Source organism: Oratosquilla oratoria, chromosome 12 (assembly GCF_046742065.1).
Source record: "Oratosquilla oratoria isolate Oo_2021 chromosome 12, ASM4674206v1, whole genome shotgun sequence".
In the NCBI taxonomy this organism is placed as follows: domain Eukaryota; kingdom Metazoa; phylum Arthropoda; class Malacostraca; order Stomatopoda; family Squillidae; genus Oratosquilla; species Oratosquilla oratoria.
The window spans coordinates 59,656,171-59,800,349 of record NC_134788.1 but is presented as its reverse complement, the minus strand read 5'-3'; the positions used below and the strand labels follow the sequence as shown (position 1 = coordinate 59,800,349).

The 144,179-nt window shown below is 39.8% G+C and overlaps 6 protein-coding genes across 6 annotated transcripts; all 6 read left to right on the top strand.

Annotated features, from left to right (window-relative positions):
• The first annotated feature begins 263 nt into the window (after nucleotides 1–263).
• On the top strand, nucleotides 264–10,627 carry LOC143030805 (uncharacterized). Its single transcript, XM_076194022.1, has 2 exons — nucleotides 264–300; nucleotides 8,616–10,627. The coding sequence occupies exon 2, from the start codon at nucleotides 8,741–8,743 to the stop codon at nucleotides 9,362–9,364; it is 624 nt and encodes a 207-aa protein (XP_076050137.1). The 5' UTR covers nucleotides 264–300; nucleotides 8,616–8,740; the 3' UTR covers nucleotides 9,365–10,627.
• A 14,539-nt stretch (nucleotides 10,628–25,166) lies between these two features.
• On the top strand, nucleotides 25,167–112,049 carry LOC143030806 (uncharacterized). The gene is made up of 2 exons (XM_076194023.1): nucleotides 25,167–25,321; nucleotides 110,180–112,049. The coding sequence occupies exon 2, from the start codon at nucleotides 110,305–110,307 to the stop codon at nucleotides 111,514–111,516; it is 1,212 nt and encodes a 403-aa protein (XP_076050138.1). The 5' UTR covers nucleotides 25,167–25,321; nucleotides 110,180–110,304; the 3' UTR covers nucleotides 111,517–112,049.
• Nucleotides 29,827–34,829, top strand: LOC143032070 (uncharacterized). Its single transcript, XM_076196536.1, has 3 exons — nucleotides 29,827–30,078; nucleotides 30,241–33,261; nucleotides 33,526–34,829. Exons 1-3 carry the CDS (start codon nucleotides 29,827–29,829, stop codon nucleotides 34,270–34,272), a joined length of 4,020 nt encoding a protein of 1,339 aa, XP_076052651.1. The 3' UTR covers nucleotides 34,273–34,829.
• An 11,231-nt stretch (nucleotides 112,050–123,280) lies between the features above and the next one.
• LOC143030804 (uncharacterized) lies at nucleotides 123,281–125,435 on the top strand. Its single transcript, XM_076194021.1, has one exon. It carries the CDS (start codon nucleotides 123,604–123,606, stop codon nucleotides 124,783–124,785), a length of 1,182 nt encoding a protein of 393 aa, XP_076050136.1. The 5' UTR covers nucleotides 123,281–123,603; the 3' UTR covers nucleotides 124,786–125,435.
• An 8,931-nt stretch (nucleotides 125,436–134,366) lies between these two features.
• LOC143030803 (uncharacterized) lies at nucleotides 134,367–136,597 on the top strand. Its single transcript, XM_076194020.1, has one exon. It carries the CDS (start codon nucleotides 134,651–134,653, stop codon nucleotides 135,932–135,934), a length of 1,284 nt encoding a protein of 427 aa, XP_076050135.1. The 5' UTR covers nucleotides 134,367–134,650; the 3' UTR covers nucleotides 135,935–136,597.
• A 2,315-nt stretch (nucleotides 136,598–138,912) lies between these two features.
• On the top strand, nucleotides 138,913–141,841 carry LOC143030430 (uncharacterized). Its single transcript, XM_076193578.1, has 4 exons — nucleotides 138,913–139,235; nucleotides 139,322–140,228; nucleotides 140,374–140,554; nucleotides 141,291–141,841. Exons 1-4 carry the CDS (start codon nucleotides 138,913–138,915, stop codon nucleotides 141,839–141,841), a joined length of 1,962 nt encoding a protein of 653 aa, XP_076049693.1.
• The last annotated feature ends 2,338 nt before the right edge of the window (nucleotides 141,842–144,179 follow it).

Below are 144,179 nucleotides of genomic sequence, written 5' to 3'. Positions count from 1 at the left end.
AACTTGGATTAGTTTTGTCTTAGGAGGTGGCGAATGAACTCAGTATCCAATTCACTATTATCAGATGAGCTTACTGAAGCCAAATAAAATATATTCAAGCCACATTCTAAAAAAAAAAAACAAAAAAAAAAACAGATTTAGTAATTTAGGCCAAACTAAATATCCTTAGGCCAAATGCTTGAAAAAGAAGCCAAAATTGAGGGTTTTGGCCTAGAAAAGGCCAATCTGGCAACTCTGCTCGTATGTTATTTGTTTACATTCCTCTTGGCTGGCCGCCACTTCGTCCTCTACAACTTATTAGTAAGTAAACTTATTTGGCAAAGAATCAATATACATGAAGTGCAAAAAATAAATACAATAACACATATTTCGATATGATAATCACAAAATTGCCGAGGATAACACAAAAAACGTACGCTTATATCCATTGTGGTCTTCATTAGATTGTTATTCTACGCTAAGTTACAGAGACAACAGACGTAGAGGGTTAAGGGGACCAGAAATAGTCGTTTCGTATCAATTGAATACAAATATATCCTTTATGGTATGAGCAGTTACTTAATATATACTAAAAAGAATCTTTGAGATTCCTAGGACATCTGTGATATCCAGAAGTGGCATATAGTTTAGAAGCACAACATCATGACATGCACGCAGGTAATAGGTAGGTCAAACACCACCAGAGGCGCTACCGTCGATGACGAGCACAATAGGGCGTCATTTTATGCGCACGCCATGCAAACGTCCAAATTTACATACCGCCGAAATTTCATTCATACAAATGTTATGCGAGTGTATTTACTACGATCGTAGTAAATTTCAAACAATTACATCATCAGTTACATGTCGGTACATAAAAACAAAAGATTAACATGTCGGTTTGTATTCAGCAGTAATTCGAAAATTGGTTTATGTTTCAGCATAAAAAATGAGCAAAATAAATTCAGAGTTGTGGCAACTAACCAAAATAAACGAACACTACTAGTCTCGCGGATTATTCTAATACCAAAATAAAGGCAGCGTGTTACGGAAGAGCTGAGAAATCGGTGGTACTAATTAGTTTTTTTTCTATCAGGTCGGATTATTGGATAATAACATCAACATCCATCCCGCCATCTTATCTATAACTGGTGGTATGGATCAAACTTCACTCTATTAAGTTTCTTACTATTATGTTATTAGTGTAGTAGATTATAGTTGCATTATTTGAACCATTTCCTTTAAAATGTGTGATTTTCATGTAATTTGATCAAAGAGAAGTTACATTTTTATCCTCCGTAATATTACGGACCACAGCTACGATTCTTCCTGCCCGCTATCTATGATCACTGGTGGTATGGATCAAACTACACTATTAAGTTTGTTAGTATTGTGTTATTAGTGTAATAGCTTGCATATAGTTGAATTATTCAAACTATTTTCTTTAAAATGTGTGATTTTCATGTAATTTGACGGTATTCGTAGCTGTGGTGGGTAATTTTGCAGAGGATAAAAACGTAATTCTATGATCAAATTACATGGAAATCACACATCTTAAGAAAATAGGTCAAATAATGCAACCATATGCTAAATTTTTATATAAAATTGTGCCTGTCAGTAAAAACCGTCATTGTTTACGTTTGATCGGCGATTAGACAGACCGCACGTTTCGGCCCGAATTCCATTCAAAATGCAATATCTCGAGAACTAGGACAGCTAGATGGGCCATTCAAACTGTATTATACTCATAGCGACTTTTTGCATCCCATGAGAACTACTTCAGCTCAAATATCAGGAATTCCATTTCCATGTTGACCTAGCTACAGGTAATAAGTGTAATATTGGGGACGCTCGACAATGGTGCACATGTATTTATTGTATGGTGGAGGTTATTTTCCTTGTCTGTTCATCACTTGATGTTGCCGTTAGGTTTCATGTTAGTTCTGGTCGAATTTGGGCACTTCCAATTTGGTAGTCAGAATGAAGTCTTGTCAAAACTCATCTATTGTTTACATTCTCGCATGCAACGACCATAATACTAAGCAACGAATTCGGGGATACGTTTCTAGGGGTAATATATTCTTGACAACTTCTTTTCATTGCGATGGATGCGGATTGTAGGAGTATCATACATTATTTGGGAGTGGAATACTTCAAATGCATGCAGTGGAATGTCACAGAAAGAACCATAGCTTCATCCAATATTTGTAATTTATATCGGAAGGTTCCAGGAGTAGTCATTCACCATAACCTAACCCCCCCCCCCCCATGCTTCATATTATAGTCGTGATGTACAAGCATGAATATGTTGTAAATATTCATAACTCAGCAAATCACACCTACCATGCTTTTTTTTTTTTTTTTTTTTTTTTGTAGTTGAGGGATGAGTTTAACTTAACCTAGCAATAGTTAAGGTTCTGTAGACTTTTTCCTCACTCATTAGATAGATGACAAATATTTTATAGTTTTATTTATGGATGCAGTGTGTTACTTGTGCCAAAATTCAATCATTTACCCGCCAATCCTGTGGCTCTACAATGGGGGTGGGTGGGGTGCTGCTGAGATGTTTCCTGACAAATGGAAATCATTAAAGGAATTGCAAGAATCATACATTGATTTCTGACATCCTTGATTATTGGGTGGGTGTAGACACTTGCAAAAATGTTACCAATATTTCTTATTTCAAGTGTTCGCTGCTATTGTATCTTTCATCATATTCTGATTTTAATTTCTTTCTTGTGGCTTCTTTCTCCATGTAATGTTTACTCATACACTCCTGTGCCTTATTATTTCCCCATTAATTTTCACTTTACTAATTACGAGGGGGCCTTTTCCAAATTTCCAAAAAGGATGACACAGCATATTGATGATTATAATATACAGGAATATATATATACATATATATATATATTATATATATATACATATATATATATTTATATATATATGTACAAGACTGAATGGGTTCCAGTGATTAGAGATACATTTTAACAACCACAATGCACTTTGATTCTAAGCCATCAAAGGCCATTATGCTGAAATTTAAATGTGGCACTGCCCAAGACTCGAACCCAGCATCCTCATGACAAGTGCGACAGTGTCTTTCCAACTAGGCTATCAAGAGAGATATAAGTTCAGTGCATTATTTCTTATATATTTGTATGCTTGAGTTACATACACATATATGAAATTTTGTGTTCAACCCATCTCCACGATGATAGTACAATAGGAAGTATACGAATTCAGGAAAGTATTTGTACAACACTGAATGGGTCCCAGTGATTAGAGATACATTTTAACAACCACAATGCACTTTGATTCTAAGCCATCAAAGGCCAGCATGCTGAAATTGAAATTTGGTACTTCCCAGAACGCAAACCCGGCATCCTCATGACAAGTGCGATAGTGACTTTTCAACTAGGCTATCAAGAGAGATATAAGTTCAGCGCATTATTTCTTATATATTTGTATGCCCGAGTTACACATATATGAAATTTTGTGTTCAACCCATCTCCACTAAGATAGTACAATTGGAAGTACGGTATACAAACACGGGAAAGTATTTGTACAACACTGTGTTGTACAAATACTTTCTCGCATTCGTATACTTCCATGCTGGCCTTTGATGGCTCACAATTAAAGTGTATTGTGGTTGTTAAAATGTATATGTATATATATATGTATATGTATATATATATACATATAATATATATTGGTGTATTTCGGTAGCAGGTTCTCATGTAGACAATTTTGATTGAAGTTCACAGCAGCTTCTGCATTCACGACTTTTTTGCTGAGAAGTTCTACATCTCTGATGATGGAACGGTGAGCAATGGGTAGCTCCCATAAAAGTTGTCCGAAAGACATAGAAAGTTCTTGTAGATGAAGAACACTTGTTTTAATAAAGTGTTCTTCATCTACAAGAACTTTCTATGTCTTTCGGAAAACTTTTATGGGAGCTACCCATTGCTCACCGTTCCATCATATATATATATATATATATATATATAATATATATATATATATATATATATATATATATATATATATATATATATATATATATATATATATATATATTTGTACATATATATATATATTTATATATATATATATACATACATATATATATATATATATATATATATATATATATACATATATACATATACCAAGGCTTTTTTTTTTCCTTACCAGGGGGGTAGCCAAAAAGGACAAGGCACAAAAACATTCCCACCCATTTCATCCCCGAAAACACTCCACACCCCTCTACCCTCCTTCCCATCTTAGCACCTCCTAGATGACGGGTCATCCCTGCACCTTGTCCACTGCCCTGGGTCAGAAGCAGTGTCGCAAGACACAGCACATCCACAGCAAGGCCGCTTCATTAAATCGGCGACCCCCCCCCCTCCGTCCCCTTATTGCATAAAATGAGAGGACGGGGAGAAATTCCTTCGGGCTGCGTCAAATTGTGCTCACACATACTACCTCATCTCCCATCCCCCTGCCCATTCCACCTCATGCAATCACAACATCATCCATATACAACCATTCTCCATTCACCCCTGTCTTCTGTCCTCTCCCATCCTTCCTCAACAGACATTCCCCTCTTCCCCAAAGCCCCCTTCACCCCATCCAACCACCTCATGCTAGGACATCCCCTCATGTTCACTCCCTCCACATCTGCCTTCCACACCTCTTTTACTAGTCTTTCTTCACCCATTCTTTCCATGTGTCCAAACCATCCTAATATTCTTTCATCAACCCTATCTCCCAGCTCCTTTTCCACCCCTGTTCTCCTCCTCACCTCCTCATTTCTCACTCTTATCTAGCCTAGTAACCCCCATCATACTTCTCAGACACCTCATCTCAAACACATTCAAACTCCTCTCTTCTCTTATGTTCCATGTTTCTGCCCCATACAGTGCTGTTGGCACAATCACTCCTTCATACAGTCTCCTCTTAGCATCCATTCCCAAATGTCTATTCCTCATTACACTCTTTCATCCACCAAGGCATTTACTCGCTTCTCTCAATCTACATTCTACCTCCACTTTCACTCCACCTTTCCCTGCCACATTTGCACCCAAGTATCTAAAACTATCCACTTCCTCCAGTCGCTCTCCCTTAATGCTCACTTCCAGTCTACTGCCACTTTCACCCCTTGTACATCTCATCACCTTACTTTTACCCACATTTATCTTTAGCTTTCTTCTATCACATACTCTCCCAAACTCTGCCACCAACTTCCTCAATCCCTCCTCTGATCCTGCTAGAAGCACAGTGTCGTCCGCAAACAACAGCTGGCTCACCTCCCACTTTTCTCCATTTTCCTTAACCATCTCCAATCCCTTGCCCACTACCCTTGCATTTACCTCTCGCACCACCCCATCCATGTATAAGTTGAACAGCCAGGGCGACATAACGCATCCTTGACGAAGTCCCACCTTTACCTCGAACCATTCACTCTCTCCATTTCTAATCCTGACACATGCTCTACTACTCTTGTAAAAACTCTTGACAGCTCCTAGAAGCTTTCCTCCTATCCCGTATATCCGCCTAACCTCCCACAGTGCCTTCCTGTCTACCCTATCATAAGCCTTCTCCATATCCATAAAAGCCCAAAAAACATCCTTCCCCTTTCCTATAGTTTTCTCACATATTTGTCTTACCACAAAGATCTGATCTACACAACCTCTACCCATCCTAAATCCACACTGTTCCTCACCAATTACTCCTGTTCCTCTCCTAATCCTCTCAATCAAGATCCTCCCATAAGCCTTCCCAACTACACTTAACAAGCTAATCCCTCTGAAACTACTACATTCACACTTGTCCCCTTTTCCCTTGTAAAGAGGAACTATACAAGCACTCCTCCAGTCCTCTGGCAGTCTACCCTCTCTCCAGCAAACATTAAATAACCTCACCAACCAGTCCACCATCACTGTACGTCCCTTTTTCAGACATTCTGCATGGCATCCATCCAGACCAGGTGCCTTACTTGCTTTCATCAACTTAACAATTGCCTTCACCTCATCCTTCCTTATTTCTCCTCCATTCTCCTCACTCATCACTCTCATTTTCTTTGCACCTCCCACTGCAGCAATCTTTCCTTCCCTATCCTCCTTCACATTTAGCAACTCCCTAAAATATTCTGCCCATCTTCCCCTTACTGCCTTCTCTTCCATTATCATCTCTCCATCTGCACCTTTTACCTTTTCTTCTCTTCTTGATTCGCCTCCTCTTCCTCTCCTAATTTCTTTCCAAAACATTTTTTTATTACTCTCAAAATTTTCTGTCAAACTCTTACCCCATTTCACATCTGCTCTCCTCTTTGCAACCTTTACCTTTTTCTTTACTTCTCTTTTCTTTTCTTTGTACCTCTCATATGACTCCCTCGTCCTATTGTGTAACCAATCTGTGAAAGCTCGCTTCTTCTCTTCTATAACCTTCTTTATTTCCTCATCCCACCATTCACTACCCTTCCTTCTATTTCCTCCTGTCCTTCTTGTTCCACACACCATCCTTGCACACTTTATGACTCCCTCCTTGAACCATCCCCATTCCTCCTGCACACCCAGCTCTACTCTACCCTTTATTCCCTCCCACTCCTCCTTCAGCTTCTTTCCGTACTCCTTCTCCTTTTCCTTTTCATTCAAAGAGTTCACTCTAAGAACCTCCCTACCTTTTGTCCCTTTCCTCTTTCTCCATCTATCCTCCACTCTCAACTTACCTTCCACCAGAAAATGATCTGATATTCCCCCACCCTCTCCCCTTAGCACATGTACATCCTTAACTCTTCCTATCATAATCCTATTCACCACTACATAATCCATTAGCGCTCTATCTACCACCCTCTCCCATGTGTACTTATGCTTGACTTTCTTCCGAAACACTGTATTTGCTATCAGCAACTCTCTTTCTAGAGAGATTTCCACCATCAACTCTCCACTATGATTCTTTCCTGGAACTCCGCATTTCCCAACCACTCCATCGATTGGACCATTTCCTACCCTAGCATTAAGGTCTCCTAGTACTATTACATTGACATTTCTTCCTAAATCCTCTATGCACTCATTTAAATCTATCCAAAAGGCCTCCCTTTCTTCTACACTCTTCTCACTGCCAGGCCCATATGCACTTACAAAAACCCACATCTCCTTCCCCAGTTTCACCTTCATCCACATTATCCTTGAGGAAACCTCCTTCCACTCCACCACCCGTTTACCTATCTCTTCACTTACTAGAATGGCCACCCCTTCCCTCCCTCGCCCTCTCTTCACTCCTGATAACCTCCCACTTACACTCCCAAACTTACACTCACCCTTCCCTTTCAACTTAGTTTCACTCAAAGCCAACACATCCATCTTTCCTCTCACAAACATACTACCTATCTCTTCTCTTTTACTCTCATCTGTACCACATTCACACACATTAAAAGACCCAAACCTTAAGGTGCTTGTCCGAGAACTTCCAGCCCCTCTTATGCCTTCTCTTTTTCGTTTAGGAATGTCCCCTGTGGGGCTACAAGGAGAAGGATGCCTAGTCCCAATCCTCGTCCCTTTCTTCTCGCCTCTTACGATCCAAGTGGGAATACTTGGTGGCAGTATTCTTTTCCCCCATCACAGAAAAAGAATACTCAGAGAAATGGTACAGGACAGTAAGAAGGGGTTGGGGGACAGCATAACGGAGGGACAGTCGTAGTATAAAAGTGTCATCATTTCTCTATGAGCAGAGTTTTCCTCTATCGTAGACAAAATGATGTGTGGCTCTGGGCGCCCCATATAGACCCTAAAGTATCAGCTGCATGCTACTTTGTCACACTAACAAGTAGCCAATACCCCAGACGTTTTTACATTTGTTTAATCGTTCATTTTTTCTCATTCTTTTCTTTTTAATCTTCTTTGGTATGAATTGTTTGTTATCTTAATTTGTTGCACTTTGGTTAATGTATTTGTATATTTTCGTGATACTCCAAAGATATTAGCAAGTAAGAATCTGTATATCATAAGGTTTAAAAAATAGTGCCATTCACCATAACCTTGAAAATGAAATATTGTGTTGATTTACAAGATTGCTATGGGGGTACTCCGACTGTGCACCTTGTCTTTGTATTTGATGAAAGTGAGAGGTGAATCTAACCTAACCTATAAGTAATTTACTTATCACGGAGAGGGTGCTGGGGTTCTTCAAAAAACGGAAAACAAGTGATTTATTGTAAAAATGAATATCAGAATCTCATGAATTTTTCCAACGTTGATTTTTGAAATCCTTGATTGATGTGTGTGTGTAGTGGTCCTCTGCAAAAACTTTTTACTAGATTTCTTGTTTCCAGCTGTGGTGCTGTATCCTATATCATACATTGATTTCTTTTTCTTGTGGGCTCTATCTCTGCATTATTTGTTCAGTCTTTCGCTTTAATATTCCCTGAATCATTTTGACTACTCCATATTTTTTAGTATTTGTTCAACCTTCCATTTCTTTCTTCTTCCTTTAAACTTCTTGTTATGAAATGTTTATTCCCTTCCCTGATTTAATTTTGGTTAATGTCCCACTCTACTTGTATTCCTTGGTGTCACTCCTATTACATTCTTTCAAAAACTTAGTTGTCATATTTATTACATATTTACTTTCAGGATGAGAGCAGCTATCAACAATTCCTGGGAAAAAGTATCTGAAGATTCCCTATATTCGTCATATAGATATAATCTTGTGTCATCTGCGGCACACCTATCTCACAAGTCTTCTTAAATATCACACAATGACCCACACTAGAGAGAAACCTTTTCAATGTGACCTGTGTGATGCAGTTTTCTCGAGAAAGGGTAATCTCAAACGACACGTGGTGACCCACACTGGAGAGAAGCCTTTCCAGTGTGATCTGTGTGATGTAACTTTCACACGAAAGAGTCATCTCAAGTACCACATGATGACCCACACTGGAGAGAAGCCCTTCAAGTGTGACCTGTGTGATGCAGCTTTCATAGGAAAGGGTTCTCTCAAACATCACGCAATGACCCACACTGGAGAGAAGCCTTTCAAGTGTGACCTGTGTGATTCGGCTTTCTCACAAAAGGGTCTTCTCAAACAACACATGATGACCCACACTGGAGAGAAGCCTTTCAAATGTAGCCTGTGTAATGCAGCTTTCTCAGGAAATGGTCATCTCAAACAACACGTGATGACCCACACTGGAGAGAAGCCTTTCAAATGTGACACGTGCGGTACAGCTTTCTCAAAAAAGTGTAATCTCAAGTATCACGTGATGACCCATACTAGAGAGAAACCTGTCGGAAATGACCTGTGTGATGCAGGGTGGATCTCATCAGGAACAGCTCTTCTGAAACATCACACCAAGAGACACACTGGAGAGAAGCCATTCTAATGTAACCAGTGTGATGCAGCTTTCTCAGGGAATAGTGCTCTCAATTATCACGTGATTAATCACGCTGGAGAGAGGCCTTTCAAGTGTGACCTGTGCGGTGCAGCTTTCTCATCAAATAATGCTCTCAAAAATCACGTGATGACCTACAATGATTTAGGGCTGTTTCCATAGGCCTAAGGTGAAGGGGGTACTGTAGTTGCTGGAGGTGTCGGGGGGAGGGGGAATTTAGGCCTAGTGCCAGCCATGACAGTCTCAGTCTCATGTCACGTGGGCATAGGCCAACAATATATGCCATAATTTGGGAGTGTTGGGAAAGTCATATTCAGCATCATTGCCCATCATAGTGCCTAGATCTAAATACGCATGTGGTATGTCATTTGTGTAGGCTGTTTTGCACCTTTTGTGAATATGCACAGATTATGAATATACCTTAAAATGTGCAACACTAATAATGAATTCATAATTGGGCACACAATCAACAAACCCATTAGACATGCACACATTATGAACCTAACCTTACCTAACGTAACCTTTTCACTAATCTTCATAACGTGTGCATGTCAAATGGATACGTTATCTGTGGGTTCAATTTTGAATTTATTGGTGCAGCACATTTTATGAACATCCATGATATGCACAGGTTATGAAAATGTGCGTTACATAAGCTACTTAAGCCTATAGCCTAGGGTAATGACCTTGTTGGCTTAGTGGCAAACGCTGCAGTGTAATTAACAATACCTCACCTCTAGCGTTTGTTAAAAATCTGACTTCTTCGACCTTTGGTCACTTTGGGGGTCGACCCAAGGACTGGCTTGGTTGCAAAGGTCGTTGGGATCACATCTGCCTTCAGACGAGGCCACACAACTCCCGAATATCCAATAGAACGAGTCAGATCCTTCACAAGACAGTCGGGCTCAAAGTGATCCAAGCAAGGACAGACAAAAGAGGTGGTTGAGATAGTATATTTCAAAAGTGTTTCCAGAAGATCAGATTAATTGGTACAGAGAAAAGGAGTACTTTTGAGCATATGCAAAAAGTTGTGAATTTAGTGGGAGGAAATTTGCTTTTATTGTAATCTACAGACCACCTCAGACAAGAGCCAGTGCATTCATTGATGAATTTAGAATCAGTAGACAGTGTGTGCAAATGTGTTTGTTTGTGGTTAGGCTATTCCATGACCCTCCGGCCGTGGTAAGAAAAAAAAATCATAAAAAGAAAACACTTTTATTGTATGGTCAATAATAAAGGTGGAGTTAAACACGGCAGGTAATCTTTTATTGCAATTGTACGTGGAATGTACAATCTACGTCTTCACTTCACCCTCACGACAGTCAAGAATTGATCTGTACTCACCAGAAGCAAGCTCACGACTACTGCGTGCGTGACTAGGCTTGGGTAGCGTGCTCCAACAGTTGTTAATGACTTATACAATTATTTCGATTGTTCACTCGCGCACAGAAATTTACATACATACCCCTTTCAGTTATACAACAACTTAATTTGATAGTAATAATGATCTATATCCCATTCATTCAACTTTCGCATTACAAATAAATTGATAATTACTTAATAGGTACCAATGGCAATTAGTAAGTTCTCGAAAATTCACCGCTGACACGCGTGCACATACATACAGAAATTCTAACTACGCATTTATCTGAATCTACAAGTAGCATAATGCTAACAAGGAAAGAGGCCAAACGCAGAGTATGGGAGTCCAATATATTTGACGTTTCGCCCAGCAGGGCTTCTTTAGCAATAACATTGTTGAGAAACATTTTACTCCTTTTATAGCCTGATCTGGCGGGTTATAAAAGGAGTAAAATGTTTCTCAACTATGGTATTTCTGAAGAAGCCCTGCTGGGCGAAACGTCATATATACTGGACTCCCATACTCTGCGTTTGGCCTCTTTCCTACAGTGATGTTGCAGTCGTTGCTGCTTTTATTCATGATGCTAACAAGCTTAGAATACAATACTTTAGTATGATATTTTCCTCCGGAACACTTTATCTCATACAACAACTAGCCAGTGGGCAATCAGAGGCAACGACTGTACTATAACCTAACTGGTCTGTTTACTGTTAAGGACGCTTGGCACCCTACCTAGCAACCTGTGGGAGCGTCGTCCTCATGCGTAATCGAATCAACTTCCCCATCATAATCCTTCTATGACTACAAATTCTATGTCGATTATGTTACACAGTTCCCCTAAGCGAGGAGCACATCTTATGACTAACCTGTAGGGGCTGCATCACCATGTGTAATGATTTGATTACGCCACCCTTGATGGCGCGGCGAACCCTCCCTGAGTGTTCTCCCATTCCTAATTCCTGGAACTGGTTTCGTCCACCCAACCTCTTTTATGTCGTTTCCTACCGCAGCTAATTTGTCACCCCGGGCGACTTCAATTACCTAGAATCTCTGTTTTATATGATTATACCTCTTTCCCAGTTATTTACTCACATTATGAAATAATAATAATTTCGTCCTGGTTCAATACTCACGGACTCGGACAAGGAAAAATACCCAAGCCAGGCAGCATCGTCTACCGCCGACCTGAAAGGGTACTGTCGGACTAGAAAGGTGATTCGTGCGTGTAAAAAGTCACGTACGCATATCTAAGGTAGAGGGCCTCAAGAGTCTACATTTACTTAACCCATTCAACTCCGATGACAAGATGTCTTGTCATTTGGTCAAATAAAACAAAAAATCATAAAACAACAAAATGTTTGATGATCAAACAGCACCAGAAAAATATGACGTCATCAGTCCTCGCTTCGCTCGCGGAAGGCATCCAGTTAGATTAGGTTAAGTTAGGTTAGGTTAGATTAGGTTAAGTAAGGTTAGATTAGATTAAGTTAGGTTAGGTTAAGTTCGGTTTGAATGAAAACATTTTAAAGTATTGTTGTTTGTTTTAAAATTTTCCTGAGGTAGGACACATTCAAATAGGGTAGGCCACATACCAAACTAGTTTCGAAAAGGTAGGCCACATACTAAACCGGCACCAATACATTTATGTCCTGAAACATCATCACCCTCATAAAGAAAGTGCCTAAGTCATTTGTCCAACATTTCAGGAAATCGGAAAAAAATTATATTATAAATGTATGTAATGTTCCTCCTAACGTAGTTTTAACCTACTCAGACACTAAATAAAACATTGGGAATTGTACCACTAGGAGCAATGAAGAATTGATTTAGGGAAAAAAATCCAGGAATTGACGAAAAATGACTTAGGCGATTTCTTTATGAGGGTGACGAATTATGCTTCATGCAACTTGTTGCATTGGTGTGCAAGTTGCTTCAATGTACGTGAAAGTTCAGGAGGAGCAATTTCTTCTTAAATCATCTTGTACACTTTGATATACATCTTTTTATAATACATACATACGCCAATGGCTTTTTCTCCCTTTCAAGGGAGGTAGCCAAAGTCAAAGGCATAAAATCCAAACCCACCCATTCCATCCCCACATACTCCACTCCCTCTTATCTTGGCTCATCTAGGATGACAGGTCATCCCTTCATCTCGCACACTGCCCTGGGACAGAGGCAATGTAGCAAGACACAGCACATCCACAGTAAGGCCGCTTCATTTAATCGGCAACCACCCCCTCGTGCAGAGAGAGAAAAGCTGGATTACGTCAAAAATGACATTCAAATATACTCCTCCAGTGTAAGAGGCCGGTAGACAAGTGGATAGAAAGAGAAGTAGAGGGGTAGGTAGCTAGAATTTGTTTTTCATGAGTTGAGTACTTGATAAACAACAGTTTGTAGGCGAGGGAATTGCACAATCTCGCTCCCCGCCTAAATGTTTACAAACAGCCACCGGGGACTCGATTTCATCGCTGTACGAGTATAATGTTCATTTTTTATGCTGATGTAACAATATGTAAACTAAGTCATAAGTGCATTGATTTCGAGATTGCTTGAGTAAGTAGTATTACGGGGTTTGTAACAGCCTTTCTGATTGGAGAAAGGGTGGAGGAGGAGAAAATTCAATTGATTCACGAGAGTAAAGTCACGCCTTTAGGGGAGGCATTTAGATGTAATAGTAAAGATCATTGGACTAAAGAAATCATGACGTCATTGCAGAACTGACCTAGTGAACAGATTGAGGACTCCTGGTGGGATTTCCTTGGTGTAACTTGACGAACCAAGTGTATTGATATTCAGGAAGGAAAGAAAGCAAAATTAAGCTCTGTTTAATGTCCACCATTCTTAGACAGAGTAATGGAACTTGACTAAGTCGGATGATCAGAGGCAAAGGGGCTTCTTACGGAGGAAAATTGTGAGTGATTGTCATGCGTAATAAAGACTACAACACAGAGTGGTAAAAGGGGACCAGAGAAGAGAACAGTGGAGACGGAGCTGACGCCCACCCACTCCCTCCCATGCATCACAACATCCATATACCATTCTCCTTTCATCTATCGTCTGTCTTCTCCAGTGGCGTAGCTAGTGCTTTTGCCGCCCGGGGCTGCCCTCATGTTTGCCACCCCTTCTCACAAGGAATTCAATAATTCAATATTACAAATGCACATTATCGTACAGATGTATGTTCATTTTCACCCATTTATACCCGTCCAATCGGATCGATGTTAACACGCTTGCAAACTGTCACGCTTTATTATGCTTAATAACGTAGAAAAAACTGACATCTATGAGAGACTGATTAACGTAATTTTATATCAATTATACAAGGACCAAAAATGCCGCCCGGGGCGGACCGCCCCAACCGCCCCCCCCCCCTTAGCTACGCCACTGGTCTTCTCCCACCCTACCTTAACACTCATTTTCCTCTTTCCCAATGCCCCTTTTTACCCAATCCATCTCATCCTTGGTCTCCCCCTCATTTTATCTCTTCCACTTCTGCTTTCCACACCTCTTTTACTAATATTTCTTCGCTCATTCTTTCCATGTGTCCAAACCATCCCAAAACTCTTTCATCAATCCTATCTTCCAACTCCCTTTCCATCCCCGCTCTCCTCCTCGTTTCTCACTCTATTCGGCCTAGTAACCTCTACCATACTTCTCAGGCACTTCATGTCAAACACATTCAAACTCTTTCATTTGTTCTATGTTTCTGCTCCATATAGTGCTGTCGGCACAATCAATCCTTCATACAATCTTCTCTCCTCTTAGCATTCATTCCCAAATATCTATTTCTCATTACATTTTGTAATCCCCCAAGTCATTTAGTTACTTCTCTCAATCTACATTCTACTTCCCCTGTTCCTTCCCTAATCCTTCCAATCAACACCCTCCCATAAGCCTTCCCAACTACACTCAACAAATTGATCCCTCTCAAACAACTACACTCACACTTCTCCCCCTTTCCATTCTACAGTGGAATTCTGCAGTCACTCCTCCAGTCTTCCGGCCCTATACCCTCTTTAAACTATGATTACGCCACCTTCAAGGTGATTTTTCTTAAAGTATTTGATACAAACCTGTTAGGTGATAATTTTCTCTGGTGCTAGGTTGGCTGACGTACTCTCTTCCTCTATGGGCACTGAAAATGTTATGTGTGTTCATTCACAGCGGACTACGGAGGTTCCTACTCCACCTCCTCTGTATTCAACATCTACACAGAATACTCCTCCACATATCTTCTGTCTTTGACACTTACACAGAGCACTCCTTCATCTCCACATGTATCTACTGTGCTTACTTGTACGTATTGTAACAAAGTAAGTCATTCTAATGTTTTCTGTTTCCTTCGTAAGTGCCATGAGCGAAAGTCTAGGTAGAATCCTGTACATAGACGTTTCACTAATTCCTCCTCTAGCATCACACATGATTTTCAAGAATGTCATTTCAGCCTTAATCTAGCTAGCGCCATGTCCATGGACAGTGTAGCCACTCTTCTGATCAGTGTTCCAAGGTTTTAAAGTTTAGAGTAGAAAATAATTCAATCCCCAGGCATACTCAGTCCCATCTTAACAAGTGCCCGTGTCAAAATCCCAAAGACTGACTAACAGTGACCAGTCCAAGATCGTCCTTTTAGTGGATTGGCTGCTCTTTCTAACTTTTTACCTTTCAGTGTTATGTGGACCAGTTACCTATCTCTATAGCGGTAGGCACTGGGGGGCAGAATGTAGTTTTATGGGCAACCAGGCATATTATGCTCTCAAGGAATTTGACTTTCCATTATTTCCTTCTTGTAGTGTTTTGCAAGCTGTACAAGGCTCTCTTATGTCTATTCTTGGATCTATTTGCATTCCCTTATTTTTTTCCTATGCTAAAGTGTTTCATGTTAACTTTGTGGTAATTTCTGATTTCATACTTCAGTGCGATTGTCTTTTAGGTGTTACTTTAGCAACTCATACTATAGATATGTCTCCTCGGCACCGTGTGGTTATTTTCGACAACAAAGTCATTTCTGCAATGGACAGGCCAGTTTCTATACATAGCTCACCTTCTGTGCATGGTCTGACCAGGCAGTCATCTGCCAAGGGTTCAGAGCTTTTAGGCCCTCCTGTACTTTCTTATGCTGCTATTGTTGTAGGTGAGCACTATATTAGTCCTAGTGCAGTTCGAGTCCCGGTGTGCATTTCAGATGCTCCAATTGGTTCTGACGTCTTATCTCTACTTGACTCTGTTCGTGTTAGACATCATGCATTGGAGGGTACTCTTTCCACTGTTCGTGAGAACCATGTTACCACAGCCCTGATAACCAATATTTCTGGTGCTCCCATCACACTCTCTTCTGGTATTCATTTGGGTTCTTTTGATGTCGACACTGTCCAGGATTCACACCCTATCATAGCAGCTTCTATTCAATAGTCTACACGTGCAAGTGACACAGCTCATTTAGCCTCTCAGTATGCTACACATGTAGGTACCATTGATTTTCCTGGGGTAAGAGACTGTCTCATTAAATTGTTTGTGACATCGTCAAGCTCTGGTCTTACCTGAGGATCGACTGGGAGTTACGAATCGTGTTGTCCATAGCATTAATCTTAAACCATGAGTGGGTCCAGTCTACGTACGTTCTTAAAGGTTGCCTCATTCTCGTCGACTTGTAGCTCAGTCTCTAGTTGACGAGTTGTTGAGTAAGGGTGTCATCCAAGAGTCTCGTTCCGAGTGGAACTCCCCGCTCCTTCTTGTACCTAAGAGGAATAGATCATTCTCCCTTGTTGTGGATTATAGGCTTGTCAACAATGTCACAGTTCCAGATCATTACCCTTTACCTTTGTTGAGTCATCTTCAGTCCATAGGATCAGTTAATACAGTGTTCACCACCTTTGACCTAAAGCTGGCTTTTGGTAGATTCCTTTGGAAGAAAAGTCTCATAAGATCACGGCCTTCTCGACTCCGTCAGGTCATTATGAATGGCTCTGCTGTCTCATGGGATTGCGGAGTGCTTCTGTAACACGCCAGCGCCTTATTAATTCAATTTTTCATGGACAAGTGGGTAATGGACTTTTTGTGTATCTGGATGACTTGATTCTAGTTTCCAAGGATGTGGAAAGTCGTTTCCATAAGTTGTCCTTAAGTCTTCTAACGTTTTCCTGAAGCTGACTTGCAGCTCAATTTACCCAAATATAATATATATATATATATACATACACACACACACACACACACATATATATATATATATTTATATATATATATATATATATATATATATATAGAAAGTCCAGCATTTTTTTTTTTTTTTGTCGTGTGGTAGACAAAGATTGCATTCATAAGATCAAGACTGTTAAAAACTTTCCTACACCTAAGACAGTTGACCAGGATACTATCATGCTTTTGTAAAAGACTTTGCGTCCATTGCACCTCTTAATCTTCTCCCCCAAAAAGGATGCTTCTTTCCACTAGTATGATGCTCATCAGAAATGTTTTGACTCCTTGTAGCATGCACTTATTAAAGCGCCTGTGTTGACATTCCCAGATTATAGTCTCCCCTTTACCATTTGCACTGATGCTTCTGGTTTAGGTATTGGAGCTGCCCTAATGCAGTTAGATGGTTATCGTTCACATGCCATTGCATATGCTAGTCGCATACTCAAGCATGCTGGGTCTCACTACTCTTTTACACATCTGGAACATTTAGCAGTGGTGTGGTTTCTAAAAAAAAATCGTGACATCATCCTTGGTTATTCTATCACAGTTCACACAGACCACATCGCTGTCACAGATTTTCAAGGGCAAAAATCTTTCAGGCCACCGAGCCAGATGGTTTCTTACTATTAAGGAGTTCAATCCAGCCCTTAAGCATATCCTGGGATGTGCAAACAATGTTGCTGATGCACTTTCACGAAATGTACCTACAGCTACTGTTGCAGTAATTTACAACTACGAGATTTAGCCAAAATTCAACGTGAGAATCCCATTTGGTCTGTTGTCATTTATGCCTTAGACTTTGCCAATTACGATACCTTGTCAAACTTGCCTGTTCGTCTGTCTCAATTCTCATTGCAAGACAGTGTTGTCACTCATAAAGTAAAAGTGTTTGAGCACGACGTGGCACAGTTAGTGACCCCTCAGTCCCTGTTGTTTTATCTCTTGCTCATGATTCCCCTCTCCTGGTCACCCAGGTCGTGACAAAACTCTGCCTATGGCTCACAAGAAATATTATTGACCTAGAATGCATGTAAATATTGCCAGTCATGTAGCCTAGTGCAAGTCTTGTACTTAGAACAAAGGTTCTACTCACACTGCTCCTATTCTAAGAGTATCCTACTCCTTCTTGCCCCTTCCACACTGATCTTTTGGATAGTCCTATTCATCGTCTCTACAGTTCTGGTTACAGTCAACTTTAGTGTCATACGCTGTATACCATTTATGATTATGTCAACTTCAGGAGTCTAGATCAAACATAGTAAGGTTACACCTGTTTCCATCCAAGTGGATGATCATGTATATAAGCAAATGCCTGAAAGCCAGTCTAAGCTAAACAACAAATTTACTGATCCTTTTCTGGTGACGCAGAAGCTTCATCCCAATAAGTTCATGGTTTTTTCTACCCATCTTAGAGACTTAGTGAGGTTCTGCATTCTGATAGGCTTAAGATGACACAGGTGCATATACCTGCATTGACCTGGCCTCCCCCAGGGCCCAATGCCACTGTGTCATCCCCTGTTCATCACTCGTACCATCTATGTTCAAGAGATACAAGGCCTTGATGGTCGAATGAGACTATTGGGTACATGTGTGTTGCTGTGCACCCTTTTTATCATTTCCAGAGTGACCTGAGTGATATAACTTTCCTGTATGATGGTACTGGCAGCTATTAAGTACTGATCCAGTTATAAACTGTCAGTTGAAATCTTAATTGGTTTACTCTCAGTTGTGAAGTTATTTGAGTGACCTTTGGCCTATTTCGTAATTTTTGCTTGTTCGTTTTTTTTTTCAAAATTCTTAAGTGTTCCATTAAGTGCATGAATGTTTTTTCAGTTAGGGAAAACGTCAAAGATATTAGAAAATTGTGCAACTGGTGGATATAGATATCAGTACATCATGACGGATACAGTTCTGTTTACTTTAGTATTGTGTAAAGTAGTTCAGAGTACAGCATACGCCAAAGTTATTTGTAATCTGTATTACTGTAAATATATCTTCATATATTCAGCAGTGCTTAATTTATCATATGAGACACAACTCCCACACTTCAATTAAGTCTTTCCAAGAGTGATATAAGACATATGATGCATTGTTCATTTTTTAATGAAGAAGAAATACAATTTATTTACTGAACTTTGTTATTGTTTGTAGCAGGAAGAATTTCTGGAATCTAGTAGATTTGATTATGGTTGTTCTTCTTTAGTACCTCCTGAGACAGAATTTCATGGTCTGATCATTTCTGAAATAAATATGACATCTCCATGACAAAGGATTACAAAGGCGGAGTATGCCGACAGGAGACCTTTTGGTCCGTAACTAGGTCGGATGTGGAAAAAAGTAATAACGATAAATAAAAACATAATATTATAGATAATAAAAGATGCATAGGTATAGTTAAATACAAAATAAAAAGAACTGGTTAGTAAATAATAAATTGACATATAACTAATAATGTGAATCAAGCAAATAAGAATTAGACATGATAACACAATATGAAATAAATGACAACCATTACAGCATCTTGCTTAGATATTTATCTAAATGATTCATAAAGCTTCGAGCTGAACTGCATTGCACTGCCTCTGCATAAAGTTTATTCCATTCATTTACTACGTTATTATTTGTGCCAAGAATAGCTTGTTCATGGTGTTTCACTATTTCCTGTGTGTGTGTGTTTTTTTTTTCTTTACCGTTCACACATATATGTAATAACTCTGGTTTATCCTTACATTTTCCCGTTATGTCTTTTTCATATTTAATTTTTCCTCCATGTGTATTTTTACATAGTCATGCCTTTTATATATGACACTTTCTATCTTTTTCTTTTTCTTTATTTTTCATATTTTCCCATATTTATCTCTTCTATCTTTTGGTTCGTTGCACCTTTTATTAAACCAGCACTAATAATACACCTTTTTCTGTTTTTGCTTTGGAACATATCCACTCCTGCTTTATAGATTTCCATCAAAATCATCCATTTTTTTTTTTTCACTTGTGTTTCTCCACTGTTGATTTTTTCCCAATCTGTTTTAAGGGAGAAAAAAAAAAAAAAGTTTCTGAAAGTCCGTTTTACTATGCATCAGTCTCTTTTCTGTATTTTTCATTTTTATCTCTATATATTTCCTCCTTTAGTTCTAACTCAAGTAATATATGGTCACTCTTCCCAATTGGTGTCTTGTACTCAAATTTTCCACAATTTTATGTTCTGACATAAATAATAAATCTAATCTCAACTGTTCTTCATTATTTCTCAATCTAGTATTTCCTTTTACCCATTGCGTCAGTGTATGCTCTATAGTCATATCAAGTAATAAATTTCCCCGTCGATCCTCTAAACCTTTCACTATAATCTCTTCCCAACAGATTTCTTTGCAGTTAAAATCTCCCATAAGTACCACGTTTCCTCCATCCTTCAGCATCTTATTTAATGAAAACTTTGTTTCTCCTCTCTATTTCTTTTGATAGGTAATCATTTAGTTCATTTCATCCTGAAATTAATCCGTCTATATTAGTATCTGTGTATTTATCTAGTTGTATTTTACGGGAAGGGAAGCTATGCTCGTGGTGTCCCGTCTTCATATCTCATTTCTATCTAAACTGTTTTTAAATTCATGAATTGTTTTTGCACACACCACTTTTTCGTCCAACTTGTTCCAGATATCTATTACTCTGTGGGGAAAGCTGTTCTTTTTCAGGTCCCTTCTATAACTGTCTTGATTTTCTTTCCATGTCCTCTTGTATTTCTACTATCCATTTTATTAGATCTTCTCTATCAATGGTTTCTATGCCTTTCATGATTCTATAGATATTTATCCAGTCTCCTCTTTCTCTTCTTTGTTCTAATGTCTGTAGTTCAAGTTTTTTTTTAGTCTCTCTTCATATGATAGTTTTGAGAGTGTTGGTGCTAGTTTTGTAATTGCTCTTTGTATTCTTTCAAGTTTTGTTATACATTTTTTGTACTTGGTGACCACATCGTTGCTGCATATTCCAATCTTGGTCTTATCAAGGTAACTAGTATTTTCTTCACCATTTCTTCGTCCAGGTATGTAAAAGCCACCTTGAATGTTCTTATTAATTTGTAAGTTTCTCCAAAAATTTTGTTTATATGCCTCTCAGGTGACATATTATTCATAATAATGACTCCCAGGTCCTTCTCATTTTCTACTTTTTTTTTTTTTTATTCTTCTCCCAATTTATATGATCCCACTATTCTTTTGTGGCTTCTTCCAAATTCCATTATACTACGCTTCTTGATATTGAGTTCCATCTCCCACTTCCTACTCCATTCCCATACTTTATTGAGATCACTCCGTAGCGACTCACAATCTTCAGTGTTCACTTTTTTCAACAATTTTGCATCATCCGCAAAGAAGCTCATATAACTTTCAATTCCTTCATCCATATCATTAATATATATAGCAAACATTATTGGGGCCAAAAATGTTCCTTGTGGAACACCACTTATCACTTCAATTTGTGTGTCTGTGTGTGTTTAGCTAATTGTAATTAAATACTTGTAGTATACAGAAAAGGAACAACACTCGTTGGATTCCGTCCCCTATTATCTAACTTTTTATCATACTTAGTCTCAAATTAATGTACACTTCAAACTTAATTTATACCTTTGATATCCAATTACATTTAGATTTTAACTCATGTACTGTTTGAGCTTGAGCTATATCAATTTCACATCCGTTAGACATGTGGTCTTTCTTAATTTGTTTCCATGACCTCTTAATGCCTCCCTCGTATTTGTAATCAAAAGATCTCTTCTGTCAATGCAATCTGTAGCCAACACTCCTTAAAGTGTTCCTTGAGTGTTCTCTAAATGTGCTTGAATTTCGCAGTTTCTACCTGTTGTAGTCACCTTAACACAAGCTTTATATATACTCATTTCTTGTATATATGCATAATTTCATTGCTATCCATTATACACGAAGGACTACCTTTGGAACATGATAGCTCAGAGCTGGTCATTCTAAACTATAAGGATGACATAAACCTGCTTAGCAATCTTTGGTGCCATTGAGTATATGTCATCCATATGCTATTGTGGATACTTGGCCAACAGTCCCTGACCTTTTTGAGATGCAAATACTAGTAATCTGTTGGCAGCATCGAACCCCACTGTCATGAATCAGGAAAGGCTTTGAGTTATCTCCACCACTTGTTGTCCAACTTCCTTCTCGGATTAGTTCCTTTAGTGAGGGAGGTTCCACAGGTCTGACTCCTTGCCTTTGGCGTCTTATATCCCGCTTAATCGATTCTGGTTTTTCAACCATGATACGGACTTCATCTGTTGCTCCAAGCATAGCTTCAGCATACACTTGGACTCCCTTCCCCTTTTTCATTTTCGCATCAGATTTGATCTGCGACCGTACTTTTGCAACTCAAGCAGCATTAGGATTTCGTTCATGATTATGCTCTCTGAAGTTCAAAGTTGAGTCCATGGTGAGGTTTGCACTGATGGCACCTTTACATGAATATGCTGCTCGCTGTGAACATTCCCACCGGATAATGATTTTTGACTTGGTCTTCTTTGTGTAGACATAGCCTTCAGAACAAATCTTCAGACCGCCTTTGTTGTTCTGTATCATTCACACATCTCAGGGTAACACCTCTGAGAGGACATTATTCAAATGTTGACTGTTAGGTGCGCAGTGCCTCAGCTGTCATTTGTTGAGCGAATCGACACCTGCCTTAGTGTGGATACTTAACCCCAGCAGCGCAGGAATTTTAAAACCCCAGTAATGTTAAACATATTTGTGGGTGAGCAAAAAAAAAAAAAAAAAAAAAAAAGATAAACTAAAATGAATGTTACCCTGGTACTCACGCCTCATTAGGGTGTCACTATGGTGGGTATGAATTCACCCCAAACTAACATGAAGAGACACTGCTAAGTTACTTTTTACTGGTATTAAACTCAGTTGAAAAATGCCATATATTTTCCAAAGTTGTGTCAATCTAAATCTGCTGGGGTTTTTATAATGCTGGGTTTTGTCCGTTTGGAGCACTGGGGTTTTATCCGTTGGGTTTTTGTCCACTAGAGTTTTGTCCGTGCAGCCCTCAGCTTTGTCGGTGGCTAAACCCCACCATTTCACGAAACAATTGAAGAAATCCACAAAAGAATGAACATACAACCTCTCAACATCACACACCACCGTATGTGGGATCAAACCTGGGACAAATATTTGAAGACCCCAGTACCCCAGAGCATCCGAAAGCAAGTGAACGACAAGAGGAAAGAGTACAGCCCCATGCATGGTGGCCAGAGAGTCTACCAAGAACCCAGACATTACCGCCACAACCAGTATACATTGCATCTGACCAACCTAGTAGTTAAGTAAACTGAAATGAAACTAAACAAGGAATAAGAAACTATCCTAGCTAGCTTAGCTACTCCCAACGAATACACAAGGAGTGTCGTCCCTCTCTTTCCCATACACACTGTATTTCCTTTCCAACTTTCAGGCCGCAGCCCTCTTTATTGTTACCAGGGAATCCACGAACTCTACCTCGAAATGCATGCCACGACTCGCTTTCGACAGTACTCATTGCAATTTGGAAGGTGTATTGACTTCAACATTCTCCTTACTTGCGGACTAGTAAATATACCACACTAAACTTTGAACTCTGATAATTTTGGAAAGAGTAGACGAATCTCTTGAAATGCTTTTCTACTATGAACTAATGCTTTTACAAACTGTTTGACCAAACCAAGCTTTATATGAAGTAGGTATATCAACACTTTGGTAAGGTCTACAAGAGGCTGTCTAATAACATTGAGTTTTCCTGGCTGCAAGCCATCTGGAGGGGGCAACTCTACTTTCTAGTCGTGTTCATTATCAGCCCGACTACCCCATAGGCAAAGAAAACATGAATACTTGGTGTATACACCCTGTAATCCAAGAAGGCGATATTTATAAATTCATCACAAATATCCCACAAATCTAGGTTTAGAACTTGGTAACTGCATTGGTTTTGCAAGTGATGGTGCCTCAGTTATGACTGGAGTTAATAACTCGGTTTGGACCCGAATACAGCAGTAACGCATCGCAATGCATATATACTTCACTGTCCCAACATCGGTTGACTCATCTACTAAAAGGGCAAAATTTTCTCCTAGATCCTTCTTCAGTTCTTGTTTAAGGGTTGGGGACACAACTTCCGTAATCAGTTTGCTACATTTAGTTCTAAGAAGATTGACTTTTCCTAAGATGCTACCTTTCCCATTTTTTTTTTTTTTTTTTTTTTTATCATTTCACCAATGTGGTCCACATAGGAAGCTGAGCAATGGCAGCAGACTGCAACAGCAAGTTCCAATTCTGCCTGTTTGATATCGTTGGGTGTTGTTGACTGAAAATTTATTGGTGGTACAAGTGCTGGTATATTGTCTTCTTGTGTTTCTCCGATTTTTCATGGTTTTGTAATGAGTACATTTTGGGGTTCAGATTACAGTGACATAACTTACAATATGCCGCCTCACCAGAGCCATCAGGTGCATATTTCACCAACATAAACTTTTTCTCCCACTCAGCTCTGTACCTCCTGGCACTATCATAACTGCAGTTCCACTTCGGCATCTTAGGCTATTGAAGATTGCAGGCTGATTCTTATTCTAAAATGCATGCACCTGAAAAAATAGATACTCCTAAATAGTTAAGTACTTGAAAATCACTAAAAACACTAATGAAAATTTAATGTCAACGATCTTTTCCACTCTACATAAATATAAACAACCAGAACGAACGCTTTTGTGGGATGGAAAATTATTTTACTAATTTTATTAATCAAAACACAATATATTTCTATATTCAGTACTCTACCAATGTAGCCTACTCCTTGCTTGTTTATGAACATAGCTTACTATTGATTGAAGGCCTAAAATTACGTCAGACAGTTAAGAAAAAAAAAATCACGCCAAAAGTTGCACATGGATCTCGTGCGCCATCAACATCACACAGCTGATTCGTCCAATTTTATCTTTGTGCCATTAGAGAAAATGGGACAAATTGCATGGATCACAATGGAAACAAAATAAAAAGAAAAGAAAATATACGCGCACTCGACAATATGGTAGACTTTAACTTGGATTAGTTTTGTCTTAGGAGGTGGCGAATGAACTCAGTATCCAATTCACTATTATCAGATGAGCTTACTGAAGCCAAATAAAATATATTTAAGCCACATTCTAAAAAAAAAAAAAAAAAAAAAGCCAGATTTAGTAATTTAGGCCAAACTAAATATCCTTAGGCCAAATGCTTGAAAAAGAAGCCAAAATTGAGGGTTTTGGCCTAGAAAAGGCCAATCTGGCAACTCTGCTCGTATGTTATTTGTTTACATTCATCTTGGCTGGCCGCCACTTCGTCCTCTACAAGTTATTAGTAAGTAAACTTATTTGGCAAAGAATCAGTATACATGAAGTGCAAAAAATAAATACAATAACACATATTTCGAAATGATAATCACAAAATTGCCGAGGATAACACAAAAAACGTACGCTTATATCCATTGTGGTCTTCATTAGATTGTTATTCTACGCTAAGTTACACAGACAACAGACGTAGGGGGTTAAGGGGACCAGAAACAGTCGTTTCGTATCAATTGAATACAAATATATCCTTTATGGTATGAGCAGTTACTTAATATATACTAAAAAGAATCTTTGAGATTCCTAGGACATCTGTGATATCCAGAAGTGGCATATAGTTTAGAAGCACAACATCATGACATGCACGCAGGTAATAGGTAGGTCAAACACCACCAGAGGCGCTACCGTCGATGACGAGCACAATAGCGCGTCATTTTATGCGCACGCCATGCAAACGGCCAAATTTACATACCGCCGGAAATTTCATTCATACAAATGTTATGCGAGTGTATTTACTACGATCGTAGTAAATTAAAAAAAAATTACATCATGAGTTACATGTCGGTACATAAAAACAAAAGATAAACATGGCGGCTTGCATTCAGCAGTAAATCGAAAATTGGTTTATGTTTCAGAGGTAAAAAATGAGCTAAATAAATTCAGAGATTTGGCAACTAACCAAAATAAACGAACACTACTAGTCTCGCGGATTATTCTAATACCAAAATAAAGGCAGCGTGTTACGGAAGAGCTGAGAAATCGGTGGTACTAATTAGTTTTTTTTTTTTTTTCTATCGGGTCGGATTATCGGATAACAACATCAACATCCATCCCGCCATCTTATTTATAACTGGTGGTATGGATCAAACTTCACTCTATTAAGTTTCTTACTATTATGTTATTAGTGTAATAGACTTATAGTTGAATTATTTGAACTATTTTCTTTAAAATGTGTGATTTTCATGTAATTTGATCAAAGAGAAGTTACGTTTTTATCCTCCGTAATATTACGGACCACAGCTACGATTCGTCCTGCCCGCTATCTATGATCACTGGTGGTATGGATCAAACTACACTATTAAGTTTGTTACTATTGTGTTATTAGTGTAATAGCTTGCATATAGTTGAATTATTCAAAATATTTTCTTTAAAATGTGTGATTTTCATGTAATTTGACGGTATTTGTAGCTGTGGTGGGTAATTTTGCAGAGGATGGAAACGTAATTCTATGATCAAATTACATGGAAATCACACACCTTATAGAAAATAGGTCAAATAATGCAACCATATACTAATTTTTTATGTAAAATTGTGCCTGTCAGTAAAAACAGTCATTGTTTACGTTTGATCGGCGATTAGTCAGACCGCACATTTCGGCCCGATTTAATTCCATTCAAAATGCAATATCTCAAGAACTAGGACAGCTAGATGGATAATTCAAGTTGCATTATACTCATAACGACTTTTTGCATCCCATGAGAACTACTTCAGCTCAAATATCAGGAATTCCATTTCATGTTGACCTAGCTACAAGTAATAAGTGTAATATTGAGGATGCTCGACAATGGTGCGCATGTATTTATTGTATGGTGGAGGTTATTTTCCTTGTCTGTTCATCACTTGATGTTGCCATTAGGTTTCATGTTAGTTCTGATCGAATATGGGCACTTCCAATTTGGTAGTCAGAATGAAGTCTTGTCAAAACTCATCTATTGTTTACATTCTCGCATGCAACGACCATAGATACTAAGCAACGAATTCGGGGATACGTTTCTAGGGGTAATATATTCTTGGCAACTTCTTTTCATTGCGATGGATGCGGATTGTAGGAGTATCATACATTATTTGGGAGTGGAATACTTCAAATGCATGCAGTGAAATGTCACAGAGAGAACCATAGCTTCACCCAATATATGTAATTTATATCGGAAGGTTCCAGGAGCAGTCATTCACCATAACCTAACCCCCCCTCCATGCTTCATATTATAGTCGTGATGTACAAGCATGAATATGTTGTAAATATTCATAACTCAACAAATCACACCTACCATGCATTTCTTTTTTCTTTTTTTCTTTTTTAGTTGAGGGATGAGTTTAACTTAACCTAGCAATAGTTAAGGTTCTGTAGACTTTTCCTCAATCATAAGATAAATGACAAATATTTTATAATTTTATTTATGGGTGCAGTGTGTTACTTGTGCCAAAATTCACTCATTTACTCGCCAACCCAGTGGCTCTGCAATGGGGATGGGTGGGGTGTTGCTGAAATGTTTCCTGAAAATGGAAATCATTAAAGGAATTGCAAGAATCATACATTGATTTCTGACATCCTTGATTATTGGGTGGGTGTAGACACTTGCAAAAATGTTACCAATATTTCTTATTTCAAGTGTTTGCTGCTATTGTATCTTTCATCATATTCTGATTTTAATTTCTTGTGGCTTCTTTCTCCATGTAATGTTTACTCATACACTCCTGTGCCTTATTATTTCCCCATTAATTTTCACTTTACTAATTACGAGGGGCCATTTCCAAATTTCCAAAAAGGATGACACAGCATATTGATGATTATAATATACAGGAATATATACATATACATATATATATATATATGTATATATATATATATATATATATATAATGGGTCCCAGTGATTAGAGATACATTTTAACAACCACAATGCACTGTAATTCTAAGCCATCAAAGGTCAGCATGCTGAAATTGAATGTGGTACTGCCCAAGACTCGAACCCAGCATCCTCATGACAAGTGCGACAGTGTCTTTCCAACTAGGCTATCAAGAGAGATATAAGTTCAGTGCATTATTTCTTATATATTTGTATGCTTGAGTTACATACACATATATGAAATTTTGTGTTCAACCCATCTCCACGATGATAGTACAATAGGAAGTATACGAATTCAGGAAAGTATTTGTACAACACTGAATGGGTCCCAGTGATTAGAGATACATTTTAACAACCACAATGCACTTTGATTCTAAGCCATCAAAGGCCAGCATCCTGAAATTGAAATTTGGTACTTCCCAGGACTCGAACCCGGCATCCTCATGACAAGTGCAACAGTGACTTTCCAACTAGGCTATCAAGAGAGATATAAGTTCAGTGGATTATTTCTTATATATTTGTATCCTCGAGTTACATACACATATATGAAATTTTGTGTTCAACCCATGTCCACTATGATAGTACAATTAGAAGTATACAAATGCGAGAAAGTATTTGTACAACACTGTGTTGTACAAATACTTTCCCGCATTCGTATACTTCCATACTGGCCTTTGATGGCTTACAATTAAAGTACATTGTGGTTGTTAAAATGTATATATATATATATTGTAAGGTATACCTCTACTAACCACCTATTACCACCTAACAACCACTACGACACTTCTGAATCACACCCCGCCACGTCGCACCATGTTTCATCGAGCCGGCTTCAAACCCTCGAAGCACCTGAGGTTTCGACTCTCTCCTATAAAATGAGGGTTCACCGCCCCATGAGTCAGTCTCAGCTGTAAGCTGAATACACTCGCTTCTAATCTGGTGTTGGTGGACGAGAGACGAAATCGGACTACTCATCATCCCTTCGGTGCTGGTAACGTAGGGCGTTGCGGAAGGAACCAAATTCTCTGTGTACTCAAGTTCTTAATTTGTTCAAGTTCCTAGTGGTCAAGTTGAATAGTGTTAATTTAATTTAAGTCTAATTTAATGTTAAGTTTAATTGTATTTGTTGGGAATGTCAGTTGGTAATAAATATTGTTAAATGTTATTGTATGCTTTAAATTCATTCACTTCGAAATGTTATGTATGTTCCCCCCTTAGACTAACCTTGACGTACGTAACATTTGTGGGGGCCCGTCCGGGATCTGACTCGTTGATCGTAATAAGTCATCGTAATCACTGATTCTCTCTAATAGTTTAATAATTGTATTTAACTTGAAATTGAAAAATATTTTCACCTGGAACTTGACTTCTCTCCGCAACGTCTCTATACCTTGTGTGCATTTATTGTGAATCCTGCTTGTACCTGCTTTAAATTCTCTATAAATGGCCAAATAGGGGTAGTTAGTACAGTAGGTTGTTCTATTTATTGTTCTTACCGACAGAAGTGGTGTTCTCCCACATACAGCTTGCAATTGTGACTCCTTTTCCTTACTTACTATAACTTATGTGAATTTACTTTATGCACGATTACGTCGCTGTAACTTGACCAACCCAAATACTCTACTTTTTACTTAAACTACAGAGTATACCTATGAATAGGGCCCTTGTTTTACAGTAGTGTGGGCTGCTGTCCCCCTGTTTCCTTTTGGCTTGTTACGAGTAGAACGTACCTTGCAAGAACCTAATTCGGTCTTGCCACTTAAGTTTATGCCAGGTGATAAACTTCATGATACCTGTAAGGCCTTTAGCTTATTCTCGAGTTAACTTGCCAGGCTCTAAGCAGGTTTCACTTATATATGTATATAGAGTACGGAATCTTTTAAATTTAAACCATGGCTAAGCAGAGTGATTTCAAAGCGACTGAGTTTGTGGGTAACCCAGATATCCAAGAATTCAAAGAGACTAATATTTGTAAGGACGATTTAAAGTATATAGCAAAGACCTTCAATATCTCTTTCAAACCTGACTTAAGGAAAGATGAGCTACGTGCTCTAATTCTAGCTCACTTAGGGGATAAAGATGTCCTCGAAGCTTCACGTTCGTTACAAACTTCAGATCCTAATCTACTACTTGAACTAGAGAAAGTGAAGCTAAAGTCTCAACAAATGCAAATAGACTATGAGAGAGAAGAAAGAGAGAAGGAGAGAGAAGAAAGAGAAAAGGAAAGGGCTCATGAACTTCAACTTAAGCAATTAGACATTCAAAACAATGCCAACTCTCCTAAAACTAAGACTGATTTGCTGAAGTATGTCAAGCTTATACCTACATTTCCTGATAGTGATCCTGAGTCTTTCTTTAGGGAATTTGAATCCACAGCTCTACACTTTGAAATTCCTAAACCTGACTGGGTTTGGCTTATTAAACCTAAGCTGTCTGATAAAGCACTTAAAGTATGTAATAATGTGGACGATAACACTAATTATGACGAGGTTAAAGTAGCAATTCTAGCTTCGTACTCAATCAGTACAGAAGGATACAGACAAGCATTTAGGTCACTTAATAAACTTCAGTATCAAACTTACCATGAATTTGCCTCTGAGAAATTAAGGGGTCTTAAGAGGTGGTTAAAGTCAGCCAGTGTTAATACTTTTGATGAACTTGTTAATGTTATAGCATTAGAGGAATTTATAAGAAAGATTCCCTACTCTATCAAAATGCACCTCATCGATAGGGGAGAAAATGACCTGATTAAGGCCGCACAGTTGGCTGATGTGTTTTCCCTGGTCCATCGTTCGCCCACCAGGGAGAGGAGAGTGCTCCAGCATAATGTAAAGTCTAATAGTGGGTTTAAGGATGGTGAGCTGGTAGATCAGAGTAATTTAAAAACAAATCTAACCTGCTCATTTTGTAAAAGACGTGGACACCACATAAAACAATGCCCAGACCCTAAATGTAAAGTGTCACAAACTACTGCTCCCAGCAAACCTGTAGCTGCAATTCTGCCTGTGCCAACCAGTAAAACTGCCGATATCTTTCAGCCTTTCCGTTCACTTGGTGCCGTGTCTCTGGAGGATGGTGGCGAGGTGCACCCCATTCGTATCGTGAGAGATACAGCTGCTGCCCAGACGGTTATACTAAAGTCATCTGTTCCTGGTATAGACAGCAATTATACCGGCGAAAGTGTGTACCTCCATGACTTTAACAGCCAGTTTCCTTTGAGACTAGCTCGGGTGCACCTCAGCTGCGGCATTGTTCAGGGACCTGTAACGGTGGCGGTGAGCGAACAACCTTCCCTTCCTATCCCAGACTGTAGTTTACTTCTTGGTAATGACATAGCTGGTGGACTTGTACAAACTCCTGCTCCTATCATTTTGAGTGACACTCCCTTAACGCATAACCCTACTGATGAGTTAGAGCGAGAACAGCCAAATTTGTTCCCTAGTTGTGCGGTAACCCGATCCCAAAAATTAAAAGACACACCTACACATTCACCCCTTCCTCCTCCAAGTGCTATTCCACAAATATTCACTGAACAGAGTTTATTAGAAGCACAACAGAATGACACTACTCTAACTCCCTTACACTCTAAAGTAGTTCCCAAGGAAGATATTCTACATCCTCCATCATTCTACTATCATGATAACATCCTCATGAGACTTTACAGACCACCGCAATTATCAGATGATGACACCTGGGCAGAATGTCACCAAATTGTATTACCCACCAGCTTGAGAACTCCTATAATGGAAGTAGCTCACCAAGGTCTCTCAGGTCATTTAGGAATAAGGAAGACATATCTTCGCCTTCTGAATGAGTTTTATTGGCCTGGCATGAAAAAAGATGTAGCTGAATTTGTTAAGAATTGCCACCCATGCCAGATTGTTGGGAAACCTAATGAAACTATACCACCATATCCATTGCAGCCTATTAAAGTACCTTTTGAGCCTTTCAGTAAATTAATTATAGACATTGTTGGACCTCTCCCAAAGACAAAGAAAGGCGACCAATACATTCTCACCACACTTTGCCCAACTACAAGATACCCTGATGCTTTTCCTCTTAAGAATATCTCTGCTAAAACTGTTGCTAATACACTCACTAACTTGTTCACGACCTTTGGAATCCCAGAAGAAATCCAATCAGACAGAGGTAGCAATTTTACCAGTGTTCTATTTGCAGAAGTTCTAAAGCTGCTCGGTATTAAACAAACTCTATCAACAGCTTACCATCCTCAGTCGCAGGGGGCCTTGGAACGTTTTCATCAGACTATGAAATCTATGATTAGGAAGTTCTGCTGTGAGGAAGACAGAGATTGGGATGAGGGCCTGCAATTTCTTCTATTTGCCATAAGGGAAACGCCATCAGAATCCCTAGGGGTCTCACCTTTTGAGTTGCTCTTTGGACGCAAGGTAAGAGGACCCCTCAAGGTCATCAAAGATCATTTGATCTCCTTACCTTCTACAAAGTTAGTCACGGTAAACAATTACATTACCTCTCTTAAATCTAACTTGGATAAAGTTCGTTCTTTTGCCAAAACTAACCTAGCTCATGCCCAGTCTGTAATGAAGACTAACTTTGACTCAAAAGCCTTGGTCAGAGAGTTCAAAGAGGGGGACTTAGTCCTGGCATACATCCCTATCTCTGGTTCACCTCTTAGCGCTAAATATCATGGACCATACAAAATTTCTAAGAAACTATCAGATTCTAACTATGTAATTTCAACACCCGACCGTCGCAAGGCTACCCAACATATTCATGTGAACCTAATTAAACCATATAAGACCACTAGCCCACTACTAGACTATGAGAAACAAGTGTTAGCGGTGAATAATGTACCTAATGTTATGTCTCGTACACCTAATAGTGCCATGTACATTAATTTTGACAAGATTTTACCGAACATTGACTCCCATCCTACCGATAATTCGCATATACTTGGTAACCTAGTTCCCTACCTTAGTCATCTCACGAATGAACATGCCAATAATGTAACTGAAATCATTCACAAATATGACTCTCTCTTCAAAGATGTGTCCGGCATCTGCAACATTGCCACTCATGACGTGAAGCTTGTACCTGGATCTTCTCCTATTAGGCACAATCCTTATAGAATCCACCCCCAGAAGCGAGAGCAGATGAGGAGTGAGGTCAACTTCCTGCTCGACCACGGATTGGCCAGCCCGAGTCAATCCCCCTGGGCTTCGCCGTGCCTGCTGGTGCCGAAGGAGGGAGGTCAACTTCGCCTGTGTACGGACTATAGGAGAGTCAACTCTATAACTGTTCCTGACGCATATCCATTACCCCGCGTTGACGACCTAATTGACGAGGTGGGAACAGCCCAGTACATTACTAAAATAGATCTAATGAAAGGTTACTATCAGATACCTTTAACAGAAGAGGCTAAATTGATCTCTGCTTTTACAACACCATTTGGCCTCTATCATTATAATGTCATGCCCTTCGGAATGAGGAATAGTCCGGCCACCTTTCAGAGGGCAATGAACTACCTATTGCAAGACTTAAAGGGTGTGGGGGTGTATTTAGATGACATCTTGATTTTTTCTCATGACTGGCAACAACACCTCCAACAGGTAGATGCTGTGCTATCCAGATTATGCCAAGCCAACCTGACTGTCAAACTCTCCAAGACCAGCTTTGGAAAGGCTACAGTGACGTATCTTGGACATGAAGTTGGGCAAGGCATCGTTCGACCCAAGACTGCTAACATCTCTGCTGTCATGGAGTACCCTGTTCCCGCTACCCGGAAGGCGCTCATGAGGTTTTTGGGTATGGCAGGGTACTATCGGAGATTCTGCCCGAACTTCGCCGAAGCTGCACTTCCTCTCACCAAGCTGACCAGCGGTTCTGTTCCATACAAGTGGACACAAAATTGTCAAGCCGCGTTCGAACATCTTAAGGCGATGCTTACAAGGGACCCAGTTCTACGGTCACCAGACTTCACTAAACCCTTCGTTCTCCACACCGATGCTAGTGATGTCGCTATTGGAGCTGTACTTCTCCAGGAGAACACAGACACTCTTCACCCAGTGGCCTACTTCTCTGCAAAACTAGACGTCCATCAACTCAACTATTCTACTGTAGAGAAGGAGCTACTGGCTATAGTGGCTGCTATCAAGAAGTTTGAGTGCTACCTTCAACCTAGCATAAAACCTCTCAAAATATACAGCGACCACAACCCTCTGACCTTTCTACACCGTAACAAAACTTCGAACCAAAGGATGCTTCGGTGGTCTCTGTTCCTTCAACCATTTAACATAGACATCCACCATATCACCGGATCCCAAAACGTGTTGGCCGATACCCTGAGCCGTATATAAACCATCTTATTCTCACTCACCGCCTCTACATCCCGATGTGGCGGCGTCTTAATGGTGGGGGAGTGTAAGGTATACCTCTACTAACCACCTATTACCACCTAACAACCACTACGACACTTCTGAATCACACCCCGCCACGTCGCACCATGTTTCATCGAGCCGGCTTCAAACCCTCGAAGCACCTGAGGTTTCGACTCTCTCCTATGAAATGAGGGTTCACCGCCCCATGAGTCAGTCTCAGCTGTAAGCTGAATACACTCGCTTCTAATCTGGTGTTGGTGGACGAGAGACGAAATCGGACTACTCATCATCCCTTCGGTGCTGGTAACGTAGGGCGTTGCGGAAGGAACCAAATTCTCTGTGTACTCAAGTTCTTAATTTGTTCAAGTTCCTAGTGGTCAAGTTGAATAGTGTTAATTTAATTTAAGTCTAATTTAATGTTAAGTTTAATTGTATTTGTTGGGAATGTCAGTTGGTAATAAATATTGTTAAATGTTATTGTATGCTTTAAATTCATTCACTTCGAAATGTTATGTATGTTCCCCCCTTAGACTAACCTTGACGTACGTAACAATATATATATATATTAACAAAAAGCTGAAATTGAATCGTATTTTTCACTTCTAATGAAACCAAGAAATAACAAATACCTGTATTTCTTGCTAAGTTACAACACAAACAAAACCTAGTTGTATCCTCACCTTGATTGCCTGGAGGTTTATTTCTTTTTGTACTTCTGCCCTCTACTGGCCATCTGCAGTAGTTTCTTATTGGCCAGAAGTGTTTTGTATATAGTTGTGCATCTTCCAAATGGTTTCTCTCGTTCCTCCAAGCTGATGTCATCATTGAAAAAGCTCGCTCCGAGTGAGCATTACTGCATGGTAGGAGAATATATAAGCACTCACTTTCTTCAGACTTGTGAATGAGAACTGAGATTTATATTCACTGGACAGTTTGAGATAGCGTTCATCACTGTGGCAATCTACCATTTCAGGAGTAGTAATAATTGTGTCCACAATCCCATACTATTCATAGAAATCATCCATATTAATATCTGGATGGTTACAGGTCTTGACTGCATCACTGAATTCTCCAAAAGATACATTACTTGACAGGCCCAATTTTGATACTTTATTGTGATAACTGTTTTCAGAGAAGTCATATCTGTCACTTAAGTACTTTCTGGCCCTTTCATAGAAAACACTGAAGTTTGTTTTACATTTCTTAGCCACATCTGCAGTAAGCTGGCTAAGCTTGGTGTTTGCTGAATACCCAAAAATACAAATCCTTCATTCTCCTCTCGAGCTTGTGTGTCAGGTCAGTCATTAGCTTATATATTGGAATCATGCTGAATGATTTGGCTTCTAGTGCTTCGATAGTGTCTGAGAATAATGTAAGAGTGTGAATGAGGAAGAGGAAATAGATCTCTGACACTTCAGAGTCATTTCTTTCATCTCTGAAGCACTTCCACAGAAGTTCTTTGGGACATTCCTCTTCTCCTAAGCTCTGAAAATAACTTTATAGTGTTTTTCAGTATTGTGTCAATTGATGGCAAAAGAGATAGGCATCTAGTTACAATATATCGCAATAGATTGCATTCATCAGACTCCACAAATTCGCAGAACTTCAACTGTTGTGTTCTGCTTAATTAGATGTTTAAATGGCTGTACACCTTGAGAACAATATTTTCAATGTCAGTGTCCAGTTTTCCAGCAGCAAATTTTGTTGCATAGTGCAAAACATGAGCCAAACAGTTAGCAGCAATAATGTTGTTTTGGGCCAGTTTCAGTTTCTGATAAACACTGTTGTATTTTCCATAGTTTACAGTTGCATTGTCAGCTGTGTATGCCGACACTTTATTCAGATCCAGACCCAACACTTCTAACTTAGACTATTATAACTGATTTGTGATAGCTTTTGATGATTCATCATTATCAGTGTAAAAGTCAAGTAACACATGTTGCACTCCCTCCTCAAAATTAAAGTATCTCAAAAGAATTGGGAAACATATTGTTGCACCTATGTTTGAAGCATCAGTTGCTATTGAAAAGTGCAAGTCATGTTCTTTTACATATTCCACGTGCTTCTGTACAGAATATGGTGCTCAAATATTTTCACACAGAGCTTTTGCTTTGGTTCTTCCACATGTTACACCTTTCACTACCGAGGAGTCACTATATACCTCTCTGTCAACTTTCGCTGCACAGTCAATGCTCCTATATGACTGGTGATGTTTCACAGTATGATACACTTTACAAAGTTCTGCAGCTGTGATTTTGTCACCCTGAGAGGATCGAGCTGAAGAAACAAATGATAGCAGTGACGAGGTGCCAGCACTGCGAGTGTTAAGTCTGCTTTTGTCTGTGGCTGTGTGTCGTTCGACTGCACTCTTCCCCTCACCTGCTATCTCCACATCACAACGACACAGTGACAAAAAGCATGAAAGTCATCCTTTCTGCTTTTAGCAATGAATCCAATCTCTTTGGCCCAGTTAGAGTTAAACAAAGTCTTTCTTTTCAGCATTTTTAGACTCAACCTCATAAATTAATTGCCAAACCACACTGCACCATGGCCACCTCAGGACTGCAGCCCAATGTATGAGATGTAAATCATGCAATTGCACGAAAACAACATTGGTCCTGTGCAGTTCCTGTCTACTTCGGCTGGTGAGTTCCGATGTTGACCTTGGCCTGGGTACTCCCACATAATTTAATTGTATAGCATTATTGTATACCTAGGGTCATTTATTTATTTATTTATTCACTTATTTATTTATATATTCTTTATTATTTTTTTATTTATTTGTTTATTCATTTATTTTTGCCACACCCCAAGAAAGGAGGACAAATGCACGTCTGGCGTGAGGTTGTGCCAGATAGAGGACAAAGTTCTCAAAAGCGAGACATCTAGTCACCAAGGAAATTGAATATCATGTTGATTTACAAGTAGAATTGCTACACAGCACAAGTATTTACACAGATCACACGTAATTCATTTGAAGTGGTTGTTTTCACTGAACTATAAATCAACAAGCTGATTCCTTCGTGGGCCTTGTTATAGTAACTAATGGAAGTGAGGGGTGAATCTAACCCAACGTAGTTGTAGGTAGGGACAGGTTAGGATATATTGATTAGAAATGATTTACTTCTCACTCAAAGATGTCATAAATCAATATTTTATATTTTCATTTATAGGATTCTGGTGGTATTAGTGTGACATTTTACTTGTTTCCCCCCAAAATGGAAAACAAGTAATTTGCTGTAGAAACCAATACAGTATTAGATTATCATATATCTCTCAAATATTGATTTATGACATCCGTGATTGGTGTGTGTGTGTGTGTAGGGGCGGGGATGGAAACCAATAAAGGATTTACAAGAATCACATATTGATTCCTGGCATCTCTTATTATTGGGTGGGTGACCTCTGAAAAAAATGAAATAAAATAAGTCCAGTTATCTGTGTTATTGTGTCCATCATACTCCAATTTTCCCCCTCTTTATTTTTTTCGTTTGTAATATTTATTCATCTGCTCATGTGACTTCTTATCTATAAATTTTCATTACCTTTTCACTACTTTTTCCAGTTTCTGTGGTTCTTCATAGTTTTTACATTTGTTCAATCATCCATTTTTTCTCATTCTTTTCTTTTTAATCTTCTTTGTTATGAATTGTTTGTTATCTTAATTTGTTGCACTTTGGTCAATGTATTTGTATATTTTTGTGATACTCCAAAAATATTAGCAAGTTATAATCTTTATATCGTAATGTTTAAAAAAATAGTGCCATTCACCATAACCTTGAAAATGAAATATGTTGATTTACAAGATTGCTACAGGGCTACTCCCACTGTATACCTTGTCTTTGTATTTGATGAAAGTGAGGGGTGAATCTAACCTAACCTATAAGTAATTTACTTACCACGCAGAGGGTGAGGGAGTTCTTCGAAAAATGGAAAACAATTGATTTATTGTAAAAATGAATATCAGAATCTCATGAATCTCTCCAACGTTGGTTTTTTAAATCCTTGATTGATGTGTGTGTAGTGGTCCTCTGCAAGAAAATTTGCAAGTATTTCTTGTTTCCAGCTGTGGTGTTGTATCCTATATCATACATTGATTTCTTTTTCTTGTGGGCTCTATCTCTTTGCATTATTTGGTCAGTCTTTTGCTTTATTATTTCCTGAATCATTTTGACTACTCCATATTATTCAGTATTTGTTCAACCTTCCATTTCTTTCTTCTTCCGTTAAACTTCTTGTTATGAAATGTTAATTCCCTTCCCTGATTTCATTTTGGTTAATGCCCCACTCTAGTTGTATTCCTTGGTGTCACTCCTATTACATTCTCTCAAAAACTTAGTTGTCATATTTATTACATAATTACTTTCAGGATGAGAGTAGCTATCAACAATTCCTGGGAAAAAGTATCTGAAGATTCACTATATTCGTCACATAAATATAATCTTGTGTCATCTGCAGCACACCTATCTCACAAGTCATCTTAAATATCACACGATGACCCACACTAGAGAGAAACCTTTTCAATGTGACCTGTGTGATGCAGTTTTCTCGACAAAGAGTAATCTTAAACAACACGCGGTGACCCACACTAGAGAGAAGCCTTTCCAGTGTGATCTATGTGATGCAAATTTCACCCAAAAGAGTCATCTCAAGTATCACATGATGACCCACACCAGAGAGAAGCCTTTCCAATGTGATCTATGTGATGCAACTTTCACACAAAAGAGTCATCTCAAGTATCACATGATAACACACACTGGAGAGAAGCCCTTCAAGTGTGACCAGTGCGATGCAGCTTTCGTAGCAAAGAGTAATCTCAAACGACACATAGTTACCCACACTGGAGAGAAGTCTTCCCAATGTGACCTGTGTGATGCGGCTTTCTTACGAAAGAATGATCTCAGACGACACATGTTGACCCACACAGGAGAGAAGCCCTTCAAGTGTGAACTGTGTGATGCAGCTTTCTCAGGAAAGGGTGTTCTCAAACATCATGTGATGACCCACACTGGAGAGAAGCCTTTCAAGTGTGACATGTGTGATGCAACTTTTTCACGAAAGAGTAGTCTCAAACATCATGTGATGATCCACACTGGAGAGAAGCCTTTCCAGTGTGACCTGTGTGATGCAGCTTTTTCAAGAGGGACTAGTCTCAAATATCACATGGTGACCCACACTGGAGAGAAGCCTTTCAAGTGTGACCTGTGTGATGCAATTTTTGCACAAAATAGTGGTCTCAAATATCATGTGATGACCCACACTGGAGAGAAACCTTTCAAGTGTGACCTGTGTGATGCAGCTTTCTCAGGAAAGGGTAATCTCAAAGGACACATGATGACCCATACCGGAGAGAAGCCTTTTAAGTGTGGCCTGTGTGATGCGGCTTTTCCACGAAAGGATTGTCTCAAACGACACCTGATGACCCATACCGGAGAGAAGCCTTTTAAGTGTGGCCTGTGTGATGCGGATTTTACATTAAAGGGTTGTTTCAAACGACACCTGATGACCCACACTGGAGAGAAGCCTTTCAAGTGTGACCTCTGCGATGCAGCTTTCTCACTAAAGGGTAATCTCAAACGACACATGGTGACCCACAGTGGAGAGAAGCCTTTCAAGTGTGACCTATGCGATGCAGCTTTCTCAGAACCAAGTAAACTTAGACGTCATGTGGCGACCCACACTGGAGAGAAGCCTTTTCAGCTTTGACACGGAGAACTTATTTCAAACGTCACTTAATGACTCGCACTTCCTCACGAAAAGTTGATCTCGTGTGTTGCATGATGACCTATGCTGGTGAGAGGCCTTTCCAGTGTGACCTGAGCGATATAACTTTCCTGTATGATGGTACTTTCAGCTATTAAGTACTGATTCACTGTTATAAACCAATTTGGTTGATGGATTATCACGTGCATACTGTCAGTCGAAGTCGTAATTGATTTACTCTCAGTTATGAAGTTATTCTCAATCCTCTCAATTAAGATTCTCCCATAAGCCTTCCCTACTACACTCAACAGGCTAATCCCTCTGAAATTACTACATTCACACTTGTCCCCTTTTCCCTTGTAAAGAGGAACTATACAGGCACTACTCCAGTCCTCCGGTACTTTACCCTCTCTCCAGCAAACATTAAATAATCTCACCAACCAGTCCACCATCACTGAACCTCCCTTTTTCAGACATTCTGCATGACATCCATCCAGACCAGGTGCCTTACCTGCTTTCATCATCTTTACAACTGCCTTCACCTCATCCTTCCTTATTTCTCCTCCGTTCTCCTCACTCATCACTCTCATTTTCTTCGTATTTCCCACTGCAGCTATCTTTCCTTCCCTATCCTCCTTCACATTTAGCAACTCCCTAAAATATTCTGCCCATCTTCCCCTCACTGCCATCTCTTCCATTATCAACTCTCCATCTGTACCTTTTACCTTTTCTTCCCTACTTGATTCGCCTCCTCTTCCTCTCTTAATTTCTTTCCAAAACATCTTTTTATTACTTTCAAAATTTTCTGTCATACTCCTACCCCATTTCACATCTGCTCTCCTCTTTGCCTCCTTTACCTTTTGCTTTACTTCTCTTTTCTTTTCTTTGTACCTCTCATATGACTCCCCTGTCCTCTTTTGTAACCAATCTGTGAATGCTCGCTTCTTCTCTTCTACAACCTTCTTTGTTTCCTCATCCCACCATTCACTACCCTTTCTTCTATTTCCCCCTGTCCTTCTTGTTCCACACACCATCCTTGCACACTTTAAGACTCCCTCCTTGAACCATCCCCATTCCTCCTCCACACCCATCTCTGCTCTATCCTTTACTCCCTCCCACTCCTCCTTCAGCTTCTTTTCGTACTCCTTCTCCTTTTCCTTTTCATTCAAGGAGTTCACTCTAAGAACCTCCCTACCTTTTGTCCCTTTCCTCCTTCTCCATCTATCCTCCACTCTCAACTTACCTTCCACCCAAAAATGATCTGATATTCCCCCACCTTCTCCCCTTAGCACATGTACATCCTTAACTCTTCCTATCATAATCCTATTTACCACTACATAATCCATTAGCGCTCTATCAACCATCCCTTCCATCCACCACCCTCTTCCATGTGTACTTATGCTTGACTTTTTTCCTAAACACTGAATTTGCTATCATCAACTCTCTAGACAAATTCCTACCATCAACTCTCCACTACGATTCTTTCCTGGAACTCCATATTTCCCAACCACTCCATTTATAGGTTCATTTCCTACCCTAGCATTAAGGTCTCCCAGTACTATTATTAGATTAGGAGGATTAGGAGAGGAACAGAAGGAGTAATTGGTGAGGAACAGTGTGGATTTAGGACGGGTAGAGGTTGTGTAGATCAGATCTTTGTGGTAAGACAGATATGTGAGAAAGCTATAGGAAAGGGGAAGGATGTTTTTTGGGCTTTTATGGATCTGGAAAAGGCTTATGATAGGGTAGACAGAAAGGCACTGTGGGAGGTTATGCAGATTTATGGGATAGGAGGAAAGCTTTTGGGAGCTGTCAAGAGTTTTTATGTGAGTAGTAGAGCATGTGTTAGGATTGGAAATGGAGAGAGTGAGTGGTTTGAAGTAAAGGTGGGACTTCGTCAAGGATGCGTTATGTCGCCCTGGCTGTTCAACTTATACATGGATGGGGTGGTGCGAGAGGTGAATGCTAGGGTAGTGAGTCAGGGATTGGAGATGGTTAAAGAAAATGGAGAAAAGTGGGAGGTGAGCCAGCTGTTGTTTGCGGACGACACTGCGCTTGTGGCAGGGTCAGAGGAGGGATTGAGGAAGCTGGTGGCAGAGTTTGGGAGAGTATGTGATAGAAGAAAGCTAAAGATAAATGTGGGTAAAAGTAAGGTGATGAGATGTACAAGGGGTGAAAGTGGCAGCAGACTGGAAGTGAACATTAAGGGAGAGCGACTGGAGGAAGTGGATAGTTTTAGATACTTGGGTGCAAGTGTAGCAGGAAAAGGTGGAGGTAGAATGTAGATTGAGAGAAGCGAGTAAATGCCTTGGTGGTTTAAAGAGTGTAATGAGAAATAGACATTTGGGAATGGATGCGAAGAGGAGACTGTATGAAGGAGTGATTGTGCCAACAGCACTGTATGGGGCAGAAACGTGGAACATAAGAGAAGAAGAGAGAAGGAGTTTGAATGTGTTTGAGATGAGGTGTCTGAGAAGTATGGTGGGGGTTACTAGGCGGGATAGAGTGAGAAATGAGGAGGTGAGGAGGAGAACAGGGGTGAAAAAGGATTTGGGAGAGAGGGTTGATGAAAGAATATTAGGATGGTTTGGACACATGGAAAGAATGAGTGAAGAAAGACTAGTAAAAGAGGTATGGAAGGCAGATGTGGAGGGAGTGAACATGAGGGGACGTCCTAGGATGAGGTGGATGGATGGGGTGAAGGGGGCTTTGGGGAAGAGGGGAATGTCTGTTGAGGAAGGAAGGGAGAGGACGGAAGACAGAGGTGAGTGGAGAATGGTTGTATATGGATGATGTTGTGACTGCATGAGGAGGAATAGGCGGGGGGGTGGGGTAGTATGTGTGAGTAAATTTTGACGCAGCCCGAAGGGATTTCTCCCCGTCCTCTCCTTATATGGGGGGGTCGCCGATTAAATGAAGCGGCCTTGCTGTGGATGTACTGTGTCTTGCGACACTGCTTCTGACCCAGGGCGGTGGGCAGGGTTCAGGGATGACCCGTCATCCAGGAGGTGCTCAGATGAGAGGAAGGGTGGGAGGGGTGTGGAGTGTATTTAGGGATGAAATGGGTGGGAGTGTTTTTATGCCTTTCCTTTTGTGGCTACCTCCCTTGGAAGGGGGAAAAAGCCTTGGTATATGTATGTATGTATGTGAAGTTATTTGAGTGACCTTTGGCCTATTGCGTAATTGCATTTTTGCTTGTTCGTTTTTTTTTCAAAATTCTTAAGTGTTCCATTAAGTGCATGAATGTTTTTGCACTCAAGGAAAAACGTCAAAGATATTAGAAAAGTGTGCAACTGGAAGATATAGATATCTGTGCGTCATGATGGATACAATTCTGTTTACCTTAGTATTGTGTAAAGTAGTTCAGAGTACAGCATACGCCATAGTTATTTGTAATCTGTGTTACCGTATATATATCTTCGGTAATATATTTAGCAGTGTTTGATTTATCCTATAAGACACAACTCCCACACTTCAATTAAGTCTTTCCAAGAGTGATATAAGACATATGATGCATTGTTCATTTTTAATGAAGAACACAATTTATTTACTGAATTTTGTTATTGTTTGTAGCAGGAAGAATCTCTGGAGTCAAGTAGATTTGATTGTGCTTGTTCTTCTTTAGTACCTCCTGAGACAGAATTTCATGGTCTGATCATTCCTGAAATAAATACGACATCTCCATGACAAAGGATTACAAATGTGGAGTATGCCGACAGGAGACCTTTTGGTCCGTAACTAGGTCGGATGTGGAAAAAAGTAATGACAATAAATAAAAACATAATATTATAGATAATAAAAGATGCATAGGTATAGTTAGATAAAAAAACAACTGGTAAGCAGTAAACAATAAATTGACATGACTAATAATGTGAATCAAGCAAATAAGAATCAGACATGATAAAAATAAAATTGAAATAAATGACAGTCATTACAGCATCTTGCTTAGATATCTAAATGATTCCTAAAGCTTCGAGCTGAACTGCATTGTGCCAGGAATAGCTTGTTCGTGGTTCACTATTTCCTGATTGTTTTTATTTTTATTTTACCGTTCACACACACATGTATATATATAATAGTTCTGGTTTATCCTTACATTTTCCTGTTTTGTCTTTTTCATATTTTATTTTTCCTCCATGCATATTCATACATGGTCATTCCTTTTATATATATTTGCCACTTTCTATTTTTTTTCTTCATATTTTCCCATCTTTATATCTTCTATCTTTCTGTTCGCTGCACCTTTTATCAAACCAGCACTAATAATACACCTTTTTCTGTTTTTGCTTTGGGACATATTTATCCACTCCTGCTTTATAGATTTCCATCAAAATCATCCATTTTCCTTCCACTTGTGTTTCTCCATTGTAGATTTTTTTCCAATCCGCTTAAAAAAAAAGAAAAAAAATCTAAGTCCGTTTTACTATGCATCAGTCTTTCCTTTCTGTATTTTTCATTTCTATCTCTATATATTTCCTCCTTTAGTTCTAACTCAAGCAATATATGGTCACTCTTCCCAATTGGTGTCTTCTATTCAATTTTATCCACAATTCCAAGTTCTGACGTAAATATTGAATCTAGTCTCAACTGTTCTTATTTCTCAATCTAGTATTTCCTTTTACCCATTGTGTCATTGCATGCTCTATAGTCATGTCAAGTAATAAATTTCCCCGTCGATCCTCTAAACCTTTCACTATCATCTTTTCCTAACAGATTTCTTTGCAGTTAAAATCTCCCATAAGTACCACGTTTCCTCCATCCTTCACCATCTCATTTAATGAAAGCCTTGTTCCTCCTTTCTATTTCTAAGGCAATGATTATAATCCATGTCCAACACTGGTAATACTGGAACCCTTAATTTTGTCTCTACAATTATGTTGTTGTTGTTTTTTTCTTTTGATGGGTAATCATTTGGTTCATTTAATTCTGAAACTAACCCGTCTATATTAGTATTTGTGTGTGTGTGCCTGTGTGTGTTTAGCTAATTGTAATTAAATAATTGTAGTATACAGAAAAGGAACAACACTCGTTGGATTCTGTCCCTTATTCTCTAACTCTTTATCATACTTAGTCTCAAATTAATGTACACTTCAAACTTAATTTATACCTTAGATATCCAATTATATTTAGATTTTAACTCATGTACTCTTTGAGCTTGGGCTATATCACCTTCACATCCTTTAGACATGAGGTCTTTCTTAATTTGTTTCCATGACCTCTTAATGTCTCGTATTTCTAATCAAAAAGTCTCTTCTGTCGATGCAATCTGTAGCCAACACTCCTTAAAGTGTTTCTTGAGTGTTTTCTAAGTGTACTTGAATGTCGCGGTTTTTACCTGTTGTAGTCACCTTAACACAAGCTTTATATACACTTATTTCTTGTATATATGCATAATTTCATTGCTATCCATCATACACGAAGGACTACCTTTGGAATATGATAGCTCAGAACTGGTTCACTCTAAACTATAAGGATGACATAAACCTGCTTAGCAATATTTGGTGCCATTGAGTATGTACCATCCATATGCCATCGTGGAGACCTGCCCAACAGTCCCAGACCTTTTTGAGATGCAAATACTAGTAATCTGTTGGCAGTATCGAACCCCACTGTCATGAATCAGGAAAGGCTTTGAGTTATCTCCACCAGTTGTTGTCCAACTTCCCTCTCGGATTAGTTCCTTTAGTGAGGGAGGTTCCACAGGTCTGACTCCTTGCCTTTGGCGTCTTATATCCCGCTTAATCGATTCTGGTTTTCCAACCATGATACGGACTTCATCTGTTGCTCCAAGCATAGCTTCAGCATACACTTAGACTGTCTTCCCCTTTTTCATTTTCGCATCAGATTTCATCTGCGACCGTACTTTTGCAACTGAAGCAGCATTAGGATTTGGTTCATGATTATGTTCTCTGAAGTTCAAAGTTGAATCCATAGTGAGGTTTGTACTGATTGCACCTTTACATGAATATGCTGCTCGCAGTAAACATTCCCACCGGATAGTGCTTTTTGACTTGGTCTTCTTTGTGTAGACATAACCTTCAGAACAAATCTTCAGACCGCCTTTGTTGTTCTGTATCACCTCCATGCTTCTTCTGGGATTGTTGGATTACTGGTTAGTCCATCCAGCATAAGAGTTGATATAGCCATATCATTCACACATCTTAGGGTAACACCTCTGAGAGGACACTATTCAAATGTTGACTGTTAGGTGCGCAGTGCCTCAGCTGTCATTTGTTGAGCAAATCGACACCTGCCTTAGTTTGGATACTTAACCACAGCAGCGCAGGAATTTTAAAACCCCAGTAATGTTAAGCATATATATGGGTGAGCAAAAATAAAAAAAATAGATCAAATAAACCAAAATGAATGTTACCCTGGTACTCACACCTCATTAGAGTGTCACTATGGTGGGTATGAATTCACCCCAAACTAACAAGAAGAGACACTGCTAAGTTACTTTTTACTGGTATTAAACTCAGTTGAAAAATGCCATATATTTTCCATATAGTACCAAAGTTGTGTCAATCTAAATCTGCTGGGGGTTTTATAATGCTGGGTTTTGTCCTGCCTCTGCTGGGGTTTTGTCCGTTTGGAGCACTGGGTTTTTGTCCGTTGGGTTTTTGTTCCCTAGGGTTTTGTCCGTGCAGCCCTCAGCTTTGCCAGTGGCTAAACCCCACCATTTCACGAAACAATTGAAGAAATCCACAAAAGAATCAACACACAACCTCTCTACATCACACACCACTATATGTGGGATCAAACCTGGGATAAATTACTTGAAGACCTCACTACCCTAAAGCATCCGAAAGCAAGCGAACGACAAGAGGAAAGAGTACAGCCCCATGCGTGGTGGCCACAGAGTCTACCAAGAACCCAGGCATTACCGTCACAGCCAGTATACATTGCATCAGACCAACCTAGTAGTTAAGTAAGCTAAAATGGAACTAAACAAGTAGAAAAGAAAATATCTTAGCTAGCTCAGATACTCCCAAAGAATACATAAGGAGTGTCGTCCTCCTCTTTCTATTACGCACTGTATTTCTAACTTTCAGGCCGCGACCCTCTTCTCATTCTATTAGTATCTTATCCAGTACGAGAGAGAGAGAGAGAAGGTATAAGTAATTGCGACAAAACTAAGGATATTCAAAGTAATGTTAGAGAAAATGTACATCTGTACAAAGCCTGGTGAGACCAATAACACTGGGTAACACTAGTTTTGTTTCTTTAAATGTCTTTCTTGCTACTAATGTTTTCTTTCCTGATTTTAGAAATACAATTGAAAATTGCATATAATCGATATTTCAAGATATGATTAATGTTTTATATAGAAAACAAACTATATGAAACTACGATAGTATACTATATTTAGCATATTCGCATTGTCTATAAATTGTAGCTGATATCTTATCCTTGTATTTCCTTTTTAAAGTAATGAGATAATGTAGTTTAAAAACACGTGATACGGAGGAGCCCGCTAGAAATGAAAATGAGCGTGATTTCTTACTGTAAACTCCTTGATCTTGACGCACCAGGGACCATAGTCTCCCAGCTTCCTTGGTATCTTTTCTCCATCGTAGCAGCAATGACCTGATGGAACTTCTCACCATGCTCTTCACTCACTCCTTCCAAGTTTCCACGAAACATTACATTCTACATCCTAAGTTCTTATAGTTTTTCAAACGTTTTGCTACAAGCTGCGTGTGGCTTGGGTCTTTATTATTACCAAGGAATCCATTAACTATACCTCGAAATGTACACCCAGAACTTTCGACAGTACTCGTGGCATTCTCAGGTTGCATTGACATCAACATTCTCGGGCTAATAAGTATACCACCCATAACTTTGGCTATCTTGAGGGGGCCACTCCACTTTCTAGTAGTGTTCATTATCAGCCCGAATGTCCCATAGGAAAAGAGAAAAAAAAAAAGAATACTTGGTGTATACACCCTGTAATCCAAGTAAGAAGGCGATAATTGTAAACTCACCACAAACATCCCATAAAATGCTATATTTTTATATTTCAACATTAACTTAGTAATGAGCAACTCTGTTAGATACATTTCAATACTACAGTAAACAGTTTATAAGTGTCGTGTGTGTTCGTGCGGACGTGTGTGTGCGTGGTCCCGTGTTTTGGGGATTTTATTGCGCGGGGGGAGTGCCAAAGGAGGGGTTAGGTTTCTAAGTGACTCGTGAATGAATAATCTAAGCATGGCTCACAGATGCTGTGACTAGCCGAGCCAGTGGCAGCCACAATTAGGAAAACAAATTTGAAATTTGAAAGGAAAAATCGAAATGCCCGAGGCCCGAGGCCGAGCTTGTTTATAAGTTGAACAAGAGTGCCATTGTGGCTGTGTCATAAACCATCTAACCCCCCCCCCCCCAAACACACCTCGCACACCAAGTAAACGGCTCTGGACGGCTAGACCTCCTCCTCCTCCCTGCTTTCCCCTCGCCAAGTCTCCTCCTCCCCCTCCTCCCTCTTTCGTATCCTTCTCCTCTTTCCGATCTTATTTCCTTCTCTTTCTTATCCCTCCGATCTTATTCCCAAACTTTTAACCATCCTGACTTTAATGCTCATCGTAGTAAAGGCAGAAGGGATAAACCTGGCACAGAGAAGAAATCTTAATTGACTTGTTTAAATCCCTGAATGGGGCCGAAGTGTTGTTGCGAGTACGCGTGTTTAAGTGTCTCCAGTTCAAGAACTTGTAATAGGTGCCGTGAATAGTATATACACGTGAAAATTTACGACATGGCGCCAGGGATGACCGGTATGCTTTTAGCCATGCTGGGAGCGGTCTTACTGATTAACGTAGCTGCAAGTGGTCAACCTTCATACGTTGCAGTGGGCATTCCTGGTTACCCTCCGCTCCTTTCTAACATTGGGGTGAGAGACAGAAGCTCTATAATCTCTCTTAACCACCATACTCTGTTTCAGTTCCTTCCCCCGCCTACCACAACAACAGAAGTCAGAAAGTGGCGTCGGATTCGTTTAGCCAAACAAAGGGGAAGTTCTCATGTAACACCGAAGCGAAAAATCAACACTTCCAAGCTTCTGGTGTCCTACGCCCTCCTTCTCTGTGGTGATATACATCCCTGTCCTGGCCCAGCTGCAACGAGAGTCCCACAACACCCATGTGTAAGCTGTCTAAAAGGAGTCCGTCGCAATAGCCGAGCCATCAGCTGCAAATCGTGTGGGAAATGGACTCACATCATGTGTTGTGGAATTTCTCTCGAGACCTACAATGCTGCCCTGGTGAGTGAGGACATTCTCCACTTCACTTGCAATGGGTGTACACTCAATGAACTACCAGGAGCCCCCTTGTCCGACGGTGAGGTTGACCCTTCACCTGTTAACCCCGATCGCTATGCCTCCCCCCAGTCAGCACCCGGGGGATGATTTCAACTGCTTCAACAAGCGGGACCTCCACTTCGTGCACTTAAATGCCAGAGGCCTTCTACCTAAGATAGACGAATTCCGTCTACTTGCGCGGCGGACCAGGGCAGCAGTCATCGGTGTCAGCGAAACTTGGCTAGACAGTACCATCTCCGACTCAGAAATTGCGATTCCGGGTTATAGTGTTGTGCGTAATGATAGAAAGAGGACCGGAGGAGGGGTTTGCACTTACATATATAAAGATTTAGCATTCAACCCCCGTACAGACCTTATGAGTAACGATGGGCTCGAAGCTGTGTGGGTAGAAATACTGTTCCCTAAATCGCATCCCATCTTATACGGGGTTTGTTACAGACCACCGAAACAGATGTCCTTCTATAGCGCATTAGAATCTACCTGTTTCAATCGGGTCATTATGTATGACCAAGAAATTATCCTAGGTGATTTAAATACGAATCTGGCAAGTACAAATGATAACCTTATTGAAACAATGAGAAACTTGCTTATATCTCATGGCCTGACACAACTGATTGACGAGGCCACTAGAATAACAGGCACATCCAGGTCCATCATAGATCTTATCCTGGTCTCCGATCGTAACAAGATAACGCAGGCTGGTGATTGTGATTATGGTCTCAGTGACCACAAGCTCATATATTGTACTAGGAAAGCTAGGAAGACGATTTTCAACAAGCACAACACAGTGAAGCTTCGTTCCATGAAGCATTACTCACGAGAACATCTTGTAGATGAACTGGGTAGGACAGACTGGTCGCCAGTTCTAAATTGTACAGATGTTTATAAGGCTTGGTCTAATTTTAAGTACACATTTCTTACTATTATAGACACAGAGTAGCGCCTCTCAAAGAGATACGAATAAAACAGAGGACGGAGGCATGGATGACTAACGAAGTACTGGGTTTAATTAGAGATAGAGACAGATTTATTGCCAGATTTAGGAAAAGTGGAAATCAGGAGGACTATGATGGCTTTCTGTACTATAGGAATCAGGTGAATTATTGGAAGGATAAAGCCAAAGCTGATTATTGTACTAAGATGGTGCACCAGAACAAAAACGATCCAAGGAAGCTTTGGCAAACACTGGAGACCCTTGAGGTTCACACAAAGCCTAGTTACAAAGTAGACAGGATAGGACTCTTGATAAACGGCGAGCTTAACTCTGATAGGAACACCATAGCCAACCACTTCAACACCTTTTTCACAACCATTGCCACAAAACTAGTTCAATCCCTCCCTACAGGTTCTGGGAAGTTTGGGCTGGGGTACGTTCAGGAGTACTATAAAAACAAGTCCTCAAAGTGTTTCAAACTGCATAAGACCATTCAAAAAGAAGTGTTTAAATTACTGGCTAGCATAAGTGCCAATAAGGCTACAGGGTTAGACGACATTCCTGCGAGGTTTGTTGAGGATGGAGCCTCAATTATTACTCCCACAATAACCCACATAATAAATTTGTCTATTGGTTCAGGATTGATCCCAAGCGACATTAAAAGGGCTCGGGTAACACCTCTTTACAAGAAAAACGCATAAAAACTGAGGCAGGTAACTACAGGCCTGTTTCAATTCTAGGTATTATTTCTATCACCTCCGCTGTCACCTCTGTCGCCACCACTATCGGTCCTCGACCGTTTACACTTCTATTAGTCTCGTAATTCCACTCACAAGGCCGCTTGCCTTCGTTACGTCAGTTTCACTAATTTCAAGTTCATCTTATTCAGAAGGCCCCATGCCTTGTACTTCACATACTTCAGTCAAGTCCTTAGGTTAAGTAAAGCGATTTACTTCTATTTCTTTTCTCCTCACTAGTTTACACTGTCTTTGTTTACACTCAGGATCTCTCTCACTCTCCGTCTGCCTGCCGAGATCTCTATACCATACGCCAAGCCACCTTCGTCTGACGTCACTAATTTTTCTAATCCAATCTCCTCTGACTTCTCAACAGTTTGTCACACCTTATGGGCGTGACTTTGAATTCATGCACCAATAACTTTTCTCCACCTTTTATCCAATCCGGAAAGCTGTTACATTGTCACAAGCAATATCGTTTACCTCAGCATTTGTCAAACGAAAAACTTTGCGCTCACACATTGTTACATCAGTAATTATTACAAACACTCACCTCCCGCCGGCCGTGTTTACGCAGACAGAACGACGACTCCAGTCTTGTTTATAAAAACAGTCAAATCCGAGCTAATGCGAGTCTGACTCAGCTACTGTCGCTTGTCGGCGACTAAACAATCGGCGACTCAGCATTTCAATACACCAGTGTTTCACAACATTATTAGCATTCGTTCTCCCATCTACCTCTTCATCTACTGAATTGTCTACGTCCATCTACCGGCCTCTTACAGGGATCGGCAGCTACCGTTGGTCGTCCCGACCAATTTCTTATTTTCCCTCCTACAGGGCTAGCTAATATATATTAAGAATAAGCTAAAATTGTTTATCAAAGATATAAGCAACCCTCCAAAATGCACAAAACACAGAATAAATGTAAATAACATGCATGCAACTATATAAATTGCAAGTAAAATAATTTGCAAAATTCACTCAGAACACTATTTGTCAATGGTGAATGTTAGAATGATACATATAAATGAATGTCAATGTAAAGTTAAGCAGACACATGGTTAATATGGTTAATGGGTTTTGACAGAGTCAACCTCCGGAATACAACAATGGCAATCAGTGCCGACAATAACATAGAAAGAAAAGGTATGAGAATAATTGGTGTAACATTTGAGGGAGATCTTGACAATGGTCTTCTCTTAATTTTCAAAGTAGGTGAGTTTTCAGGCAATGTGAAGTTGAAGGTTGAAATATATTAATCATCTGTTAAATGCATTGTATTAAGGCTATTAGAAATTGTGGAAACATTGTCTCCAAGCAATTCACAATTATCAAATACAGAGATAAGACCTTCAACCAAATCCAATATAGGACTCAACCCGGGACAATTGATTGATACCTTTGTCTTGTTAGGGAAAAACAGATAATGAGATCTATGTATGTTACAATGAGGAATGTGGTCTACAATTTTTTTTTTCTATTTTTTTTTTTTTTTTTTTATAATGGCAATTGTTCATAACAGACACATTCCTAACCAGAGATGCTTCACATTAATTTTTCAAAGCTTCACGGAACACAAAAAGAGAAGAATGACAAAGATGAAGATTCTTATCAACTCTTTTACAACCATTTAATTTATCATTAGAGATCATGCTTTCTCTTAGATTGTCTACAGAAAGGATGTAATTGATTGGATCTACAACTGGAATATCTACTTCATATAATGAACCATTTACCTTCAATGGGAAAGGTATTAATTTGAATAAGTTAAATTTCGTGCTTGATGAAAAGGGGATTTCTATTATCACTGAGGTTATATTCAAGTATGAGGTCAATAATGGGTAATATAAGGCCACATTAGCTTCCTCAAAATAAAAGGTTCAAAGTTCCAATCCTTCCTTGCTGAATTAATTATTTTAATGACTTGAGATCTTGGAAGGAGAGAAGAAGTTACTTGACCCGAATTTGCCATAACTAAATATTGTACAAAAGATTTCAACTGAACTTGCAGCTCAGGTAATTTCAAATGCATAGTATTGAGTAACAAGAGAAGTTGCATTGTATTCTCTTGTTCACTTTGTTTCAAACTGAGATTCTCTAAGTTATCTGAAATATTAGAGATCATTTCCTCAATGTTTTTAATGCTTGTTTGTAAATCATCAATTTTTCCAGCTTTCTCCTTTAATTTGTTTATAGAAAGTTTCAATTCAGCAAGGAAGGCAAAATTGAGATAAGACCTTCAACCAAATCCAATATAGGACTCAACCCGGGACAATTGATTGATACCTTTGTCTTGTTAGGGAAAAACAGATAATGAGATCTATGTATGTTACAATGAGGAATGTGGTCTACAATTTTTTTTTTCTTTTTTTTTTTTATAATGGCAGTTGTTCATAACAGACACATTCCTAACCAGAGATGCTTCACATTAATTTTTCAAAGCTTCACGGAACACAAAAAGAGAAGAATGACAAAGATGAAGATTCTTATCAACTCTTTTACAACCATTTAATTTATCATTAGAGATCATGCTTTCTCTTAGATTGTCTACAGAAAGGATGTAATTGATTGGATCTACAACTGGAATATCTACTTCATATAATGAACCATTTACCTTCAATGGGAAAGGTATTAATTTGAATAAGTTAAATTTCATGCTTGATGAAAAGGGGATTTCTATTATCACTGAGGTTATATTCAAGTATGAGGTCAATAATGGGTAATATAAGGCCACATTAGCTTCCTAAAAAAAAAGGTTCAAAGTTCCAATCCTTCCTTGCTGAATTATTTTAATGAGTTGAGGTCTTGGAAGGAGAGAAGAAGTTACTTGACCCAAATTTGCCATAACTAAATCTTGTACAAAAGATTCCAACTGAACTTGCAGCTCAGGTAATTTCAAATGCATAGTATTGAGTAACAAGAGAAGTTGCATTGTATTCTCTTGTTCACTTTGTTTCAAACTGAGATTCTCTAAGTTATCTGAAATATTAGAGATCATTTCCTCAATGTTTTTAATGCTTGTTTGTAAATCATCAATTTTTCCAGCTTTCTCCTTTAATTTGTTTATAGAAAGTTTCAATTCAGCAAGGAAGGCATAATTGGCAATTCCCAATCCAGCAAAAGTTCCTAGAGCCACAGCTATTACACTTCTCTTTTGTCTATCATTGCTTTTGAAATTTGAACCTATGATGTGCAATTTATCATCTATTTCCTTTATCATATTATCAAGTCTACTTTGAACATATTTACTGGAAATGTTCTGTTTCAATACCTTTAAGTTTCCACTTATGGAGTCCACATCTTCTTTAATTTTGGTTATATTCTTGTAATCAAGAACTACTCTTACTACCTTATCCACCAAGATTAGGTTACCTTGATGATGTACCAATGCTCCAGGACGAATTGGGTTCCAGTCCATGGCACTCACCAAGCCTAGAAAAATAAATATTGCAGCCCTCATCTGTAAAATGCATCAAGATTCTGGATTCTGGATTCCAAGGAAAGACCACCTCACTTGCGCGGGATCGGGTTTTGTGGGAGGGGAAGAATGTCTGTAGGAAAATGAAAAGATAGTAGTGTATAAAAGAGGGCTATTGCCACCGGGCGAATTGCGAGCGATTAGGGGCTTATTTGTTGTCGTGGCTCTAGGAGAACTGGGCTAGGAACTTGGACGGCGGCGCCAATGCCGGGAGGAAGAGCATATTATATCACCAACGAAAGTTTGGAAAATGGTAGGAGACGTAGTAGGAGAGAAAGGGGGAAAAACGGAAAAATCTTTAGTGGGAGGTAAACTGAAATGAGAAGATGTAGTATAAGAGAAATTGAGAAATGAAACGAATTTTAGTCGAAGAAAAAGGAAGTGTATATGTTCGTGCATGGGATGCGGCTATGTTCGTGAGAGGTGTATGTGTGTAATTTACGGTTAGTGAGTAGATTTCACTTCCCGCGTGTAGAGGGCGTTCCTGATTAGCCCCAGGTAAGGCATGAGAATTCCTGTTTTACCCCAGGTCGGGTTTGAGTAGCGATATTATTATTATTATTATTATCATTATTACCATTACTATTATTATTATTACATTATTGCGGTTATCACCAGTCAAGCTGGTGAAGGGGTGTGTTACTTGTAGGTGCGGTTATACACGTCTTATCGTGTACACCGCACGTGGGACGGGCGCAGCTGACAGATAGTCTGTACGGTGTGGTCTAGGTGTAATATGTTGTATCAGATGTTTGTGTTTGGCGTGCAGTTTTTCTAGGTGTCTTGAGTGAAGTTTGTGTTTGTGTTGGTTGAGTGGACGGATGTTGGAAATTTGGTGTAGAGACTCAGTGGTTCTGAAGTCGCTCCATCGCGAGCCCGTGATGAACTGGACAGCGGCATTCTGAACCTTCTGATGCTCGTAGTTATTAGTGGGACATGTCAGCTGGCTTAGTCCCGGGGACTGGCACAGAATCGGTCTGACGAGGGCTAGGTACAATCGACGTTTGGTTCTCAGTGTTGCAGTTTTGAAGCGTCTGAGCTTACCCAGCACAGCCCTAGCCTTCGCTCCCTGCTTGCGGAAGTGTGGGGTCCAGGTAAGACCATTATCAAGTGTGCTACCCAGCACACGGGTATGGTCCTTCGCTGGGATGTTTGTGTTGTTTATTTTAAGAGGAGTGTTTGTGATTGTTCTGTTGGTTCGTTTGCAGCAGAAGTATACAGCATTGCATTTCGACGCGTTGGTCTTAATGCGCCACTGTTGCTCCCACGCGTGTGCCCCGTCTAGGATGTTTTGCATTACGTGTAACGCTCCCTGCAGCGTTTTGTGTCTGCTTATGTGGTTAGTGTCGTCCGCATACGAAAGAGTTAGAGCCTGGTTGCGTGGATAAGCCGGCTCTGGCAGGTCATTCGTATATAGATTGTACAGAGTGGGGGCAAGGACTGACCCTTGCGGTACTCCAGGCTTCGGCACAAAAGGTTGGGACAGACAGCCCCGCCACTTTATTCTTATTGACCTGTCGTCCAGGTAGTTGCAGAGCAACCTTGTGAACGGCAGGGCAAAGTCGAAGTTGTGGTACAATTTGTACTTAAGGCCTTCATGCCAGACAGTATCGAATGCCTTCTCCACATCCTTACAAACCAAAATGGCCTTACCAGGGCGACCGTCTGGCGGTCTTTGAACCCATTGAGTGATTATGGATATTACGTCTTCTGCACCGCGCCCCGGCCGAAAACCAAACTGGCAGTCCCTCAGCACATTCTCCGTCTCTAGGTACACGGTCAGGCGGCGGCATAAGACGTGCTCAAACACCTTTCCAAAGTACTCCAGAAGGGAGATGGGCCGATATGAAAGGGGGGCGGAGGCGGGTTTCTGGGGTTTAGGAATGAGGATGGTATGGGAGGCCTTGAATAGTTGTGGGAAGTACCCAGAGGCTAGTGAGCTATTATATAGTGTCGTCATGTGTGAGATTATGTTGTCTGGCATACGTTTGAGTATGTGTGCATCGATGCCTGAAGGGCCAGGGGATTTTAGTTTTAATGCCGAGATAACCCCCTTTACCTCCTCCAAAACGATGGGGCAGATAAGGGGATCATCTTCATCTAACTGAGAGAGATCAACAGTCTCGTCGGGAATGAGGTCACTACAGCTGTTCATGAAGGAGTTAACACTGTGCAAGGTGCTAAAGCAATGTGGTCCTTGCACAGAAGGTCAGCTTGGTGTTGGGGGGAGTGTGCAGAGTGGTTAAGATGGTTGATGACCTTGGGTGGAGGCACAGAGCACTCCTCCAGCTCACGCTTGAGGGTCCTCCAGAACTTGGAAGGGTCCGTCTCACAGGCGCCGGAGAGCGAGGCCATCAGTTGCTCCTCCTCTCGATGTGAATCGATGTAGAGGGACTTCCTCAGGCTACTCTGTAGCCAGTGCATGTCTCTTAGCATGGCTACACGGGCCTCTAGGGGTGCTTGTAATAGATCTGTAGATCTGTTCTGTAGTGTAATGCGTAGTCTGTTAGTGCGCATAGAAGCGGTGAACGTGGCAATCTTTCGGTGCTTTGTTCTAGGAATGTGCTTTTTTACAGCGTTTTTGACAAACTTTGTAAGTGAGCGCCATTCCTGCTCTATCGCCGCTTGTGGAGTGTTGTCCATGTTTGTGTTGGTGTATGTCGTGAGAGTGTTTTTGAAGCCTTCCCAGTCGGCCTGACTGTAACGTAACCGAGGCTCACAAAATTAATATTCAACTCAAAAAGGATATCCTTATAATATTCTCTATACTCTTCAGGGTTCTCAACATTGATACACAGGGTATTATAACAATCATCCTCATAGACCTGCAAACTTATTTTCCTTAAATCATCTAAATGTCCTATCAATTCTTCTCTTGTTTCTAAATGTTTAAGTCTAAATTTGTTCCCACCTGCAGAATCAATTACCCTATATGGACCAGTGTACCTTGGTGAAAGTTCATTATTGGGTGAAGTTAGTTTGACCATTACTAAATCTCCAATTTTCAATTCTAGTTTGTGAGCTATTTTGTGTTGTTGTTTTTTCATCTCTTGTGAGTACACCAGCATATGTTCCCTAACTCTTTGGTGAATACTTTGAAAAGTAATTATTCTATTTGATATATAGTCATCTAAATTGTAGATGGGTTTCTGCTCTGCAGTCAACATTTCATATGGAAGAGTTTTGTCCTCCCCAAAGATTATAAAATGAGATGTATCACCAGTGGCTACATTAATTTCATTGTTCAGGGTACACTTTACACATGGAATCCAAGTATCCCAAGTTACACTATGAGGACTTATCAGAGTTCTGAAACATATAATTGTTTTTCTATACCTTTCTACTACACTACTTTGTGGATGATTCACTAACATATTGACTTTCTTTATATGGAATACACTACATAAATTTTCCAAAATTTTGTTATTAAATTTAGTTCCATTATCTGAAACTAAGATATTAGGTGTAGTGAAATTACAGATTATCTGATCATAGATTACTGAAGCAATAGTTTCAGCTTTCTGATTGACTATGGGTTGTAATATACAGAATCTTGAAAAATAATCAATAGCAACAAATGGATATTTATATCCATTCTCAGACATAGGTAATTCCAATGTGTCAATGTGAACTCTTTCCCAAGGTTTCTGTGGAATGGGATAGGTGAGTATAGGAGCAGGTTTTGGTGTATTTCCCTTCTACTTTACACATTTTACACACTTTTCTATATAACCATATATAGATTTCTTCATACCTGGCCAAAAGTATTTAAGTTGTGCTTGCCTATAAGTTTTATCCTTTCCCGGATGTGAATTACAATCACTATCATGAAGTAACTTCAATATCTCATTTACAAGAGTTTGTGGTATAACAAACTGATTTACTTGACCTCTAGAAATATCTTTCTCACTTGCAAATGTTTTCCTATGCAAAATTCCATTAATCAAATGAAATTCCTCTATCTTATGCCCCGTTGGTAACTTTGGAGGATCTCCTCTTGGGTTCATCAAATGCTTGATTAATGAATCACGTGTCTTATCATCTCTCTGTTCTCTTATTAGCATTTCCTCATCTAAAGTTACTAATTCTTCTATACTACAAACAAAATCAATCAACCCAGTCCCAGTCATTGGTTGACTAATGTTTCTAGAAAGTGGATCTGCTAGATTCCTTCTACTCGGAATATATTCAAACTGAACTTCATAGCACTGGAGTATCGCAAACCATCTAGCCAGTCTTCCTCTAAGATTCTTATGCTTAAAGAAGTTCTGAATAGCTGTGTGATCAGTCTAAACTCTGATTGGATATCCTAGTATCATATCCCTAAAACTTTCCAAAGAATAAATTACTGCTAAAGTTTCTCTTTCTGTTATAGAGTAGTTTCTCTCCGCACTATTAGAAAGTCTTGATGTGTAAGCACATTTGGACATAAAATATTTAATGAAAGCCTTCTTATAAGCCTCATATTGATTGATCTCTTCCATTTGCTGGAAGTTAATGGCAAACCTAGCCCTCCCATGCTCAGGATCGATATTCTCCTTGAGAATTTCTATCTTCTTGTTCTCGTCAGTAATGTTTTTACTCACTATCAGAGTATCTATTAAATTTAAGTATTTGTTAACACAGTAGGTATTAGCTGCCCCAGTAAATTTTGGGATATTTGTGTTGGAGGTATGAACCTTATGTCATAACACGTTAGAATTCTGGGCTGTACTCATACTACCTTGCTTTAGCATGGCTGCTTGCGATGTTACCTGGCGATGTCAACTTCTATCTTGACGTCCTTCTTCAGCCTTGTCATTCGCCAGCGACGTTGTTCCTCAGCTTCATCGCTCACTGCCTTGAAGATCGCCTTGTAGATGATGATCACCTTGAAGAATGTTTGTTCCACTCGTAGTAATTGCTTGTAGCCTCTCGTTCAGTTGCTCGTCCCGTCACGCCTCTGTTGTGGTTGCTGATGATGTACTCCCGTAGACTTCTCTCTTCTCTTGCTCCACTTCACGCACCAGTCTATCTTGCTTGCACCAATCTTATAACTTCTTCGGAGGTGTATTTAGCACCCAGTTCATCCCACGCTGTTCACCACTATCACCTCCGCTGTCACCACTGTCACCACCACTATCGGTCCTCGACCGTTTACACTTCTATTAGTCTCGTAATTCCACTCAAAAAGCCGCTTGCCTTCGTTACGTCAGTTTCACTAATTTCAAGTTCATCTTATTCAGAAGGCCCCATGCCTTGTACTTCTTATACTTCAGTCAAGTCCTTAGGTTAAGTAAAGCGATTTACTTCTATTTCTTTTCTTCTCACTAGTTTACACTGTCTTTGTTTACACTCAGGATCTCTCTCACTCTCCGTCTGCCTGCCGAGATCTCTATACCATACGCCAAGCCACCTTCGTCTGACGTCACTAATTTTTCTAATCCAATCTCCTCTGACTTCTCAACAGTTTGTCACACCTTATGGGCGTGACTTTGAATTAATGCACCAATAACTTTTCTCCTCCACCTTTCATCCAATCCGGAAAGCTGTTACATTTTCACAAGCAATATCGTTTACCTCAGCATTTGTCACACGAAAAACTTTGCGCTCATACATTGTTACATCAGCAATTATTACAGTCACCTCCCGTCGGCCGTGTTTACGCAGACAGAACAGCGACTTCAGTCTTGTTTATAAAAACAGTCAAATCCGAGCTAATGCGAGTCTGACTCAGCTACTGTCGCTTGTCGGCGACTAAACAATCGGCGACTCAGCATTTCAATACACCAGTGTTTCACAACATTATTAGCATTCGTTCTCCCATCTACCTCTTCATCTACTGAATTGTCTACCTCCATCTACCGGCCTCTTACAATTTCCAAGGTTTTGGAACGTATCGTATACAATCAGTTAGATACCTACCTCAGGGAACGTAATCTACTATACGGTATGCAATCTGGTTTCAGAACGAATTACTCAACAGACATCAGCTTATACCTTTACGATCTGATAAAACAGGAATGCGACAGAGGTAATTACACGGGTTTAGTCTTGTTGGATCTACAAAAGGCATTTGATACAGTGGACCATGATATTTTATTAAAAAAAAAATTCAGGCATTAGGAGTGGCGAATATTGGCTGGTTCAAGTCCTACCTTACAGGTCGCAAACAACTAGTACAGGTAAACGAAGCCTGCTCAGTTGACAGAGAGATAACTTGTGGTGTACCACAAGGTTCAATTCTAGGACTGCTACTGTTCCTGTTCTATATTAACGACATGCCAGGTGCGGTGAACTGTAAGTTACTGCTATTTGCAGACGACTCCTCTCTAATTGTCTCAGGTAGGGACCCAGTTGAAGTAAAGGAGAAACTGAGTGTCGAACTGTCATCGGTCCAGGACTGGCTCCTAGATAACAAGTTGTCCTTACACCTCGGTAAAACGGAAAGTATTGTCTTCGCATCCAAACCCAACCTCAGGAAACACAGCGATGTACAGGTCAGGTGTGGGGTTAATGTCTTGGAGTCAAAACAAGAGGTAACCTATCATGGAATACCCTTAGATCAGTCCCTCCCAGGGAATGCCATAACAGATAAGATTGTATCCAAGTGTTCACATAAAGTCAGATTTTAGTACAGAAAAGCCAGAAATTTTGATCTGGAAAGAAAGAAGATTCTGGTCTCAGCCTTGTTACAACATCACTTTGATTACGCTTGTAGCTCTTGGTACAGTAGTCTGAACAGAAAAATAACAGTCCCGGCTACAGGTTACACACAATAAGATAATTAGATTCATACTAAATTTACCTCAACGTAGTCATATTGGTATTGAAGAATTTAGCAAGGTAGGAATGTTACCTGTAAAATATCGTGTCCAGCAGCTGAAACTAAACCAGGTTTACAATGTCGTTCATAATTCTGCTCCCTCATGTGTGAGCTGTAATTTTACATTATCGGCTGAGAACCGAACCCGGAACAGTCAAGAGTCTCCTATTGTACCTCATGCATGTCCCATCACCAAAAACAGTTTTCACTTCACAGGTGCTCAACTATGGAACTCACTACTTGTGTCCATTAAGAAGTCAAATAGCAAGGTTACCTTCAAGAAAAAAGTCGTCAAGGGTTACTATATGTCTCAGCTATGGACAGAGAACAGCCTTGATTTTGTGTACTACTAGCTTAGTGGGGGATACCTGATTCCATGAGTAATACCATCCATATCTGCGTTCACTCATAACTGTTCTGACCTCCCCCCCCCTTTTTTTTTGTTCTTCTGAAGTTTAGTTCAGTATAACAATGATGTTTACAAATTGGTGTCCACCTTTGTTTTACCAGTCATAATATGGTATATGTCTCAGGTAGGGTCCGAGAACAGTTTATGATCTGACATTTTTCCTCATTCTCCTTGTTGTTTTACCCATTCGAGTACTGGTCCCCTGTACCCTACCTCTGGTGCTTCAGGTTATAATGTACTACTCCCTAGTGCTCATACTAATTGCCCACTCCGTCCTGACATTCAGGTTAAATGTTAGATTTGTAGTATTCACTATAACTACATGTTGTTACAGATGTAGAATATTGTAGTATATCATTAATGGTCCTACTCTGATATAGTACTCACTCATACATGTTGATACAGCTGTAGAAAAATGCAGTATATTATTAATGGCACTACTCCGATATAGTACTCACTCATACTGTTTTGTTACAGTTTAACATTATTTTGTTGTTCCTTTGCTTAACGGAATGTTCTCTTGGATGGTGCTCAAATTTTTGAACTCAATGTTCCTATGTGCACAAATATTTTAGTAATAGCAAAACTATAACAATGTTTATGTGTCATATGTGTACTGACTGGTATTACTCATGAGTGCCTCTGGTCCCCTTAACCCCCTATGTATGTTGTCCGTGTGACTTAGTGTAGAATAACAATCTGATGAGGACCACAATGGAAATAAGCGTACATGCTTTTTGTTATCCTCAGCAATTTGCATTTATTATTTCGAATTATGTGTTCTTGTCATTATTTGCACTTCATGTACATTGATTCATTGCCAAAAGTCTAAACCACTTGAATCATGTAATGCGGAAAATAACGTCCAGATTTATCAAATTTATATTCTTTACTGCCAGCCATGTTGGAAAAAGACTGCCAGTCTCTTAATGGGCAGAGTTCAAGATGGTCCCTTATCTGAAACTCTTCATAAGATTGTGATTCTAGTCGAACGTCATTCTGTCATATTTCATGCTTTAAACCCAATTTGAACAAACGCATGGCATTTTGTCACTTATCCGCTCAGAAATACACTCTTATAAACCCTTATTATAATAAAAATATGAACATTGCTATTTTGGAATCGACAATTTTTAGAAGGGGACGGTGGGTTAGAGATATCACTTCACCCATTGTATTCTAAGCTTACATGCCAGGCGATACCCGCATGTTATTTGTTTACATTCATCATGGCGTACCGCCACCTCATCTACAGATTCATTTCGTATCAATTGAATTTAAATATATGCTTTATGGTATGAACAGTTACTTTGTATATACTTAAAAGAATCTTTGAGATTCCTAGGACGTATGTGATATCCAGAAGTGGCATAGAATTTAGAAGCACAACATCATAACATGATTAGAATGCGGGGCCGTTATGACCCGTGGCCGTTTTGACTGGACAGCCATGATTAACATACACGCAGGTAATAAGTGTTATATTAAGGGCGCTCGACAATCGTGTACATGTATTTATTGTATGGTGGAGGTTATTTTCCTTGTCTGTTCATCACTTGATGTTGCCTGGTTTCATGTTAGTTCTGGTCGAATTTGGGCACTTCCAATTTGGTTGGCAGAATGAAGTTTTGTCAAAATGCTCATCTATTGTTTACATCCTCGCATGCAACGACCATTGGTAATATATTCTTGGCAACTTATTTTCATTGCAAATGCAGGAGTATCATACATTTTTTGAGACTGGATTACTTCAAATGCATGCAGTGAAATGTCACGAAATGAACCATATCTTCACAAAATATGTGTAATTTATATCGGAAGGTTCCAGGAGCAGTCATTCACCATAACCTAACCTAAAGAAAATGCTTTATTTTGTATCCGTGATTTACAAGTTTGTCATGGTCATGAATAATTCATAAATAATGATTGTTTAGTTGATAGAATGGAAGGACAGGATGGGGATGAGTCTAACAGAACCTAGCATAAGTAAGGTTCTGTCTTTTTTTTTGTTTTTTCTCACTCATTAGATAAATGACAAATATTTTCTAGTTTTCTTTATGGGTGTGTTGTGCTACTTGTGCTAAAATTCACTTGTTTACTCGCTAATCCTGTGGCTCTACAATGCGGGGGGGGGGGGGATTGCTGAGATGTTTCCTGACAAATGAAAATCATTAAAGGATTTGCAAAAATCATTGATTGATTTCTGACATCCATGATAATTGGGTGGGTGTAGACACCTGTGAAAATGTTACCAATGTTTCTTATTTCAAGTGTTCTCTGCTATTATATCTTTCATCATACTCTGACTTTAATTTCTTTCTTGTGGCTTCTTTCTCCATGTAATGTTTACTCATACACTCCTGTGCCTTATCATTTACCTATTAATTTTCACATTATTAATCACAAGGGTGGCCATTTCCAAATTTCCAAAAAGGAGGACACTGCATATTGATGACTATAATATTCAGTAATATATATGTATATGTATATATATAATAAAAAACTGAAAGTGAATAATATTTTTCACTTGTAATGAAATCAACAAAAAACAAATAGCTGTATTTCTTACCAAGTTACAACACAAACAAAACCTAGTTGTGTCTTCACCTTGATTGCCTGGAGATTTATTTCTTTTTGTATTTCTGCCCTCTACTGGCCATCTCCATTAGTTTCTTGTTGGCCAAAAGTATTTTATACATAGCTGTGCATTCTTCTGAGAGGGTGATACAGATTTGAAGCTCTGCCTTGACCGTGTCCACTTCCAAACTTTTTTTCGTGTTTCTCCAAGCTGATGTCATTGTTGAAAAAACTCTCTCCGAGTGAGCACTACTGCATGGAATGGAGTATATATAAGCACTCACTTACTTTAGGCTTGTGAATGAGAACTCAGATTTATATTCACTGAACAGTTTGAGATAGCGTTCTTCACTGTGGCAATCTACCATTTTAGGAGTATTAGTAATTGCATCCACAATCCCATACTCTTCATACAAATCATCCATATCTGGAAGGGTAAAGGTCTTGACTGCATCACTGAATTCTCCAAAAGATACATCACTTGACAGGCCCAATTTTGATACTTTATTGTGAAAACTGTTTTAAGAGAGTCATATCTGTCACTAGTACTTTCTGGCCCTTTCATAGAAAACAGTGAAGTTTGTTTTACATTTCCTAGCCATGTCTGGAGTAAGCTGGCTAAGCTTGGTATTTACTGAATACCCAAAAAACAAATTCTTCATTCTTCTCTCGAGCTTGTGTTTCAGGTCAGTCATTAGCTTACATACTGAAATTATGCTGATTGATTTGGTTTGTAGTGTTTCGATAGTGTCTTAGAACAATTTAAGATTGTGACTGAAGAAGAGGAAATAGATCTCTGACACTTCAGATTAATTTCTTTCATCTCCGAAGCACTTGACAGAATCTTGGGACATTCCTCTTCTCCTAAGCTCTGAAAATAACTTTTTAGGGCTTTCCAGTACTTCAGTATTCAGTCAATTGATGGCAGAAGAGATAGCCATCTAGTTACATGTCACAATAGATTGTATTCATCAGACTCCACAAATTTTGCAGAAGTTCAACTTTTGTGTTCTGCTTGCTGAGATGCTGAAATGGCTGTACACCTTGAGCACAATATTTTCAACATCAGTGTCCAGTTTTCCAGCAGCAAATTTTGTTGCATTCTGCAAAACATGAGCCAAACAGTTAACAGCAATAAAGTTGTTTTGGGGCAGTTTCAGTTGCCAATAAACACTTGTATTTTCCATAGTTTACAGTTGCATTGTCAACTGTGTATGCCGACACTTTATTCAGATCCAGACCCGACACTTCTAATCTAGACTATTATAACTGATTTGTGATAAGTTTTGATGATTCATCATTATCAGTGTAAAAGTCAAGTAACAGATGTTGCACTCCCTCCTCAAAATTAAAGTATCTCAAAAGAATTGGGAAACGTATTGTTGCACTTTTGTTTGAAGCATCAGTTGCTATTGAAAAGTGCAAGTCATGTTCTTTTACATATTCCACGTGCTTCTGTACAGAATATGGTGCTCAAATATTTTCACACAGAGCTTTTGCTTTGGTTCTTCCACATGTTACACCTTACGCTACCGAGGAGTCACTGTATACCTCTCTGTCAACTTTCGCTGCACAGTCAATGCTCCTATATGACTGGTGATGTTTCACAGTATGATACACTTTACAAAGTTCTGCAGCTGTGATTTTGTCATCCTGAGAGGATCGAGCTGAAGAAACATATGATAGCAGTGATGAGGTGCCAGCACTGCAGATAGAGGAGAAAGTGCTCAAAAGGAGGACATCTGGCCACCATACTAGTCACCTACGAAATTGAGTATCATGTTGATTTACGAGTAGGATTGCTACACAGCACAAATATTTACACAGATCACACATAATTCATTTGAAGTGGTTGTTTTCACTGAACTATAAATCAACAAGCTAATTCCTTGGTGGGCCTTGTTATAGTAACTGATGGAAGTGAGGGGTGAATCTAACCCAACGTAGTTGTTGTTGCTGCTGTTGTTCCCTAGACTGTCTGTCTGAGCAGTCCCGTCTCCCCAAGGAATGCCACAGCAGAAACTGGGTTTCCCCACAAATCCTTTATAGAGTGTATGTTGTGTTGTTTGCGTGCATGATTGTGTATAATGCAGTCTTCCATTATGTGTTGTATGGTATGGGGTGAAGTGTTACATCCTGGGCAGCTGTTCACTGTAAGGACAGGAATTTTGAAGGGATATTATTTTTGGAATTTCGTTTTATCTATCTATTCATTTATTTGAGTGTTGATTTGAGAGACTGGGTATTATGGACGTCGTAACGGTTTTACTCAACCAAGAAGCAAAGTAGAAAATAGAGCCTTAATAGACCATGAATTTATTCTATTCTATGTCTGCCTATCAAGATGTGTTGGCAAAGAGCCTTACTATAATCATTGAAGAAGAACATACAATAGGAGATAGCTACAAATATATTTCAGCTGATTTTGGTTAAACTGAGTTTCGACGCGACATTAGAATGTTCTCGAACATAGCGCGGGCACCGTAGCTCCGCCCACCCGTGACGTCACTAAACGTTCGGACAGAGGCGTAAGCTAAGGCCATTAATTTTAAGAGTAATAGGAAAAATTCCCAACTTTCAGTTCAGGATTCCACTAGAGAAATAGTTTAGGGAGAGATTGTAGCAGCTAGGGGCTCTGTTGAGAAGCGAAATGAAGTTTTACGAAATAATACAACAGGGAGGTTAGTAGTTTACCCATAGATACGAACACATAGCCGTCTCGTTCTCTTTGTGCGCAGCTAAAATTTTAATCTGATGCCAAAAATGATTCCGATAACAGGTATGAACACGTTCTGTAAGATTAATGAAAACAAATGTCAATATGTGAGTTAAATGATATAGTGCAGATATAGTAGGTAGATAGTTATCATTATTATTAAGTTTTGAATCTGATGCCAAAAATGATTCCGATAACAGATATGGGAAAAGGGGTTTAAGGGAGTGTACTTCACAAACACTTTGCGTATATACATTAGCTATGAGAGTGTAATCCTTAGAGTACAATTCGGTCTGTGATCGTTCTCTAATAAGAATACGGGGTTGAAGGTAGACACAGTGCTTGAAGGTAGACACAATATTGTAAGTAGACTTATACAGTGACCGGAAGGTTGGAGCGTAAATAACTACGTTTTTCCACGTGCCTGTGACCTTATTTATGATGCCCATAAGAAAGAAAAAACTGTGTTATTAAATGTCTCGCATACCCATATATTTTTCATATTGTAAGGATCAATAGATTAGTTGGAGAAAACCACAATATACTTTTGTATTTCCTTACTATATTTTTGCTTCAGTGTAATAATTAACACATAGCAGACCTTCGCTTATTTTCTTTTACTACCCCCACATTATTGGTGGCCCCACATTATTGGTGGCTTATATTCTTTTACTACCCCCACTTGGGCATAGGCCTTTTCGCTACCCAGGACCAACCCCGAACGACCTGAGGAAAGGGGACGGAGTCAGACGTGAATAACAAGGAGCAGTTTCCATTTATGGTCAGATATATCCATATAGACGATTGGGTGGTGGCAGCGTATACCTTGATTTTTTTTATTTCCCAAATCGTTCTTATGTGGGTATCTCTGATCACTCCCATTGGAGGTGCTCTTGGTTAAACACATCCTAAATCAATCGACGGCACCACATTATTGGTGGCCGAGCGGTGGGATTTACGCTATTAACCAACCTGAAGCTCACTTATCTGTGTGTCGACTTCGACAAAGCTTGTGTACCCTGTGGATTGGCAGTACAGTAATCAGAGACAGAATAGATCCTCGGCAGTCACTAAGAGTATAGAAATAGTGGATGAGATTGTGTGGGGAAATGACGTGTTAAGGTGTATAGCTTTGATGGAACTACACATAATTAAAGGCAGTCAGGTAAAAATGAACAATAAAACGGAATGGGAATCCAATTCGGGAGAGGAAGAAGAGACGAGAGCGAGGATGGAAGATAGACCTGAATGGGAATCTAACCCAGGAGGAGGCAAAGAAACAGGTGCTACAAATGAACAGAGAGTCAGTGGAGAGCTATTAGAGATAATAGGTACGTTGAGGAACGTAATAGACATACAGGCACAGAATGCCCAATGCACACCCAAAACCCCAATAAAGGAGGAAAAACCAAGGATACTCGCAGACCCAAACGGCATTCCCATACTAAAGTTGGAAGAGTTACGGGGACTTGATGCCATAGCCAAGTTCCAATTGTTCATTGAGTTGGTGGAGCGATGTAGCGACGATGACCAGGAAAGAATCCTGATTGCAAAGAGTAGGGCCAGCCCGGAATTAGCCGTAGTCATATACAACAATCAAAAGAGGGGAACCATCCACTCATGGGAGTCTTTTAAGACGGGGCTACAGAAGGAATTCGGCATCGAAGTTAACCTAGATCGAGCATGGCAGGACTTAGAGAACATGAGATATGACTGGATAGAGTCACCAGAAACATTCATACATAAGTTTAAGTACCATCATGCAGTACTCGAGACGAGAATCCCAAGTGAAAGCTTACCAAACCGGGACCAGACCATCAAAAGGAAGCTGTGGAATGGGTTACCCACAGGATCAAAGGAAAGGATTGAGGGGTTCTTAAATGATGGGTACCCACTTAATCACTTCCTAAATAGATTAGAGAACGAGAGGCAGTTCTTGATGATTCAAAGGGACTCGCCGGTGAACGTGTTACATGCCAAGGAGAGGAAAAACAGCTGTACCCGAGGTGATGTCGATGTCGATGAACTCATGTATAGGATCCGCAAACTAGAGGTTCAGTTAGAGCAGGAGAAGGGGAGGAATGCACAAGAAGGTAGCGACCGTCTCAGATACTGTCAGTACTGTCAAACAGCCTCCCATTGGTTAAAAGACTGTTGGAGGAAACCACCCCCTGGCCATTGTTTTGATTGTGGAAAGCTAAGTTGCAGGAGGGGAGACCCGAATTGCCCAGCCTCGATGAAGAGCCAATACCGCTCAAACTCCAAAGGTTCAAAATGACTGGATAACAGAAAATCAACCCCGGTGATCACTACAGAAGTAGGGGGCCAGCAACTAAGGGCATTAGTAGACACAGGGAGTGATCACACATTGGTGTCGGAGAAAGCATCTAAGATGATTGAAGGAGAACTCAACTTGCGGAGGAATCCTCCAAGATTACAAGGGGTCACAGGGAACCCGCTTAGGATAATTGGAATGATAAAAACAAAGGTTAATGTGGGTAATACAAAGGTAGTTACACAATGGATTCCTATAGTACCAGACTCATACCTAGCTACTGACATACTATTGGGATGTGACATCTTGAATCAAGCAGATTATCATTGGAACGCCAGGAAGAGAACTCTATGCTGGGGTAGGGTATCGTACCCATTTAACACCGTCAAGAGTCAACGGGGGGAGGTCCGACAGGTACGAGAGAGCCCCATTACGCTAAATGGAAATCCGAAGCATCACTTACAAGTAGGTTTGGAGGCTCCAGTATTCTTAGAGCCATATCAGACTAGATTTATAACAGTCCCAGTGAGAGAAAAACCGGGCACATGTCTTATAGTGTATCCCCAAGCAAGTTACAGCCATAACGGTCACCCATATTTAGTAGATGTTAGCGAAGGGAGTTCAATATACGTACCACTGGTTAACAATTCTAAGAAAAGGCTGAAGTACCAGAAAGGGACTATAATAGGTTCATATGAGCTGACTAGGAACATACCCCCTCTTAGAATTAATGTGACCAGGGAAATACACAATGATCTACTACCTAATTATGAGTCAGCAAAGTTAGAAGGTACTAGGGTAGAGAAGTTGGAAGAGAAAATAAGGGAACAAAACTGGGACCATCTTACTAACAGGGAGCAGAGAGAGCTGAACGAACTGATCCTAGAGCACGAACGGCTATTTATACTGGGAAGCGATGATCTGGGGTTAATTGAAGGTCCACCCGCTCATATACAGGTAAATAACCCTCAGCCCAGTAGAGCTCCTATATACCGTTATCCTGAACAGGCAAAGACAATTATCTCAGATATGCTAACGGATATGGAGGAAAAGGGGATTATTGAGAAATCAACGGCAGCCTGGTTATCTCCAATAGTCCTGGTGAACAAACCCGATGGCAGCAAAAGGATGTGCCTGGACTATAGGCGTGTGAATGAAAAACTGACAGCAGATGTCTACCCTTTGCCAAGACTAGATGAATTAGTAGAACAAGCCAGTGGTCATGAATATTATGTAACATTAGATATGAAGGATGCGTACTTCCAAGTCATGTTAGACAAGGAAAGCAGAGACCTCACTACCTTCAGTGATGGTGTATCATTATATAGATTTAGAAGATTGCCTTTCGGACTGAATTGTGCTCCTGCTATATTTTCGAGGCGCATGACTGAGGTATTGAAGCCCCTGTTACGGAAAGGTTGGGTCAGGAATTATCTGGATGACCTTATTCTATGGGCACCCACCTTCACAGAACTAGTGAAACGACTAGGTGAATTATTCTCAGTACTGGAACAAAATGGAGTCAAATTAAATTTAAGCAAATGTCTCTTCGGACTAAAACAGGTTACATTTCTAGGACATGTAGTATCAGCAAAAGGTAGTAAGCCATTACCGAAAAACGTGGATGCCATACTAATGATGAAAGCACCAAAGAATGTAAAGGAAGTGAGGAGATTCCTAGGGATGTGTGGATTTTATAGGAAGTACATACCAGATTTCGCAAAAATCGCGGTACCACTCACTAATCTTACAAAGTCAGATTCTGAATATGTATGGAACAGCAATCGCCAGGAGGCATTTGAGCACCTGAAGGAGAAGCTAACCAGTGCACCCATACTAGCGAAAGTACGGAATGACCAATCATTCCTACTAACTACTGATGCCAGCAACACACACGTGGGGGCAGTACTGAGCCAAGTGCAGCCAGAAGGAGGCATTAAACCCATAGGATATTTCTCAAAGAAGTTAAACCCATGCGAAACGCGGTACGCAATTACAGATAAGGAGGCACTTGCAATAGTGCTAGCTTGCAGAAACTTTCACCATCACTTATGGGGGACGAAGTTCACCATTATAACAGATCACCAGCCCCTAACCAGTGTATTCAAAAGAAAGACCAAGTCTCCACGCATGAATAGGTGGATCCTAGAGATGAGAGAATACCAGTATGAGATCCAGTATGTAAAAGGGAAAGAAAACGTTGTAGCCGACCAACTGTCAAGGCCAGTTAGAATGATCACGAGAGTACCAGAAGCCACTTGGCTGGGATACGATAGACTCACTTTCAAGGATAAACAGAGAGAGAGTTCCACATGGTTAGAGTTAGCCAACTACTTAGAAGGAGGCACATTACCAAGTAGACGCTTAAGGAAGACGACCCTAGATCAGTTTGCATTGATAGACGACATCTTATATTATGCTAGAGAGAAATCAGATGGAAGCGTTCACTACGCACTCATAATCCCTCACAATTTGATTCAGGAAGCAATAAAACATGCACATGAGTTAACAGGTCATTTAGGGCAAAAGAAAACAATTAAACAAGCCGAGGAGCTGTTCTATTGGCCAAATTTAAAGGTAGATGTATGTAATTTTGTAAAGAAATGCATTACTTGTCAGAGGTTCAAGGGTACACAAGGGTTGTCACAGCAATACAAAGAGGTTCCCCCTGCTACAAAGGCAATGGAGAGAATAGGCATAGACCTAACGGATATGGTATCCGGGTCGCAGGGATATAGGTATATTTTGACCATAATCGATCACTACAGTAGGTTCGTTAGGTTTTTCCCATTGAGAACAAAACACCACCAACACATACTACACTCCCTAACCCAGTTCTTCGCAGATTACGGCACCCCAGAGAGCATCATAACAGATAATGGAGCAGAATTCACCAACACGGCTTACAAGAAGTTGTGTGGAGAACAGCAAATCACCCTGCTCTACACTACCCCATACCATCCCCAAGCGAATGGAATGGTGGAGCGGATGCATCGAACATTGAAGAGCATCCTGGCAACGCTCTGCCAGGGCCACCCGAACCAATGGCCGGGTCTACTGCAGGCCTGTCAGAGGAAGATGAATGGAGCCACACACACCTCCACTGGACATACTCCCTACTTCGCCTTCTTCGGAAGACATCCACCCAGATTAGCCGGACACAGACTCCCCGGTGTGGATGGAACGGAAGATGAAGCAGAGATCGCTCATCGAATCATCCGAGAGACCCACCACAAGATGACAACGGAGTACCAGAATGTGGCTAACCGCAGGAGAGGCGAGCAAAAAGTGGAAGTGGGAGCTTTAGTATGGATCCGGAAAGAAACTACGATGCCGGGTACCTGCCGCAAGCTGAATCCCAAGTGGGAAGGACCCTATACAGTGGTAGAGGTGGTAGCAGGACATAGTGTATATGGACTAAGAAATCCCTTCACAGGAAAGGAGACAAGGAGAGCTGCTGCTCAAGTGAAACCTTACTTTGGTTCCGAAGAGTGGTTGGTGGAGCCTGTTGCAAAAGAGTTCCACCCAGACCCGGAAGTGGAAATACTACCACCAAGGATGCGTCGTGCACCAAGACGGCTCATCGAGGAATGCTGAAGAAATCAACTGGAGCAACCCAACCAGTTGGTCCCATATCTAGTGATTTAAGGTGCTAAGATGACAGTAGTTAACTGCAATAGGAAATGTAGGGATCATATCGTGCCAGTAATGTCCAAAGAAAAACGAATGCTCGTGCAAATTAATGCAAAGATGCCCTCAATGTTCCTATATATTGGACCATAAAGCTTAAATGTAACCCACCTATACTTTTATACATGTGTAAGGTTGAGATGTCCTAGGATTAAGGATGCATATATTTCATATGTTGTAAAAGGAAATTTCAGCAACAGCCAGGTGAAGGAACTAAATGTCAACTTAGGGGGGAGGATAAAGAAGTCAATATTAGCCTAGGAGAGGGACTACAAACGATGGTTAGCGAGCACTTTCATTCGGAGTAGTATTGGAAAATGGGGAAATTCTTTAGCTCGAGTTGGGATCATGAACCCAACTCAATTCACAATTGCCCGCTTGACAGGGGTGTAGGACTTCAGGACCTGGTGGACAATCGCCGATTGCCCAGAGGTGAGCCCACAGAAGGGGAAGTAGTGTGCCACCCATGGGGCGAATCCACAAGAGAGAGTCGTGGCTTAGCTCGGTCGTAGCGGCTATGCATGTCCAGTCAAGTAGTATGTAAGAGGTCAATTGGGGAATCCAGCCAATACGAAGACTGATGGAAAAGTCCACGGAGACATCCACAGTAAATTGGTGTACCCCCGGGTCACCTGAGATTCGTACACCTACGAGTGTGCTGAGGGGAGAGTGCCTCGTCAAGCTATCAAAAGGATAATCGCTCTCTTTTGCAGGATGGATTTTTTTTCTTTTGCAGAGGGATTTGGACCACACCAAATAGAATCCTTCACGTGATGTTGCGGAATTTTTCTTTCAGAGGGGCGTAGAGCCATGTAAGGACAGGAATTTTGAAGGGATATTATTTTTGGAATTTCGTTTTATCTATCTATTCATTTATTTGAGTGTTGATTTGAGAGACTGGGTATTATGGACGTCGTAACGGTTTTACTCAACCAAGAAGCAAAGTAGAAAATAGAGCCTTAATAGACCATGAATTTATTCTATTCTATGTCTGCCTATCAAGATGTGTTGGCAAAGAGCCTTACTATAATCATTGAAGAAGAACATACAATAGGAGATAGCTACAAATATATTTCAGCTGATTTTGGTTAAACTGAGTTTCGACGCGACATTAGAATGTTCTCGAACATAGCGCGGGCACCGTAGCTCCGCCCACCCGTGACGTCACTAAACGTTCGGACAGAGGCGTAAGCTAAGGCCATTAATTTTAAGAGTAATAGGAAAAATTCCCAACTTTCAGTTCAGGATTCCACTAGAGAAATAGTTTAGGGAGAGATTGTAGCAGCTAGGGGCTCTGTTGAGAAGCGAAATGAAGTTTTACGAAATAATACAACAGGGAGGTTAGTAGTTTACCCATAGATACGAACACATAGCCGTCTCGTTCTCTTTGTGCGCAGCTAAAATTTTAATCTGATGCCAAAAATGATTCCGATAACAGGTATGAACACGTTCTGTAAGATTAATGAAAACAAATGTCAATATGTGAGTTAAATGATATAGTGCAGATATAGTAGGTAGATAGTTATCATTATTATTAAGTTTTGAATCTGATGCCAAAAATGATTCCGATAACAGATATGGAAAAAGGGGTTTAAGGGAGTGTACTTCACAAACACTTTGCGTATATACATTAGCTATGAGAGTGTAATCCTTAGAGTACAATTCGGTCTGTGATCGTTCTCTAATAAGAATACGGGGTTGAAGGTAGACACAGTGCTTGAAGGTAGACACAATATTGTAAGTAGACTTATACAGTGACCGGAAGGTTGGAGCGTAAATAACTACGTTTTTCCACGTGCCTGTGACCTTATTTATGATGCCCATAAGAAAGAAAAAACTGTGTTATTAAATGTCTCGCATACCCATATATTTTTCATATTGTAAGGATCAATAGATTAGTTGGAGAAAACCACAATATACTTTTGTATTTCCTTACTATATTTTTGCTTCAGTGTAATAATTAACACATAGCAGACCTTCGCTTATTTTCTTTTACTACCCCCACATTATTGGTGGCCCCACATTATTGGTGGCTTATATTCTTTTACTACCCCCACTTGGGCATAGGCCTTTTCGCTACCCAGGACCAACCCCGAACGACCTGAGGAAAGGGGACGGAGTCAGACGTGAATAACAAGGAGCAGTTTCCATTTATGGTCAGATATATCCATATAGACGATTGGGTGGTGGCAGCGTATACCTTGATTTTTTTTATTTCCCAAATCGTTCTTATGTGGGTATCTCTGATCACTCCCATTGGAGGTGCTCTTGGTTAAACACATCCTAAATCAATCGACGGCACCACATCACAATACGGTCATCCAGCCTCTTCTGGTAGCTTAGAAGTGCTGTGTGGTGGCCGGACTGCAGTCTGGCCAGGTAGACTCTGTCCTTTCGTGGGAGAGAGGATTCAGAAAGGTGGATATCAGGGGGTCTGGCATGCAGTAGTGTGTTTTCTTTTAGTGTGTTAACGGAGCGGTGAGTGATATAATTATGAATATGTTTCCAGAGCCTGGTATTTGGTTATTGTGGAGGAGGAGAAGAGAGCATCTGTGTGTGATACAGGTCTTTGGGTGTCGTTTTAATGTTTCTTGGTGTCTGTGAGTGTTCTGCTATGTAGTGCAGCAGGTGTGATGTGTTTGTGGTGGCTGCGGCAAGTGTTTGTGTGCCTCCCGTGTCGAGGTGGTCCTTGACTTTAAGGACTTTTGTTTCATGGTGTAAATGGTCTGTAGGTGTTGTATTTGTGCAGCCTGTAATTGTTTTTAGGGCTTTGTTTTGTATGATTTGATGGGTGTTGTGGTGTGTCTTACTGAGATTAGGAGCCCATGCAGGACTCGCATTATTCATCACTGAGCGTATGCATTGTTTGTATATTGTTGTATTACTTTCTTTGTTTTGACCAAATGTTGTTCCAGTGATAGACTTAAGTGCGTTAAGTCTAGGTGTTTATTTTATTTTTTATTTTTTTTTATGTTTGTGATGTGTTGTTTGAAAGACATGGATGTATCGTATGTTACACCAAGAATTTTCGGTGTGTTTGTGTGTGGTATTAGTGTTGTTGTTGTAGAGATGAGGTATGTATTTGTGTTCTTTTGTCCAGTTGGTGAGAATTGTTGCTGTAGATTTGGTTGGAGCTATTTTGAGTCTGTTTGTGATGAACCATGTGTTGAGTGTATCAAGGTATGGTTGGATTATTTCTGCAGCTTTGACTGTGTTACAATGTGTGCATGTGATTGTTATGTCGTATGCATAGGAAGAGATTTGTATTTCTGAGGTGTCTGGTGTGGGTATGTCATGCATGTATAGATTAAAGAGCGTAGGGGATGGAACAGAACCCTGTGGTACTCCATTCTTAATGTTTCTGATGTGCGATGATTGGCCATTATATGACACATAAGCATTCCTACCTGCCAGATAATTGGCCAGCCATCTTTTGGTGTTATTGTGCATGTCTGTGTTATATATTTTATTTGTTAGGTTGTGGTGGGGGATAGCATCAAAAGCTTTACTAATGTCTAATGTTATAAGAAGTGTTCTGTGGTGGGGCCTATCTGAATTGATGCCATCTAAAATTCTTTGTGTGAGGTTTATCAGAAGAGTGTTTGTGGAATGTAGTGGCCTAAAACCATGTTGTGAGTCAGCAAGGGGAATATGTGGTGTGACAAGTTTAAGTATTAGGCGTTCAATGACTTAAGAGGGGGTGCAGAGAAGTGTGATTGGGCAGTGCGATGTTGGGATCATTGGGTCTTTGTTCGGTTTTGGAATGGTGACTAATTTACCATGCTTCCAGATGTCGGGTATAGTGTTGTGTGAATAGCTGTAGTATGCACTGTTTGTGAGTGCCTGTATACCTTGTGGTCCAATGTGTTTTAGGTGGATGTTACTTATGTTATCAGGGCCACAGGCAGATGAGTGCATGAGATTATGTATTATGTGTTTTGTCTGACTGTCTATGAAGGGTGTATAGTCTGAGTCTGTGGGAAGTCTTTCTTACATCGAATAGTGGGTCGGTCGTCAGGGTGAGAAGTGAGATGGCTTGTCTGTGCAAAATGATTTATGAGTGTGTTTGCTTGTTGTCTGTTTGAGGGTAGATTGTCTGTTGTTGTGATTATTGCTGCGTGAGAGCGTGTTGTGTTACTGTTGGATAGTGTAATGCTGTTGAGTGTTTTGTACAATTTGCTGGTGTTTGTTTTGTGATCAAGTGTATTGATAAAGTTTTGCCAATTTTGTGTTTTTTGTTTGTATATTTTATTGGCAATCACAGTGTTTAGTGTTTTTATTTGGTCTGCTATGTTTTGAGGGATAGGTGTGAGGGTATTGTGTTTAAGTATATCTCATTGTCTGATGAAGCCTTGGATTTCTGGTGTGAAGTTGGGGTTGTGTGATTTTCTGTTGCCTCTAGGGATGTATCTCTTGTCTGCATTTTGTATGATTGTATTAAAAGTGTGCACGGCATTGTTTATGTTTGTGATTGGTGTACTGTTAAGTGTTTCAAAATGTTGTTCTGTCTCTTCAGTAAAAGCTTCCCAGTTAGCTCTCTTGTAATTGGTGTATGTGTGTCTGTGGCCAACTGGGGTGCATCTTATTTTGGTGGTGATAATGATTGGAAGGTGGTCAGAACCAAGGGTTCCGACCACTCTGCATGATGTTGTTGGGGTTAGGCAGGGGGAGCAAAAGGTGATATCAGGAGAGGAGGGAGAGTAGAGGGCTTGATGTGGGATACGAGTATGTGTATGATTGTGTGTGTTGTTCATGGTACTCAATGAGTCAAACTGAGTCTGTATATCAAGCCCTCTGTCTGTGTCAGGGTTGTCGACATACCAGGCCGACGACTTGGCGTTGAAGTCACCACCCATGATCACATTGGGGATTGAGGCTAGTTGGCTAAATTGAGGCCTGAAGGTGTTTGGAACTGTGGGGGATGATTGGGGGGGAATGTACATGTTAACTATTATCAGTGTTGATATGTTGCCTGTGCGGATTCGAATGGATTGGATTTCTGTAGTGTTATCTGTGGTAGGGAGGAGAATTTTGGTTGTGGTGCTTGTGTCCACAAAACAGATGGAGTGGTGGATCAGGGTGATGAGTCCACCGCCATTGCCATCGGTCCGGTCTTGTCTGACGGTGGTGTAATTATGAAATGATGGTGTTTTGTGTGAGTGTCTTAGTTTTGTTTCTTGTATGATTGCAATGTGTATGTTGTGTTGTTTAAGAAAGTGTTCAAGTTCATGTTTTTTCGTGTTAATACCGTCAATGTTGTGTTGTAATATGTTGATGTTGTGTGTTCTGAATGTGTTGTATGTTGCCGTTTGGGGTTGAGGTTGGGGTGTTAATGGGGAAGGTATAGGATCTGGGTTAGAGGGGGGAAAGGAGAGATTGGGAACAAAGAAAGGGGGTTACTGATTAGGGATAAGGGCGAAGGGAAATTGGGAGTGGGTAAGGGTGCTGGCTGTGGTTGGGGAGGTGGGAGTGGGGTTACTGTAGGGCAGGTAGAACATGTCCAAGTGTTTGTGTATTGGTTTGTGTCAGCAAGTGTTGTACAAGTGAGGTGGGCCCAGTTTTTGCACATATTGCGCTAAATTGAGCCCTTTGTCTGTCTGCTCGAGGTAATGGGTTTAGAGCATGTCGGGCATGTGTATTTTGTGGTGGGCCCAGGATTGCTCTCTACATCTCCGGCTAAAAGTAGAAGAAGAGGGGTGATCGCAGGAAAATCACCCCTCAGTGCAGAAAAAAGGTAACAGTGCATGTTGGGAAAAATTATTGTGGTACTCCCCAAGGCAGTCGCAGCTCCTCTTGGGGATCAGTGCCACCTGCGTAGAGCCAGTGGCCAGGGCTGGTTGCCGCTGTTTGGCCCCCAACTCTTGAGGTTGGGGGGGTCGTCCCACAACATAGACGCTGCAGCTCCAGGACCTCCCAACGTAGTTGTAGGTAGGGACAGGTTAGGATATATTGATTAGAAATCATTTACTTTTCACTCAAAGATGTCATAAACCAATATTTTATATTTTTATTTATAGAATTCTGGTGGTATTAGTGTGAAATTCTACCTGTTTCCCCCAAAAATGGAAAACAAGTGATTTGCTGTAGAAACCAATACAGTAATAGATTATCGTAAATTTCTCAAATGTTGATTTATGACATCTGTGATTGGTGTGTGTGTGTGTGTGTAGGGGCGGGATCGGAGGTGTTCCCTAACAAATGGAAACCAATTAAGGATTCACAAGAATCACATATTGGTTCCTGGCATCTTCGATTATCGGGTGGTTGACCTCTGAAAAAATAATCTAAAATAAGTCCACTTATCTGTGTTATTGTGTCCATCATACTCCAATTTCCCCCCTTATTCTTTCTGTTTGTAATATTTATTCATCAGCTCTTGTGACTTATTATTTATCAATTTTCATTACTTTTTCACTCCCTTTTTCAGTTTCATTAGTTCTTCATAGTTTTTACATTTGTTCTCATTTCTTTTTAATCTTCTTGGGTGTGAACTGTTTGTTATCTTAATTTGTTGCACTTTGGTTAATGTATATGTATATTTTCGTGATACTCCAAAAAGACTAGCAAGTAATAATCTTTATGTCATAATGTTTAAAATAGTAGTGCCATCCACCATAACCTTGACGATGAAATATTATGTTGATTTACAAGATTGCTATGGGTCTACTCCCACTGTGCACCTTGTATTTGATGAAAGTGAGGGGTGAATCTAACCTAACCTATAAGTAATTTACTTATCACGCAGAGGGTGAGGAGGTTCTTCGAAAAACGGAAAGCAAGTGATTTATTGTAAAAATGAATATCAGAATCTTATGAATCTCTCCAACGTTGATTTTTGAAATCCTTGATTGATGTCTGTGTGTGTAGTGGTCCTCTGCAAAAGATTTTGCAATTATTTCTTGTTTCCAGCTGTGTTGTATCCTGTATCATACATTGATTTCTTTTTCTTGTGGGCTCTATCTCTTTGCATTATTTGTTCAGTCTTTCGCTTTATCATTTCCTGAATAATTTTGACTACTCCATATTCTTTTTAGGATTTGTTCAACCTTCCATTTCTTCTTCCTTTAAACTTCTTGTTACGAAATGTTTATTCCTTTCCCTGATTTTATTTTGGTTAATGCCCCACTCTACTTATACTCCTTGGTGTCCCTCCTATTGCACTCTCTCAAAAACCTAGTTGTCATACTTATTACATATTTACTTTCAGGGTGAGAGTAGCTATCAACAATTCCTGGGAAAAGATATCCGAAGATTCCCTATTTTCATCATATGAATATAATCTTGTGTCATCCGTGGCACAACTATCTTATGAGTCATCTTAAATAACACACGATGACCCACACTAGAGAGAAACCTTTTCAATGTGACCTGTGTGATGCAGTTTTCTCGACAAAGAGTAAACTTAAACGACACGTGGTGACCCACACTGGAGAGAAGCCTTTCCAGTGTGATCTATGTGATGCAACTTTCACACAAAAGAGTCACCTCAGGTATCACATGGTGACCCACACTGGAGAGAAGCCCTTCAAGTGTGACCAGTGTGATGCAGCTTTTGTAACAAAGAGTGATCTCAAACGACACATGTGGACCCACACTGGAGAGAAGTCTTTCCAATGTAACCTGTGTGATGCAACTTTCTCACGAAAGAATGATCTCAAACGACACATGTTGACCCACACAGGAGAGAAGCCCGTCAAGTGTGACCTGTGTGATGCAGCTTTCTCAGGAAAGGGTGCTCTTAAATATCACATAAGGACCCACACTGGAGATAAGCCATTCAAGTGCGACCTGTGCAATACAGCTTTCTCAGTAAAGAGTTCTCTCAAATATCACGTAATGACCCACACTGGAGAGAAGCCTTTCAAGTGTGACCTGTGTGATGCAGCTTTTTCAGGAGGGACTGCTCTCAAATATCACATGGTCACCCACACTGGAAAGAAGCCTTTCAAGTGTGACCTATGTGATGCAGCTTTCTCAGGAAAAAGTCATCTCAAAGGACACATGATGACCCATACCGGAGAGAAGCCTTTTAAGTGTGACCTGTGTGATGCGGCTTTTCCACGAAAAGATGGTCTCAAACGACACGTGATGACCCACACTGGAGAGAAGCCTTTCCAGTGTGACCTGTGTGATGCAGCTTTCTCACAAAAGAGTCGTCTCAAACAACACATGGTGACCCACACTGGAGAGAAGCCTTTCAAATGTGACCTGTGTGATGCAGCTTTTTCACTAAAGAATCATCTCAAACAACACGTGGTGACCCACACTGGAGAGAAGCCTTTCCAGTGTGACCTGTGTGATGCAGCTTTCTCACTAAAGAATCATCTTAAACAACACGTGGTGACCCACATTGGAGAGAAACCTTTCAAGTGTGACCTGTGTGATGCAGCTTTTACACGAAAGCATATTCTTAAACAACACGTGGCGACCCATACTGGAGAGAAACCTTTCAAGTGTGACCTGTGTGATGCAGCTTTTTCATGGAAGAGTTCTCTCAAATATCACATGGTGACCCACACTGGAAAGAAGCCTTTCAAGTGTGACCTGTGTGATGCAGCTTTCTCACTAAAGAATCATCTCAAACAACACGCGTTGACCCACACTGGAGAGAAGCCTTTCAATTGTGACCTGTGTGATGCTGTTTTTTCACGAAAACACATTCTTAAACAACACGTGTTGACCCACACTGGAGAGAAGCCTTTCAAGTGTGACCTGTGTGATGCTGGTTTTTCACGAAAACATACTCTTAAACAACACGTGGCGACCCATACTGGAGAGAAGCCTTTCAAGTGTGACCTCTGCGATGCAGCTTTCTCACAAAAGGGTAGTCTCAAACGACACGTGGTGACCCACAGTGTGAGAGAAGCCTTTCAAGTGTGACCTGTGTGGTGCAGCTCTCTCAGAAACAAGTAAATTTAGATGTCATGTGGCGACCCATACAGGAAAGAAGCCTATTCAGATTTCACACGGAGGACTTATTTCAAACGTCACGTAATGACTCACATTTCCTCACGGAAAGATGATCTCGTGTATTGCATGATGGCCTACGCTGGCGAGAGGCCTTTCCAGTGTGACCTGAGTGATATGATTTTCCTGTATGATTCTACATTCAGCTATCAAGTACTCACCCACTGTTATCAAGCAGTTCAGTTTGGTTGATGGGTTATTACATGCATACTGCCAGTTGTAAATCTTAACTGGTTTACTCACAGTTGTGAAGTTATTTGAGTGTTCCATTAAGTGCACGAATGTTTTTGCACTTACGAAAAACGCCGAAGATATTAGAAAATTGTGCAACTGATGGATATAGATATCTGTATGTCATGACGGAGTTCTGTTTACCCTAGCATTGTGTAAAGTCGTTTGGAGTGTATGCCATAGTTATTTGTAATTTGTATTACCGTAAATATATCTTCGGTAATATATTCAGTAGTGTTTGATTTATCCTATGAGACACAACTCCCACACTTCAATAAAGTCTCTCCAAGAGTGATATAAGATATATGATGAATTGTTCATTGTTGACGAAGAAGAAATCTAATTTGTTTGCTGAACTTTGTTATTGCTTGTACCAGGAAGATTTTCTGTAGTATTTTTGATTGTGCTTGTTCTTCATGGTCTGATCATTTCTGAAATATATCACGACGCCTTCATGACTTGTTTTTGTCCACTCTCTATAAACTGTAGTTGTTAAAGGATTTTTCTGCGTGTAACACTATCTTTAAGCAAGCCTGTTAGGGTAATGTACGTTGAAGCTACCTCAATGGTGAGTTTTTTTTCTGGGAATTCATTTTAGTTGGGTTATTGTGGTTATTATCGTTATTTCTAATCTATTGTTTTTAATTAATATACGTCCAAGAAAGGTAGACGTACTAATCTAGAGAAAGGACAATGGCACGGTGAGTTTTTCGGTCCACAGAAAGACAACTAACAAAAATGACCTTATTCATTACTTCTCGGCACACAGCGAGAGAACCAAGAGAGGAGTAATAATTGGATTTTTTCTTATGGCATTCCGGGTATGCAGTGAGGAGCATATTGATAGAGAGGTCAAATATATTTTTAAAGTCTTCACAGATCTCAGGTACCCGGAAGGAATGTTACACAGCTTGAGAAAAATAGCACTCAGAACATTGGATAAAAAGGATGAGGTTAAGGAAGATAAGGAAGGTGACTTCATTGTGGTTCCCAGTTCCAAACACACGGAAGAATTAGAACACCTACTACGCAACACAGGATTGAAGATTGCCAGCTCATCCAGCATGAAAATTGGCGAAATAGTGAGAGGTAAGGAGAGAAAAGACAACATCACTAATAGCGTGGTATACAAAATACCATGTAGCAGCTGTGAACTGAGCTACTTTGGAGAAACTGGGAGAGGTCTAGGCAAGCGAACATACGAACACACAAGAACGACCTAAAAGCCCATCGCACTTCCAGCGCATTGGTGGTTCATGTGGACCAACTTGGACACCTTCCCAACTGGAGCGGGGTAGAGATTTTACAACAGGGGTTAGAAAAGAAAAAGAGGAAACTAGTTGAGGCAGCATATATAGCATCTCAGCCTTGCCTTAATCACAGGGACGGATTCATCAAACTGTCTCAAATGTCCGGACGACTCATCCGCCGGGAGATGAGGAAACAAGCGGACTCGATTGGCGTGGGTTAGCAGGAACGCGGACATGAACGCGTGTATATATATGTTGATTTTATGCTTATGTACTCATACTCTGAAGAAGTCCTGTTAAGGACGAAACGTCAGTAAATTTACACTCCAACATTACTCGGTGTTTATCTCACCACCCTTCCACTCATTCTGTCGTCCTTCTGTCCAATATATATATATATGTATATATATATATATATATATATATATATATATATATATGGGTTCGACTACTTGGAACGATTACCGCCATTGCAAGAACTTAAGAACGGATAGCAAACGCAATGTCATCACGTCACTAATGTATATTAGTACTTCGAAATGTTAGCAAATCGTTCGATAAGGTGTGGCATGATGGACTGAAGCTCAAAATAATCCGACTACGGTTTCCAGAAGAACTAACTAGACTTTTGTGTGGATTCCTAACAGGGCGAAGAGCGAGAATAAGATTAAAAGAACACAAAAGCGAACTATTCCCCCTGAAGAGTTGTCTACCCAAAGGTATACACAACAATCCCCCCCACATACATACACACTGCAAGAGAGAGAGAAGAAAAAAGGCATAAGTAATTGCGACAAAGCTAAAGAGATTCGATGTGATGTCAGAGAATATTGAAGTACACCTATACATTTTCTTTTTCTGCGGACCAGTAAATATACCACCCTTAACTTAAATAAAGTGGGGATAGCAACACATTGGTAGGGTCTACAAGAGGCTGTCTAATAACATTGAGTTTTCCTGGCTGCAGGTCACCTCGAGGAGACCACTCCACTTTCTTGTACTGTTCATTATCAACCCAAATGTCCCATAGGCAAAGAAAACATGAATACTTGGTGTATACACCCTGTAATCCAAGTAAGGCGATAATTTTAAAATCACCACAAACATCCCATAACATGTTATATTTTTGTATTTAACATAAACTTATTAATGAGCAACACTGTTAGATATATTTCATTACTATAATAACCAGTTGATAAGCGTAGAAGCATTAAACCGCTTGAATCATGTAATGATTAAGTAAAGTCCAGATTGATCAAATTTATATTCTTTACTGGGGGCCATATTGGAAAATGACCGCCAGTTTCTTAATGGGCAGATTTCGAGATGACCCCATATCTGAAACTCTTCATAAGGGTAGCCTAACATTCTATCATATTTCAAGCTTTTAACCCAATTTGAACAATCGCATGGTAGTCTGTCACTTATCCGCTCGGAAATCCACTCTTATAAACTCTCATTCTAATAGAAATATGAACATCACGATGGTGAAATCGACTGGAACATTTTTTTTTATAATGTCTAAAAAGGAGTTGGATGGAAAAGATACTTAATGCATTGCATTCTGACGACGCCGGTCGACAAATGTTTACATTCATCTTCGGGTCGCCACTTCGTATTCTACAAGTCCACTTGGTATGAATCGAATATAAATAGATGCTTTATAGTATGAGCAGTTATTTTGTATATATCTAAAAGAATCTATGAGATTCCTAGGACATCTGTGATATCCAGAAGTGGCATAGAATTTAGAAGCACAACAAACACGCAGGTAACAAATGTTATTAAGGGCGCTCGTCAAGCGTGTGCATGTATTGTGTCGTGGAGGTTATTTTCCTTGTCTGTTCATCCCTTGATGTTGCCTGGTTTCATGATAGTCCTGATCGAATATGGGAACTTCCAATTTGGTAGGCAGGATGAAGTCTTGTCAAAACGCTCATCCATTGCATGGTACAAAGCCACAAATTAGTGAATACGTTTCTTGATAGCTTCTTTTCATTGCAATGGATGCAGGTTGCAGGAGTATCATACATTATTTGGGAGTGGAATACTTCAAATGCATGCAGTGAAATGTCACTAAAAGAACCAAAGCTTCACAAAATATTCGTAATTTGTTTCGGAAGGTTCCAGGAGCAGTCATTCACCATAACCTAACCTAAAAAAATGCTTTATGTTGTATTCGTGATTTACTAGTAAATTTGCCATGGGCATGAACAGATTGTAAATAATCATAACTCGACAAACCACACCTACCATGCCCCTTGTTTTTTGTAGTCGATAGGACAGAAGGATGGGAGGGGTGGGGGTAGTTTAACCGAACCTAGCATTAGTAAGGTTCTGTCGTTTTTTGTTTTTGTTTTCTCACTCATTAGATAAATGACAAATATCTTATAATTTCACTGATGGGTGCGTGGTGCTACTTGTGCCAAAATTCACTCGTTTACTCGCCAATTATGTGGCTCTGCAACGGGGTTGTGTTGCTTAGATGTTTCCTGATAAATGGAAATCAATATGGAATTCGCAAGAATCATTGATTTCTGACATCCTTGATTATTGAGTGGGTGGAGACACCTGCAAGAATGTTACCAATGTTTATTATTTCCAGTGTTCTCTGCTATTGTATCTTTCATCATGCTGATTTTAATTTCTTTCTTGTGGCTTCTTTCTCCATGTAATATTTATTGATCCACTCCTGTGCCTTATTATTCCCCTGTTAATTTTCACTGCACTAGTCTCCTAGAAATTTAAGTATTATTTTGATTTACGAGTAAAATTACTGCAAAGCACAAATATTCATGCAGATCGCATGTAACTCATTTGAAGTGGTTTTTCACCTCCACCATGGGCCTTGTTGTCGTTCTTTAGATTGCCTGTCTGAGCAGTTCCATCTCCCTAAACAATGCCATGGCCGGAACGGGATTTTCCCACAAATACTTTACAGAGAGTATGTTGTGTTGTTTGCAAGCGTGATTGTGCATAATGCAGTCTTCCATTAGGTGTTGAACAGTATGGGGTGAAGTGTTACATCCTGGGAGGTTGTCCACATTGTGGTCTTCCAGTATTTTTTGGTAGCTTAGAAGGGCTGGGTGGTAGCCATACTGCAATTTGGCCAGGTGGACTCTATCTTTTCGTGTGAGAGAGGATTCAGAGGGATGGATATCAGGGGAGGTCTGACATGCAGCAATGTGTTGTTGCATTTATTTATGTATTTTACTTGTTATTTACATTATTATAGTTTTTATCTATTATTTTATTATTATGATTTTTTCGCATCCGACCTAGATATGGACCAAAAGGTCTCCTGTCGGCATGCTCCGCCTTTGTAATCCTTTGTCATCCTGGCTCACATCTCCATTCGCCGCTAGGTGGTTGACCTCTGAAAAAAAAAAATAGATAAATGAAATAAGTCCAGTTATCTGTGTTACTGTATCCATTATACTCCAATTTCCCCCCTTATTCTTTCTGTTTGTAATATTTATTCATCTGCTCTTGTGACTTCTTATCTATCAATTTTGATTACCTTTTCACTCCCTTTTCCAGTTTCTTTGCTTCTTCATAGTTTTTACATTTGTTCAATCATCCATTTTTTCTCATTATTTTCTTTTTAATCTTCTTTGGTATGAATTGTTTATTATCTTAATTTGTTGCACTTTGGTTAATGTATTTATATATTTTTGTGATGCTCCAAAAATATTAGAAAGTAATAATCTTTATATTGTAATGGCTAAAAAAAATGGTGCCATTCACCATAACCTCGAAAATGAAATATGTTGATTTACAAGATTGCTGTTGGGCAACTCCCACTGTGCACTTTGTCTCTGTATGTGATGAAAGTGAGAGGTGAATCTAACCTAACCTATAAGTAATTTACTTATCACGGAGAGGGTGGGGGGGGGTTCTTCGAAAAACGGAAAACAAGTGATTTATTGTAAAAATGAATATAAGAATCTCATGAATCTCTCCAACATTGATTTTTGAAATCCTTGATTGATGTGTGTGTGTAGTCGTCCTCTGTAAAAAAAAATTGCAAATATTTCTTGTTTCCAGCTGTAGTGTTGTATCCTATATCATGCATCAATTTCTTTTTCTTGTGGGCTCTATCTCTGCATTTTTTATTCAGTCTTTTGCTTTATTATTTCCTGAATGGTTTTGACTATTCAGTTGTTGTTGTTGTTTTCGTTTTCCGCGCAACTCCATTTTTTTTTCTTTTGTATTTGTTCAACCTTCCATTTCTTCCTTCTTCCTTTAAACTTCTTGTTTTGAAATGTTTATTCCCTTCCCTGATTTCATTTTGGTTAATGCCCCACTCTACTTGTATTCCTTAGTGTCACTCTTATTCCATTCTCTCAAAAACTTAGTTGTCATACTTATTACGTATTTACTTTCAGGATGAGAGTAGCTATCAACAACTCCTGGGAAAAGATATCCGAAGATTCCCTATATTCGTCATATAAATATAATCTTGTGTCATCCGCGGCACACCTACCTCACGAGTCATCTTAAATATCACACGATGACCCACACTAGAGAGAAACCTTTTCAATGTGACCTGTGTGATGCAGTTTTCTCGACAAAGAGTAATCTTAAACGACACGCGGGGACCCACACTGGAGAGAAGCCTTTCCAGTGTGATCTATGTGATGCAACTTTCACACGAAAGAGTCATCTCAAGTACCACATGATGACCCACACTGGAGAGAAGCCTTTCCAGTGTGATCTATGTGATGCAACTTTCACACAAAAGAGTCCTCTCAAGTATCACATGATGACCCACACTGGAGAGAAGCCCTTGAAGTGTGACCAGTGCGATGCAGCTTTCATAGCAAAGAGTGACCTCAAACGACACATAGTTACCCACACTGGAGAGAAGTGTTTCCAATGTGACCTTTGTGATGCGGCTTTCTCACGAAAGAATTATCTCAAACAACACATGATGACCCACACAGGAGAGAAGCCCATCAAGTGTGACCTGTGTGATGCAGCTTTCTCAGGAAAGGGTGCTCTTAAATATCACATAAGGACCCACACTGGAGATAAACCGTTCAAGTGTGACCTGTGTGATGCAGCTTTTTCACGAAAGAGTGCTCTCAAATATCACGTAATGACCCACACTGGAGAGAAGCCTTTCAAGTGTGACCTGTGTGATGCAGCTTTTTCAGGAGGGACTGGTCTTAAATATCACGTAATGACCCACACTGGAGAGAAGCCTTTCAAGTGTGACCTGTGTGATGCAGCTTTCTCAGGAAAGAGTAATCTTAAAGGACACATGATGACCCACACCGGAGAGAAGCCATTTAAGTGTGGCCTGTGTGATGCGGCTTTTCCACGAAAGGCTCATCTCAAACGACACCTGACGACTCACACTGGAGAGAAGCCTTTCAAGTGTGATCTGTGCGATGTAGGTTTCTTAGCAAAGGGTGATCTTAAACGACACATAGTTTCACACACCGTAGAGAAGCATTTCCAGTGTAGCATATGTGATGCGTCTTTCTCACAAAAGAATGATTTCAGAAGACACATGATGACCCACACAGGAGAGAAGCCTTTCCACTGTGACCTGTGTGATGCATCTTTCTCACAGAAGATTAATCTCAAACGACACGTGGTGACCCACAGTGGAGAGAAGCCTTTCAAATGTGACCTGTGTGGAGCAGCTTTCTCAGAACCAAGTAAACTTAGACGTCATGTGGTGACCCACACTGGAGAGAAGCCTTTTCAGCTTTCACACGAAGGACTTATTTCAAACGTCACGTAATGACTCGCACTTCCTCACGAAAAGTTGATCTCGTGTATTGCATGATGATTTATGCTGGTGAGAGGCCTTTCCAGAGTGACCCGAGTGATCTAACTTTCCTGTATGATGGTACTTTTAGCTATTAAGTACTGATGCACTGTTTAAACCAGTTGGGTTGATGGGTTATCACGTGCATACTGTCAGTTGAAATCTTAATTGATTTACTCTCAGTTGTGAAGTTATTTGAGTGACCTTTGGCCTATTGTGTAATTGCATTTTTGCTTGTTCCAGTGTGACCTAAGTGATATAACTTTCCTGTATGATGGTACTGTCAGCTATTAAGCACTGATTCACTGTTATAAACCAATTTGGTTGGTGGATTTTCATGTGCATAGTGTCAAATGAAATATTAATTGATTTACTCTCAGTTGTGAAGTTATTTGAGTGACCATTGGCCTATTGCATAATGTGTTTTTGCTTGTTCTTTTTTTTTCAAAATTCCTAAGTGTTCCATCAAGTGCATGAATATTTTTGCAATTACAAAAAAACATTGAAAATATTAGAATATTGTGCAACTGGTGGGTATAGATATTTGTATGTCATGATGGATACAGTTCTGTTTACCTTATTATTGTGTAAAGTAGTTGGGAGTATACGCCATAGTTATTTGTAATCTGTATGGTGAATTGTTGATTTTTAATAAAGAAGAAATTCAGTTTGTTTCCTCAGCTTTGTTATTGCTTGTAGCAAGAAGAATTTCTGGAGTCTAGTAGATTTGATTGTAGCTGTTCTTCTTTAGTACCTCCTGAGACAGAATTTCATGGTCTGATGATTTCTGAAATATATCATGACGCCTTCATGACAAAGGATTACAAAGGCGGAGCATGCCGACGGGAGACCTTGTGGTCCGTAACTAGGTCAGATGTGGAAAAAAGTAATGACAATAAATAAAAACATAATAATATAGATAATAAATGCATAGGTATATTCAAATGAAAAAAAAAACAGGTTAATAATAAATGATAATAAATTGACAAATATCTAATAATGTGAATCAGGTAAATAACAATCAGACATGATAACAAAGGTGAATGATATAAAATAAGTGACAGTTTTTACAGCATCTTGCTTAGGTATTTATCTAATCAGTGGTTCTTAACCTTTTTTGGCAGCGACCCAAAATTTTGCACAAATTAAGCATCGCGACCCAAGCCTACATAGATATACGAATTGTCTTTATAAGTAATATGATTATGCTTTATGCTTTGGAGTTTTTATTTAATCATGGTCTGCTTAGAATCCTAAAACTAGGCATCATGTATTTTAATTATTACAGTATATAATTATGATATATTTGTAGTGGGAAAATAATTATTTTCTGCAAACCCTTAGCGACCCAATAAAATGGCTTGGCGACCCAAATTTGGGTCGCGACCCAGGGGTTAAGAACCACTGATCTAAACGAATCTTAAAGCTTCGAACTGAACTACATTGCACTGCCTATGCAGGACATTTATTCCATTCATTAACTACATTATTTGTGCCAAGAATAGCTTGTTCGTGGCGCTTAGTAGCAGTGGTGCATGTACTTGTTCCTTCTTGACTCTTGGGACAGAACCTCTTTTCTAGGTCGAGTTGTGATGTCTTTTTTTCTGTTCAATTTGTTGTTTTCGTGAAGTTTACATATAATTTTGTGACGCATATCAGTTTACAATTAATCTTTATACAAGCATTTGGTGGATGGAAATCATTTCCACGTGATGATCTTCGTTATGAGAACTTTTGTGTCTGATAATTTCTGTTAAGTATCATGACGCCTCCATGGCCTCTGGTGTCTCTGTCCGTACTGTATTAAACGTAATTGTTGATTGGCGTTTCTGCATCATGTCATTATACAAGTGATTCTTACCCAATATACACTATAGCTTCTTCGATGGTGAGCTCAGAGTGTGTAGTAACTGTGTGTAGTGATTGGTTTGTTATGTTGTCCTTTTCCATTTAATTGATACAATAGTGTAAGACTCGCGAATCACTCATTCAAAACTAACGACTCTTTTCACCGAATCTGGTGAATCGTGTCATCGTTTCCATTAAATCGTTTACTTGGAGTTTGTTAACACCCTAGCATTATGTATATGTCAGTTGTTGTTGTTGTCGTTCCCTAGACTGTCTGTCCGAGCAGTCCCGTCTCCCCAAGGAATGCCATATAGAGTGTATGTTGTGTTGTTTGCGTGCATGATTGTGTATAATGCAGTCTTCCATTATGTGTTGTATGGTATGGGGTGAAGTGTTACATCCTGGGCAGCTGTTCACAACGCGGTCATCCAGTCTCTTCTGGTAGCTTAGAAGTGCTGGGTGGTGACCGCACCGCAGTCTGGCCAAGTGGACTCTGTCCTTTCGTGGGAGAGAGTATTCAGAAGGGTTGATATCAGGGTGTCTGGCATGCAACAGTGTGTTAATGGAGCGGTGAGTGATATGATTGTGAATATGTTTCCGGAGGCTGGTATTTGATGGTTGTGGAGGAAGAGAAGAGAGTATCTGTGCGTGATAAAGGTCTTTGGGTGTTGTTTTAATGTTTCTTGGTGTGTGTGGTTGTTCTGCTATGTAGTGTAGCGGGTGTGATGTGTTTGTGGTGGCTGCGGCAAGTGTTTTTTTGCCTCTCATGTCGAGGTGGTCCTTGACTTTGAGGGCTTTTGTTTCATGGTGTAAATGGTCTGTAGATGTTGTATTTGTGCAGCCTGTAATTGTTTTTAGGGCTTTGTTTTGTATGATTTGAAGGGTGTTGTGGTGTGTCTCACTGAGATTAGGAGCCCATGCAGGACTCGCATAATTCATCACTGAGCGTATGCATTGTTTGTATATTGTTATATTAGTTTCTTTGTTTTGTCCAAATGTTGTTCCAGTGATTGACTTAAGTGCGTTAAGTCTAGGTGTGCATTTGTTTTTTATGTTTGCGATGTGTTGTTTGAAAGACATGGATGTATCGTATGTTACACCAAAAAATTTCGGTGTGTTTGTGTGTGGTATTAGATTGTTGTTGATGTAGAAATGAGGTATGTATTTGTGTTCTTTTGTCCAGTTGGTGAGAAGTGTTGCTGTAGATTTGGTTGGAGCTATTTTGAGTCTGTTTGTGATGAACCATGTGTTGAGTGTATCAAGGTATGGCTGGATTATTTCTGCAGCTTTGTCTGTGTTACGATGTGTGCATGTGATTGTTATGTCGTCTGCGTAGGGAGAGATTTGTATTTCTGAGGTGTCTGGTGTGGGTAAGTCATGCATGTATAGATGAAATAGTGTGGGGGATAGAACTGAGCTCTGTGGTACTCCGTTCTTAATGTTTCTGATGTGCGATGATTGGCCATTATATGACACGTAAGCATTCCTACCTGCCAGATAATTGGCCAGCCATCTTTTGGTGTTATTGTGCATGTCTGTGTTATATATTTCATTTGTTAGGTTGTGGCGGGGATAGCATCAAAAGCTTTACTAATGCCTAATGTTATAAGAAGTGTTCTTTGGTGGGACCTATCTGAATTGAAGCCATCTAAAATTCTTTGTATGAGGTTTGTCAGAAGAGTGTTTGTGGAGTGTAGTGGTCTAAAACCGTGTTGTGAGTCAGCAAGGGGAATATGTGGTGTGACAAGTTTAAGTATTAGGCGTTCAATGACTTTAGAGGGGGTGCAGAGTAGTGTGATTGGGCGGTGCGATGTTGGGATCATTGGGTCTTTGTTCGGTTTTGGAATGGTGATTATTTTACTATGCTTCCAGATGTCGGGTATAGTGTTGTGTGAATAGCTGTAGTTTGCAATGTTTGTGAGTGCGTGTATACCTTGTGGTCCAATGTGTTTTAGGTGGATGTTGCTTATGTTATCAGGGCCACAGGCAGATGAGTGCTTGAGATTATGCATTATGAGTTTTGTCTGACTGTCTAAGAAGGGTGTATAGTCTGACTCTATGGGAAAGTCTTTCTTACGTCAAATGGTGCGTTGGTCGTCAGGGTGAGAAGTGAGATGGCTTGTCTGTGCAAAATGACGTATGAGTGCGTTTGCTTGTCTGTTTGAGGGTAGATTATCTGTTGTTGTGATTATTGCTGCGTGAGAGCGTGTAGTGTTACTGTTGGATAGTGTAATGCTGTTGAGTGTTTTGTACAATTTGCTGGTGTTTGTTTTGTGATCAAATGTATTGAAAAAGTTTTGCCAATTTTGTGTTTTTTTGTTCATGTAAACGATTTAATGGAAACGATGACACGATTCACCAGATTCGGTGAAAAGAGTCGTTAGTTTTGGATGAGTGATTCGCGAGTCTTACATAACTATTGTATCAATCAAATGGAAAAGGACAACATAACAAACCAATCACTACACACAGTTACTACACACTCTGAGCTCACCATCGAAAAAGCTATAGTGTATATTGGCTAAGAATCATTTGTATATGTCGGTTGTTCGGAGTGGTATACAAATTATGTATAGTGGTCATATCACGTATTGATTGGTCTTCGTATGAAGAGTGGTGTGAGTACACACCGCCCAGCACTAATACCACAGGACTATTGACTGTTCATTGATCAGCAGCTCATAATAAGCTATGGGTCCCAGCCTCGAGACTCGAGTTACGAAATCGGGTAGTGAGTCGGAGGGAGTTACAGTAGAACTCGAATGAGGCAAAATTCATGAGATCCAGCTCACCTATTTAGGCCACTCCAGGCCAATTCGATGGTCCCCTCGGACAAAGCCCAGCGCACCATTCGGCACTCTCAGATTGGAGAGGAATTTTTATAGTAACGACAGTAGCGATGTAAGAAACATTTTTATTCGGAGGCTGCCGTAGAGAATAACCTAATCTAAAAACGTTTTATGTCACAGTTCAGAATAACTCATGCCATTATTGCTCGCAATCCTTATGTTACTCATTTTGTATTCCTTGCTCTTGATATTCCTTATGCAGTGATGCTGCCTCAGTAGATCTATGAAATATTGTACCTGGCATCTCGTCCAGTCAATGGGGGCTAGAAGAGTGGAGAGCGTGAAGCACAAGCACTTCTCCAACACAGGCTGAGGCTAGCGCAATTATCCGGCCTGATGACGCACTCACGCAGGCTACTGAGTTGGTGAATCGAGAGACTGCAAGTACCCGATCCTCTTCAGTGAATCACTCACAAAAAAATCGAGTTACTATATCACAGCGAGCTGCCTTGCCTAGTCTTCATTTTAGCGTATACCGTTAAGGCTAACTTGAATTTCAGCTCCAAAGTATAAAATGATTCCTACAGTTCTACTGACTCGTCAATAGTGCAAGAGGCCGGTAGATAGAGGGGTAGGTGGAGAGGAATGTAAATTTTATCTTCATTTTATATTCGGCTGTTATGAAACAATGGCCGAGTGGAAGGTGCAGAGAGTTGCATATTCTAGCTTACCGTTTTGTATTTGTAAACATTGGTTGGAGTGGCTATCAAAGGGGCTGATGTGTCGAAATGTAAACATAGAGCTTGTTCTGCTTGTGTCACAAGTGCTTGTTTAAACAGTATTGCTTGAGACAGTATAACAGTCTCTGATTGGAGAAAAGGGTGGAGGAGACAAATTATTGGTGCATGGAGGTAAAGTCACGCCATAAAAGGGTGGCACTTATTTGTAACGTTCAAAGTTATTGGATGAATTAAATTGTGACGTCGGAGCAGACTTGGCTTAGTGGGTGTAAGATGATCCCAGGTAGGAGTCCTTTGGTGTACCTTATCTAAAAGGGATTTAGAGAACTAGTGAAGAAAATCAAGAAGATTTAGGACCAGTTTGCTTATCCCATCCAGAAACATTATTAACTTGTTAGAGATGATATGGTGGAAAGATAATTAAAGAGAAGGACAAGCCATGGGGCCTACAGAAGATAAATTTTACTAAGTGTTAGTGTCAACGAAACTAACAATAAAATAAGCACGGTAAATCTTCTATTCAAAATACAATTTTAGACATAAACAGCCTGTGTTTCTTATTCTTAATATAATTTATCATTTTCGATTGTTTTAAAGAACAAAACTGATTAGAATTGTACAAAATAAATGAAATTGGTCGACCTGATCTTCCACGTATACTGAAGACAGTATGCTAAAATCCATTTCCACATTTGTAAATAACGACACTAAGTACAGTGCTATACAGGTACGCTTAGGCAGCTTACACACCGACGCAACCAGTTGCATTAGAATATATATCTGGACGTAGCAGTGTGCATTTACCTAGTTGTATTTTACAGGAAAAGGAGCTGTGCTCGTGGTGTCACGTCTCTACCTCACCATGTCTAACTTGTTCCTTAAATCGGTGTATGTTTTTTCCGCACACTACTGTTTCGTCAAGTTTGCTCCATACATCCACAACTCTGTGGGGAAATTTGTTCTTTTTTTCAGGTCTCTTCTATAACTGTCCTTATGAGCTTCCTTCCATGTTCCCCTGTATTTCTCTTATCACAATATGTAAATCTTCTCTATCAATGACTTTGATACCTCTCATGATTCTGTATATAGTCAACAAGTCACCTCTTTTTCTCCTTAGTTCCAGAGTCGGTAATTCTAGTTTTGATAATCTCTGTTCATATGGCAATTTTCAAATTGATGGTACCATCTTCGTAGCTGCCCTCTGGATTCTCTCAATTTTCCTTGTATTCTTTTTGGCACTGGGTGACCATAGTGTCGCTGCGTACTCTAATTTTGGCCTTATCAGTGTGACTAGTATTTTCTTTTCAAATTCTTCGTCCACCTTTATTGTTCTTAGCAAGTTGTAGGATTCTCCGACAATTTTGTTTATATGTTTATCAGGAGACATGGCCTTTGTGATGATTACTCCCAGGTCTTTATCATATCCAACTTCCTTTACTTCCTTTGCTCCGATTCTATATTGCCCTGATATCCTTTTTTCGAAAGAGAGTTGATAGCTAATACAGTGTTTAGGAAGAAAGCCAAGCATAAGTACACATGGGAGAGGGTGGTGGATGGAAGGGTGGTAGATAGAGCATTAATGGCTACATAGAGGTAACCAGGAGTATAGTAGGAAGATATAAGGAGGGAGTCATAAGGTGTGCAAAGATGGTGTGTGGAACAAGGATGACGGGAAGAAATAGAAGGAAGGGTAGTGAGTGGTGGGATGAGGAAGCAAAGAAGGGTGTAGAAGAGAAGAAGCAAGCTTTCATAAATTGGTTACAAATTAGGACGAGGGAATCATATGAGAGGTACAAAGTAAAGAGAAGAGAAGTAAAGCATAAGATAAAGGAGACAAAAAAGAAGAGCACATGTGAAATGGGGTAAGTGTATGACAAAATGTTGAAAGTAATAACAAATTTTTTTTGAAAGAAATTAAGAGAGGAAGAGTAGGCGAATCATGTAGAGAAGAAAAGGTAAAAGGTGCAGATAGAGAGATGATAATGGAATAGAAGGCAGTGAGAGGAAGGTAGGCAGAGTATTTTTGGGAGTTGCTAAATGTGAAGGAGGATAGGGAGGGAAAGATAGTTGCAATGGGAAGCACTAAGAAAATGATGAGTGAGGAAAATGGAGGAGAAATAAGAAAAGATGAAGTGAAGGCAGCTGTTAAGATGATGAGAGCAGGTAAGGCACATTGGTTGGATGGATGCCATGCAGAATGGCTGAAAAAAAGGAGGTACAGTGATGATGGACTGGCTGGTGAGGTTATTTAATGTTTGTTTATGAGAGGGTAGAGTGCCAGCGGACTGGAGGATAGCCTGTATATAATCGAGATTTCAAAATATAATTAATGTTTTATATACAAAACAAACTATATTAAACTACGATAGTACACTATATTTAGCATATTCACATTGTCTATATATTGTAGCTGATGTTGCATCCTTGTATTTCCTTTTAAAACTAATGAAAGAATGTAAATATAAAAGCATATGATACGGAGGAGCCCACTAGAAATGCATTGATGAGCGTGATTTCTTAATGTGAACTCCTTGATCTTCACACACCAGAAACCATTGTCTCCCATCATAGCTGTGTCTCATCGTCATTGGTATCTTTTCTCCATTGCAGTAATGTTCTAATGGAACTTCTCGCCATGCTCTTCAGTCACTCCTTCCAAGTTTTCACGAAACATTCCAAATGTGAATGCAAAAAGTGCACATTTAATGACATTCTACATCCTAAGTTCTTACAGCTTTCCAAGAGTTTTGCTACATCGAGCGGCTTGTGGTTTGGGTCTTTATTATTAGCAAGGAATCCATGAACTCTACCTCGAAATGTACACCACGACTCGCTTTCAACAGTACTCATTGCATTTTTAAGTTGCATTGACTTCAACACTCTCCTTACTGGCGGACTAGTAAACACCCTTAACTTTGGCCTCTGATATTTTTGGAAAGAGTAGACGAATCTCTTGAAATGCTTTTCTACCTTGAACTAATGCTTTTACAAACTGTTTGACCAAATCAAGCTTTATATGAAGTGAGTATAGCAACACTTTGGTAAGGTCTACAAGAGGCTGTCTAATAACATTGAGTTTTCCTGGCTGCAAGCCATCTCGAAGAGGCAACTCCACTTTCTAGTAGTGTTCATTATCAACCCGACTGTCCCATGGGCAAAGAAAACATGAATACTTTGTGTATACACCCTGTAAGCCAAGTAAGAAGGCGATAATTTTAAATTCACCACAAATATCCCATAGAATGCTCTATTTTAATATCTTTAACATTAACTTAGTAATGAGCAACTCTTAGGCAGCTTACAAAACCGACGCAACCAGTTGCATAAAAATATATGTCTGGACGTAGCAGTGTGCATTTACCTAGTATCTCACAGGAAAAGGAGCTGTGCTCGTGGTGTACCGTCTCCATCTCACCATGTCTAACTTATTCTTAAATTCGTGTATGGTTTTTCACACACTATTGTTTCGTCTAGTTTGCTCCATACATCCACAACTCTGTGGGGATTTTTTTTTTCTTTTTCAGGTCTCTTGTATAACTGTCCTTATGAGCTTCCTTCCATGTTCCCTTGTATTTCTCTTATCCCAATATAATAAGTATTCTCTATCAAGGACTTTCATACCTCTCATGATTCTGTAGGTAGTAAACAAGTCGCCTCTTTCTCTCCTTAGTTCCAGAGTCGATAATTCTAGTTTTGACAATCTCTGTTCATATGACAATCTTCGTAGCTGCCCTCTGGATTCTCTCAATTTTCCTTATATTCTTTGTGGCATTGGGTGACCATAGTGTCGCTGGGTACTCTAATTTTGGCCTTATCAGTGTGACAAGTATTTTCTTTACAATTTCTTTGTCCAACTAAGTAAAAACCACCTTTGTTGTTCTTAGTAAGTTGTAGGTTTCTCTGACAATTTTGTTTATCTGTTTATCAGGAGATATGTTCTTTGTGATGATAACTCCCAGGTCTTTTTGACATTCCACTTCCTTTACTTCCTTTGCTCCGATTCTATATTGTCCTGATATCCTTTTCTCAAAAGAAAGTTAATGATAGCTAATACAGCGTTTAGGAAGAAAGTCAAACATAAGTATACATGGGAGAGGGTGGTGGATGGAAGGGTGGTAGATAGAGCATTAATGGCTACATAGAGGTAACCAGGAGTATAGTAGGAAGAGATAAGGAGGGAGTCATAAGGTGTGCAAAGATGTTATGTGGAACGAGAAGGACGGGAAGAAATAGAAGAAAGGGTAGTGAGTGGTGGGATGAGGAAGCAAAGAAGGGTGTAGAAGAGAAGAAGCGAGCTTTCATAGATTGGTTACAAATTAGGACGAGGGAATCATATGAGAGGTACAAAGTAAAGAGAAGAGAAGTAAAGCATAAGATAAAGGAGGCAAAAAAGGAGAGAAGATGTGAAATGGGGTGAGAGTATGACAGAAAATTTTGAAAGTAATAACAAAATGTTTTGGAAAAAAATTAAGAGAGTAGGAGGAGGCGAATCAAGTAGAGAAGAAAAGGTAAAAGGTGGAGATGGAGAGATGATAATGGAAGAGAAGGCAGTGGGAGGAAGGTGGGCAGAGTATTTTAGGTAGTTGCTAAATGTGAAGGAGGATAGGGAGGGGAAGGTAGTTGTAATGGGAAGCACTAAGAAAACGAGAGTGAGGAGAATGGAGGACAAATAAGAAAAGATGAAGTGAAGGCAGCTGTTAAGATGATGAGAGCAGGTAAGGCACCTGGGTTGGATGGATGCCATGCAGAATGTCTGAAAAAAGGAGGTACAGTTAAAGTGGACTGGCTGGTAAGGTTATTTAATGTTTGTTAAAGAGAGGGTAGAGTGCCGGAGGATTGGAGGAGTGTCTGTATAGTTCCACTTTACAAAGGAAAAGGGGACAAGTGTGAATGTAGTAGTTTCAGAGGGATCAGCTTGTTGAGTGTAGTAGGGAAGGCTTATGGGAGGGTCTTGGTTGAGAGGATTAGGAGAGGAACAAAGGGAGTACTTGGTGAGGAACAGTGTGGTTTTAGGACAGGTAGGGGTTGTGTAGATCAGATTTTTGTGGTAAGACAAATATGTGAGAAAGCTATAGGAAAAGGTAAGGATGGTTTTTTTTTCTAGCCTTTTATGGATCTGGAAAAGACTTACGACAGGGTAGACAGGAAGGCACTGTGGGAGGTACTGCAGATATATGGAATAGGAGGAAAGCTGTTAAGAGGAGTCAAGAGCTTTTACGAGAGTAGTAGAGCTTGTGTTAGGATTAGAAATGGAGAGAGTGAATGGTTTGGGGTACAGGTGGGACTTTGACAGGGATGTGTTATGTCGCCCTGGCTGTTCAATCTATACATGGATGGGGTGGTGCGAGAGGTGAATGCAAGGGTAGTGGGTCAGGGGTTGGAGATGGTTAAAGAAAATGGAGAAAAGTGGGAAATAAGCCTATTGTATTTAATTTTATTAAGCATTATGTGTAGATGTACAGGGAAAAGTGATGCGTCATTGTGTGTGCGTTCGCACGTATAGCCATCATGAATGTTCCAGAACTTTACTAATTGCCACTTCTGTTTACATGATTAATCATCATTTTATTTGTAATGCGAAAGTTGAATGAATGGGATATAGATTATTGATACTATTAAATTTAAATCATTGTATGACTGAGATTTGGATGTATGTAAATTTCTGCGTGCAAAGAAATAATCAGAGAAAATGGGATGAACGCAACTATCACGATCGCCATACCTAAGCTAGAAGTGACTGATATGAGTCAGATTGAGTGTAGAATTTCAGTATTCATCTCCTGTGATGCTGTGTTGTGCAAATAAACTGAGGAACAGTTCGCATAGTATTTAACTCACACTGTGAACAACTAACAAGACAGTTGTTGTTTGCTGACGACACTGCACTTGTAGCAGGATCAGAGGAGGGATTGAGGAAGTTAGTAACAGAGTTTGAGAAAGTGTGTGGAAGAAGGAAGCTGAATATAAATGTGGGCAAAAGTAAGGTGATGAGATGTACAAGGGGAGAGAGTGACAGCGGGCTAGAGGTGAGCATTTAGGGTGAAAAACTGGAGGAAGTTGATAGTTGTTGACTGAAAATTTATTGGCGGTGCAAGTGTTGGTGTACTGTCTTCTTGTGTTTCTCCGATTTTTCATGGTTTTGTAATGAGCACAGTTTGGGGTTCAGATTACAGTGACATAACTTACAATATGCCTCACCAGAGCCATCAGGTGTATATTTCACCAACATAAACTTTTTCTTCCACTCAGCTCTGTACCTCCTGGCACTATCATAATTGCAGTTTCACTTCGGCATCTTAGGCTATTGAAGATTGCAGGCTGATTCTTATTCTAAAATGCATGCACCTGAAAAAATAAATACTCCTAAATAGTTAAGTACTTGAAAATCACTAAAAACACTAATGAAAATTTAATGTCAACGATCTTTTCCACTCTACATGAATATAAACAACCAGAACGCACGCTTTTGTGGGATGAAAAGAATTTACCAATTTTAGTGATCAAAACACAATATATTTCTATATTCAATACCCTACTAATGTAGCCTACTCCTTGCTTGTTTATGAAGAATGCTTACTATTGATTGAAGGCCTAAAATTACGTCAGACAGTTAAGAAAAAAAAAATCACGCCAAAAGTTGCACATGGATCTCGTGCGCCATCATCATCACACAGCTGATTCGTCCAATTTTATTTCTGTGCCATAAGAGAAAATGGGACAAATTGCATGGATCACAATGGTAACAAAATGAAAAGAAAAGAAAAGATACGCGCACTCGACTATATGGTAGACTTTAACTAGGAGGTGGCGAATGAACTCAGTATTCAACTCACTATTATCAGATGAGCTTACTGAAGCCAAATGAAATATATTTAAGCCACATTCTAAAAAAAAAATAGATTTAGTAATTTAGGCCAAACTAAATATCCTTAGGCCAAATGCTTGAAAAAGAAGCCAAAATTGAGTTTTTTGGGCTAAAAAAGGCCAATCTGGCAACCCTGCATCGCATGTTATTTGTTTACATTCATCTTGGCTGGCCGCCACTTCGTCCTCTACAAGCTTTTAGTAAGTAAACTTATTTGGCAAAGAATCAATATACATGAAGTGCAAAAAATAATTACAATAACACATATTTCGAAATGATAATCACAAAATTGCCGAGGATAACACTAAAAAACGTACGCTTATTTCAATTGTGGTCTTCATTAGATTGTTAATCTACGCTAAGTTACACAGACAACAGACGTAGGGGGTTAAGGGGACCAGAGCCAGTCGTTTCGTATCAATTGAATACAAATATATCCTTTATGGTATGAGCAGTTACTTAATATATACTAAAAAGAATCTTTGAGATTCCTAAGACATCTGTGACATCCAGAAGTGGCATATAGTTTAGAAGCACAACATCATGACATGCACGCTGGTAATAGGTAGGTCAAACACCACCAGAGGCGCCACCGTCGATGACGAGCACAATAGCGCGTCATTTTATGCGCACGCCATGCAAACGGCCAAATTTACATACCGCCGGAAATTTCATTCATTCAAATGTTATGCGAGTGTATTTACTACGATCGTAGTAAATTTCAAACAATTACATCATCAGTTACATGCCGGTACATAAAAACAAAAGATAAACATGGCGGTTTGCATTCAGCAGTAAATAAAAAATTGGTTTATGTTTCAGCATAAAAAATTAGCAAAATAAATTCAGAGTTTTGGCAACTAACCAAAATAAACAAAAACTACTAGTCTCGCGAATTATTCTAATATCAAATTAAAGGCAGCGTGTAACGGAAGAGCTGAGAAATCGGTGGTACTAATTAGTTGTTTTTTTCTATCGGGTCGGATTATCAAACCATTTCAAACAATTACATCATCAAAAAATTACATCATCAGTTACATGTCGGTACATAAAAACAAAAGATAAACATGGCGGCTTGCATTCAGCAGTAAATCGAAAATTGGTTTATGTTTCAGAGGTAAAAAATGAGCTAAATAAATTCAAGAGATTTGGCAACTAACCAAAATAAACGAACACTACTAGTCTCGTGGATTATTCTAATACCTAAATAAAGGCAGCGTGTTACGGAAGAGCTGAGAAATCGGTGGTACTAATTAGTTTTTTTTTTTTTTTTTTTTTTTTCTATCGGGTCGAATTATCGGATAACAACATCAACATCCATCCCGCCATTTTATCTATAACTGGTGGTATGGATCAAACTTCACTCAAATTTCTTACTATTATGTTATTAGTGTAATAGACTTATAGTTGAATTTTTTGAACTATTTTCTTTAAAATGTGTGATTTTCATGTAATTTGATCAAAGAGAAATTACGTTTTTATCCTCCGTAATATTACGGACCGCAGCTACGATTTGTCCTGCCCGCTATCTATGATCACTGGTGGTATGGATCAAACTGCACTATTAAGTTTGTTACTATTGTGTTATTAGTGTAATAGCTTGCATATAGTTGAATTATTCAAAATATATTCTTTGAAATGTGAGATTTTCATGTAATTTGACTGTATTTTTAGCAGTGGTGGGTAATTTTGCATAGGATAAAAATGTAATTCTATGATCAAATTAAATGGAAATCACATATTGTAAAGAAAATAGGTCAAATAGTGCAACCATATACTAAATTGTTATATAAAATTGTGCCTTTTAGTAAAAACCGTCATTGTTTACGTTTGATCGGTGATTAGTCAGACCGCACGTTTCGGCCCAAATTCCATTCAAAATGCAATATCTCGAGAACTAGGACAGCTAGATTGGCAATTCAAACTGCATTATACTCATTGCGACTTTTTGCATCCCATGAGAACTACTTCAGCTCAAATATCAGGAATTCCATTTTCATGTTGACCTACCTACAGGTAATAAGTGTAATACTGAGGATGCTCGACAATCGTGCACATGTATTTATTGTATGGTGGAGGTTATTTTCCTTGTCTGTTCATCACTTGATGTTGCCGTTAGGTTTCATGTTAGTTCTGGTCGAATATGGGCACTTCCAATTTGGTAGTCAGAATGAAGTCTTGTCAAAACTCATCTATTGTTTACATTCTCGCATGCAACGACCATAGATACTAAGCAACGAATTCGGGGATACGTTTCTAGGGGTAATATATTCTTGGCAACTTCTTTTCATTGCGATGGATGCGGATTGTAGGAGTATCATACATTATTTGGGAGTGGAATACTTCAAATGCATGCAGTGGAATGTCACAGAAAGAACCATAGCTTCATCCAATATTTGTCGTGATGTACAAGCATGAATATGTTGTAAATATTCATAACTCAGCAAATCACACCTACCATGCTTTTTTTTTTTTTTTTTTTTTTGTAGTTGAGGGATGAGTTTAACTTAACCTAGCAATAGTTAAGGTTCTGTAGACTTTTTCCTCACTCATTAGATAAATGACAAATATTTTATAGTTTTATTTATGGGTGCAGTGTGTTACTTGTGCCAAAATTCAATCATTTACCCGCCAATCCTGTGCCTCTACAACGGGGGTGGGTGGGGTGCTGCTGAGATGTTTCCTGACAAATGGAAATCATTAAAGGAATTGCAAGAATCATACATTGATTTCTGACATCCTTGATTATTGGGTGGGTGTAGACAGTTGCAAAAATGTTACCAATATTTCTTATTTCAAGTGTTCGCTGCTATTGTATCTTTCATCATATTCTGATTTTAATTTCTTTCTTGTGGCTTCTTTCTCCATGTAATGTTTACTCATACACTCCTGTGCCTTATTATTTCCCCATTAATTTTCACTTTACTAATTACGAGGGGGCCATTTCCAAATTTCCAAAAAGGATGACACAGCATATTCATGATTATAATATACAGGAATATATATATATATATATACATATATATATATACATATATATATATACATATACATATATATATATATATATATATAAATATGTACAAGACTGAATGGGTCCCAGTGATTAGAGATACATTTTAACAACCACAATGCATATTAATTCTAAGCCATCAAAGGCCAGCATGCTGAAATTGAAATGTGGTACTGCCCAAGACTCGAACCCAGCATCCTCATGACAAGTGCGACAGTGTCTTTCCAACTAGGCTATCAAGAGAGATATAAGTTCAGTGCATTATTTCTTATATATTTGTATGCTTGAGTTACATACACATATATGAAATTTTGCGTTCAACCCATCTCCACTATGATAGTACAATTGGAAGTATACGAACACGGGAAAGTATTTGTACAACACTGAATGGGTCCCAGTGATTAGAGATACATTTTAACAACCACAATGCACTTTGATTCTAAGCCATCAAAGGCCAGCATGCTGAAATTGAAATTTGGTACTTCCCAGAACGCAAACCCGGCATCCTCATGACAGGTGCGATAGTGACTTTTCAACTAGGCTATCAAGAGAGATATAAGTTCAGCGCATTATTTCTTATATATTTGTATGCTCAAGTTACACATATATGAAATTTTGTGTTCAACCCATCTCCACTAAGATAGTACAATTGGAAGTACGGTATACAAACACGGGAAAGTATTTGTACAACACTGTGTTGTACAAATACTTTCTCGCATTCATATACTTCCATGCTGGCCTTTGATGGCTTACAATTAAAGTGCATTGTGGTTGTTAAAATGTATGTATATATACATATATATGTATATATATATACATGTATATATATATGTATATATATATATATATACATATATATATTGGTGTATTTCGGTAGCAGGTTCTCATGTAGACAATTTTGATTGAAGTTCACAGCAGCTTCTGCGTTCACGACTTTTTTGCTGAGAAGTTCTACATCTCTGATGATGGAACGGTGAGCAATGGGTAGCGCCCATAAAAGTTTTCCGAAAGACATAGAAAGGACTTGTAGATGAAGAACACTTAATAAAAACCAAGCGTGTTTTAATAAAGTGTTCTTCATCTACAAGAACTTTCTATGTCTTTCGGAAAACTTTCATGGGAGCTACCCATTGCTCACCGTTCCATCATATATATATATATATATATATATATATATATATATATATATATATATATATATATACACACACATATATATAGATATGTATATATATATATATATATATATATATATATATATCTAAATACAGACATAGATACATATACCAAGGGTTTTTTTTTTTTCCATTACCAGGTGGGTATCCAAAAAGGACAAGGTACAAAAACATTCCCACCAATTTCATCCCCGAAAACACTCCACACCCCTCTACCCTCCCTCCCATCTTAGCACCTCCTAGATGACGGGTCATCCCTGCACCTTGTCCACTGCCCTGGGTCAGAAGCAGTGTCGCAAGACACAGCACATCCACAGCAAGGCCGCTTCATTAAATCGGCGACCCCCCCCCCTCCGTCCCCCCATTGCATAAAATGAGAGGACGGGGAGAAATCCCTTCGTGCTGCGTCAAATTGTGCTCACACATACTACCTCATCTCCCATCCCCCTGCCCATTCCACCTCATGCAATCACAACATCATCCATATACAACCATTCTCCATTCACCCCTGTCTTCTGTCCTCTCCCATCCTTCCTCAACAGACATTCCCCTCTTCCCCAAAGCCCCCTTCACCCCATCCAACCACCTCATGCTAGGACATCCCCTCATGTTCACTCCCTCCACATCTGCCTTCCACACCTCTTTTACTAGTCTTTCTTCACCCATTCTTTCCATGTGTCCAAACCATCCTAATATTCTTTCATCAACCCTATCTCCCAGCTCCTTTTCCACCCCTGTTCTCCTCCTCACCTCCTCATTTCTCACTCTTATCTAGCCTAGTAACCCCCATCATACTTCTCAGACACCTTATCTCAAACACATTCAAACTCCTCTCTTCTTCTCTTATGTTCCATGTTTCTGCCCCATACAGTGCTGTTGGCACAATCACTCCTTCATACAGTCTCCTCTTAGCATCCATTCCCAAATGTCTATTCCTCATTACACTCTTTCATCCACCAAGGCATTTACTCGCTTCTCTCAATCTACATTCTACCTCCACTTTCACTCCACCTTTCCCTGCCACATTTGCACCCAAGTATCTAAAACTATCCACTTCCTCCAGTCGCTCTCCCTTAATGCTCACTTCCAGTCTACTGCCACTTTCACCCCTTGTACATCTCATCACCTTACTTTTACCCACATTTATCTTTAGCTTTCTTCTATCACATACTCTCCCAAACTCTGCCACCAACTTCCTCAATCCCTCCTCCGATCCTGCTAGAAGCACAGTGTCATCCGCAAACAACAGCTGGCTCACCTCCCACTTTTCTCCATTTTCTTTAACCATCTCCTATCCCTGACCCACCACCCTTGCATTTACCTCTTGCACCACCCCATCTATGTACAAGTTGAGCAGCCAGGGCGACATAACGCATCCTTGACGAAGTCCCACCTTTACCTCGAACTCCTCACTCTCTCCATTTGTAATCCTGACACATGCTCTGCTACTCTTGTAAGAACTCTTGACAGCTCTTAGAAGCTTTCCTCCTATCCCGTATATCCGCCTAACCTCCCACAGTGCCTTCCTGTCTACCCTATCATAAGCCTTTTCCAGATCCATAAAAGCCCAAAAAACATCCTTCCCCTTTCCTATAGCTTTCTCACATATCTGTCTTACCACAAAGATCTGATCTACACAACCTCTACCTGTCCTAAATCCACACTGTTCCTCACCAATTACTCCCTCTGTTCCTCTCCTAATCCTCTCAATCAAGATCCTCCCATAAGCCTTCCCAACTACACTTAACAAGCTAATCCCTCTGAAACTACTACATTCACACTTGTCCCCTTTTCCCTTGTAAAGAGGAACTATACAAGCACTCCTCCAGTCCTCCAGCACTCTATCCTCTCTCCAGCAAACATTAAATAACCTCACCAGCCAGTCCACCATCACTGTACGTCCCTTTTTCAGACATTCTGCATGGCATCCATCCAGACCAGGTGCCTTACCTGCTCTCATCATCTTAACAACTGCCTTCACTTCATCCTTCCTTATTTCTCCTCCATTCTCCTTACTCATCACTCTCATTTTCTTCGCACCTCCCACTGCAGCAATCTTTCCTTCCCTATCCTCCTTCACCTTTAGCAACTCCCTAAAATATTCTGCCCATCTTCCCCTTACTGCCTTCTCTTCCATTATCATCTCTCCATCTGCACCTTTTACCTTTTCTTCTCTTCTTGATTCGCCTCCTCTTCCTCTCCTAATTTCTTTCCAGAACATCTTTTTATTACTCTCAAAATTTTCTGTCAAACTCTTACCCCATTTCACATCTGCTCTCCTCTTTGCAACCTTTACCTTTTGCTTTACTTCTCTTTTCTTTTCTTTGTACCTCTCATATGACTCCCTCGTCCTATTGTGTAACCAATCTGTGAAAGCTCGCTTCTTCTCTTCTATAACCTTCTTTATTTCCTCATCCCACCATTCACTACCCTTCCTTCTATTTCCTCCTGTCCTTCTTGTTCCACACACCATCCTTGCACACTTTATGACTCCCTCCTTGAACCATCCCCATTCCTCCTCCACACCCAGCTCTACTCTACCCTTTATTCCCTCCCACTCCTCCTTCAGCTTCTTTCCGTACTCCTTCTCCTTTTCCTTTTCATTCAAAGAGTTCACTCTAAGAACCTCCCTACCTTTTGTCCCTTTCCTCTTTCTCCATCTATCCTCCACTCTCAACTTACCTTCCACCAGAAAATGATCTGATATTCCCCCACCCTCTCCCCTTAGCACATGTACATCCTTAACTCTTCCTATCATAATCATATTCACCACTACATAATCCATTAGCGCTCTATCTACCACCCTCTCCCATGTGTACTTATGCTTGACTTTCTTCCGAAACACTGTATTTGCTATCAGCAACTCTCTTTCTAGACAGATTTCCACCATCAACTCTCCACTATGATTCTTTCCTGGAACTCCACATTTCCCAACCACTCCATCGATTGGACCATTTCCTACCCTAGCATTAAGGTCTCCTAGTACTATTACATTGACATTTCTTCCTAAATCCTCTATGCACTCATTTAAATCTATCCAAAAGGCCTCCCTTTCTTCTACACTCTTCTCACTGCCAGGCCCATATGCACTTACAAAGACCCACATCTCCTTCCCCAGTTTCACCTTCATCCACATTATCCTTGAGGAAACCTCCTTCCACTCCACCACCCGTTTACCTATCTCTTCACTTACTAGAATGGCCACCCCTTCCCTCCCTCGCCCTCTCTTCACTCCTGATAACCTCCCACTTACACTCCCAAACTTACACTCACCCTTCCCTTTCAACTTAGTTTCACTCAAAGCCAACACATCCATCTTTCTTCTCACAAACATACTACCTATCTCTTCCCTTTTTCTCTCATCTGTACCACATTCACACACATTAAAAGACCCAAACCTTAAGGTGCTGGTCCGAGAACTTCCAGCCCCTCTTATGCCTTCTCTTTTTCGTTTAGGAATGTCCCCTGTGGGGCTACAAGGAGAAGGATGCCTAGTCCCAATCCTCGTCCCTTTCTTCTCGCCTCTTACGATCCAAGTGGGAATACTTGGTGGCAGTATTCTTTTCCCCCATCACAGAAAAAGAATACTCAGAGAAATGGTACAGGACAGTAAGAAGGGGTTGGAGGACAGCATAACGGAGGGACAGTCGTAGTATAAAAGTGTCATCATTTCTCTATGAGCAGAGTTTTCCTCTATCATAGACAAAATGATGTGTGGCTCTGGGCGCCCCATATAGACCCTAAAGTATCAGCTGCATGCTACTTTGCCACAATAACAAGTAGCCAATACCCCAGACGGTAGTTTTTACATTTGTTTAATCGTTCATTTTTTTCTCATTCTTTTCTTTTTAATCTTCTTTTGTATGAATTGCTTGTTATCTTAATTTGTTGCACTTTGGTTAATGTATTTGTATATTTTCGTGATACTCCAAAAATATTAGCAAGTATGAATCTATATTGTAAGGTTTAAAAAATAGTGCCATTCACCATAACCTTGAAAATGAAATATTGTGTTGAGTTACAAGATTGCTGTGGGGGTACTCCTACTGTGCTCCTTGTCTTTGTATTTGATGAAAGTGAGAGGTGAATCTAACCTAACCTATAAGTAATTTACTTATCACGCACAGGGTGAGAGGGTTCTTCGAAAAACGGAAAACGAGTGATTTATTGTAAAAATGAATATCAGAATCTCATGAATTTTTCCAACGTTGATTTTTGAAATCCTTGATTGATGTCTGTGTGTGTAGTGGTCCTCTGCAAAAGATTTTGCAATTATTTCTTGTTTCCAGCTGTGGTGTTGTATCCTATATCATACATTGAATTCTTTTTCTTGTGGGCTCTTTGCATTATTTGTTCAGTCTTTCGCTTTATTATTTCCTGAATAATTTTGAGTACTCCATATTATTTAGTATTTGTTCAACCTTCCATTTCTTTCTTCTTCCTTTAAACTTCTTGTTATGAAATGTTTATTCCCTTCCCTGATTTCATTTTGGTTAATGCCCCACTCTACTTGTATTCCTTGGTGTCACTCCTATTACATTCTCTCAAAAACTTAGTTGTCATACTTATTACGCATTTACTTTCAGGATGAGAGTGGCTATCAACAATTCCTGGGAAAAAGTATCTGAAGATTCCCTATATTCGTCATATAGATATAATCTTGTGTCATCTGTGGCACAGCTATCTCACAAGTCATCTTAAATATCACACAATGACCCACACTAGTGTGAAACCTTTTCAATGTGACCTGTGTGATGCAGTTTTCTCGACAAAGAGTAACCTTAAACGACATGTGGTGACCCACACTGGAGAGAAGCCTTTCCAGTGTGATCTATGTGATGCAACTTTCACACGAAAGAGTCATCTCAAGTACCACATGATGACCCACACTGGAGAGAAGCCTTTCCAGTGTGATCTATGTGATGCAACTTTCACACAAAAGAGTCATCTCAAGTATCACATGATGACCCACACTGGAGAGAAGCCCTTGAAGTGTGACCAGTGCGATGCAGCTTTCATAGCAAAGAGTGACCTCAAACGACACATAGTTACCCACACTGGAGAGAAGTGTTTCCAATGTGACCTTTGTGATGCGGCTTTCTCACGAAAGAATTATCTCAAACAACACATGATGACCCACACAGGAGAGAAGCCCATCAAGTGTGACCTGTGTGATGCAGCTTTCTCAGGAAAGGGTGCTCTTAAATATCACATAAGGACCCACACTGGAGATAAACCGTTCAAGTGTGACCTGTGTGATGCAGCTTTTTCACGAAAGAGTGCTCTCAAATATCACGTAATGACCCACACTGGAGAGAAGCCTTTCAAGTGTGACCTGTGTGATGCAGCTTTTTCAGGAGGGACTGGTCTTAAATATCACGTAATGACCCACACTGGAGAGAAGCCTTTCAAGTGTGACCTGTGTGATGCAGCTTTCTCAGGAAAGAGTAATCTTAAAGGACACATGATGACCCACACCGGAGAGAAGCCATTTAAGTGTGGCCTGTGTGATGCGGCTTTTCCACGAAAGGCTCATCTCAAACGACACCTGACGACTCACACTGGAGAGAAGCCTTTTAAGTGTGATCTGTGCGATGTAAGTTTCTTAGCAAAGGGTGATCTTAAACGGCACATAGTTTCACACACCGTAGAGAAGCATTTCCAGTGTAGCATATGTGATGCGTCTTTCTCACAAAAGAATGATTTCAGAAGACACATGATGACCCACACAGGAGAGAAGCCTTTCCACTGTGACCTGTGTGATGCATCTTTCTCACAGAAGATTAATCTCAAACGACACGTGGTGACCCACAGTGGAGAGAAGCTTTTCAAATGTGACCTGTGCAATGCAGCTTTCTCAGAACCAAGTAAACTTAGACGTCATGTGGCGACCCACACTGGAGAGAAGCCTTTTCAGCTTTGACACGGAGGACTTATTTCAAACGTCACTTAATGACTCGCACTTCCTCACGAAAAGTTGATCTCGTGTGTTGCATGATGACCTATGCTGGTGAGAGGCCTTTCCAGTGTGACCTGAGTGATATAACTTTCCTGTATGATGGTACTTGCAGCTATTAAGCACTGATTCACTGTTATAAACCAATTTGGTTGATGGATTATCACGTGCATACTGTCAGTCGAAGTCGTAATTGATTTACTCTCAGTTGTGAAGTTATTTGAGTGACCTTTGGCCTATTGCGTAATTGCATTTTTGCTTGTTCGTTTTTTTTTTTTCTTCAAAATTCTTAAGTGTTCCATTAAGTGCATGAATGTTTTTGCACATAAGGAAAAACGTCAAAGATATTAGAAAAGTGTGCAACTGGAGGATATAGATATCTGTGCGTCATGATGGATACAATTCTGTTTACCTTAGTATTGTGTAAAGTAGTTCAGAGTACAGCATACGCCATAGTTATTTGTAATCTGTGTTACCGTAAATATATCTTCGGTAATATATTCACCAGTGTTTAAGTTATCCTATAAGACACAACTCCCACACTTCAATTAAGTCTTTCCAAGGGTGATATAAGACATATGATGCATTGTTCATTTTTAATGAAGAACACAATTTATTTACTGAACTTTGTTATTGTTTGTAGCAGGAAGAATCTCTGGAGTCTAGTAGATCTGATTGTGGTTGTTCTTCTTTAGTACCTCCTGAGACAGAATTTCATGGTCTGATCATTCCTGAAATAAATACGACATCTCCATGACAAAGGATTACAAATGCGGAGTATGCCGACAGGAGACCTTTTGGTCCGTAACTAGGTCGGATGTGGAAAAAAGTAATGACAATAAATAAAAACATAATATTATAGATAATAAAAGATGCATAGGTATAGTTAGATAAAAAACTGGTAAGCAGTAAACAATAAATTGACATGACTAATAATGTGAATCAAGCAAATAAGAATCAGACATGATAAAAATGAAATAAATGAGTCATTACAGCATCTTGCTTAGATATTTATCTAAATGATTCTTAAAGCTTTGAGCTGAACTGCATTGCACTGCCTCTGCATGAAGTTTATTCCATTCATTTACTACGTTATTATTTGTGCCAGGAATAGCTTGTTCGTGGTTCACTATTTCCTGATTGTTTTTATTTTTATTTTACCGTTCACACACACACATATATATATAATAGTTCTGGTTTATCCTTACATTTTCCTGTTTTGTCTTTTTCATATTATATTTTTTCCTCCATGCATATTTATACATGGTCATTCCTTTTATATATATTTGCCACTTTCTATTTTTTTTCATATTTTCCCATCTTTATCTCTTCTATCTTTCTGTTCGCTGCACCTTTTATCAAACCAGCACTAATAATGCACCTTTTTCTGTTTTTGCTTTGGGACATATTTATCCACTCCTGCTTTATAGATTTCCACCAAAATCATCCATTTTCCTTCTACTTGTGTTTCTCCATTGTAGATTTTTTTCCAATCCGCTTAAAAAAAAAAAAAAAAATCTGAAAGTCCGTTTTACTATGCATCAGTCTTTCCTTTCTGTATTTTTCATTTCTATCTCTATATATTTCCTCCTTTAGTTCTAACTCAAGTAATATATGGTCACTCTTCCCAATTGTTGTCTTGTATTCAATTTTATCCACAATATCAGGTTCTGACATATAATAAATCTAGTCTCCACTGTTTTCATTATTTTTCAATCTAGTATTTTCTTTTACCCATTGTGTCATTGCATGTTCTATAGTCATGTCAAGTAAAAGAAAAAAAATCCCTGTCGATCCTCTCCACCTTTCACTGTCATCTCTTTCCAACAGATTTCTTTGCAGTTAAAATCTCCCATAACTACCACGTTTCCTCCATCCTTCAGCATCTCATTTAATAAAAGCCTTGTTTCTCCTCTCTATTTCTAAGGCAGTATTTATAATCAATGTCCAACACTGTTTGGTAATAGTGAAACCCTCAATTATGTCCCTACAATTATGTTTGGTTTTTCTTTTGACAGGTAATAATTTACTTTATCTAATCCTGAAATTAACCCGTCTATTAGTGTGTGTGTGTTTAACTAATTGTAATTAGTTATAATATACAGAAAAGGAACAACACTCGTTGGATTCCGTCCCCTATTCTCTAACTTTTTATCATACTTAGTCTCAAATTAATGTACATTTCAAACTTAACTTATACCTTTGATATCCAATTATATTTAGGTTTTAGCTCATGTGCTGTTTGAGCTTGAGCTATATCACCTTCACATCCTTTAGACATGTGGTTTTTCTTTATTTGTTTCCATGACCTCTTAATGTCTCCTTCGTATTTCTAATCAAAAGATTTCTTCTGTCAATGCAATCTGTAGCCAACACTCCTTAAAGTGTTTCTTGGGTGTTTTCTAAGTGTACTTGAATGTCACAGTTTTTACCTGATATAGTCACCTTAACACAAGCTTTACATATACTTATTTCTTGTATATATACATAATTTCATTGCTATCCATCACACACGAAGGACTACCTTTGGAACATGATAGCTCAGAACTGGTTCACTCTAAACTATAAGGATGACATAAACCTGCTCAGCAATCTTTAGTGCTATTGCGTATGTACCATCCATAGTGAGGGAGGTTCCACAGGTCTGACTCCTTGCCTTTGGCGTCTTACATCACGCTTAATCGATTCTGGTTTTCCAACCATGGTACGGACTTCATCTGTTGCTCCAAGCATAGCTTCAGCATACACTTAGACTCCTTTCCCCTTTTTCATTTTCGCATCAGATTTGATCTGAGACCGTACTTTTGCAACTCAAGCAGCATTAGAATTTGGTTCATGATTATGTTCTCTGAAGTTCAAAGTTGAGTCCATAGTGAGGTTTGTACTGATTGCACCTTTACATGAATATGCTGCTCGCTGTGAACATTCCCACCGGATAGTGCTTTTTGAATTGGTCTTTGTGTAGACATAACCTTCAGAACAAATCTCCAGACCGCCTTTGTTGTTCTGTATCACCTCCATGCTTCTTCTGGGATTGTTGGAATACTGGTTAGTCCATCCAGCATAAGAGTTGATATAGCCATATCATTCACACATCTCAAGGTAATACCTCTGAGAGGACACTATTCATATGTTGACTGTTAGGTGCCTCAGCTGTCATTTGTTGACTGAATCGACACCTGCCTTAGTTTGGATACTTAACCCCAGCAGGGCAGGAATTTTAAAACCCCAGTAATGTTAAACATATTTTTGGCTGAGCAAAGATAAAAAACAAATAAAATACACCAAAATGAATATTACCCTGGTACTCACATCTCATTAGAGTGTCACTATGTTGGGTATGAATTCACCTCAAAATAACAAGAAGAGACACTGCTAAGTTACTTTTTACTGGTATTAAACTCAGTTGAAAAATGCCTTATATTTTCCATATAGTACCAAAGTTTGTGTCAATCTAAACCTGCTAGGGTTTTATAATGCTGGGTTTTGTCCTGCCTCTGCTGGGGTTTTGTCCGAGCACTAGGGTTTTGTCCGCTAGGGTTTTGTCCTGCCTCTGCTGGGGTTTTGTCCATTTGGAGCACTGCGGTTTTGTCTGATGGGTTTTTGTTTGTTGTTTTTTTTGTCCGTGCAGCGCTCAGCTTTGCCAGTGGCTAAACCCCACCATTTTATGAAACAATTGAAGAAATCCACAAAAGAAGCAACACACAACCTCTCAACACCACACACCACCGTATGTGGGATCAAACCTAGGATAAATATTTGAAGACCCCACTACCCCCAGAGCATCCGGAAGGAAGCGAACGACAAGAAAGAGTACAGCCCCATGCATGGTGGCCAGAGAGTACCAAGAACCCAGACATTACCGCCATAACCGGTATACATTGCATCAGACCAACCGAGTGGTTAAGTAAACTGAAATGAAACTAAACAAGGAAAAAGAAACTATTCTAGCTAGCTTAGCTACTCCCAACGAATACACAAGGAGTGTCGTCCCACTCTTTCCCATACACACTGTATTTCCTTTCCAACTTTCAGGCCGCAGCCCTCTTCATCGTTATCAGGGAATCCACGAACTCTACCTCGAAATGCATGCCACGACTCTCTTTTGACAGTACTCATTGCAATTTGGAAGGTGTATTGACTTCAACATTCTCCTTACTTGCGGACTAGTAAATATACCACACTAAACTTTGAACTCTGATACTTTTGGAAAGAGTAGACGAATCTCTTGAAATGCTTTTCCGCCATGAACTAATGCTTTTACAAACTGTTTGACCAAACCAAGCTTTATATGAAGTAGATATACAAGGAGCTGTCTAATAACATTGAGTTTTCCTGGCTGCAAGCCATCTCGAGGGGGCAGCTCCACTTTCCAGTGGTGTTCATTATCAGCCCAACTGTCCCATAGGCAAAGAAAACATGAATACTTGGTGTATACACACTGCAATCCAAGAAGGCGATATTTATAAATTCACCACAAATATCCCATAAAATGCTATATTTTTTATATTTCTAACTATCTTAGCAATGAGCAACTCTGTTAGATACCTTTCATTGCTACAGTAAACAGTTTATAACAATACAAGCATTAAACCACTTGAAACATGTAATGCTGAAGATAATGTCCAGCCATGCCGGCCATTTTGGAAAAAGACTGCCAGTGTCTTTATGGGCAGGGTTCGAGATGGTCCCTTATCTGAAACTCTTCATAAGATTGGGACTCTAGTCTAACGTCATTCTGTCATATTTCATGCTTTTAACCCAATTTGAACAATCACATGGTATTTTGTCACTTATCCGCTCGGAAATCCACTCCTATAAACCCTTATTTTAATAGAAATATGAACATTACCATGTTGGAATCGACAATTTATGAAAGGGAATGGGAGGACTAGGAAAATTACTTCACCCATTGCATTTTGACTTTACATGCCAGGCGATGTACTCGTATGCAGGGTTGCCAGATTACTGAAGCAGAAAAAGGCCAAAGGCAACAAAAAAATGAGCAAAAAATGCCAAATGCACTACAGAAAAAGGCCAAAAATATGCAGCAAAAAGGCCAAATATTTAATTATTCCACTTCTCAATTCACCAAATACTATACGATTTGTACTGAGCACTGAGCTATAGTGGTTTACTGGATTGGCGATCTGTGTACACAAGCGCTACGTAGTTCGTAAGTCCTCCGCCTGGGCAACGGGTGATGCAGTGGCCGCCATATTGGACCCCTATGATTATATTGCGTACGAACTTAGATGTTCTAAATAGCTCAGTGGTGCCAAGTAAAAGATCATATGCATACAATGAATTAATGGTTCTTTATTTTTCATAAACAGTATAAAAAGTAAGTCAAAAGTATGATAATTTGTTTCATAATCCTTTTTAATGAGAAACAGAAATCAAATTAATAGTTTTTTTTCAGCATGCAAGTTTCATGGTCATTATTTCCACAAACAATATAAAAAATATAATCCTTTTCATGAGCAACAAAAAATAAGTCAAAATTATATTCTGCATAATAGCACCAGACTTTGGTAAACAAGGAAACATAACCAGTGTTCAAACATAGTCAATCACATCATCACATACATCATATTCATCTCCATACATATTTGCAGATGAAAATAAGCGGTACATATCAGGTGTGATCACAAAATTCCTGCAACACAAACCTCTGAAGTGCAGATGGGTTCTGATGTGAATAATGGTATCTAGGGTTCTTGTACTCAGTCTGTTTCTTGATTTTGTTTTAACTATTGTAGCATGAGAAAATATGCGTTCAACAAGAGCATTGCTAACTGATATGACAAGACAGGACAGTGCATATGTTGATAGATCTATAAAAGATTTGTTACCTAGTGTATCATAGCGATTACCTACTATCCAGAACTGAACAGAGTCATCTGGTATTTTGTTGTCAAATACTGCCTCTTCAACCCAGTTTATATGTAATACATTCCTATACTGCTGTTCAATGGCATTATATATATGTGCTCGTAAGGTAGGGAAAGGTAGATCCTTGTATGGCACCCTTGCTGTTTGACTCAAAATTTTTGATGGGTCAAGACTACTGAGACCCTTGTGTATGTTCGTCGTAGGAGGCAGACGTTTCTCAGCTTGCTTGATGGCCTCCACGAGAAAGCTGTAACATTGGGCCTTGACGTCCTGAACTTTCGTTTCACCACTAACTTGATGCATCTCGATATACCTCTCCACTTCCATGGCAAAGCGAGCTCCAAAATCTACTTCGGATATAGCTAATTCACTTTCATCTGGGCTGAAAACTCTTGCCCGTAGACTATGATGATGTTGAGCAAGCTCACCTTCCATGCTCTGAGGATTGGCATCCGTGGCTTGAAAATATGAGTTGACGCCTTCAAACTCCATAACAATGGGTATGACACAGTGAAAATACCAATAGTTGATTGGGTCATTTAGGATGTCAGAAATCATACGTGCCTTATACCTGGCATCAGCTCCACTAACCTGCTCAGCACACATGAAGTATGCCTTAAGTTCTTCCCAGTTCATCAAGATGCTGTACATTACTTTCCCGCGTGCTAGCCATCTGGTCTGAGAAGCTTGCTGAAATGGCAGCGAGGTTCCTTTCTTTTCTTCAGTTGGGTCCATTATGCTAAACAATTATTTGTAAGCTGCCCCCCTTACTGTGCTCTTGGAAAACCATTTTGGTATTTCTGAAATTAGAAATCCCAAGCATGAAGGCAGCTTTTCAAATGCATGCTTCACGCACATTGCTAGAGAGTGACAAATACATTTTACTTGCACACAATCCGAAGAAACCTGCTGTATTCGGTTCCAAACCGAGTTATTAACTCCAGTCATAACTGAGGCACCATCACTTGCAAAACCAATGCAGTTACCAAGTTCTAAACCTAGATTTGTAACAGCAGCTTTAATGACTGAATAATGCTTCCCCTGTTGTGTCATTGACAGGAATAGGACCAACAAACTCTGTTACTATTCTCTTTTCCATTTTGCTGCAGTAACGTATCGTAATGCATAAATACTTCACTGTCCCAACATCGGTTGACTCATCTACTAAAAGGGCAAATTTTTCTCCTAGATCCTTCTTCAGTTCTTGTTTAAGGGTTGGGGACACAACTTCCGTAATCAGTTTGCTACATTTAGTTCTAAGAAGATTGATTTTTCCTAAGATGCTACCTTTCCCATTTTTTTTATTTTTTTTTTTTTTTTTTTTTTTTTTTTTTTTTTTTTTTTTTTTTTTTTTTTTTTTTTTTTTTTTTTTTTTTTTTTTATCATTTCACCAATCTGGTCCACAAAGGAAGTTGAGCAATGGCAGCAGACTGCAACAGCAAGTTCCAATTGTGCCTGTTTGACATCGTTGGGTGTTGTTGACTGAAAATTTATTGGTGGTGCAAGTGCTGGTGTACTGTCTTTTTCTTGTGTTTCTCCGATTTTTCATGGTTTTGTAATGAGCACATTTTGGGGTTCAGATTACAGTGACATAACTTACAATATCCCGCCTCACCAGAGCCATCAGGTGCATATTTCACCAACATAAACTTTTTCTCCCACTCAGCTCTGTACCTCCTGTCACTATCATAACTGCAGTTCCACTTCGGCATCTTAGGCTATTGAAGATTGCAGGCTGATTCTTATTCTAAAATGCATGCACCTGAAAAAATAAATACTCCTAAATAATTAAGCACTTGAAAATCACTAAAAACACTAATGAAAATTTAATGTCAACGATCTTTTCCACTCTACATAGATATAAACAACCAGAACGAACGCTTTTGTGGGATGGAAAATTATTTGACCAATCTTATTAATCAAAACACAATATATTTCTATATTCAGTACACTACCAATGTAGCCTACTCCTTGCTTGTTTATGAACATAGCTTACTATTGATTGAAGGCCTAAAATTACGTCAGACAGTTAAGAAAAAAAAAAAAAATCACGCCAAAAGCTGCACATGGATCTCGTGCGCCATCAACATCACACAGCTGATTCGTCCAATTTCATCTTTGTGCCATAAGAGAAAATGGGACAAATTGCATGGATCACAATGGTAACAAAATAAAAAGAAAAGAAAAGATACGCGCACTCGACTATATGGTAGACTTTAACTTGGAATAGTTTTGTCTTAGGAGGTGGCGAATGAACTCAGTATTCAACTCACTATTATCAGATGAGCTTACTGAAGCCAAATGAAATATATTTAAGCCACATTCTAAAAAAAAAAGCCAAAAAAGGCAGATTTAGTAATTTAGGCCAAACTAAATATCCTTAGGCCAAATGCTTGAAAAAGAAGCCAAAATTGAGGGTTTTGGCTTACAAAATGCCAATCTGGCAACTCTGCTCGTATGTTATTTGTTTACATTCATCTTGGCTGGCCGCCACTTCGTCCTCTACAAGTTATAAGTAAATAAACTTATTTGGCAAAGAATCAATATACATGAAGTGCAAAAAATAAATACAATAACACATATTAATTATTTCGAAATGATAATCACAAAATTGCCGAGGATAACTCAAAAAAACATGTACGCTTATTTCCATTGTTGTCTTCATTAGATTGTTGTTAATCTACGCTAAGTTAAACGGACAACAGACGTAGGGGGTTAAGGGGACCAGAGACAGTGGATTCATATCAATTGAATACAAATATATCCTTCATGGTATGAGCAGTTACTTAATGTATACTAAAAAGGGTAAAAATTTACTTTCGACCTTTGTTGGAATATAGCAATACAAAATTAAACAGTAATTTTGTAAATTAAAATGTATGAACGTAATATGCAATTTTGTGTGCGGAAATGAAAATAGAAAAAGTTGCTAAAACAGATTTCTTAAGTAACGAAGTTATGTACTACGAATGGTACGCCATGTTTATGGTAGATTCCGACGTCGGAGAAATGAAAGAACGATAAATTTGTCTAAACTAACCTAACCTAACCTAACCTAACCGGTAAAATTTTACTTTCGACCATTGGAGGAATATAGCCATACAAAAGCTGAGAGAGTGGTTGAAAATCCCGCCAACGTCTCTCACGACGACGAGGACCAGTCGGATGATATCTAATTTGCAGGTAATGATTTATTAAACACAGGTTAGATTAGGTTAGGTTAGTTTAGTTTTAGACAAATTTATCGTCCTTTCATTTCTCCGACGTCGGCATCTATAACAACAAACATGGCGTACCATTCGTCGTACGCGACTTCGTTACGCCAAATCTGTTGTAGCAACGTATTTTTATTTTCATTTCCGCACACAAAATTGATTTACAAAATTACTATTTAATTTTGTATTGCTATATTCAAACAAAGGTCGAAAGTAAAATTTTACCCTAAAAAGAATCTTTGAGATTCCTAGGATATCTGTGATATCCAGAAGTGGCATAGAATGTAGAAGCACAACATCATGACATGCACGCAGGTAATAAGTGTAATATTAAGGCGCTCGACAATCGTGCATATATATTTATTGTATGGTGGAGGTTATTTTCCTTGTCTGTTCATCACTTGATGTTGCCGTTAGGTTTCATGTTAGTTCTGATCGAATATGGGCACTTCCAATTTGGTAGTCAGAATGAAGTTTTGTCAAAACTCTCATCTATTGTTTACATTCTCGCATGCAACGATCATAGATACCAAGCAACAAATTCGGGAATACGTTGCTAGGGGTAATATATTCTTGGCAACTTCTTTTCATTGCGATGGATGCGGTTTGTAGGAGTATCATACATTATTTGGGTTTGGAATACTTGAGCTTCACTCAATATTTGTAATTTATATTGGAAGGTTCCAGCAGTGATTTACCATAACCTACCCCCCCCCCTAAAAAATGCTTCATATTGTTGTCATGATGTGCTAGCATGAATATGTTGTTAATCGTAACTTTTTTTTTTTTTGTAGGTGAGGGATGAGGGACAATTTATAGTTTCACCTAACCAACGATTTTGATATGTGTCTTATGTGTTTCTGGTGAAAAATGTTGTGATATGAACGATGGTGTACATCATTTCCGTCACACATGCGTGCTTTTCAAGTAGTTAATTATTAAAATTATGCAATTATGCTTACATCTCCCAACGATCTCTGGTGGACCTGTGAGAAATTGGGGTTTTTGGGTGGGGAGCACTAATAAATCGAGTAATGCCCATTGCAAAACAGGTATGAAATGAACAAGAACACATAAAAAAGATAAAAAAAACACACATAAATTTTACCTTTGAGATACGGAGTGTGGTCGGCTAACGCGAGCGGTAGCCATGTTTGTTTACCAAGTTACCAACGATTCGAAATATTTGTCGCTATATCAGCTACATTTAGCGAAGGCCACTCCACACGCGCAGGAGTTGCTAACCATAAACTAAAGTAACCTAACCGTTAGGTTAGGTTATGTTACGGTAGGTTACGTTATGTTATATTAGCTTAGGTTACATACGTTGGGTTAGGTTATGCTAGGTTAGGTTACGTTATGTTAGGTTAAGTTTGGTTAGGTTAGCTTAGGTTTGGTTAGGTTACGTTATGTTAGGCCACAATAGGTTTGGTTAGGTTATGCTAGGATAGGTTAGTTTACTGTTAGCAACTCCTGCACGTGTGGAGTGGCCTTCACTAAATGTTGCTGATATAGCGGTAAATATTTCGAATCGTTGGTAGCTTGGTAAACAAACGTGGGTACCGCTCGCGTTAGCCGACCACACTCCGGACCTCAAATGTGATTTTTTTTTATTTTTTTATATATATCTTTTTTATGTGTTCTTGTTCATTTTATACCTGTTTTGCAATGCAGATTACTCGATTTATTAGTGCTCCCCACCCAAAAAAAAAAAAAAAAACGATTTTCCACAGGTCCCCCCAGATCGTTGGGGAGATGTAAGCATAAGTGCATAACTTCAATAATTCATTACTTGAAAAGTACGCTTTTGCGACGGAAGTGATGTACACCATTGTTCATATCACAACATTTCTCTCCAGAAACACATAAGCCACATATCAAAATCGTTGGTTGGGTGAAACTTTAAACTGACCGGGATGACTTTAACTTAAACTAGCAATAGTTAAGGATCTGTAGGCTTTTTCCTCACTCATTAGATAAATGACAAATATTTTATATTTTTATTTATGGGTGCAGTGTGTTACTTGTGCCAAAATTCAATCATTTACCCGCCAATCCTGTGGCTCTGCAACGGGGGTGGGTGGGGTGTTGATGAGATGTTTCCCTGTCAATTTTTACTTTATTAATCACTAGGGTGGCCATTTCCGATTTCCAAAAAGGAGGACACTTCATATTTGTATAGTTTCGTGATACTCCAAAAATATTAGCAAGTAATAATCTTTATATCGTAATGATTAAAAAATAGTGCCATTCACCATAACCTTGAAAATGAAATATGTTGATTTACAAGATTGCTGTTGGGCTACTCCCACTGTGCACCTTGTCTCTGTATTTGATGAAAGTGAGGGGTGAATCTAACCTAACCTATAAGTAATTTACTTATCATGGAGAGGGTGGGGGGTTCTTCGAAAAACGGAAAACAAGTGATTTATTGTAAAAATGAATATCAGAATCTCATGAATCTCTCCAACGTTGATTTTTGAAATCCTTGATTGATGTGTGTGTGTAGTTGTCCTCTGCAAATTTTTTTCCAAATATTTCTTGTTTCCAGCTGTGGTGTTGTATCCTAAAATTGAATTCCTTTTCTTGTGGGCTCTATTTCATTGCATTATTTGTTCAGTCTTTCGCTTTATCATTTCCTGAATGATTTTGACTACTCCATATTATTTAGTATTTGTTCAACCTTCCATTTCTTTCTTCTTTAAACTTCTTGTTACAAAATGTTTATTCCCTTCCCCGATTTCATTTTGGTTAATACCCCACTCTACTTGTATTCCTTGGTGTCACTCTTATTCCATTCTCTCAAAAACTTAGTTGTCATACTTATTACATATTTACTTTCAGGATGAGAGTAGCTATCAACAATTCCTGGAAAAAAGGTATCTGAAGATTCCCTATATTCGTCATATAAATAATCTTGTGTCATCCATGGCACACCTATCTCATGAGTCATCTTAAATATCACACGATGACCCACACTAGAAAGAAACATTTTCAATGTGACCTGTGTGATGCAGTTTTCTCGACAAAGGGTGATCTTAAACGACACGCGGTGACCCACACTGGAGAGAAGCCTTTCCAATGTGATCTATGTGATGCAACTTTCACACAAAAGAGTAGTCTCAAACGACACGTGGTGACCCACACAGGAGAGAAGCCTTTCCAGTGTGATCTATGTGATGCAACTTTCACACAAAAGAGTCATCTCAAATGTCACATAATGACCCACACTGGAGAGAAGCCTTTCAAGTGTGACCTGTGTGATGCAGCTTTTTCAGGAGGGACTGGTCTCAAATATCACATAATGACCCACACTGGAGAGAAGCCTTTCAAGTGTGACCTGTGTGATGCAGCTTTCTCAGGAAAGGGTAGTTTCAAAGGACACATGATGACCCATACCAGAGAGAAGCCTTTCAAATGTGACCTGTGTGATGCAGCTTTCTCACAAAAGGGTTGTCTCAAACAACACCTGATGACCCATACCAGAGAGAAGCCTTTTAAGTGTGGCCTGTGTGATGCGGCTTTTCCACGAAAGGTTTATCTCAAACGACACCTGATGACTCACACTGGTGAGAAGCCCGTCAAGTGTGACCTGTGTGATGCAGCTTTCGTAGCAAAGGGTGATCTTACACGACACAGAGTTTCACACACCGGAGAGAAGCATTTCCAGTGTAGCATGTGTGATGCGTCTTTCTCACGAAAGAATGATTTCAGAAGACACATGATGATCCACACAGGAGAGAAGCCTTTCCAGTGTGACCTGTGTGATGCAGCTTTTACACAAAAGAGTCATCTCAAATATCACATAATGACCCACACTGGAGAGAAGCCTTTCAAGTGTGACCTGTGCGATGCAGCTTTCTTACAAAAGAGTCATCTCAAACAACATGTGGTGACCCACGCTGGAGAGAAGCCTTTCAAGTGTGACCTGTGTGATGCAGCTTTCTCACAAAAGAGTCATCTCAAACAACACGTGGTGACCCACACTGGAGAGAATCCTTTCAAGTGTGACCTGTGTGATGCAGTTTTCTCAGAACCAAGTAAACTTAGACATCATGTGGTGACCCACACGGAGGACTTATTTCAAACGTCACGTAATGACTCGCAGTTCCTCACAAAAAGTTGATCTCGTGTGTTGCATGATGACTTATGCTGGTGAGAGGCCTTTCCAGTGTGACCTGAGTGATCTAACTTTCCTGTATGATGGTACTTTCAGCTATTAAGTACTGATCCACTGTTATAAACCAGTTGGGTTGATGGGTTATCACGTGCATACTGTCAGTTGAAATCTTAATTGATTTACTCTCAGTTGTGAAGTTATTTGAGTGACCTTTGGCCTATTGTGTAATTGCATTTTTGCTTGTTCCAGTGTGACCTAAGTGATATAACTTTCCTGTATGATGGTACTGTCAGCTATTAAGCACTGATTCACTGTTATAAACCAATTTGGTTGGTGGATTTTCATGTGCATAGTGTCAAATGAAATATTAATTGATTTACTCTCAGTTGTGAAGTTATTTGAGTGACCATTGACCTATTGCATAATGTGTTTTTGCTTGTTCTTTTTTTTTTTTTTCAAAATTCCTAAGTGTTCCATCAAGTGCATGAATATTTTTGCAATTACAAAAAAACATTGAAAATATTAGAATATTGTGCAACTGGTGGGTATAGATATTTGTATGTCATGATGGATACAGTTCTGTTTACCTTATTATTGTGTAAAGTAGTTGGGAGTATACGCCATAGTTATTTGTAATCTGTATGGTGAATTGTTGATTTTTAATAAAGAAGAAATTCAATTTGTTTCCTCAACTTTGTTATTGTATGTAGCAAAAAGAATTTCTGGAGTCTAGTAGATTTGATTGTAGTTCTTCTTCTTTAGTACCTCCTGAGACAGAATTTCATGGTCTGATCATTTCTGAAATATATCATGACGCCTTCATGACAAAGGATTACAAAGGCGGAGCATGCCAACAGGAGACCTTTTGGTCCGTAACTAGGTCAGATGTGGAAAAAAGTAATGACAATAAATAAAAACACAATAATATAGATAATAATGCATAGGTATATTCAAATAAAAAACAGGTAAATAATAAATGATAATAAATTGACAAATATCTAATAATGTGAATCAAGTAAATAACAATCAGACATGATAACAAAGGTGAATGATATAAAATAAGTGACAGTTTTTACAGCATCTTGCTTAGGTATATATCTAAATCAGTGGTTCTTAACCTTTTTTGGCAGCGACCCAAAATTTTGCACAAATCAAGCATCGCGACCCAAGCCTACATAGATATACGAATTGTCTTTATAAGTAATATGATTATGCTTTATGCTTTGGAGTTTTTATTTAATCATGGTCTGCTTAGAATCCTAAAACTAGGCATCATGTATTTTAATTATTACAGTATATAATTATAATATATTTGTAGTGGGATAATTATTTTCTGCAAACCCTTAGCGACCCAATAAAATGGCTTGGCGACCCTAATTTGGGTCGCGACCCAGGGGTTAAGAACCACTGATCTAAATGATTCTTAAATCTTCGAACTGAACTGCATTGCACTTCCTCTGCAGGACGTTTATTTCATTCATTAACTACATTATTTTTGCCAAGAATAGCTTGTTCGTGGCGTTTAGTAGCAGTTGTGCATGTACTTGTTCCCTCTTGACTCTTGGGACAGAACCTCTTTGCTAGGTCGAGTTGTGATGTCTTTTTTTCTGTTAAATTTGTTGTTTTCGTGAATTTTACATATTTTGTGACGCATATCGGTTTACAATTAATCTTTCTACAAGCATTTGGTGGAGGGCAATCATTTTCACGTGATGATCTTCGTTATGAGAACTTTTGTGTCAGATGATTTCTGATAAGTATCATGACGCCTCCATGGCCTCTCGTGTCTCTGTCCGTACTGTATTAAACGTAATTGTTGATTGGCGTTTCTGCATCATGTCATTATACAAGTGATTCTTAGCCAATATACACTATAGCTTCTTCGATGGTGAGCTCAGAGTGTGTAGTAACTGTGTGTAGTGATTGGTTTGTTATGTTGTCCTTTTCCATTTAATTGATACAATAGTGTAAGACTCGCGAATCACTCATTCAAAACTAACGACTCTTTTCACCGAATCTGGTGAATCGTGTCATCGTTTCCATTAAATCGTTTACTTGGAGTTTGTTAACACCCTAGCATTATGTATATGTCGGTTGTTGTTGTTGTTGTCGTTCCCTAGACTGTCTGTCCGAGCAGTCCCGTCTCCCCAAGGAATGCCATATAGAGTGTATGTTGTGTTGTTTGCGTGCATGATTGTGTATAATGCAGTCTTCCATTATGTGTTGTATGGTATGGGGTGAAGTGTTACATCCTGGGCAGCTGTTCACAACGCGGTCATCCAGCCTCTTCTGGTAGCTTAGAAGTGCTGGGTGGTGACCGCACCGCAGTCTGGCCAAGAGAAGAGGGAGGGAGGAGGTTGGAGGGGAGTGGAATATGTATATCCAAGGCTTTTTCCCCCTTCCAAGGGAGGTAGCCAAAAAGGGAAAGGCACAAAAACACTCCCACCCATTTCATCCCTAAATACACTCCACACCCCTCCCACCCTCCCTCTCATCTGAGCACCTCCTGGATGACGGGTCATCCCTGCACCCTGCCCACCGCCCTGGGTCAGAAGTAGTGTCGCAAGACACAGCACATCCACAGCAAGGCCGCTTCATTTAATCGGCGACCCCCCCCCTCTCCGTCCCCCTTTGCATATAAGGCGAGGACGGGGAGAAATCCCTTCGGGCTGCGTCAAAAATTACTCACACATACTACCCCACCCCCCACCCGCCCATTCCTCCTCATGCAGTCACAACATCATCCATATACAACCATTCTCCACTCACCTGTCTTCCGTCCTCTCCCTTCCTTCCTCAACAGACATTCCCCTCTTCCCCAAAGCCCCCTTCACCCCATCCATCCACCTCATCCTAGGATGTCCCCTCATGTTCACTCCCTCCACATCTGCCTTCCATACCTCTTTTACTAGTCTTTTTCACTCATTCTTTCCATGTGTCCAAACCATCCTAATATTCTTTCATCAACCCTATCTCCCAAATCCTTTTTCACCCCTGTTCTCCTCCTCATCTCCTCATTTCTCACTCTATCCAGCCTAGTAACCCCCATCATACTTCTCAGACACCTCATCTCAAACACATTCAAACTCCTTCTCTCTTCTTCTCTTATGTTCCACGTTTCTGCCCCATACAGTGCTGTTGGCACAATCACTCCTTCATACAGTCTCCTCTTCGCATCCATTCCCAAATGTCTATTCCTCATTACATTCTTTAAACCACCAAGGCACTTACTCGCTTCTCTCAATGTAAATTCTACCTCCACCTTCACTCCACTTTTTCCTGCTACACTTGCACCCAAGTATCTAAAACTATCCACTTCCTCCAGTCGCTCTCCCTTAATGTTCACTTCCAGTCTACTGCCACTTTCACCCCTTGTACATCTCATCACCTTACTTTTACCCACATTTATCTTTAGCTTTCTTCTATCACATACTCTCCCAAACTCTGCCACCAGCTTCCTCAATCCTTCCTCTGACTCTGCCACAAGCGCAGTGTCGTCCGCAAACAACAGCTGGCTCACCTCCCACTTTTCTCCATTTTCTTTAACCATCCCTGACCCACTACCCTAGCATTCACCTCTCGCACCACCCCATCCATGTACAAGTTGAACAGCCAGGGCGACATACGCATCCTTGACGAAGTCCCACCTTTACTTCAAACCACTCACTCTCTCCATTTCTAATCCTGACACATGCTCTACTACTCTCATAAAAACTCTTGCCAGCTCCCAAAAGCTTTCCTCCTATCCCATAAATCTGCAGTGCCTCCCACAGTGCCTTTCTGTCTACCCTATCATAAGCCTTTTCCAGATCCATAAAAGCCCAGGACAATGCATATGTTGCTAGGTCTATAAAAGATTTGTTACCTAGTGTATCATAGCGATTACCTACTCCTATCCAGAACTGAACAGAGTCATCTGGTATTTTGTTGTCAAATACTGCCTCTTCAACCCAGTTTATATGTAATACATTCCTATACTGCTGTTCAATGCCATTATATCTATGTGTTCGTAAGGTAGGGAATGGTAGATCCTTATATGGCACCCTTGCTGTTTGACTCAAAATTTTTGATGGGTCAAGACTACTGAGACCCTTGTGTATGTTCCTCGTAGGAGGCAGACGTGTCTCAACTTGCTTGATGGCCTCCACGAGAAAGCTGTACTATCGGGACTTGACGTCCTGAACTTTCGTTTCACCACTAACTTGATGCATCTCGATATACCTCTCCACTTCCATGGCAAAGCGAGCTCCAAAATCTACTTCGGATATAGCTAATTCACTTTCATCTGGGCTCAAAACTCTTGCCCGTAGACTATGATGATGTTGAGCAAGCTCACCTTCCATGCTCTGAGGATCGGCATCCGTGGCTTGAAAATATGAGTAGACGCCTTCAAACTCCATAACGATGGGTGTGACACAGTGAAAATACCAATAGTTGATTGGGTCATTTAGGATGTCAGAAATCATACGTGCCTTATACCTGGCATCAGCTCCACTAGCCTGCTCAGCACACATGAAGTATGCCTTAAGTTCTTCCCAGTTCATCAAGATGCTGTACATTACTTTCCCACGTACTAGCCATCTGGTCTGAGAAGATTGCTGAAATGGCAGCGAGGTTCCTTTCCTTTCTTCAGTTGGGTCCATTATGCTAAACTATTGTTTGTAAGCTGCCCTCCTTACTGTACTCTTGGAAAACCATTTTGGTATTTCTGAAATTAAAAATCTCAAGCATGAAGGCAGCTTCTCAAATGCATGCTTCACGGACAGTGCTAGAGAGTGACAAATACATTTTACTTGCACACAATCTGGAGACTCCTGCTGTATTCGGGTCCAAACCGAGTTATTAACTCCAGTCATAACTGAGGCACCATCATTTGCAAAACCAATGCAGTTACCAAGTTCTAAACCTAGATTTGTAACAGCAGCTTTAATTAATGACTGAATAATGCTTCCCCTGTTGTGTCATTGACAGGAATAAGACCAACAAACTCTGTTACTATTCTCTTTCCCTTTTTGCTGCAGTAACGTATCGCAATGCATAAATACTTCACTGTCCCAACATCGGTTGACTCATCTACTAAAAGGGCAAATTTTTCTCCTTCTAGATCCTTCTTCAGTTCTTGTTTAAGGGTTGGGGACACAACTTCCGTAGTCAGTTTGCTACATTTAGTTCTAAGAAGATTGATTTTTCCTAAGATGCCACCTTTCCCATTTTTTTTCTTTTATATCATTTCACCAATGTGGTCCACAGAGGAAGTTGAGCAATGGCAGCAGACTGCAACAGCAAGTTCCAATTCTGCCTGTTTGACATCGTTGGGTGTTGTTGACTGAAAATTGATTGGTGGTGCAAGTGCTAGTGTACTGTCTTCTTCTTGTGTTTCTCCGATTTTTCATGGTTTTGTAATGAGCACATTTTGGGGTTCAGATTACAGTGACATAACTTACAATACGCCTCACCAGAGCCATCAGGTGCATATTTCACCAACATAAACTTTTTCTCCCACTCAGCTCTGTACCTCCTGGCACTATCATAACTGCAGTTCCACTTCGGCATCTTAGGCTATTGAAGATTGCAGGCTGATTCTTATTCTAAAATGCATGCACCTGAAAAAATAAATACTCCTAAATAATTAAGCACTTGAAAATCACTAAAAACACTAATGAAAATTTAATGTCAACGATCTTTTCCACTCTACATAGATATAAACAACCAGAACGAACGCTTTTGTGGGATGCAAAATGATTTGACCAATTTTATTAATCAAAACACAATATATTTCTATATTCAGTACCCTACCAATGTAGCCTACTCCTTGCTTGTTTATGAACATATATTACTATTGATTGAAGGCCTAAAATTACGTCAGACAGTTAAGAAAAAAAAAAAAATCACCCAAAAGCTGCACATGGATCTCGTGCGCCATCAACATCACACAGGTGATTCGTCCAATTTCATATTTGTGCCATATACTCACCAACGCAATGGTGGTGCATGTTCACGAATCTGGGCACCTCCCACAATGGAACCGAGCCGAGATTCTACACGAAGGTATGGATAAAAAGACCAGAAAATCTATAGAAGCTGCGTACATCACCACTCGTCCGAATATCAACAATAAGGCTGGGAGCACCTGGGCCAAATCTTCAGCGAATATAGCGCTTCGTGATTGGCTGTCTCAGCGGGCCAATCAGAACACAGTGCTCTACGCTCGCACACCCCCTTGAGCCATATGGCGTGTTTATAAACTCTGTATGTATCTAGTATGCTCATTCCTTTGAGAAATGGGACAAATTGCATGGATCACAATGGTAACAAAATAAAAAGAAAAGAAAAGATACGCGCACTCGACTATATGGTAGACTTTAACTTGGATTAGTTTTGTCTTAGGAGGTGGCGAATGAACTCAGTATTCAACTCACTATTATCAGATGAGCTTACTGAATCCAAATGAAATATATTTAAGCCACATTCTTAAAAAAAAAAAAAAAAAAAAAAAAAAAAAAAAGTAATTTAGGCCAAATGCTTGAAAAAGAAGCCAAAATTGAGGTTTTTGGCCTAAAAAAGGCCAATATGGCACCCCTGCAGTCGTATGTTATTTGTTTACATTCATCTTGGCTGGCCGCCACTTCGTCCTCTACAAGTTATTAGTAAGTAAACTCAATATACATGAAGTGCACAAAATAAATACAATAACATATTTCGAAATGATAATTACAAAATTGCCGAGGATAACACAAAAAACTTGTACGCTTATTTCCATTGTGGTCCTCATTACATTGTTATTCTACGCTGAGTTACACAGACAACATACGTAGAGGGTTAAGGGGACCAGAGACAGTCATTTCGTATCAATTGAATACAAATATATCCTTTATGGTATGAGCAGTTACTTAATATGTACTAAAAAGAATCTTTGAGATTCCTAGGACATCTGTGATATCCAGAAGTGGCATAGAATTTAGAACCACAACATCATGATATGCACGCAGGTAATACGTGTAATATTGAGGACGCTCGACAATTGTGCACATGTATTATTGTATGGTGAAGGTTATTTTCCTTGTCTGTTTATCACTTGATTTTACCGTTAGGGTTCATGTTAGTTCTGATCGAATATGGGCACTTCCAATTTGGTAGTCAGAATGAAGTCTTGTCAAAACTCATCTATTATTTACATTCTCGCATGCAACGACCATAGATACTAAGCAACGAATTTGGGGATATGTTTCTAGGGGTAATATATTCTTGGCAACTTCTTTTCATTGCGGTGGATGCGGATTGTAGGAGTATCACACGTTATTTGGGAGTGGAATGTCACAGAGAGAACCATAGGTTCACTCAATATTTGTAATTTATATCGGAAGGATCCAGGAGCAGTCATTCACCAGAACCTAACCCCCCCCCCCGCCCAAATGCTTCATATTGTAGTCGTAATGTACAAGCATGAATATGTTGTATATATTCATAACTCAACAAATCACACCTACAATGCAATTTTTATTTTCTTTTTTTTGAGGGATGAGGTTAACATAACCTAGCAATAGTTAAGGTTCTGTAGACTTTTTCCTCACTCATTAGATAAATGACAAATATTTTATAGTTTTATTTATGGTTGCAGGGTGTTATTTGTGCCAAAATTCAATCATTTACCCGCCACTCCTGTGGCTCTGCAATGGGGGTGGGTGGGGTGTTGCTTAACTGTTTCCTGACAAATGTAAATCATTTAAGGATTTACAAGAATCATACATTGATTTCTGACATCCTTGATTATTGGGGGGGTGTAGACACTTGCAACTATGTTACCAATATTTCTTATTTCAAGTGATCGCTGCTATTGTATCTTTCATCATATTCTGATTTTAATTTCTTTCTTGTGGCTTCTTTCTCCGTGTAACGTTTACTCATACTCTCCTGTGCCTTATTATTTCCCATTCAATAATTTTCACTTTACTAATCACTAGGGAGCCATTTCCAAATTTATATATTCTTTATTTTATTATTTATTTGTTTATTCATTTATTTTTGCCACACCCCAAGAAAGGAGGACAAATGCACGTCTGGCGTGAGGTTGTGCCAGATAGAGGACAAAGTTCTCAAAAGGGAGACATCTAGTCACCTAGGAAATTGAATATCATGTTGATTTACAAGTAGAATTGCTACACAGCACAAGTATTTACACAGATCACACGTAATTCATTTGAAGTGGTTGTTTTCACTGAACTATAAATCAACAAGCTGATTCCTTCGTGGGCCTTGTTATAGTAACTAATGGAAGTGAGGGGTGAATCTAACCCAACGTAGTTGTAGGTAGGGACAGGTTAGGATATATTGATTAGAAATGATTTACTTCTCACTCAAAGATGTCATAAATCAATATTCTATATTTTCATTTATAGGATTCTGGTGGTATTAGTGTGAAATTTTACTTGTTTCCCCCCAAAATGGAAAACAAGTAATTTGTTGTAGAAACCAATACAATATTAGATTATCATAAATCTCTCAAATATTGATTTATGACATCCGTGATTGGTGTGTGTGTGTAGGGGCGGGGATGGAAACCAATAAAGGATTTACAAGAATCACATATTGATTCCTGGCATCTTTAATTATTGGGTGGGTGACCTCTGAAAAAAATGAAATAAAATAAGTCCAGTTATCTGTGTTATTGTGTCCATCATACTCCAATTTTCCCCCTTTTTATTTTTTCCGTTTGTAATATTTATTCATCTAATCATGTGACTTCTTATCTATCAATTTTCATTACCTTTTCACTCTTTTATCCAGCTTCTGTAGTTCTTCATAGTTTTTACATTTGTTCAATCATCCATTTTTTCTCATTCTTTTCTTTTTAATCTTCTTTGGTATGAATTGTTTGTTATCTTAATTTGTTGCACTTTGGTCAATGTATTTGTATATTTTTGTGATACTCCAAAAATATTAGCAAGTTATAATCTTTATATCGTAATGTTTAAAAAAAATAGTGCCATTCACCATAACCTTGAAAATGAAATATGTTGATTTACAAGATTGCTGTTGGGCTACTCCCACTGTGTACCTTGTCTTTGTATTTGATGAAAGTGGGGGGGGAATCTAACCTAACCTATAAGTAATTTACTTACCACGCAGAGGGTGAGGGAGTTCTTCGAAAAACGGAAAACAAGTGATTTACTGTAAATATGAATATCAGAATCTCATGAATCTCTCCAATGTTGATTTTTTAAATCCTTGATTGATGTGTGTGTGTAGTGGTCCTCTGCAAAAAATTCTGCAAGTATTTCTTGTTTCCACCTGTGGTATTGTATCCTATAATTGATTTCTTATTCTTGTGGGCTCTATCTCTTTGCAGTATTTGTTTAGTCTTTCGCTTTATTATTCCCTGAATAATTTTGACTACCCCATATTATTTAGTATTTGTTCAACCTTCCATTTCTTCTTCCTTTAAACTTCTTGTTATGAAATGTTTATTCCCTTCCCTGATTTCATTTTGGTTAATGCCCCACAATACTTATATTCCTTGATGTCACTCTTATTCCATTCTCTCAAAAACTCAGTTGTCATACTTATTACATATTTACTTTCAGGATGAGAGTAGCTATCAACAATTCCTGGGAAAAAGTATCTGAAGATTCCCTATATTCGTCATATAGATATAATCTTGTGTCATCTGCGGCACACCTATCTCACAAGTCATCTTAAATATCACACGATGACCCACACTAGAGAGAGACCTTTTCAATGTGACCTGTGTGATGCAGTTTTCTCGACAAAGAGTAATCTTAAACGACATGTGGTGACCCACACTAGAGAGGAGCCTTTCCAGAGTAATCTATGCGATGCAACTTTCACATGAAAGAGTCATCTCAAGTACCACATGATGACCCACACTGGAGAGAAGCCTTTCAAATGTGACCTGTGTGATGCAGCTTTCACAGGAAAGGGTCATCTCAAAAAACACGTTTTGACCCACACTGGAGAGAAGCCTTTTCAGTGTGACCTGTGTGATGCAGCTTTCACACAAACGAATGATCTCAAACGACACCTGATGACCCACACTGGAGAGAAGCCCTTCAAGTGTGACCAGTGTGATGCGGCTTTCTCACGAAAGAATGATCTCAAACGACACATGTTGACCCACACAGGAGAGAAGCCCGTCAAGTGTGACCTGTGTGATGCAGCTTTCTCAAGAAAGGATGCTCTTAAATATCACATGATGACCCACACTGGAGATAAGCCGTTCAAGTGTGACCAGTGTAATGCAGCTTTCTCAGGAAAGAGTTCTCTCAAATATCACGCAATGACCCACACTGGAGAGAAGCCTTTCCAGTGTGACCTGTGTGATGCAGCTTTCACAGGAAAGGGTCATCTCAAACAACACGTGTTGACCCACACTGGAGAGAAGCCTTTCCAGTGTGACCTGTGTGATGCAGCTTTCACACAAAAGAAAGATCTCAAACGACACCTGATGAGCCACACAGGAGAGAAGCCCTTCAAGTGTGACCTGTGCGGTGCAGCTTTCTCAGTAAAGAGTAGTCTCAAACAACACATAGTTTCACACACCGGAGAGAAGCATTTCCAGTGTAGCATGTGTGATGCGTCTTTCTCGCGAAAGAGTGCTTTCAGAGAACACATGATGATCCACACAGGAGAGAAGCCTTTCCAGTGTGACCTGTGTGATGCAGCTTTTTCATGGAAGAGTTCTCTCAAAAATCACATGATGACCCACACTGGAAAGAAGCCTTTCAAGTGTGAACTGTGTGATGCAGCTTTCTCTCAAAAGAATAATCTCAAACAACACGTGGTGACCCACACTGGAGAGAAGCCTTTCCAGTGTGACCTGTGTGATGCAGCTTTCTCACAAAAGAATAAACTCAAACAACACGTGTTGACCCACACTGGAGAGAAACCTTTCCAGTGTGACCTGTGTGATGCTGCTTTTTCACGAAAACATGTTCTTAAACAACACGTGTTGACCCACACTGGAGAGAAGCCTTTCAAGTGTGACCTGTGTGATGCTGCTTTTTCACGAAAGAATATTCTTAAACAACACATGGCGACCCATACTGGAGAGAAGCCTTTCAAGTGTGACCTCTGCGATGCAGCTTTCTCACAAAAGGGTCATCTCAAACGACACGTGGTGACTCACAGTGTGAGATAAGCCTTTCAAGTGTGACCTGTGTGGTGCAGCTTTCTCAGAAACAAGTAAACTTAGATGTCATGTGGCGACCCATACAGGAAGGAAGCCTTTTCAGCTTTCACACGAGGACTTATTTCAAACGTCACGTAATGACTCACATTTCCTCACGGAAAGATGATCTCGTGTATTGCGTCATGGCCTACGCTGGTGAGAGGCCTCCTTTCCAGTGTGACCTGAGTTATATAACTTTCCTGTATGATTCTACATTCAGCTATCAAGTACTCACCCACTGTTATCAAGCAGTTCAGTTTGGTTAATGGGTTATTACATGCATACTGCCAGTTGTAAATCTTAATTGGTTTACTCTCAGTTGTGAAGTTATTTGAGTGACCTTTGGCCTGTTGCGTAATTGCATTTTTGCTAATTCGTAATTCAAAATTCTCAAGTGTTCCATTAAGTGCATAAATGTTTTTGCACTTATGATAAACGCCGAAGATATTAGAAAATTGTGCAACTGATGGATATAGATATCTGTATGTCATGACGGAGTTCTGTTTGCCTTAGCATTGTGTAAAGTCGTTTGGAGTATATGCCATAGTTATTTGTAATTTGTATTACCGTAAATATATCTTCGGTAACATATTCAGCAGTGTTTAATTTATCCTATGAGACACAACACCCACATTTCAATAGTCTTTCCGAGAGTGATATAAGATATATGATGAATTGTTCATTGTTGACAAAGAAGAAATCTAATTTGTTTGCTGAACTTTGTTATTGTTTGTACCAGGAAGAATTTCTGTAGTATATTTGATTGTGCTTGTTCTTCATGGTCTGATCATTTCTGAAATATATCACGACGCCTTCATGACTTATGTTTTTGTCCACTCTCTATAAACTGTAGTTGTTCAAGGATTTTTCTGCGTGTAACACTATCTTTAAGCAAGTCTGTTAGGGTAATGTACGTTGAAGCTTCCTCACTGGTGAGCTTTTTCTGGAAATACACTTTAGTTGGGTTATTATTATTATTGTGGTTATTATCTTTAATTTTAATCTATTGTTTTTAATTAATATGTGTATTTATTCACTTCTTTATTTTCCTTTAAGGCCTCGTATATTGGCTATAATTGCTTCTAATGATGGGAGCTCTAAAAGACCACTGTTGGTCCTGTTGAGGTTCTGGATACGTGGTGGTCGGTTTGGATGTTTTACAGAGGATTACAAAGGCGGAGCATGCCGACAGGAGACCTTTTAGTCCATATCTAGGTCGGATGTGAAAAAATCATAATAATAATCATTTGATAAATGAAAACTATAATAATGTAAATAAATAGAATACATAAATGCACAGGTATAATTAGATAATAAACAGGTAAACAGTAGATAATAATGAATTGACATATAACTAATAATAAATGAAAATCAAAACAGACAAATGATAAAACAAAAACCTGAACTAGGGCCACTCTGACCCGGTTCTTGATCTATACGCGTTGTGGGCACACATACACACACACAATTACAAAGAGCAATTACAAAACTAGCACCAACACTCTGAACTATCATATGAAGAGAGACTAACAAAACTTGAACTACAGACATTAGAACAAAGAGACAGAGGGGACTTGATAACCATAGAATCATGAAAGGCATAAAAACTATTGATAGAAAGGATCTAATAAAATGGAATAGTAGGAATACAAGAGGGCACGAAAAGAAAATCAAGAAAGACAGCTATAGAAGGGACCTGAAAAAGAACAGCTTTCCCCACAGAGTAATAGGCATCTGGAACAAGTTGGACGAAGAAGTGGTGTGTGCAACAACAATACATGAATTTAAAAACAGTTTAGATAAAATGAGATATGATGGCGGGACACCACAAGCATAGCTCCCCTTCCCGTAAAATATAGCTAGGTAAATACACACACACACACACGGCAAACAACAACTACATAATGTATTGGAACGACATAACAATTCATCTATGGGAAATTGACCAAAATGATGGAGAAGCAAGTAGAAAGAGCTAAAAGCCAGATGACGGTGATCTAACAGTAGATGTGACCATCGAATACTCCAAATCTGGCTAACTACTGTGACTCAAAGTAGCCCAGCGGTGCATATTGACCCATGTAAACGACAAGTTAGAACAGGAAAAAGCTATCGCGGTAAAACTAAGGAGATTCAAAGTAATGTCAAAGAAAGTTAAAGTACACCTATGCAAAAACTTTGTGAGATCAATAATAGAATACCCATACGTCCCTCTCAATACTCTATCGAAAACCCCACTACAGAAACTACAGACCTTTCAAAATAAGTTCCTCAGTCTTGCCAGTGGTCAACCCCCACCATTTCACGAAACAATCAAAGAAATCCACAAAAGAATCAACACGCAACCTCTCAACATCACACACCACCGTATGTGGATTCAAACTTGGGACAAATTACTTGAAGAGCGCACTACCCCAGAGCATCCGAAAGGAAGCGAATGCCAAGAAAGAGTAGAGCCCCATACATGGGTGGCCAGAGAGTCTACCAAGAATCCAGACATTACCGCCACAACCAGTGTACATTGCATCAGACCAGCATAGTAAACTAAACTGAATTGGAACTAAACAAAACAAAAAAAAAAAAAAACTATGTTAGCTATTCCCAATGAATACACAAGGAGTGTCGTCCCCCTATTTCCTTTCCAACTTTCAGGCCACGGGCCTCTTCCTAACTTACTAGTCTCCTGCCCAGTGTGTATTTTCACCTTGGTCTTTGGATCGCGTCTTGGACTCGTGATCGACAGCTATTTCCCTCACGGAAGAGAGCTCAGATCTCGTATGAACGATCTATGGGTAATGCTTTGACCTTACATGCACACACACACACCCAACTCCCCGCCCACAAGAGTTGGAGTAACGACTCGAAATACTGAAATTATTTTCTGCCCCGGGCGGAGTCTCACCACTTTCATCACCCCATGGGGAAGGTTCAGGTTCTGCCGTACTCCCATGGGCCACTGCTCCGCCGGCGACGCGTACACCAAGCGTTTTGACGATGCCATTCAGGGCATTACGAGGAAGTACAAGTGTGTCGACAATACCCTCCTCTACGACAGCAGCATCGAGGAGGCTTTCTGGCACACTTACGAGTCCCTGTCGACGTGTGCAGCCAAGGGGATTACGCTGAAGCCGGAGAAATTTCAGTTCGCTCGGAGGGAAGTCGTCTGGGCTGGGACGAATATAAACCCACGGATGAACGCCTCGCGGCCATCAAGAACTTCAGCATGCCAGCCAGACAAGCCCTCCATCTCAGACATCAGGTCGTGGTACGGGTTCGTGAACCAGCTCGCCCCCTTCCTCACCACGGCCCCAATCATGAACGACTTTAGGGAGCTCCTGAAAAAAAAACATGTGGCAGATCGGTATATTGGAACGAGCAACTGCAAGAAAAGTTTTGTCGAGCCCAGGACACCATATGCCAGCTGGCCAAGGACGGCCTGGCGTACTACGACAAGACACGCCCGACAATAGCCATCACGGACTGGAGCAGGGAAGGTATCGGATTCATCATCCTGCAGCAGTACTGCCACTGCTCATTCGCTGTTGCCCCCTTCTGCTGTAAGGCGGGCTGGCGCCTGGCCCTGTGCGGCAGCCGCCACCTCACTGCTGCTGAGGCTGGCTACGCCGCAGTAGAGGGAGAAGCTTTAGCCGTGGCGTGGTGCCTCCAGAAAGCCAGGCTGTTCTTGCTGGGATGCCCAAACCTCACAATTGTCACCGACCACCGCCCCCTCACCAAACTCTTGGGGGACAGAGCTCTGTCAGAGGTGGTCAACCCGCGGCTCTTCCGGCTAAAAGAGCGAACGTTGCAGTACCGCTTCCAGGTCAAATACCTGCCCGGGAAGAGAAACGCCGCGGCGGACTTTCTATCCAGGTACCCGGCCCTCAGAAGCCCCCCATCGAACGTTGACGCGGACCTGGACGAGGACCTCACCGAAGCAATTGCAGCTGCTGTGATTGCCACAGCCGGATACAAGGGTCACATCCTGGATGAGTCAGCGGTGAGAAAGATCGCCGCCGACGACCCCGTGTACCAACTACTGCTGGCCAAAGTGCTAGCCTCGGACTGGCACCAACACAAATCACAAGAGGTGACCTGCCTGCGCCCGTTCTATGGCGTAAGAGACAGGCTGGCAGTTATCCAGGACCTGGTGACGTACGCATTCCAACAGGGGTGTGCACGCCTCGTGATCCTAGAGCCCCTCCGCCCACAGGTGGCTGCGAACTTACACGCCGGGCACCAGGGGCTCGAATCGATGCTACGGAGGGCAAGGCAATGCGTATACTGGCCCGGAATGGAGGGAAACCTGCAGCACTACAGGGCATCCTGCACGTCATGCGAAACACACGCCCCCTCGCAGCCCGCGGAGACACTCGTCATCACCCCCCCCCCCCCGGAATACCCTTTTCCAGTCTACAGTGGCAGACATGTTCCAGCACGAGGGAAACACTTACATGGCGTACGCCGACAGGCTCACTGGTTGGCTGGAGCTTACCCACTTCCCCTCCGGTGCCACATCGCAAAGAATCAAAACCCAATTGAGGCGTTACTTCACGCGATGGGGTGCCCCGGAACAACTGTCCACCGACGGAGGTATGAACCTGGCGAGCAAGGAAATGGCTGAATTCCTTCGGGACTGGGGCGTCACAGCACGCCTATTGTCAGCACAAAACCCCCAGTCGAACGGGCGAGCAGATTACAAAGGATTTACAAAGGCGGAGCATGCCGACAGGAGACCTTTTGATCCATATCTAGGTCGGATGCAAAAAAAAGGGGGAAAAGTCATATCAATAATAAATTAAAACTATAATAATGTAAAAATAACAAATAAAATACATAAATAAATGCATAGGTATAGTTGAATAACAAACAAAAAGGTAAATAGTAAATTATTATAAATTGACATATAACTAATAATAAATGAAAATCAGACAGACAAATTATAACAAAACAAAAACAAATAATATAACATAAATTATAATCATTACAGCATCTTACTTAGGTATTTATCTAAATGATTCTTAAAGCTTCGAACTGAACTACATTGTACTACCTGTGCAGGAAGTTTATTCCATTCATTAACTACACGGTTGGCAAAGTTGTTTCTACCTACTTCCAAATTGAATCTATTTCCGGACAGTTTGAGACCATAGTTTCTTGTCTGATTCTCATTCAATGTGAAAATTTGGTCACTTTTGATGTTGTCAATTCCCTTTAAAATCTTAAAGACCTGTATCAAGTCACCTCTGAGTCTACGCTTTTTTAGGGAAAACAGATTCATGTGCTTAAGTCGATTTTCGTATGATTTATTTTTGATATTTGGAATCAGTTTTGTGGCTCGCAGAGGCGGCAGTAAAATCAGCCAAGAAAATTATCAAAGCCAACACGGGCGGCGGTGGGACATTGGACACCGATAAAGCCTCCCTCGCTTTGCTCCAGTACCTCAACACTCCACTGCGAACAATAAACAAGTCTCCCGCCCAACTTGCTGCCGGCAGACAGCTACGCGACGGGGTGCTCACGGCCCGTTGGCACCTTAGGGTGGACAGGCACTGGGGCGGAACGCTTCGCCAGAGAGAGGTGCAGATGGGGGAGGCTGGTAACACCCTGATGGCCAATAGCACACTCAGACACCTTCAACCCCTGGCCCCCGATACCCGCGTGAGGGTTCAGAACCAGGCATCCGATGTGTGGGATCGCACGGGCCTGGTAGTGGAGGCGCTCCCTCACAGGCAATACACCATCAGGCTCGACGGGAGTGGCCGCATTAGACTTAGGAACAGGAAACGCCTTAGGCTTACTTCCGCGCGTGCATTAACAGAGGCACGGAACGAGGTGACCTTAACAACCGATCCCCCATCAACTCCTCCCCCACCCTAGCAACGCCTGAGAAGACAAACGAAGCGCCCAGGGTGGCTAAATGACTATATCTAATGTAACGTCGTTTTTAATGTAATGTACGCCCATTGTAATGTATAACGGGCATTGTCCCGCTACACTCACAGCTTGTGACTGGAACTGTATTCTATTTTGTTTCTTTGTATACCTGGCCACTTTCGTTTCCTTGTGCCTTGTGCCCTGCTGTACGTAATGTTCGTCAGCTCAATGTGTCCTTGAGCACACATTATCTTGGAGGGGGGATGTTGGGTGGTTACAATACGTTTTCCCTCGGCGCTACATATATAATTATTCGCGGGCATTACTTACCTAGGCAGTCGCTGTACGTCCTTAGAGCCAGGACCAAACCGTTATAGAAAATTAAAATTCACCTATACGAAGCCTTGGTGAGACCAATAACACTACTTTTTTATGTTTTTATTTCTACCAAGGTTGTTGTCTCTCCTGGTTTTAGAAATACAGTTGAAAATTGCATACAATCGAGATTTCAAAATATTATTAATGTTTTATATACATAACAAACTATATCAAACTACGATAGTACACTATATTTAGCATATTCACATTGTCTTGAATTGTAGCTGATATTCCATTCTTTGTATTTCCTGTTAAAACTAATTAGAAAATGTAAGTATAAAAACATGTGACAAGGAAGAGCTTAGTAGAAATGCACTGATGAGCGTGATTTCTTATTGTGAACTTGATCTTTACGCACCAGTAAATAGTCTCCCATCATAGCAATCTCCCAGCTTCCTTGGTATCTTTTCTCCATTGCAGCAATGTCCTGACGGAAGTTCTCACCATGCTCTTCACTCACTCCTTCAAAGTTTTCACGAAACACTCGAAATATGAATGCAAAAAGTATACCTTTAATGGCGTTCTACATCCCAAGTTCTTATAGCTTTCCAAAATTTTTGCTACAGGCTGCTTGTAGTTTGGGTCTTTATTGTTACCAAGGAATCCATTAACTGTATCTCGAAATGCAAACCACGACTCTCTTTCGACATTACTCATTGCATTCTCAAGTTATATTGATACATTTTCTTTATTTGCGGACCAGTAGATATACCACCCTTAACTTAATAAAGTGGGGATAGCAACACATTGGTAGGCTCTACAAGAGGTTATCTAATAACATTGAGTTTTCCTGGCTGCAAGTCACCTCGAGGAGACCACTCCACTTTCTGGTACTGTTCATTATCAACCCGACTATTCTATAGGCAAAGAAAACAAGAATACTTGGTGTATACACCCTGTAATCCAAGTAAGAAGTCGATAATTTTAAAATCACCACAAACATGCCATAACATGTTATATTTTTGTATTTAACATAAACTTATCAATGAGCAATTCTGTTAGATATATTTCATTACTATAATAACCAGTTCATAAGCATAGAAGCATTAAACTGCTTGGATCATGTAATGATTAAGTAATGTCCAGCTTTATCAAATTTATATTCTTTACTGGGGGCCATATTGGAAAATGACTGCCAGTCTCTTAATGGGCAGACTTCCAGATGGCCCCATATCTGAAACTCTTCATGTCATATTTCATGCTTTTGACCCAATGTGAACAATCGCATGGTATTTTGTCACTTATCCGCTCGGAAATCCATTCTTACAAACTCTTATTTTAATAGAAATATGAACACCATGATGGTGAAATCGACTGGGATATTTTTTATAATGTCTAGAAGGGAGTTGGATGGAAAAATAACTTAATCCATTGCATTCTGACGACGCCGGGCGAAATGTGTTTACCCGCCACTACGTGTTCTACAAGTCCACTTCGTATGAATCGAATATAATTAGATGCTTTATAGTATGAGCAATTACTCTGTATATATCTAAAAGAATCTTTGAAATTCCTAGGACATCTGTGATATCCAGAAGTGGCATAGAATTTAGAAGCACAACAAACACGTAGGTAATAAATGTTCAGGGCGCTCGTCAAGCGTGTGCATGTATTGTGTCGTAGAGGTTATTTTCCTAGTCTGTTCATCCCTTGATGCTGCCTGGTTTCATGTTAGTTCTGATCGAATATGGGCACTTCCAATTTGGTAGGCAGGATGAAGTCTTGTCAAAACGCTCATCCATTGCATGATACAAAGCGACAAATTTAGATTTAAGAGGGAAATAGGCAAGAATTGGTGGTCGATGAATGGAATAAGCTTAGTAACCATGTAGTAAGCGCTGAAACTATCAGTTGTTTTAAAAGCAGAGAGAACAGTGTCTAAAAGATAACAGTTAGATGCTATATTTTAGACACTGTTCTCTCTGAAGAAAATAGTTTATATGTTTAATTTACACTTCTTATA

What these genes read in the sequence shown, in the direction of transcription:
- LOC143030805 (XM_076194022.1), top strand. Translation starts at nt 8,741, where the DNA reads ATGACCCACACTAGAGAGAAACCTTTTCAATGTGACCTGTGTGATGCA.
- LOC143032070 (XM_076196536.1), top strand. Translation starts at nt 29,827, where the DNA reads ATGGCTAAGCAGAGTGATTTCAAAGCGACTGAGTTTGTGGGTAACCCA. An exon ending in TACTACTTGAACTAGAGAAA is followed by an intron (nt 30,079 to 30,240) that starts GTGAAGCTAAAG and finishes GATTTGCTGAAG; the next exon opens with TATGTCAAGCTTATACCTAC. An exon ending in TTGACGACCTAATTGACGAG is followed by an intron (nt 33,262 to 33,525) that starts GTGGGAACAGCC and finishes CACCTCCAACAG; the next exon opens with GTAGATGCTGTGCTATCCAG.
- LOC143030806 (XM_076194023.1), top strand. Translation starts at nt 110,305, where the DNA reads ATGACCCACACTAGTGTGAAACCTTTTCAATGTGACCTGTGTGATGCA.
- LOC143030804 (XM_076194021.1), top strand. Translation starts at nt 123,604, where the DNA reads ATGAGTCATCTTAAATATCACACGATGACCCACACTAGAAAGAAACAT.
- LOC143030803 (XM_076194020.1), top strand. Translation starts at nt 134,651, where the DNA reads ATGATGACCCACACTGGAGAGAAGCCTTTCAAATGTGACCTGTGTGAT.
- LOC143030430 (XM_076193578.1), top strand. Translation starts at nt 138,913, where the DNA reads ATGGGCCACTGCTCCGCCGGCGACGCGTACACCAAGCGTTTTGACGAT. An exon ending in GACATCAGGTCGTGGTACGG is followed by an intron (nt 139,236 to 139,321) that starts GTTCGTGAACCA and finishes AACATGTGGCAG; the next exon opens with ATCGGTATATTGGAACGAGC. An exon ending in ACAACTGTCCACCGACGGAG is followed by an intron (nt 140,555 to 141,290) that starts GTATGAACCTGG and finishes ATTTGGAATCAG; the next exon opens with TTTTGTGGCTCGCAGAGGCG.